The sequence below is a fragment of the Perna viridis genome, chromosome 12 (assembly GCF_037379345.1).
Source record: "Perna viridis isolate PV_CMFRI_1.1 ecotype Kerala chromosome 12, ASM3737934v1, whole genome shotgun sequence".
Taxonomy (NCBI): Eukaryota; Metazoa; Mollusca; class Bivalvia; order Mytilida; family Mytilidae; genus Perna; species Perna viridis.
Window position 1 is genome coordinate 33,299,861 of NC_142456.1, and position 137,297 is coordinate 33,437,157.

General features: G+C 34.5%; 3 protein-coding genes and 1 long non-coding RNA gene across 10 annotated transcripts in view; 3 read left to right on the forward strand and 1 right to left on the reverse strand.

Annotated features, from left to right (window-relative positions):
- LOC148602110 (uncharacterized) overlaps positions 1–3,459 on the forward strand; it is a 6,508-nt gene extending 3,049 nt beyond the window's left edge. The window contains exons 3-4 of the mRNA XM_088556937.1: positions 1,658–1,849; positions 2,368–3,459. Coding sequence (XP_088413063.1) covers positions 1,658–1,849; positions 2,368–2,612 — 437 coding nt within the window. The 3' untranslated portion in view covers positions 2,613–3,459. The remainder of the gene's footprint in view (positions 1–1,657; positions 1,850–2,367) is intronic.
- Positions 3,460–7,537: 4,078 nt separating this feature from the next.
- LOC148602111 (uncharacterized) lies at positions 7,538–48,826 on the reverse strand. Of its 5 annotated transcripts, none has more exons than XM_088556934.1 (28): positions 48,533–48,826; positions 45,553–45,621; positions 43,886–44,096; positions 42,713–42,893; positions 42,260–42,366; positions 40,177–40,347; positions 38,479–38,600; positions 37,337–37,447; positions 35,412–35,510; positions 33,766–34,063; positions 29,024–29,065; positions 27,377–27,604; positions 26,447–26,633; positions 25,021–25,127; positions 23,703–23,897; positions 23,140–23,318; positions 19,778–19,879; positions 18,133–18,237; positions 17,191–17,416; positions 16,720–16,814; positions 15,495–15,646; positions 14,727–14,883; positions 13,523–13,686; positions 12,130–12,256; positions 11,260–11,371; positions 10,386–10,474; positions 9,040–9,218; positions 7,538–7,929 (listed from the first exon to the last, which is right to left on the reverse strand). In XM_088556934.1, the coding sequence occupies exons 3-28, from the start codon at positions 44,091–44,093 to the stop codon at positions 7,743–7,745; spliced, it is 3,930 nt and encodes a 1,309-aa protein (XP_088413060.1). In that variant the 5' UTR covers positions 44,094–44,096; positions 45,553–45,621; positions 48,533–48,826; the 3' UTR covers positions 7,538–7,742. The 5 variants fall into 5 exon arrangements, with proteins under 5 accessions (XP_088413060.1, XP_088413057.1, XP_088413058.1 ...); XM_088556931.1 differs by having other exon boundaries at positions 42,248–42,366; XM_088556932.1 differs by lacking the exon at positions 45,553–45,621 and having other exon boundaries at positions 42,248–42,366.
- A 14,932-nt stretch (positions 48,827–63,758) lies between these two features.
- LOC148602112 (uncharacterized) lies at positions 63,759–87,881 on the forward strand. Of its 2 annotated transcripts, none has more exons than XR_015917109.1 (22): positions 63,759–63,898; positions 64,298–64,414; positions 65,524–65,644; positions 66,592–66,901; positions 67,067–67,134; positions 67,861–67,911; positions 71,080–71,163; positions 73,252–73,535; positions 73,873–73,958; positions 74,219–74,319; positions 75,091–75,194; positions 77,485–77,864; positions 79,555–80,136; positions 80,642–80,729; positions 82,544–82,818; positions 83,058–83,342; positions 83,701–83,786; positions 84,122–84,222; positions 85,175–85,273; positions 85,829–86,222; positions 86,877–87,297; positions 87,329–87,881. It is a non-coding gene; the product is annotated as an uncharacterized LOC148602112 (long non-coding RNA). The 2 variants fall into 2 exon arrangements; XR_015917108.1 differs by lacking the exon at positions 63,759–63,898 and adding an exon at positions 64,061–64,078.
- Positions 87,882–114,320: 26,439 nt separating this feature from the next.
- On the forward strand, positions 114,321–121,345 carry LOC148602113 (sulfotransferase 1B1-like). Of its 2 annotated transcripts, none has more exons than XM_088556245.1 (6): positions 114,321–114,417; positions 117,485–117,636; positions 118,619–118,942; positions 120,030–120,130; positions 120,496–120,664; positions 121,003–121,345. In XM_088556245.1, exons 1-6 carry the CDS (start codon positions 114,398–114,400, stop codon positions 121,116–121,118), a joined length of 882 nt encoding a protein of 293 aa, XP_088412371.1. In that variant the 5' UTR covers positions 114,321–114,397; the 3' UTR covers positions 121,119–121,345. The 2 variants fall into 2 exon arrangements, with proteins under 2 accessions (XP_088412371.1, XP_088412372.1); XM_088556246.1 differs by lacking the exon at positions 114,321–114,417 and adding an exon at positions 115,879–115,999.
- Positions 121,346–137,297: the final 15,952 nt, after the last annotated feature.

The window sequence follows — 137,297 nt, forward strand, 5'->3', positions numbered from 1 at the left end:
TTTTACCAATATAATTCCCCATCTCATTAGCGCATGCTTTTTTCGTGCATTATGATTGATTTTTGACCTTTTACGACTTCGTCGATGACAGTTTTGACCAAAGTGTAATTTTCATGTCTATACCGTTATTTTAATTAACGTTGACGTGGCTACCATCGCGTATACATATTACCCTTTCTTGACGTATTTGAATCATCCCAATGCTGACGCTTCGGTACTTATCTTTTTGCCGATGTATGAAGCCGATTAAAGGCGTAAAACGGTATTACCTATTTTATTCCATTTCTTTTTCTGTGTAGTATATTCCAAACAACAATTTTGAAAGAATGTGATTATCGGTTATTTACTTCGAATACTGAAATTGACAAGCATATAACATTGTCGATTGAATGCACCAATTTCAATGTATTATCGGATGTCAATTTCACTGAATGAGTCTCCCCGTGCAGGTCCGGGTGTTTAAAAGAATAGGCCTGCAGCAGCGCTAAGCTTGTCGTAAAAGGCGACTAAATAGTGCTCAGAAACCTAGCCGGGGGTTAGGCGCTCTGCCCACAGAGCAACTGGGATGTGTGCCCCAGGTGGTGGAATGAGGTACCCCTGGCATGTTACATGCTGAGGTTGTCAGGCTATAATACGGAAAACCTGACCGCAAACCATAGTGGTGCACCGTGTTGGGAAAGATGCCACGTTCCTCGCACGTTAAAGAACCCTGCTGTGGTATTCGATAGGAGTAGGAACCTTTGCGCTCCGCCACAGGAGGCTAAATTTCTAGTGGCAATCAAAATTTGTCGACCCTGTTGTCCTTGTGACCCATCCTTTTTTTTTTTTTTTTATCATTTCATGTTCATTTTATCATCCATTTCATGTTCATTGTCTGAATATAGCTGAAATATTGCTGCTCGGACGTTAAACCCCAACAAACAACAACACTGAATGAGTCTACAAGAAAAGGCAACGATGAAAAAATTAAATGGGATGGTTTGCGTTTGGAATATTAAAAATAAACTGCTATTTTACAGTAAATTCGAGCCATTAGCTCACGAACCTGGACGAAAGGCTTTTTCGCTTTTTTGGTTTTGTGAATGAATGGTGCGATTTCACACGTCGATAAATTCTGGAAAAAAAAGTGTTTTATCGACAGCATATCTTCATCGTTTCATGCCAGGGGTGACATAAATCAATCAACGGTACCCTCCTTTATGAAGCAGGCCGATGTTCAATGGATAGAGACAATATAACGACAGCGGAGAAGGTAAAAAATGGCAACATAAAAAAAACTTGAAAGCTTAAATTGGTAGAATATGTGCGGAATGAGTATGATCAAATTCTAAAATTTCATTTGTACTGGTTAAATGTCAGTTTTTTGTTTTTGTTTTGTTTTTTGTTTGTTTTTGTTTTTTCTTTGGGAGGGAGGGGGATTTTTTTAAACTTCTTTTTTGATGTTTCACCGAGTTGCTCTCTATAAACATATGTTTGGGTATGGATATGACGTCAAGTGAATTATTTTATAGGTACAAAATATTAACATTTATTTAATTTGTGTTCTCCCCAAAACACACAAAAAAAAGCAACCTGATCTAAGCAAGAGCCGATAGTATACAGTGTTGTGGTTATAGAATGATGTCATGACATAATGTGTTCTTATTTTTTCGTATAGAACATTGTACCTCAAAAGGATACACCGACTCCCCACCATTACCAGTGGTTCCAATCTGTTTTCGATATTATTCTACCGAGTTAAATGTGCCGTCCTCGACAGCTGTGTGTGAAGGAAGTACTGGACATCTTCTTAGAATAAGAACTACAGAAACAGTTGAATGGTTTGCAACATATCTAAAGGCTATATCGGGTTGGTTGCTTTTCATTTTCTGATTAAATTTCTTGCCCAAAGACAAATAATCATAAATGATAGCTAAAAGGTGTTAAGATAAGTTGGGTTTTTTTTAATGACAACAAATGCGTGCTTTTCACATTCAAGCGTTTTTGAACCCTTTAATGTTCAAATCATGGAGCATGTGTCTTCATATGTACTCAGTTGAAAGACTTTCTACTGAAGCTACATCTTAAATAATTATATTGATACAAAAATAGTCTAACATCCAAAAATTGTGGCTATTGCAAATACATCAAAGTCAGTTAATAGACAACACAGAATTATAGCTCTTGAGTGGTATAATCTTCCAATTTACCGCACATCTTTAATATCTTGTTTTTAAAAAAAATAAGTATGTAAACACACACTCGTCCCAGTGACGTCTTTAAGATTTCTTTCAATCTATAATATCATCCGTGTAACGAAGACGCACTTCTTTACCTTGTAATAAGAATGTAGTATTATCGCCATTTTGCTTTTATTTTCATTTTTAGCATCAAATGATGTGACCATTGACGGCAATGATACGGCAAAAAAGCTTAACTGGAGGTATTCAGATGGAACTGCTCTGACTTATTTAAGATGGGCACCATTCGAACCATCATCAATAACGTGTGGTTGTGAGGAAAGATGTTTAGCTTTACAAGACAATTTTTTTGGTCCTTATTTTAAAGGATTCAACAATATGCAATGTAGTGAATTTAGACCGTTTATTTGCCAACTACCAATTTATGCGTGAGAATGTATTTAATCGTGATTTTCCTTCAAATCCGAAACATCCTGGCTCCAGAAAAAAAGTGAATACTGATACACCAGATAACGAATGTATATGGGGAAATCGCGCTTGGCTAAGACATGATGTACTAATCAATATGTAAAGCAAGCATGCACGGTCCATATACCTTTAAACAAAGTTTTCTTTTTTGACATTTGTCTTCGTTCTTTTTTTATATTTTACGTCAAAGACAACAAAGTGGTCAGTTATCATGAATTCTTGTGAAAACAACCTTTTTCCGACGGAGTCGATATAGTTTCCCTTTTTCCCTTTTGACCTTCAGGACGCTCTTCTATGGAAACGCAAATCACCTGATCGCAATTATGTTTCCCGATTGGCCAAATACTGCGAACTTAGTGGTGTTCGAAACAAACTGTATCAAAATTTTGAAATTGCGTTCGGAAAAACAATCGAAAATTTGAAATTGCGTGCCATGTGTTATTTTCCTCAAAGAAATGTAGAAACTTAAAAAGGAACAAAATTTTACTGCCTCGGTAGGTGTTTCCAGAAAAGCAGAGGACGCTTCCCCTGCCGGTGCACCTGGTCCCTGCTCCCAGTTTTTAGTGGAGTCCGAGTTGCTCATTTGCTTTTTTACATTCTTTTGATTACCGCTATAACCTTGGTTCCCTTGATTACTCTCTCAAGTTCTTTGGGGTAGATGTGATGTATCAAATCTCCAAAATTAGAATTGTTTAAAGATAATACTTCATCTATATAGCGGAAACTGAGATTAAAGGATCCAGCTAAACGGTATTCCTTCTTTTTGATCAAAACGGTTATTAAGTCAGCTTCATAAGAGTAAAGGAATAAGTCAGCAAGTATAGGAGAACAATTTGTTTCAATTTGAATGTCCACAAATATATTGTCGATTAAAAAATCCCACAATTTGTAAATATCTTCTTCTCTATATTTGAAAGATGATTTGGAATTACTTATTACAAAGTAAGAAGAATCTCTGTAAATCTCTGTAAAATGTGTGTTTTATTTAACAAAACTAAAACTTTTTTTCGCCAAACTGAGAGAAAACACTTGATTTTCTTACATTTTTTACTGAAGATTTTTGACTACAGGCGTCGACAACCATGATATTTAAACTGTTAAATGTCATTGTATCATAAAAACGTTTGATTTCAATTGTTGAAGATCAAAAAACAAGATGTAAACCTCTTAATTTGTTGGGAATTATTTAAGGTAGTAGACCTGCGGTACCCAAAAATATTCCCATAATTCAATTTTCTTCAAAATTGTACATTATATTACACTAATTGTGGCGCATCATTTGTCAAATTTTAAAGAAAATTCACCGTGCAGATTTTGAACAATGAAGACTAAAATATTGCTATTTTTTTAAATCTGAAATATTGGCCAAACTGAACCATATCTGGTATTTTAGGGTCATATTTAAATGAATAACTAAATATTAAGTCAAATACACTTTAAAAAGATTAATATATCAGATTTAATATCCAATTCTATTCTTTCCATTTTCTATAAGAAATACTAGGCTTTTAATTTACCAAAATAACAAACAAGAGGCTCCCAGGTGCCTGAATCGCTCACCTGGTTAATTTTTTGCCTTTTAAGGGCAATAACTCTAACAAGGAGTTGTCAGACAATTTTGACTCCATTTGATTCATTGGACACATTTCGTTAAGGATATCCTATAGAACAAAAATTCTGAGAGATTTTTTAAAGTAACAACATCATAAACAGAAAAAAAAGTCCAAAAAGGGCAATAACTCCAACATGGGTCAACGAATTTTCACCACAATTTGACCACAGATAGACCTCATCATGGTGAACACTTTTCTTTTACCCAAATCAGAATTCGGCTAAACCTAACAGTTTTGGAGATAAATGCGAAAAACTACAGTCTGACCCCTATGTTCTATTTTTAGTAACAGCGGCCATGTTTTTCAACAGATCAAAAATCCTCAAATCAGTTCTATGCACGATACCCTAGGAAACATTCATACCAAGTTTGGCTCCAATTGGTCAGATGGTGTCAGAGGAGATTTTTGAAAGAAATAACATTCAAAATAAAAAAAAAAAAAAAAAAAAACATCGAAAAAGGGCAATAACTTCAACATGGCTTAACATGAAAATTGACCACAGATAGATCTCATCATGCTGAACACTTTTACCACGTGTCAGAATCGGCTGAACCTAATGGTTTAGGAGATATATGCGAAAAACAACTGTCTGATCCCTATGTTCTATTTTTAGTAACGGCGGCCATATTTTTCGACGGATCAAAAAATCAAAATCAGTTCTATGCACAATACCCCAAGGAACATTCAAAGTAAGTTTGGTTCCAATTGGTCAAGTGGTGTTAGAGGAGAAGATTTGTGAAAGAAATAACACTAAAAATAGCAAAAAACGTTGAAAAGGGCAATAACTCCAATATGTCGTAATAGATTAAAATGAAAATTTGACAGCAGATAGATCTAATCTTGCTGAACACTTTTACCCCGTCAGAATATGGCTAAACCTAACGGTTTAGGAGATACATGTATATGTGAAAAACTACTGTCTGACCCCTACGTTCTATTTTTAGTAACGGCAGCTATGTTTTGTCGACGGATCAAAAATCCCCAGATCAGTTCTTTGCAGGATACCCCAAGAAACATTCATACCAAGTTTGGTTCAAATTGGTCAAGTAGTTTCAGAGGGGAAGAGTTTTGAAAAATTGTTAACGACGACGACGGACGCCAAGTGATGGCAATAGCTCACAGTGAGCTAAAAAGGGGGGTCATTTTCGGGGATTGGCTTATATAAAAACCTCTACTTTGTCAACAATTTATAATTCAATTTTCGTACAAAACTGATATTATATGGACTATTCATATGCGAATCAATAAACAAATTTTACGAAAAATTCATCATGTAGTTTTCTTTAAATGTTTTAATGATAGTAGTGTAAGGCATTATTGAAGTTTTTATCTTTTTTTTATTTTTATAATTAATCATTATGGCTAAAATCCTGTTAATATTCAATAAGGTTACAAAGTCTCAAATTATGATGACATATTGATGAAAGAGTATTGCCAGGCACAGCTTGAGTCAACTACTGTTGCAAATTAATGTCACACAAATATTTATACTACTGCACGAAGGGACAAATATATATATATATGTTAAACATAGTTCAATGCTGGATACAGTCATATGCTTTAAAGCATTAAAATGAAAAGAGGAAGCTTAAAGTCTTATAAGGAATTTAAGAAAATGTATCTTTTTTTTAACTCTAAAAGTCTAAGAAGTTATAAGAACTGGCAATGTTATTGGTTAGCCGTACTGTCTCATGACAGGGATCATTTCATATTTCAATTTTAATATAATATCAAAAAGTATCATTTCAAATGTTTCCCCACCTTATAAAATATATTCCTCAATGTACCCATTTGAAACATTTAATCAATACTTCAAAAGAGCAGTTACTGCGGCTGGCATCTTTGTTCAAGAAGTTAAACCCTTTCTTAGAGTTATTTCCCTTTAACATCAGTATCACTTTGAAACTTGCATATTAAGAGTCATTCAAACGTTCTAGTGACTTAAATCCTTTCAATTTGTGTTACCTCCCTTACCCCAGGTTTACTACCTTAAACTTGAAGAGAAACATAACTTTAATTGCGACGTCATTTTGACACGTACATATAAATGTAAGATCTCGTAAATTAAAAAATACTGTCCATGTGAGACCTGACAGGGTAGTCAAGGACGTTAAAAAGCCCCTTAGTTATTAACAAAATATATTTTCAAACATAAGGGGGTTTTAACCCCTACAAATCCCTCCCTGATAGACTACTAATTATTGCATGAATATTGAGAGTTCTTTTCCTGAGAATTATCAATTGCTGACTTGAGAATGTAGTATATTATGAGGTTAAATATTAAAAAGATTAATAATTGGAGAGTGTGAATAAGAAAAATATGGCCACAAGAGCCAAAGAATGTCTCTATTTAACGAGTTTATGATGGTTTCCTACCATTATTCGTTGCAATTTTCAACATATTTTTTTATATTTTGTGAGCATTGGATTAATATTCATGTTATGATGTTTTAGCGGGAGAAATTCCTATAGTGAATTTTTCAAAATTACAGAATTTATTTCACGGTGTGAAATATCACATTTTTTGTTTACAGAGGGAACATTCTATAAATCACTGCTTTTTATATAATAAAAATTTTCATGCACTCACCAATAAAACAATTTGGAAAAGCTTGAAAAAAAAATTGTTTTAAAATGTATTTTTGTCCTCACTAGTGCAGTATGGAACTTTATTGTATGCTTACTTTTGTTGTATCCTGTTGTAAAAATTATACTGCTATCAAAAGATAATCATCATCATATGCATTGCAAAAAATATTACGATGAATTAATAAATAGCTGAACAGAACCACATAATGCATTCATCTGACTTTTAAGGTGTTGACAATTCAACTACATTTGAATGTGAAATTGGGAAACAAGAAAATGACAACAGATAACTTCCTACCATTAAGACAAACATCTAAAAAAATCAACTTAATCCCTCAAAATATTATTGAGTTATTTTAGGATTTGTGGTCATATAAGTGAAATACCATTCAAAGATATGCATATAAAGACATCACTTTTGAAAATAACAAGACTTCTTGTAACCTCATCTTTTAAATTAGTTACCATACCACCAAGCTAGATACCAAAACTTATCTGTTGTACATCTGTAGCAAAATTAGTGCTGTAAACATGGAAGATTTAAGGAGGTAGATTTGTACATGATATTACACTAACTGTGGTGCATCATTTGTCAATGTTTTAAGAAAATTCATTGTGCAGATTTATGTCTTGGTGTCTTAAACAAATTAAATTATGCTCTTGTTTGTGACCAATTACACATGTAAATGATAATTCTACATTTATTACATAATATTAATGATACATAAGTTTCGTAAATTCTTTCCTTAATCTTGATTTGAATAGACAGTTTTGAACAAAGTTTTTTCATAATATGAAAACAAATATCATTAGCAGCAACTTTTACTTCATGCACCATATCACTATCATAACTAAGAATATTGTCACAATCCATTAAACAGGTCAATCAAAATTATGTTATTCTCTTCAATTTATTATGACCTTGTACAGTAGAACCACAGTTAGGACATCGCTTAAATTTCACATTAAAACATCCATTACACAGGGTGCATTCACATGGCTGTACCAAATATACAGCATACACATCGTTCCCATCCTCTTGACACAAGGGGCATAACTGGTGCTGGGCAAGTGATGATCTGTAATAAGACAAACATGTTTTTTTGAAGTGTAAAATTAAGTATTGCTCAGTTTATCTACTTCTTGGATGGCTAGGTATTTGCAATATCACACAATTGACAATGTGATAGGAACTAGTGACATCAAAAAATTGGCCATTGTGACTTAAGAAATAAATCACTGAAACTCTATTTTATCATTGTTTTAACACGGGCTGGTCATTTATGTTGCATTGTTTTACCCTGAGCGATAGCGAGGGGTTAAATAATGACATAAATGGCCAAGCCATGGCGGTAAAACAATGATAAAATGGAGTTTCCTTGATTCTTTTTATTCTAATAGGACTACTGCCTTCATATTTTTGATAAACCACAGCCTATATGTTGCAGGGAATGTTGGTCTTATGTTTACCACTTTTTTACCATGGCGGTGGTCTAAAGAGCCTAGAAGCATGTCAAATTAGAATGGTTAATGTGTTATTGTGCATTATTTTCTATAAAACCTGATTGGTGGAAAGCAACCTTATGCATTTCTAACATTTTTTTCTCCAGACACCACTGGTGATGTCAAAGAAGGACAATCGCCAAAATTTTCACCGTGATATGCTGTATGTCAAGCAGCCATAATATTCCAGAGGAGTCAAGAGAAAATTGTTTGATAACTCATAAAAGTTGAATATCACATGATATCAACTCAAGTTATTGTATTTCAACATCATAACAAACTCACCAAGTCTTATTTGTTACATTATGTTGTTGAAATCAAATCACACGAGCAGATAATTTAAGACATTCAATTCTAACTCATTATGAAACCTATAAATATTGAGATCAAAATTGTCTATTCATCTAATATAATGACTTTATATTTTCTTTGGGTCTGAGATGACTTTTTTAATAATTATATATTTGACAAGTTGAATTACATCAAAGAAGTTAAAAGTTTCATGAAATGTATATTGAATCAATATAGATAAACAGTTGCTGCCATTACTTTTGTGTTATCGTCCAATAACAGAACAATATCATCCAACATTTTATGTCCATAAACTTAACCAGATTTTCAATTCTGATACACAAATAATGATGATATATATATCCCTAAATTTGTGATGAAGATATACAACTTACCGAGATAATAAAATTTGAGAAAAGTCCTTTTTAAGTTTATCTGATACAGCAACATCTAGTGGAGACTTCCCCTGCCTATTTTTAACTACATGGGAAACTCCCTTGTTCAATAACATTTCGGCAATCTCTAACTGCAGCTTTCTCTGTTGGTCATCTTCCCTCTGGCCTGGCCTCTGGATCTATTCAAGAAACAATGCTAAATACTGTAATACAGTAGCAGATCCAAACAAGGATTCCAGTAGTTGGATAATACCCCTACCTCAAGGTTGGGGACCACTGTATTCCTATATATAGATTGATAGAATGTGCCGCTGGAAAAGGTACCATTTTATGGCTTACAAATATGTGACTAGGTGGGGAAAAACAAACATAATTATATAATAAGTTAACTAAACATACATTGGAAATTATATGGATAGTCATAAACATCGTTATCTTATCATGTGTCATTATAATTGTTTTTTAATTTGTAGAATAAATGCAAGTTGAATATTATTATATGTCCTACTATATATATACAACATCTCAGAATGTGACGACTCTATCTATATATATATATACAACGTCTCAGAATGTGACGACTCTATTCACTACACTGCTCCATCGGATCAAGTTGATACAGGGAAGATATGTAAACGTATAGAAAGGTCTGAAAAATTCCCAACTATGTTTGAACTGTCAAATTTGCAAATTTTTGGTCGTTCCCTCCGCAGGACTCGAACTCGTACCTCTGTGACATCTATGGCAACACCGTCTGCACGTAGTCCAGTGCCCTAGACCACTCGGCCAGCTAGGCTATATAAAAATATAGCTTTCACTGGCCGGGTCATTCCTCCTCGTAGGATTAATCTAGGGCTGTAACTTAGTACACGATGTATGGTAGTACGGGACAGTTCATTTAGATGTTATTATGTAGGATAGAGGATCAAATTAATGATGCATGTCACAACAAATCAATATTATATTCGACTGGACTTCGTGCAGGCGGTGTTGCCATAGATGTCACAGCGGTACGTTTTCGAGTCCCGCGGAGGGAATGACCAAAAATTTGCATCGCAAATTTGACAGTTCTAACATCGTTGGGAATTTTTCAGACCTTTCTATTCGTTTACGTATCTCAATGGTACCCCCTATCAAGAAAGTATTGGTGTGCCCCCCCTTCGCAGATGATCCCTACTCTTTGTTGGAAAACTTTATGACATTTGCACCAAAAATGGGAAACAATATTATTCCATTAATATCACCTTATAGGTCTTCCAGTAAACATGAAGTTGATTAACAATGAAGCTGGAAAGGGGAGACAAGTCAGCATGCAAAAGTGTTAAAAAAGAGACAAATCTACTCACATCAGCTATCTCCATGACTTGTGGTGGCCCACTCAAACAGAGGTGAAGCCCATTGTTACCATTGCTGTCCCTGCTGTCTATCTGACAGTCTGTAAACAGGCATGTGTCCAATTAAACAATGCAGGGCTTGCATATAAAATATTTTCTAAAACCATTCGTTCTTGATAAAACTCAGCTAATTTGAGGAGTAAAGGTTAAAAAAAAAGAAATCTTGCACAACAAACCAAAGATAGAATTACACTGATCTGTATATGCTTAGAAAGATGTTACAACAATTTCTTAAACATCATTTTGAATATTTTAGATGAGGATAATAAAATGTAATATAAAAATAAAAAAGATAACATCAAAACATAACTAAGAACTTTTGTGTTTTAAAATGGAGAAGATAAAAACATGCCCCTCATCATGACAAAATCTGCTTACAGCAGAATTGTCGTTTTCCATATTTATGGAATGCAACCCGTTTTAGAAAGTTTTTCCAATTTTTAAAGGGATATTAAACCTGCTAACCTCCAACAACCTGGTTGGCAGTCTCATTGGGGAAAGGAAGAACAGTAAACATTTTTTTTTTTAAATTAATGTATTTACACTTGGATAAGTAGTTAAACAGTTTGAAATTAATTATTCAAAAGTATTTAAATATTTACCACAGTTACAGTAAGTCAAATATTCCAATTTAAAGAATTCTGCTGTAAATTGCTCCAATCGGACAGTTAACCAGTCTGTCGGGTTAGAAAGTTACTTCCCTTTGCTCAAAATTAAAGAGAAAAAAAAGGAAGTCAAAGGGAGAAATATGAAAAAGAGTTATAGAGAATTAAGCCCAATATCTAACATGTATTAAAATATGACTTATCTTGCTACATGGACTCACCTTTACTACTATTCAGTAAAACTTCAACAGTTTTTTTACTGCCATAGTAACAAGCTATCAAAAAGGCTGTTTGACCCTTGTCTTTGGTCTTTATCTCCAAATCTATACCACGCTGGGGAAAAAAAACAGTGAATAAAAAAACATGTATGAAATAATATGTTTGTACATTTGTAAACTTGTAGTTGCTAATGAAATTAATTTTTCATCACAAGTACATCGAATTGACAATTTCTTCAGCTTTTGTTGCACTTTCTACTTGTTTACTATTTCTGCTCCAGACTAGGGTACAATGAATTTTTAATTGTCACAGTATTGTATGAGGTAGCTTGAATGATCTTTCCAAAAAAGCGTACAGGGGGCGATTCAGACAGTACATTGTACTTTTTCTATTAAGGGCAGTCCATAAAAGCTACCAGATGATATCAGAGGATATTCTTAATGCATCGTTTGCAGTGTTACTGCATATTTAAAATAATTAAGCCAGGGCTTACTTCAAACAGAAAAGACCTTGCACCCTCAAAATGCAGGTTAGGAAATGAAGGTTTATTATGCCCTTTTCAGAAACCTAAAACCTTCTTGGTCCTTTAGGGCAGTCAGATAAAGTGAGTTTATGTCCCTTTCAAAGACCTGAAAATCTCCTTGGACCTTAAGGGCAGTCATATAAAGTGGTTATGTCCCTTTCAAAGACCTGAGAATCTCCTTTTTGGTCCTGTAGAGCCATTAACTGAATTGAAATTGTGCCCTTTAAAGCCCTGATAATCACCCACCTGGTCCTGAAGGACATCATTAAGTAAGTTCATCACCTAGTCCTGCATTAACATTACATGAAAGGTGGTTATGCACCTTCCAAAAACCTTTGAAAAAACCTACCTGGTCCAAAAGGTATTGTGCCACTGCATGGTGGTCCATACAAGCAGCCAAGTGGAGGGCAGTGTAACCATCAGACTTCTCCTTATTCAACAGACTGTTGTCTTTTTGTAATATCATTTTTACAGCACTGAAACATCAATGTTCATATATACTGTTGAAAAATGGACTGTTTACGGGGTATCTATGTATATATAGAGATTTAATCAAAATTAAAAGAAAATTGGAACTCTTATTGGGACATGTGGTATCATGATCACTATATAACACCTTGTTGCTAAGAGTCAGTTTAATGAAATGATGTCATTCCTATCCCTTCAAAGGAGGGAATATATTAAATGCTTTGTGGAGAGCAGCTAGATATGCTTGACCCTGAACAGATCGGGCAAATATGGAGACCAAATTCAACCTTGATACAGCTCTTAATTTTATTGTGATAAAAACTTTTACACAAAATATATAAAAATAAAAAAGTTTACATTATAAAAAAAACAACAAACAATTCAACCAAGTTTCATGAAAATTGTTGAAAGCTATTGTGTAATTATGGAAAAATCCCCCTTTTTTATGAATAAAAACAGAAAATTAAAAAATCATGTCAATTGAAGAGGAAGAGGAACTCATTAGAAATAAACAATGGATGGCCTTGAGCTAAGGTTTTTCCTTCCAGTGAGGTTGTTGTCTCTTTCATATCTTCACTGTATCTATTCTCATCATATTATTCAAAAATAGAAATGGGTTCTACTGAGTTAAAGTAAAAAACAAAAAAAACTGTGAAATCTCTCTTATTTATGAACAAAGTCTCAAAACTCTTAAGAATATTGAAAATTTACAAAAACTGAAAAGAAGCTAACAGTATAAATAAACAATTCACTAAACATGCCAAAGAGTCATTGACATTTCTGGGAGAGTTTTGGAGTCATAGTCCAAAAACATAAAATCATCACATTTGTTTAATAAATAAAAATCCTGAACTAGAAATGAAAATGTGAAAATTTAAAACTTGAAAAGGAGCTCATATAAAAGAATATAACTATTCACAAAAAATGGTGCTGCATTTGTTAATTATTGTGTACAGTGTGAATGATTGACTGACTGATATATCATCATACTTCCCCATCTCAACAGGCAGACATATAAAAAAATGCAAACACAATATATTTTGGAGAGACATACTATAATTTAAAAATTCTTCAGAAAAAATATTTTTCTTCACTTGCCAATAAATATTTCCTACAAAAAGTTACATACATAGCCTGGAATTTTATAATTCAAGTTTTCATTTGTCTTAATTCATTGTTCCTTATTTACCTTATTTACTAGATTAATGTAATAGATTTTTTTTCAAAAGGAACAAAAAACACAATATATTGCTAAAAATTGTTACATCACTTACCCTAAATCTCCTTTTCTGGCAGCTATGTGGATAGGAGAGAACCCATTCTTATTTTCATAGTTCAGGTTTATTCCAGGCCAGTCCAGAATCAACTTTAAAATGTCAGTATCCTCTCCTGTCTGTCTGACTATGGCATCAACTACTGGACTGTCACCAAGGGAATCCTGATATAAAAACAAGTATGTAATCCCATGTCTGCCCCACTATGGCATCCAATACTTGATTGAAATCAGATATTTTGAGTTAATTGTAGGTTGGTCCATGAGCTGAATACACAATTTGTTGAGGAAAATTATTTCATTCTACCCAAAACCATATCTTACAGAAATTTATGCCACACATGCCCAATAATTACCCTGCATCTGATACAAAACAGGTCTATGCTTGTTTCTGGCATCTTTAAGGCCTCTAATTCCTCAAGAATGAAGTATGTACTCCCCAAATTATAATCTTATCTTTTTTTGTTTGGAATCTTCTTGTAAAAGCATAACAACAAAGCTGTACCCCTCATTAAAAATTCAACAGTACGTATCTAATATTTAAGAAATAATGAACAGAGACTCCATTTTATCAGTTTTTTACCACAGGCTGGCAATTTATGTCACCTTATTTCACATAAGGCAAAAGCGAGGTGTAGAATAGTGACAAAATTGGCCAACCCATGGTAAAACACTGACAGGGATGATTGTAGGAGGTCATCAAACAAAGCGGAAATTGGTAAAATAGGAAATAAATAAACTAAAAAAAAATCGTAACGGTAAAATCAGGATTTCAATTAGCAGAATTTCGCTAAAAAATGGAAAAAATCATCCTGCAATGAAAATATGGAGTCTCTTTGTATTTATTTATTTTTTTTTTAATTCTAATAGCACAAATTCCTACATTTATGAAAAGACGCTGCTCATGCTTTGCATGAAATAGCAACCATTATACTGAACAGAAGTCTACTGTATGACCTTAGTCATATGTTTATCAATATTTTACAATGGCTTTTGTCGTAAGACCACTGAAGCATGCAATATTATATGTGTGTGTGTGTGTGTGTGTGTGTGTGTGTGTGTGTGTGTGTGTGTGTGTATATCATTTCAAGTACTCATGTACTCATATTTATTTTTAAAACTAAAATAACTGATTTCTGTGTGGTCTACTAAATGAAGTATATCATCCAATATAACTTATGATTTAGGATATAACAAAAACAAACCTTTAAATTGATATCACAGTTATACTTTCTGAGGACAAGTAATGTTTCTTTGTCTCTATTCTGAACAGCAAGATGGACAGCAGATTGTTTGTGGTCATTCACAGCATCTTTCAAAACATTATGGGTAAGCAATAATTCAACACATTTCACATGTTTTCTGTAAAAAAAAAAAAAAAAATTTAAATTATAAAATAAGAGGAATATTGAAATGTCAGATGTGGTTGAATCCGTGAATGAAAATATTGCAGTTTACATAACACCAAAATGGAATAGAAGGATAAATGGAAACAGCTACTATGATTACTTAAAACCTCCAGCATTGCTTAATATTTATACTGATATTTAGAAGTTAAATACTGGTAAAGGTGTATTCTGTCTTATTAAAAAAAATTACTCCTGTAGACAATGAACAAAAACAAAATGTAACCCCATACAACAGTCCGGAAAGGAGTGCTTTTAGAGTTATCATCCTTCTACAAATCAATCCTACCCTAAAATAATTCCCCTGACAAATTTCTGATTAAAAAATCACAACATACTCCTTGAGAGCAATATGAATTGGGCCTGTTTGTATTTTATTCCTCCTTTAAAGCCTCTCTAAAAAGATAACCCCATCAAAAATGTTTATAATTCCCTTTATATTCCTGCTTAAATCAACATACTCTGACAGCAATCTGGAAAAGAACATCTTCATGCTCCTCCTTCCTGAAGAGCCTCCCTCCCAAAAATAATTCCCTTATCAAATATCTGCTTAAAATAAAAACATACTCCTTAACAGCAATCTGAAGAGGAGTACTTTTAAAATCCTCTCCCTCTTGTAGAGCACTGCTTCCAGCATACTGTAATAGTATCCTCAGAATGTCAACATAGCCGTTCTTACATGCTATATAAATTGGATGGAAGTTACCATGTCCATTAATCTAAAAAAATACAGCTACAGTGACTGATTGTCAATAATCATGAAACAATTTACTGCAAAGTAAAAATTTTTGTTGTGTACTAACTTGGACCACTTTCGAAGTGAACCAGCTAACAGATATTAAAGCACAAAAATAATTAAATCTTGACATTAACATGATTATGTAATGCAAACTTACTTCCAATACTGTGAAAAATTGCAACTTTATACTTGCACAGTATTTCCTAAAGTGTGGTTTTCAAGTGTGGAACTTTCTTACAATATCTGAACCAATCTGAGTAACTGAAATTGTGATTAGTCATCAATCTCCGATCAGTTTCCTATCAGTCATCAATCTGTTGAACCCATCCATTAAACCGGTGATCATATCACATGACTACAGAGTGGTGAATACATTTTACAGATAATTTGTTTTATTTCTTTGTCAATGTTAATGCATATTCACATAATTCATTAGATTCAAACATCAATTAATTACTTTTATTTCACATTTGTTTTAATTTAAACAAAATACAATATGTGCATTTAATATCTTAAATCTAAGGAAAATTTAATATGGTACATTGAATTCGTTCCACTGAAAATCCTTAAATTTACATGAATTGATCATCCGTCATTTTACATAACAAAACTGTGATCAGATTTGCCACCGATCATTGGTTATGGTCAGTCAGCCACCAATCAGTCAGCAGTCATCGATCTGTCAAATAGTTGTGCAAATCGATTCAGGGACTGCACACAAGCAGAATGTGTATTTAAAACAAAAAATGAAATTTTGAAATAATTTCTTGGTTTTTGTATGCCTAAAATTAGTTCTCAATACATGTATGTAAGTAATTTTTCACAAAAATATTTATCTAATCTTCCAAAATTGAAAATGACCACCTACATTACATATTGTGATTATCAAATGTACACAGTACAATATTTCTAATTGGCTGTTTTTATAATACTAAGTTCAAAAGATTTTACTACCACAAAAATTGTTGACAGAAAAAGTTCAAAATTTGTAGAGCTGTAAATTCTAAAATAAGAAATTCAGTTGATTTGGCCTATCAATCTATGAATTCTTACTAAGGCCCTTTTCTCCTCCATCGTTCCCTGTTGATTTATATGGAGTAAAACTTCTTTCTCAATCCCATCCTGGACTGCTACTCTGAACGTCACACCTGTAAATAGCAGTCAAATATGAATACAATCTTTTTGTGCTAGGTCTACTCCCAGTTACATGGCAAACCCATGAAACAAAAAGTTGATATTGAGCAGCATACAGTAAACTGGAAAATTTTCAAGCGGTCTTTTTTTCATGGTACTCTGAGCAATCAGCTTTTGCCCAGTTTAAAATTTGCAATGGTTCCACAAATTGTATAATGCTCTTCGAAGAAAAAATTCAAATTGTTTTTTTTGTGTGTTACAGGTCTTACCATGAAAATTTCACTACTAACAGTAAGATATATGAAGCCACATACCACACAAGAAAATATGAGCAACTAATTGGTGGCTTTCATTAATTCAGTAATCAGTAAATATTCAGTGAAAGCTTACTTGGTTTACTTTCAACTGGTTCCTCATCTGGTCTCCTGTCAGGGACTGGTTCTGTCACTGGCTCCTCAACTGGTTCTGGTTCTAGTCGTACTACTTCTATCTGGTCCTCTGGTCCAGTGGTTTTGGATAAACATTCTGGATTAAAGGTCAAGTTGATACTACCAAGTCTTACCTCTACATCTCCACAGAAATTGATACGGATGACTTTTCCTGTCTTCCCAAGAGACTGGAATAGAAATCAAAATATTTTAGTAGTATTCTTCATAGTAAACTAATTTTAATTTTCATAATAAGTACAGTTCACCCTTGTTATACCCCCCTTCTTTAATGGTGGTCCCTCACTTATTGTTATACTTTTCCAAGGTCCATTTTTCTTGAATTACTTTAGTTTCCATATAAATATTTCATCAATCCATCGCCACCCTCGCATATCACCAAAATTTGGCCTGGTCCCAATGGTGGTGATATATTAAGGATGCTAGTCAAACTGTATTGAAATAAAATCAAATTTCTAGAAAAATCAAAATAAAGTGAAACTCCAATTACTTATAGTCAGCCTCTGTAACAAGGTGAAACATGGTGTGTTGTAAATCACCACTTCAGTCATCAGTCATTTTGCTAAGCGAGTCAAAATTTTATAATATATTTGCTATAAATATACATTTCAAGGATGGATAACTGTCAAAAATCAAAGTATTCTAATATATGCATGTCAATAAAAATACAAAACTCACCAATGATGCACAATTCAAATTGTGGTCATCAAGTGGAGGACTTTCTCAGATTGGTGGATTATCTACATGCATGCTTCAAATTTTCCCTTTTTGTTTGATTTTTACATAGACTCGTACTAAATAAAATACTTTCATAATGTGATTTGACACAGAAGGGTACATTATTCTTAAATATTTTCTGATCCTAATTTGTATGCAAGCATGATACCTTTCTCGTAAAATCGTTCCAATCACCATGACCATTCTGTAATTTTTGGACTTTATAACGATCATCCATGATTTTAACAAACTCCCCTTCTCCAAATACTTCTATCTGTCAAAGAAAAAATACAATTCAAACTGTTTCTATATTCATTTCTGGTACAGTGTCAATTGCTTAATATTTTCAGCAGACCTAAATATATGCTGCAATGCGTTTTAATTCTGTGTAAACTGAACAAAACCGAAAGGGGTTAGATCAGGAAGTTTTCTTTGTGTTTAATTACTCAAAACACTCATTTATAATATTATAGCCAACTCATGCTGACTGCATTAAAATTTACAGCCAAAGTATTTATTACCCTATGGGATGATTATGGCAAAACTTGAGGCAAAAAAGTATACAGAAGAATCAGAATTGATTTTACATACAAGGGGACATCATTTTTGTAGATTTAAACTGGTCTGGAGCTGGCATGTCAGTTAACTGCTAGTAGTCCTTAGTTTTTACATTTGTGTAATTTATATTCAGTTTCTTTGTTTCTGTCCTTGACCTTTTTGAACTGATTTTTATATATGTTTAATTGTGTAATATTTTCCCAGAGGCCAGATTTAAAAGGGATGGTTGTGATCACGCCAAAGTACATGAACCCTGCCGCAGTTTCTGGGCCTGCCAAAAGTCAGGAATTTCTGGCCTCTGTATATCTTGTATTTTTTTCACTTTTAATTATTTTTATATTACTTGAGTATATAGGGGCAACTATTTCACTCTACCTGTGTATAATGATGTTTTGGGACCAGCTGCAATCTGCCCTGAGTTGTAAGGGTTTTCCATCATTCACTGAAGACCAATGGGCGACCTTGCTCCGATATTTTCATCCAGGGTGGGTTGTCTCTTTGACATATTCACCGTACCTAATCTCGTTATATAGTAAAAATTAGCTTTACTAATTTTAGCAGATGCTAAGTTGGCCCTTACAGTCATCCCAGGATGGAGGATGAAAATTTGGGTAAGAATATTTTTCTTTCATAAAGTTGTCTATAACAATGCTTGATATTTGAAGCAGGAAGCATGTGGGTAAAATGCATGATTAATGCATAAGAAATTTTTGAAAACATACAAATCTGATTGTTGGTTTTGGTGTAAACAAGAAAAAGGAACATTCAGTATAATAAAGTGAATAACATAGCTAAGAGGGTGATAGAGAGTTTATTTGCCTCCAGGTGACAGTGATTTTCTCAGGGTTACAAACTGCTCACCCTCTTAACTATACACCCATGTATGTTATATATTGTTCTAGGCTATTTGAAGCCACTAAATTCAGGCTTCACAACAAATAATTAAGTCTAAAGTCCAAGGCTAGTACAATTGCTGATTGGCCTGTAAAAGTTTCTTTACTGGCCGGTAATATTCAAATAGACAACTTTAAAATATGGTTTGGGCCAATGGATTAAAAAATTTAACTTAAGGCCTATTCAAAGTGTCATAGGGAATTGATTGGTTGATTGAGGTTTAATGTCCTATGGCAGATATTTTATTCATTGCAGGACAACGACAACTGACCAATCTAACAGACCTGCATTGTACTTCTCAGACACACTATCACACTACCCTTATGCCACTAAGGCATTTACAGGTCTGGGAATCAACTAACCTTCTTCAGAGCCATTTCATGTAAATTTAACCTTTCTCCATCAAAGTTGGCAGAAACAGTCATACCATCAATACCTTGTACTACTCCAGTTTTCCCAATCAGCTGAAAAAAAAAAGAAATTAACATCCCAGCAGGCACTCCACTTGAATCAACATAGAAATATGGTGGATATTTGGTGGTGACATGGATCAACATCAATTCCACGTTGTATCCATGTGGATAAATTCCATGTTGATGTTTCGACGAAATGTCTATGTTGTTTCCACGTCGATGAAATCCACGTGGATGTGTCAACGTTGTATCAACGGTGAAATAGTGTCAATAATTTCAACATGGATTCATCCACGGTTTTTCCACTTCAGTCATATTATAGAAATAATAAAAAAGCTTACTGATATGGAAAAGTTCAGTATTCTAAAGTGAGTATAAATAGTTGTGAAGTGTTGTAAAACATTGAAATTACACTGAGGCTGATTACTTGTCAAATGTGATAGAACAAACTTTGTAAATAATTTTGAAATTTACCACCAATGTGTACTAAATGCAATCGGAACTACTCTGCCTTTCAGCTTGTATGATATAATCTAACAGAAATGACTGAGGACTTCCGAATAGCATTTTTAAATTTCACTCCGCACAAGCGCTTTTCGACAGTCTGCTATCTTCAAATTTGAAGATGTAAACAAACTCGGATTGCGAAGAACGAGAAGAAAACATCGATTACAGAGCAGATTGAGCCATTTCTTTCACAGTGAGTTACTTTATAATACATGTGACAAGATTGCTTATTTATAATCTTAGTTTGTGTTAATAATGATAAATTTAGTATAATTAGTGTTATTCGAAAAAAGGGGGAGGAATCCTGATGCGATGCTGACTTTATTCCATGATGATAAATTATTCAATTCGGATTATTGCTAGGAGATGTTTTCTGTTTTATATACATTTTGCTTTTTATCGGATTTATCAAATACACCTTTAATTCCAGGACACTTAAGTAGCACTGAGTTGTTGAAAAGAAGTTACAGTCTTCAATGCCACGGATAACAAATATTGTACAGAAAGAATTTGTAACACTTGGAAGAGTTTACAATGTAATCACACCTGCTCTTGTAAGTACATATTAAATATGTTATTAATATTACAAACTCAAGGATGAATTCATTAGTCTTCATATTCCTTTGCTGAACATATAGAAATCATAACCGGCACGTCACCTCCTATAATTGTCTCTTTGTAAGTTCTTGTATCTTCCGAACCCAATACCTCCCTAACTGATCAATGGAATGTGATGATATTTAGGGATCTCAGGCATAATATGTAGATGTATATAAAGTTTCTTCACTAGCTCTAGAATGTTGTTAAGCCAACAGTATCAAATTGAAACAAAAATTGCACATGATTTTACAAGGGCTTTTAGCAACTCTATTTCAATCCGGAATATTAGTATAATTGGGACCAAATAACCAATTCAATTTTTATAAATCTTGAAAAAAATTGACAGATGGACAATGCACAAATTGCATGCATGAATTATATGTACATCAAATTATGTAAAAGTAGTAATTTTAAAAATTAGAGTCTATCACATTAAATAGAGTTCTATTTATCTAAAGCATAATTGTAAAGAAAATATACTTTTATTTCAGAGATGCAAGGTCAGAGTTTTCACTTTGGTGGATAAAGAAACAAGTTGTTACACAAAAACTTTCTATTCACAGAACTTATAAGAAATGTTTTTGATACATGTATATTATTGTTTACATAAAATCTACTTTGAAAGACTGTTTACTTTCATCTTATGTTGAACTAGTTGAATGGGCAGATACTGTCGAAAAAAGTTGTATATTTCAAATATAATATGTATATATAGCAATGAAAGGCTTTTGTAACTGTGAGTGCAATGAGATAAGATTTAAATATATTACAAAAAAAAACAATAATGAAGGTTTACAAAGTTCAATTATTGCCATATCAGTTTAAACTTTCAAAGATTTAAAGGATACAGATTCCTACCTTTATTTATTTGTACTTTATATTGAGATCAAATTTTATTGGTATGCTCTAAACTGAATGTGGTTCCAACTTAAAGAGAAGGTATTTTAATTCACAATTGTTTCAAAGGCATGTGATGTTGAGCAGGATTCAACAAAATACACTAAATATACATGTACAAGAAATTTTTTTGTTGCATCACTAAGATGAAAGATAAATAAAAAACTTCTTGGTGATAACATGGCCTATTTCATCTCAATCACTGCCATTAAGGATCAGCCTTAATTCAACATGGATGTTAAGTAAATTTTATATGTGGAATTTAAGTCATAACGTAACGTTGATTCAACGTCAAATTTCCATGTCATTTCAATTTTCATTCAATACCATTTTTCAACCTTGTTTCCAGATTGAGAACTGACGTGATTTCAACATTGAATAGATAGAATTCATTTATCTCAATTCTTCTTTAATTTTAAACACAATTTGAATTATCTCCCTTTGCATAAATTTGAGCTGAACCTAGTAATAATTACTAGGAGGTAACTTTTGTCATTGTTGTTCGAAAGGAGCAAGGAGGCAAAAGGAGGCAAAAGGATGTCATATTTGATTAGCTGTATGTCACTAATGATAATCTTGTCATAACTGATCAGCTAAATGATAGCTATTCAAATTTTAAAGACACAAGTGTTAAAAAAATCAAGAGGGTGGTCAGCGGTAAAAAAGTAGGACAACATGGTAAAATGTAGAACTATTTTCTACATAGAGAGCTATTTAAACCACTAAGAAAACTAGCTAGATTTATATTGATATTGTCAGTCCTACTTCTCTTAAACTGACTCCAGAGGGAGATAATCCAACTTAAGGGTTTTACATGTTAAAACCTTGTCAATTTAAATCATCCGACAGTAATTATATTCCTTAATGCACATCTACAAATAATACTTAACCTTCCTTTAAAATTTCATGTGAATTCCTTGAGCAGTTTAAGAGGAGTTGCATTGTTGAAGTTTTAACATATAAAACCCTTAAGTTAAAATACCTCCCTTTGGAGTCTTCCGACAGTAAATAATCAAATTCCTTCATGCACATCTACTTACAATCCAAAACTCCCTAAAAAATTTTTATCAAAATCCTGTGAGCAGTTTAGAAATGAGTTGCGCTGACAAGAAATGGGGATAGACCAACAGACACACAGACAGACAGAGGATTACTATATATCCTCCCAAACTTCGTGTGCACGGGGAATATCTGTGAGATCCAAAGCTCACTTTAAGTTATCCCGAGCTTCCAATGCATGTAACCATACAACAAAGATATAAACAAAGTCCTTAAACAAGGATTTGAAAATTGAGGTATTAACATACATCCATCATTGATTCCCTCCAAAGCTTCATTTCTTTATGTATAGATTGGAGGACATCAGGATCAACTCCAATCTGTATTTTATCTCCTGGCTTTAGTCGACCATCTGGAACACTATCTGATCCAACTGGGCTTGGCTCTTGTTCTGGTTCAGGGATATGAACTGGTTCTTCAGGCATTTCTATCAAATATAAATCTTAAATTCATTTTCTGAACCAATTGTTTTATTAGAACCTTAAGGAGGTTGACCTAGGATAAGGGACATAACTCTTGAAATCAGTGATATGTTCGTATCATATTAAATTTCATCAATGAAACAGAATGAAATCAGTCCAAGTTACTTTGATGCTTACATGAGAATGATGTCAAATGCTGAATACAAACCTTCCAATGATTTGTTAGAGTTGTGTCCCTTACCTTAGGTCTACCTCCTTAAACCTGAACACATTTTTTCTGTTTTCAACATGAGAATCTACAGACACAGGCTCAGGAAAGTAACACACCTAAAAGAATTGAAAACTTGAATCAATCATAGTGGAAAGATCAAGTGTCAAACACAACTTACTTAACTCAGGGAGATGCATTGGATAGTAAAACTTTGGATTCCCAGGAGCCACACATTTAATATCCACCATTCCTTCATAGCCCAATCTATAGATGTTAGTATGATCATTATTCCAGGTCACTTCAGCAGCATCACGATCTGTATCCAGACTGAAGTTCACAAGAGCAATCACCTGACCCTGCTGTCCAGGTCCACCTATTAATAAAAAAAAATAAGTCAGTTCTTTCATGTTTTTCACTTGTAATATCTTCCCAATAATTTACAAGTGAAAATCTGCTGGCAATGTCCGCATTATTTCTCATGGAAAAAGTTATGTTATTTAATTTTAACTTACAAAAAATCTGTTTTAGTCACAGTGCAGACATGGGACATTTATTAGATGACAAAAAGTAGGTAGGCTTTCCATAGCTCCAAGCAAATACATTGACTAAATGCCAAAGAGACAACACCCATCTTAGTAAAGCTTCTACTTGTGGAAGTTCCATCCATTGTCTTGGGAAGGCTAAAATTGTATGGTTGTCATGAATAAAGAAGGTAAATGCTAGTACATTGTAAAAGAACACAAAAACTACAGCTCCTGCTTTTGAAAAGGAATAATAGAGCATTAATTGGATATAAAGTGATACCACACCAGGTAATGGCGAAAGGGGGATGGCAAAATGTTCAAAACTCATAAACAATATTTTTCTGAAAATAAAAAGTAAGCTGTATTTTATTGTACTGAACAATTGTGCAAAGTTTTAAACAATACAAAGACCCTTTCTCAAGTTATCAACTGAAAACCATTGGGGACAGATAGACAGAAGGACAGACACAAAACTGTTCAGAGGATATCACATAAAACCTCACAATAAAACATAATCCCAGGTTGTAAGGTTCAGCAGCCCTTTTCACAAAAAAATCATAAGAGTAAAATTAGTCGTAAGTTGTGATGTCACAATACTTAACTCTATTATGACATCATAACTTACAACTAATTTTACACCGCTGATTTTTTATTAATTATCGCAAGTTATCAGAATCATAGGAAATAATGTAAAATGATCCTACTCAACATAAAGGCAAAAATGTGATGTATACAGTTTACAATGACTTTGCATAGCATGGGCATGTCATCATAGATCATAGAATTCTTCTTCTGCATGCCTAACTTTTATATATAGTTTTTGCATGAGTAACTTCTAGTAGCAAGTTAATCTCACTTCAAAGCATGTTTCAATGGTTTAATCAATACATTTTCAAAAAAGCATGTATTTAATGACTACACAATGATCAATTTGTACATCTACACATGTACTTTCTGTGTACACTAGCTTACCATCTTGATTTGCCCATCTCCAGTTACCTCCCCTTTCTACTTTAGCACCCACATCTATTCCAAGTAATTTTGGTCTCTGTGACATCTGACGTTTTGGAACCTTAACGCTAAAATGTAATGATGAAAGAATATTTTGTATGTTTTAACTATTTATTGTAAAAATCACTACATGTCCTTGAGTTGATATAGGTCAAGGCGAAGACATTTCTAACTGGCAAATGCTACTTCAATACTACATAGCTGGTGCATAAAAATATACCTTTTGAAATATACAATCAATAGTATCTCCTTGCACTTCTGAGATATTGGTTTTTGATAATCTTTTTTATTTTTTTGGAGAAAAAAAATCCGAATGAGATGCACTTTAATTTTCTTAGAAAGCTATGGAGATATTCACACTCTGTAGAGCCTTAATTGCAGTCAAAATACAGTCTTTCTGAAGGTTTGTCGGACTGTCAGATATCACCAGTAAAAATATGAGAGGATCGGTAAAAAAAATCCAGAACGCCAGACAGGAAGTCCGGATTAGTCATTCTTGATTCAGGTCAAAGTGGACGGTAAAACTTGATTCAGTCCTGAAAATAGTATGTCATCACAGGACCAAATGTCTGGAAAAAAACTGAACCTCTGGAAAGACTGAAAATATGTAGAAATTATGCTGAATCTATAAAAGTAACCACCTCTGCTGCTTGCTAATATCAACTCTTTCCACCTTTCTTACATAGAGCCTGGCCTTATGAAAAAAAACTTTGTCCAGAAGCTACCTTATTACATTATAAATAAGACTTTTTTCCAGTCAATCACTTTAATTCTAATTTTCCAACACTATGTAGGGAGACAGCTACTTAAATCACAACTGAATTTACAAATGAAGTGGACAAACATTACTACAGTCCCTAAACTGATCTACACAACTGTTTGATGGGTTGATGACCTCTGGATGAATGATTGCTGACTGATCGATCACCGATGACCAATCAGATGGCAGTTGTGCTATGAAAATGATAGATGTTTGATTAATGTAAATTTCAGAATTTTCATTGGAATGAATCCAATGTAGTGCCATATTATTTATTAATGAATTTAAAATATCAAATTCACATTTGATATTTCCTTAAAAAAAAACAAATATAAAAGAAAAGTAATTAAGTTTATCTCTAAATTTATATCAGTTAGTAAATATGTTGCAAAACATTAAAAAAAGAATGAAAAAACAGATATTTATCATTTACCAATCATCAGTATTGTGATGTAAAAAGGAAGTGACTACCAGTTAATTGGATTGATGACTGATCAGAAACTGAACAGTGACCAATGAAGGATTCCAATTATAGTTGGACGGATTGGTTCAGGGACTGTATAACCCTTTCACAACTATGCTGGGTATACTACGAAAGATGCTCTGTAACTACATGGAATTTCTTACCCTTTGTGACCTGGGTACTCTATCCTGAGAAATGGACTATTAATGTTTCCCTTGTCTCCATGGTAACAGGTATTACAAAGAATCATGTCCTTGTTGTCAAAACATTGCCAAGCAAAACCCATTATCTCATCTTCTTCATCTTCACATGTTGGCTCAGTACACTTCTTACCTTTGTGCATATTTCCAGCTTTAAAAAGAATCAAGATTTTGTTAGAGGTTCACATACAGTATACACTTTCTATGAACTTAAATTTTACCAAAGTCCAAATTTCACAGAACATGAGAGCAACAAACAACAGTACTTTAAAGAAATGGGTCTTGTATAAAAATATATATTACTGTGAAAGTACTAGTGTTTTTGGGGTACCAAATTCTGTGGTTTTCGTTGGTAGGCCAAACCTCGAAATTTGGTTATAAACAAAAAGGAGATTTCCAATGATGTGTATACTTAAAACCTCAAAACCATGAATTCAAGAATCCATGAACTTGTGAATCTTTCCTAATCAAAGAAAATTGGTGTCCATGAATGAGTACTTTCTCAGTATATAATGGAGTCTAATAGACCTGTAATACGCTATTAAAGATATTTGCAACTAACTAAAATCTAATAATAAAAAAAAAACACCTGATTTGAAAATAATTCAAAATTAAATTCATTATTTCCAAATTAATCAATTACAACTTTTAAAGACAATTAAAATATTTAGTTTCCAATTTTAAGTTTTCTGGTCATTTGCTTCAATTTATTTCAGATCATTCCATCAAAAGGGGAAAAAGTAGTTTAAAAAACAAGTGGAAAGTTAGGGAATCTCGTTCTCTGCCATGTTATAATTTTATCAATAAACTCGCTAATTAACAAGTTTCTTCTCTCTTTAATTACATGTCTCTGACCTAACTACATTAACCAGTTATTCCACCTCAAATACATACCCACTCCAGATGTATCATATATTCTTAAATCATAGCTTCCCTCAAACCCTGCTCTGTAGGTATTCCTAGATCCCCCATCCCAAATCACTGTCACACATTTATCTGGACAGGATCCCTTATTGGGTAACTGGTGGACCGTTCCAAGGTAACCTTCTCCTCCATCTTGGTTCTTCCATTTCCAATCACGTCCTCTCACAACACGCAAACCAGGGGCAATAACCATTGAATCTACAACAGAAGGTACTTTTGATACAGTTAAATTGCTTATAGACAAAAAATATATTAATTTCAATAAAAATTGAATGATTACGAGTTTATTCCTATATAATTTCAGGGAAGGGGAAAGGATATCAAAAGGATTTACCAGTATCTTGTTTCCTTATAACTTCTGTTGCAGTATATTTAAGACAATTAAAATGCAGGTGCATGTGCATGTTTATTCATAGAAGGTGGATACCCCTCCCCTCCCCTGTTGGGTACAGGAGTGCAGCTGGAGCTGGAAAACCACCCCCATTCATATATATGTCTAGCATCAAAATCAGTCCCATTCATACATACATTTGAGAGCGAAAAACATACCCATTCATTTATTCTACAACAGTTTGAATTATGTGAAGATAAATGAAAACAAAGGTCTCCAGCAGGTTGCAGAAAACCACATAATTGTTTAATCTTTTCATCAAATCCCTTACATCTGTAATATATCAAATCGTCACCCTTACAGTATCAATTAAGATAAAACAAACATTTTATCGATGGCTATCAGCTGCAACAGACACTAATTGAAATTTAATTGGTGATAATAGGAAAGTTTGTCTTAGCAACAAATTATGCATTTAAGGAGGTAGAACTAGGGTAGGGGACATAACTCTTGAAATCAGTGATATGTTTGTTTCATATTCAATTTCACCAAAGCCCATCAAGCTTTCCTATGAAACAGAACAGTCCAAGTTACTTTGAAGCTTCCATGAGATTTATGTAAAATGCTGAATACAAACACTCCACTGATTTGTATGAGTTGTGTCCCTTACCCTAGGTCTACGTTCTTAAATCATAAAAATATGACCCATTGAAATATAATAAAGCTCAGAAATGACATAAGAAAATATATGACCCAATCATATATTTCAACTCTAGAAAAAATAGACCCAGTTATGCCTGCTGGGTTCAAACAGCACATCTTTATATACTGGTATAAAGTAAGGGACTACCTCTGTGACGGACCCACAGTATATGCAACCCACTAAAATTAGGGAAAAAATCCTGGTTTTCCAACAAGACATTTTTAAATAAAACCAAAACAAAACCACATAGAATAATTGAACACATTGAACAAAAATGTTATTTCATGCAATCAACTTTCAATTTGATGCAATTTCATATAATGCTAACTTAACATAATCTGTAACTGAAGAATTGAAAGAATTAAAGCAGTAAAAACTCACTTGAAGCACTCATTAGCCTTGAGGAAAGAAAAAATCAAAAATTTGCTTGTTTCAGTTCTGAATGTAGTTCTATAATACAGGGAAGTTGTTTCTAAAAATAGAACACAGCCAATGGAATTTTAAACATCTATTTATAGATAAAAGCTTGAGATAATTAAAAACTGACTCTTACAATGGAGATCAATTTAAGTTGTAATCTTACCATTTATATGATGGGTAAGTTCATCATCACTTGAAAATTCATCTAAAAAAATTGAATATATCAATTAATAATGAAATATACATGAATTACTGAAAAAGTTTAAAGGTGACCAGAAAATTATACACTGATTCAGTGCAAGAATTGATTCTTTATACTCATAGGCAACAAACATTGAATTTTCTGGGGGAAGGGTTTTGATTTCAGGACATATATTTTCAACATAAATTTTAATATCTTCTAAGAAAAAAAGGAATTCTGGCCTGTAGAAAAACTAAGTGGTTATAAAAATGTTTTTTTTTGTTTGTATGAGAATCCTTAGCCACCCCAGAAAATTAATGTCTTTACTGGCAATATAAAACAACATACACATAATAAAGAAACCTTGCACAGCTAAGGTTACAAGCTAGGCCATTCTGACTGCCATATATACCAAAATAGTATGAAGCTACTTATGGTCCTAATTCTATATTCTAAAGTAATTCATTTATTATTTATTTTATTTTAAAATATTATTCTCATATTTCCAATTTTAAGCAAGAGTGTATTTAAGTCCAAATAAAACTTGAAGAATGGGTAAGTTGAGAAAAATTTTAATTTCAGATTATATTTCATGAACACAACTGCAAGTCCAGTTGAACATAGAAATAAAATCCATACTTATTTTACTCAATTAATTCAGTTTCAATTCGATAAAGAATCAAAATTTGAATAGTAAATTATTAAGCCATTCTATTCCCACATATTCTAGATCTAAGCATTAAATTATAAATCCTGTATGGTAGTTATATAATTCAATTTTGAACAATAACTTTAAGACTTATATTTTAGATGTAGAACTTCTCACAGAAAGCTGAAAAATAACATATTTCTACTGCAAGTTTTATTAAGTTTTCATAGGGTTTGTAAGTCTTGTTCTAGATCCACTTTCCTCTCCAGAATTTCTGATGTGGAACATATTAAAATCTGAAGACCGATCTGCATTTTATTGTTTACTTCCAGGAAATCCAAACGCTGCATCACAATGCAAAATCTTGTACTTTATGCTTTTCTTCACATTAATATCCTATAGAACTAGATATTTGTCATTTTTTATCAGTATTTTTACACAAAAAAATATTTTGCTATTTAAATTGAACTCGTGCAATGCTACAAATGTATGATAATGATGAATCTCCATGCATGTGAATGGTAGACGAGGATCCATTCTCATGAAACCACAGAGTCATGTGACGAGACTTACATACTCTATTAGCAGTGGAGCTTACATTATCAACAGCCAATTTTAAAATTATTTATTTTCCACTAAGTTTTAGGCCTTTACCCACAACAAGGTTCAAAACCATTAAAAAAATTATCAACAACAGCTGAAGTATCCAATAACAAAGGCTTTATCAATGTTAGGCTGGGTAAAATAAATGAAATAGCACCTTAAAATTAGGGCAATATATAGGCTGTATGAATTTGTCAGTTATAACAATATCAAAGTAGAGAGTTTTATCATAAAAAAAATGTTAACTTAATTAAATGCTTCAAGGTGTTTCATACTTTGGCAGGGAAACAGATTTACAATGTAAATTAAACTTTGTTTTTCCCTTCAAAAAATGTATGTCACCCCCTCATTTCATGCAATGTATTAAAGAAAATGAAAAATATATTGAGGTATTATAAAAACTTGCGCTTCAGTTAGAAATGAGTACCAATCCATACCAAGTTTCATGAGATTCAGTTGAATTAGTTTCAGAAGCATATTGCAATATGACAATTTTGCTCATTTGTACATTTTGGAAAATTTATAAGGGACAAAACACCAACATGTAATTAGAGGATTAAAGTTTAATGACATTATGCACAATTCCTTACTACCTACAAAGTTTCATAAAATTAGGATCAGTAGTCTCAGGAGTTGTAATTAAAATCTGCTTTAGTGCTATAATCCATGACATTTTGATGTTCAAAAGGATTACTACTACAAATTTCAGACGATAAGATATTCTTGGCCCTAGCTTAAAGCACCACAAAACTTAAAAAAAATACATATGTCTGAGAGAATTCTTAACTGTTTGTGACATCACCCTTGTGAAGACTTTTGATTGGAGTTACCATTAGACTATCTTTGACTTTTTTTCACTTTTGTGGTGCTAAAGATTGGAAATATACAAAACTATACATGTAAGGTTTTAATTAGCTTCCAAGTTTCATGGAATTTTGTTTAGTAGTTTCTGAAGAGTTATACTTCTATAATCTGTAAACTTCTATAATTCTATAATAGTTATAATCTGATTCAGTGCACGTGGTATATTTCATAACATTTCAGTTAAAAGAGACAAAACTCAGTAGATTAAAAAATCCTCATAATATGCACAACTACATAATCATATAGTGTCCCCAATTTACACCTACAAAGTTTCATTAAATTTGGTTTAAGAGCTTCTAAGGAGTTGTGCTTACAAAATTGTGATGAACAGACAGACAAATATACAGACTAATGGACAGGGCAAAAGTCTTCCCATCAAAGTGGGAATGACTTAACAAGCCAATCAGTTCGTTCAGTGTACATCAAAAGGAAGCATTTCCTTCTTATATTTTTGCATGAAAAAAGCCAGAAAACCAAGAAATAAACTTTGACTGGCATGAGGTTCAGCTGAATGCATTAGAAATCAAGGGTAAGTTTTTGTAAGAATCGGGCAAAATGGGAAAAATCAAATACATACATGTTAAAACCCACTGATCTGACAATATAAATTCATTCAAGGATGCTTTCTTTATTTGAAAGACCATTATTTGATCTTTGCATCACTGAATTTGCACAGAAATTTTTCAATAGAATGTTACAAAAATGAGGTTTACGACTGAGTTATCTGCCCTTAAAATGTTCATTTTCATTGATTGCAATGATGCAAATTAAACATTCAAAATTATGGGTTTTTTTATATGATTTTTCACCCACTGCCTGATTCATACAGAGACTGACACTACAGCCATCCCTGGGAAACTGCATGAATTTCTATATAAGCAAGAAGTTATAACAAATGGTACATGCTGAATTTCGTAGAAACTCCTAATATCATCTTGAAGAAGTAGATAAATTTAGATGAAGGATGATAAGATGATCAGATGCATAATGGCTCAAAATAAATCCTCTCTGTTCTCTCTGAAATATAAAGTGACAAAAAAAAATAAAAAAACTTACAAAAAGTGAATCACTTCAAAGAATTTATTGATTTACACTCATTGAGATGTTCAGGTTTTACAAATATAAGATACCTAGTGGCATGCTCACCAAATGGACCATAAATGAACACCCCAAGCTTGAGTTTAAGTGTATGCTGAAAAAAAATCATAATAAAAAAAAAACATTCCTAGCATGTGTTTTATCACAAGACAAACAAAAACACAATAGATAAATGCTCCAAATGATAAATGACCACTTGTAGTGTATGTTTGTTTATTTGACATACAAACAATTCCAATTATGTCACTTCAATTTGTCTATTTATTTTTTACATTTATTAGTACCATTCTGTGTCAGAATAAGGCAATGGGTGGCACATCATTTTCTCTCCCTTTTGCCTAAAATATATTCAGTACATCTAGAAAGCAACCAAAACACTATTTAAGTTTATCCTGAAGCATTTGTGGCATAGATATTTTTTGACTGCTTATATAGGGAATAGGGAAATAGTGCAGGAACTTATTCCCACCATTTTTCCATAGTGCATCAACTAAATTTGACCTATCAATATCTTAAAAAGGCAAATTTTACAAACACTTTGATGGTTATTTATGGTGGTCATTAGGTATAATTAATTGGTTAATGCAATAAAATCTCTGCTGTGTTTTTTCCTTCATGTGCCACACCTTATATACATTTTGCCTGATTCTAAGACGGAAAAGAACTTAACTAATTATTTCATATTTCTAAACTGCTTTCCTTTTTATTCAAAAAAGGCCACTTTGACGACTATAACTCATACAAGGGAGCTACCACTTGATTTTGATAGAGAGGCCTAGAATGTTTGAAATAAAGAAACAGCTTCAAATTTTCCAATAGACAAAAAAAAGACAAGACAAGGTCATTAAAGGACAAATAATAAAGAGCTTGTAGAGCACAGCATGATATGCCCAGAGAATGTTGAAATTTGTTCACCTAGGGCAAGTGTAGACACACTTTTAGTTTTTGAAAATTTCAGCATAGGTTCATCCCAACATGCTGAACAATTTTATCCCTGAGTGCCAGATTTTAGTTAAACTCAACTGTTTTGATTTATTTGCAAAATTCTGCAATTTGTCCCCAATGGTTTATTTTCAGTAATGGCTGCAATGTTTTTACCAGATCAAAAATCTTCACACATGAATTGTTAAAAAATACTCTAGGAAACATTCATGCAAAGTTTGGTTACAATCTGTCTTAAGTAGTTTCAAAGGGGAAGACAAGGAGAAGAATTTAGTTAACAGATGACAACAGATGATGATGATTACCATGGACAACAATGACAGATGATGAGCACATAGTGATGGCAATAGCTAACATGGCCCTATTATGGAATTTGCATAAGCCCAATGTATCCTGTTTCTTGGTCCAGTATTAATAGGTTTTCTTCTGGAATTAACAAATACCACATAACTTTGAAGTTTCCATCTTTAACCCTTCATTCCTGAGTAGACATTCTCATTACTAATTTTTTTCATTTAATATCTAAACTAATACGGGTAGAAATCTTATTCAGAAAACTACAATTTACCTTCTGAATTGTCATCACATGACAGATCTTTAGCTTTCACAACAATTTCTTTAGTAACCTCAGTTGGTGGGTAGAATGATGGTTGGTTCCCTGTTGAAGTTACTATTTCTGGTACTCCACCAGTCAAAGATGTAGATGAAGATGATGATGATAAAGACAAATAACTCTGGTGCACAGTATCTTCTTCAGTCACAATAACACATGACTGACTGAATGAAAACTTAGCCTTTGGAGAAAATTGGACCACGAGAATGCCATCCTCATCCATGCTATCCACTCTGCCTAGTTTCCCAAGCAACTATATAAAAGACTGATGTTATATCTCTTGATGTTCTAGTACAAAGATTAAGATTAAAAAGTTGAAGTATTGGTCTATACTCTTTTTTTTTCCATTTCAGATATTATAAATATAAAGAAATAATAAAAAAAAACAAACAAACAAACATTTGAAATTTAAAAATGTTTTTGTGTTCTCAATTCTGTTGAAGAAGAGTAATCAAGAGAACCAAGATTCTAGCGGAAATCAAAAGAATGTAATCAAAGGACAAACACCAGACATAGAAAACAGACACAGACAACAAAGAACATAAAATAACCAAAACAATATGTACAAAGAAACGAGAGTAAACAAGCAATTAAAGTAAAAATTGGGAGCATTTTTTGTTGAGTACCAACTTTAATCTTCTTGTTTTCATTTATGTCAAACCAGAAATCATTGGAATCCATCTCTGTAAGCCCTGCCATGATAATTAAGCCATATAAATTAATTTGATAGAACCCATATGCCAAATATCAAAAGCCTGCATTAAAGGACAAAAAAGTTACAGCCTGGACATGATTTGTAAGGGACGGGTCGACGTATTGATGGACCCAGGCACGGACGGACAGAGAAATCACTATAGGGCAAAAGTGGCGGGCCCTAATAATAAAATAATTCTTATTAAAAAGCAAAGTTTACATAATTTGAAAACTAAGGTGTCCGAACAGAAAACATTATCAAATCAAATATTCGATTAATCAGCTTTGACTAAAACAACAACAAAAATATCCAAAAAAAGCAAAGGTAAGTAACCTTCACAGAACCTCAAGAAAAAAACTCACAAAAAGTTCCTGCAAATGCTATGTTCAAATTCACATGATTCTTAGTTAAGCTTCATGAACATGGGAATGTTTGGAATCTATCTTAATATATAGAACAGAAGTAATTCTGAAAGGAAACTTTAAAAAAGAAAACACATAAACAAAAACAAAACAAAACAAAAAAAATCAAGGAAACAGTGATCAAATGCAATCATACAGAATAAAATATAGACTCAAATTCATTCAAAATTAAGTTGGATTATCTCTCCCTACAAGCTTCTGACATCAAATGTCTTTCTAAGCAATTCTTCACATTTTCAAGCTAGTGTGGATATATAAAAGTCTGACATGTCTGTATTTTTGTCCTTTAAAGTTCCACTAAAATTCATTGAGCAGTAACACACATACAGCGAAATAGTTGCCCCTATATACTCCAGGACATAGTGAAAAAAAACAGTATTAACAGATTTGAAACTTAATAAACGACAAAAACTCAACACCGAAAATGATCATACATAATACAATAAATATCAGAAAAAGATAACTTCTGGTATATCTAAACATACATTTCTCATGCTTTCCTGCCATAAGTGCCGCTGTCTTCTCCTTAAAAGTCCAACATCTGCAATAACTCTTACTGTATCACCAACACTGGGTATGGATAACTGAAATAAAAAGCATGAGGATCCGAGAAGTCCATTACATTGAAACATATGTTTGTCCAAGCATCTCTACTGTAAAACACACAATATCAATTTTCATTTATACATGAGCTAAGCACAATCATATTATTTAGGACTTATACTATGTACAGTCCCTGAACCAATCTGCGCAATGATTTGATGGATCGGTGACTGTTGACTGAGTGATTGCTGGCGGATCGATGACTAATGACCAGTGACCGATCTGATCGCAGTTTTGTTACATAAAATGACGTAATATTTGTTCAAAATAAAAGAAATGTAAAATAAAAGTATAAATTGATGCTTAAATCTATTACATTATGTAAATATGTGTAAAATTGACAAAGAAGACAATAAAAACCATAAAATACAGTAACCGCTTCGTGGTCACATGATGCGATCACCAGTTTAATGGACCGGATCGATGACTGACTGGAAACTGACCAGTGATCAATGACCAATCGCAATTTTTGTTACACAGATCAGTTCAGGTACTGTAGTCATTAAATTGAACAAGCAGTAGAAACAGACCATTTTTATTGACATTCTGAACTTCAATTCGCCATCATTAGTTACCTATTTGTGAAATTTTAATAGAATGTTATTGGTTGGAACATCTCCATTATGTGTATAAACATCCTTCAAAATTTCAAAGCTGTATCTCAAAATTTGTGAGATGAGACATCTGGGCAAATCATGTACCTGACTCTGAGACAAATGGACGAAGAGGTTTAAATCAAGATGCTCCCAACTTTCGTCACAGGGGCAATTTATATTTTGTTATTGAACTAAAATATTGTAACTTGATTAGTTTACCAATAGTTTACAGGTAATATATGTAGCTGTACAAACACCTATTTATATGGTATTAAACATTTCAAGAAACATTTTTCTCTTGGAACAATGGGTACAGAGCCTGCTTGGTACTGATCGTCACTAAGCAGTCTTGACCGTTAAGCAGTAGTGCGAGGCCCACGGCTTGTCAAAATTTCTGAAAAATGTATTTCGAGCCTGTGAACTAAAAAGTTAGTTGTGAAGACTGCTCTATGGCCCTTATCATTAAGTTTTATATGGAAAGATTTTAGGCACAGGTTCTACTGACCATATCGGTTCAGAGATTCAAATTAATAGTTATCCAAGGTCTGGGATTATCAATTTCTGATCCAGGACCTTTGAAATTTAATCCACTAAGCCCTTGGATTAAACGTCTCCATCTCACTATATTGAAGTCAATTCATTTTTCTCAACTGGACAATTGATTTGAAACATGAAAAAGGCAAGGACCTTCAAATTTTGAAAAAACAAATTTGAACCCCTTTCTTTGAAGTTCTTTGAAAATAGCTCTTTCCACTTGAATAACAAAGCAGTGTTCACAGTAATATTTATTGCCTCCTGGATACTTTTGATTTCTTTTTGGTCTCAACATTGCTATGTCAAAAACCAGTTGAGTACAAATACTGAAGTCATTGTTGTTAACAGTCCAATTTATTGTCCAAATATCTGAAGGTGTTATCAAATTTTTCTACCAAATGTTATTAGAAGAGCCTTTATTCAAGTTTGAAGTCATCATTGTTAAGAGCCAATTTATCATTCAAATACCTGAAGGTGTTATTAAATTTTTCAACCAAATGTTGTTTGGAAAGGTCTGTATTTAATTTAACTATAAATTGTGATTCTTAACAATACAGAAATAGGTATGGAACAATTGGTCCCCACGAGAATTCCAATAACTTGACATTAAACGATGTCACAAAAGCAAACAAAATTGTTGTCTAACAGGAATTTGAGTGCTGTAAACAAGTTGTAACCTTGGTCAAAGTTGCTATATACACATGCCAACTTCTTCCGACTGAATCGAAGAAGACCTCACATTGTAGTTGTTGTGGGAAGCTTAACACAGTTCCGGTTTCTCCTATGATCTGTAAAAGACAATACACAAGTTCTTTGTTTAGTTTCAGTTTCTGTGTAGATCTCATGTGAAACCTGTTTCAGTTTGTTCAAATCTAAATCAAAAACCTGTCTAAAGCAGACAGTATGATGTCTTACATCATTTTAAACCTCTTTAAACTGATACATATTGATCAAACCATTGTTTAGCCAAAAATATCATTCAGTTCAAAAATAAACTAGGTTTAAACAGATTTCACTGTACTAGCTATGAATACCAGCTAATCTCTGATAGTGAAATATCAGTTTTGCCAGATTTATTTTGGACTTAACTTGATTATGAATCGGATTAGTGTTTGGCAATTTTATTGTTACCCTTATTCCTGTTTGTTTTACATATAATTGCTACAGTTTTTTTGCTTTTTTAACTTTGTTTAAGTCACCTGACAATTTTTATGCCACATCAGTTTTCTGTGCTTTATTGATGGAAGTGCTATATTTTATGATAATGATCTACAGCAATATATAAAGTAGTTCGACACTTTCCAGAGGAGAAAATATTTATGTATCAGTAGTTTATGGGCTTTTATATAGAACTAAATGTTACAGGCTTCTTCTTACTGAGAATACCCCCATTCAACCACTCAATCATTACTGCAAAATCAAGTTGTATAATGAATAGGAAGCAGACGAACCAGAAAGACATGGAACAAGTCATCATGCAAAACTAATGTAACAAATATCTAATGTAACAAATGTCCAATACAAACTGAGAAATCTGTTCTGTAACTTCCAGTTATATTATTTTTTACATTTTTACGTCATTGGCAGTTTTCATTTTTGTACTAGAACACCTCTGATTTTATCATTGATGTTGCACACTCTTTATCATCATTACTATCCCCGATACTAATTCTCCCATCAGTAAACACACAAAGTTGATTGTTGTAAACAAATTTATTTCCATTTGCTTCTGTATCAACTTACAATTCATGTAATATATATATATATATATATATATATATATATATATATATATATATATATATATATATACTGGTACCTTTTCCATTTCATTGTTCCAGCCACCATAATCTTGCATCAAGCCTTGAAAGGTGTCAATATTGATATCAATACAGACTTTATCACCAATGTTGATACAAAAATTAATGGGTGCTGACAAATCTAAAACAGAAATTTACATTTACAGTTTTATTAAAGTTCAAACTTTAAGACCAGACATTTAGTCCTCTAGGTAAGAAAATTTTAATTTGAAGGGTCAATTAAAAAGTACAGAACAATACTTTGGCAACATTCAATTATTATTTGCCAGACATCAGTGGAGAAACTTCAAAATATTTGCCATACCAACTTGTCAATTTGTCAAGACTGCAACTATAATAAGACATACAGAAAATTAGTGCAGTTTAACATTTTTAAAGTAGCACTCCAGCTAAGAATCACGCAAAATGATTCATGGGTAAAATATTAACATATTTTCATTTTGACATTTTTTTTTTAATTGGCATAGTAAAGAGAAATTAACATTCAGTTTTTCATATAATCCATGTTCTTAAGAGATAAAAATTATATAGAATGCACTGTAGATTTCAAAATTAAGGGAGATAACTCTGTAAATGACACTCAAATGCAATAGAATCTATTGGATTTTCAATGTTGATTATCTCCTAAGAGCAGGCAGATTTGAATGAATAATCACAGATTTCATAGTATAGACCCATAAAACAACTTAGTTACAAACATTTTTCAGATTTTGCACGAATCTTACAAAGACAGCTACTTAAGTTCCATTAGAGAGATCCTTAACTAAAGAAAACTGAAACAGGGGTTCAAATTTACTTTCAAGAGTGGAGGGTCCTGGACTTTTGCAAGTTTCAGATCAAAGGTCCACACGAGGAGAAGTCAACATTCAAGTGTTAACTAAAATGATTGAAATTTCAGGGCCCAATTAAATGAAATTTCAAAGGCACAAGGTCATAAATTGACTCTCCTTAAACTATCTCTATGACTATCTAAAATTTGTGCTCATTCACTTTACATTATCCCAAACATAAGCATGTGATTTATAGCACATTTAAACAAGGAAAGATTTACATGAGACCTTATGTCTCCATTGCTACATATAGCTTTGATAACTATTAGTGATATAAAGTATAAATTATTAGCACATATATGTCTAAAAATGCATTATTTGTGGTGTACTAATAGTACCCATGAAAATATTTTTAACACTATATATGTAAAGACCAGCTTGACAGAATCACAGAATAAAAAAAAATAGAAATCACAAAAACTAATCCCTTAAACACTATACATGATGTAATACAGTTGTCAAATTAGTTAATTCACGAACATGCATGCACTAGTAGAGTTCTGGTTTGATCATTTTTTCAGATTAAGAAGAATTTTTTATATTTTCAGAAACTAAGCACATTATGACATTTTAATTTCATGGAAAAATGAACAGATCTCATTGACTTCTATATTTATTTGCATTTCATGATTTCCATTTAATTTTCAATTGTTTGCTGTAAAATACAGATACTTAAAAAATATTAGCAATAACTAACTTATTTCATACACATAATCCACATAATACTTAACCTTCATGAAAATTTCATCAAAATCCATCAATTGAGCTAGGAGTTGTCCTTACGAGGTAGATGATCACATTACTCATGTAATTCATATCAAAACCTGAACTTTATTAATGAGGGTATAATTAACAAATTAATTTTACCTGCTACAGGTAGATGGTCTATATAAACATGTCCAACATGGTGTGGTTCGACAAGTTTTATCTCTAATAATCCATTGTTACCACAAGACATCTGGGTTACCTCTTTTGAAGGCCATTCAACCTCAGCTATGCCTCCATCAATATCTTTGATGGACTTAATCCTTCCAATATCTGTAACATATAGATTTTATTTATGACAAAGTATCATTCCGTTAATGAAAGCAATATTTTTATATAGCCTAGTTGGCCGAGTGGTCTAAAGCATTGGACATAGGACTTTATGTACAGGCAGTGTTGCCATAGAAGTCGGAGAAAGGGACTTTTAAGTGCAGGTGGTGTTGCCATAGAAGTCAGAGAAGAGAAGGGGTTCAAATCCCGCTCAGGAGCGACAAAATTTGCATTGCATCGATTATGTTGATATATGTTGTTATACTGCTGATGTCAAAGAGAAATTTTAAGATCAGTGTGTAATCAAGGAAACCAAGATTCTACTGGAAATCAAAAGAATGTAACCCAGGGACAAAGACCACACATGGAAAATTAGGCAAACACAATAAAGAACATTAAGTAACTAACATAATACATACAAAGTAACAAAGTAAATGAGCAACTCAGACTCCACTAACTGGAGGCATGGACCAGGTGCACTGGTAGAGTAAATCAGTGGTCCCTATTGTCATATGACATCAACTTTTAGTATTTCACATTAACAACTTTTCTGAAGCAAACTGCATGCTCCATATCACTCCCTTGTCTGTCTTTGGCCAATACCTAATGCCTCTGCTTATTTTTGGTGGTTAAATTAGACATGGAGTAATAGATCTGAAACATTATATGAAGCGGAACTATAATGTTATGTTCCTTATTACCTGTCATCTCCTAAAAAATAATATCCTGGTCATGCAAACTTAGCTTCTAAGTAATTACAATTCAAACATTTGATCAAAAATAGACCTATCAATAGTTCCATTCAGTCACTGTATGTATAATCTAGCTGACAACACTCCACTATGCTTTCTGTTCAGATGACCTCTTAAGAATCCTCAGAATTTCCCCTTTGAATAATGCTATCACAATCAAGAAAGATGAAATCTAATTGGCTGATCACAAAGGTCATCAGAACAGAAAGTAGAAATGAGTGCTGTTCGATCCTACCTGCAGTGACTGAATGGTACAATCACTAGGAATAATTTTAAGGAGGTAGACTTAGTAAAAGGGACATAACTCTTGAAATCATTGATATGTATCATATTCAATTTCACCCAAGCCTATAATCATTTCTCTCATTTTAAACAGAATGAAATCAGTCCAAATCACTTTGATGCTTCGATTGAAGATTGATGTAAAATACTGAATACAAACATTCCAATGATTTGTAAGCGTAGTGTCCCTTACCCTAAGTCTACCACCTTAATTAGATTGCAAACGCTGTAATATACAGTGAAACTATCTAACTGGAACTTTTTTTGAAGTATTTGTTCAGATAAGAATGTTTGCTGCTCATGTTTAGCCATTTTTGTCAGATTTTCAACTCTTATGGTTTATTCCATTTCATAGCATTAATGTCTTTTGTTAAGTAACCTCAAAATTTCTTTTCACAATCTTTAAAATGTAATTTGAGAAGTTTTTATGAAATTATTGTAATTTCTTCAGCATTTTAATAGATAATAAATACTAAAACAAAACCTATGGAAGATCAAGGGAAATCCTTTCCCTTCCAAATTTCACAAAAAAGAGCATATACTGACCCAAAATTTTCTTTTATTTATATTGTTTTCACATGAAAGATCTCCGGTATGTCAAGTGTTTGCTGAAGGAGGCAGACCTAAGGTAAGGGACACAACTCTTACATATCATTGGAACGTTTGTATTCAGCATTTTACATCAATCTCATGTAAGCATCAAAGTAACTTGGACTGATTTCATTCCTTTTCAAAGGAAAGCTTGAAAAGCTTTGGCAAAATTTAATATAATACAAACATATCACCGATTTCATGAGTCATTTCCCTTATCCTAGGTCTACCTGTTGAAGGTAGGTTTCACTGTATCACAGTAAGTCATTCAACCGTACAAGAAAGGTTACCCTCTGAGTGAGTAGATGTGGAGAAAGCTGTTGTCATTATTGAAGCTCCAGGACCAAAACCAAACAACTTCACCTTCTTTGATCTTGACCGAGGTAATACTGGTATTCTACAATGAAGTTTTGACATTTTGTACACAAAGTTGCTTGCACAGGAAGTTGACATAGGACAGCAAAAAAATGCTAACCATTAACGTATGCCCTATTTATGTAAAACCACTTCAATCCACCTACTGGAAGATAATTTCCCATAATTAGACAGACAGACAGACAGACAGACAAGGTGATTCCAATATACAACCCACTTACTGAGGGGTCTAACAAGCTGAAACAACCAAAAATATATATATAGCATATTTATTACCCAGAACACATATTTCTTGCAAATTGTTATAGGAACACAATCAAAGCTTATCATGTCAAGTCTTTTTCCGACACAAACTTTTCATTACTCACACAGTAGCCAATCTGCTATTTATCCTTACAAAGTGATGAGTCTTGTCATGTTCATCTGCCATATAACATTTCATACAGATATCATAATTTTTACATGTAACACACTTGTATCTAATGCCTCTAATACACTCCTGTATTTTACACACATTACAATAAGCAAAGTGAGAGAATCCTGTTGAAACTGAAAAAAATATAAATTTTAAAAAATAATAATTTTTTTATGTTTTTTGTTTCCAGTCACTTTACATTTTGAATTGTTATCATAGACTATATATACACACGCTTTCATCAAAAAGCAATGATTCAATTTAAAGGAAAATACTCACTAAATGCTAGTTAAAATTCCATTTTTCTAGTAGAATGCTAAAATTTTGCAAATTTTACAAATGTAGTGCAGAAATAAATGAAGGAACTAAGGTTTAATGAGTAAAATATCTTGGTACTTGCTAAAATTATCTAATTGAAATATTTCTTAAATTCAATGAAAAAGGTTTTAAATTATTAAATGAGATGACAAATACCAGGGTAGAAAGAGAAAAGTTGGAAAATTAATTGGAGAGAAATAGCAAAAATTTGCTTCCTGAAACCAAAGACCACCCAAATTTCAGAAGTATTTGGATCTTGTTCAGCACACTCCTTAAACCTGGATGTTCTTGGAATCAGTATTGATAATTCTATGTACATGGTCTATTATATACTTTTCCTCCATAATTTATTTCTATTTTCAAAATGAAATTTAAATTTTGTGATTTGCAGAATGATATTCATGTTGTGACATTTTGGCAGGAGAAACCATCTTAAAGAAAACAATATGGTTTCTGAACAATTGTAAATATCTCTGAAAATTCCTGAAAAATGGTTTCCTTCCAAATGCATCAAAAAATACTCAATATTCTCTACTATTACAATCCTTGACCCTTCACATGAATTTCATATGAACTGTTCACACAAAGTTCATGTTAAGTGAATTTCATGTGAACTGTTCACACAAAGTTCTTACATGAATTTCATATGAACTGCTCAAACAAAGTTCTTTTTCAGTGAATTTCATGTGAAAATAATAATAATTTCATGTGAGGATCACATGAGTTTCACATAAACCTTGATTCACGTGAACAATATTAATATTTGCCTGTGTAAGTTATATCAAGGCAATTTGGACTAAGATTTTACCTGTACTCTCTGTAAAGACTAATTTTAGATCTTGGTGATCAGAAGAACAAGTACATGTTGAAAGTTGTCCATTATCCCATTGTACTGTACACTGTTCCTTCTTTCTGGATAAATCAATTATGGTCCCAAGGTGTCCTGGTCCTCCATCACTATGGTTACTGGGTACCCAGTCTGGCCCCCTTATCACTCGTACTCCTATCTTTATCATTCTCTGTAAAAATCAATCTAATGGTGAACTAGTAGGCCTTGGAAGGTTGACCTAAACAGTGCAGTATTTTAATATGACAGGGCATGAAAAAAGGTTAAACCTCCATCTGCTTTTTGTTTTATTCATCCATAATTTTGTTTTAATTTTTTATAGTTAAATATTTGAATTCCAAAGCAAAGATTAAATTAGATTTCATATCTTAAAAGAATCTAATAATGTCGACAATGAGCAACACTTTACTCATATTATACAGACTTATTGAAAAAAACAGGAGGTACATATATGTTATGGTTATTAACTCACCAAGACAATGTGGTTATTAACTCACCAAGACATATATAAATTCTATTAAGTTACACCTAATATTTCAGTCAATATATTTTCCTTATTTTTCTCTTAATGTAAAAATCATAGTTCACCAAACTTGATTTTGAGATAATTGAGACATATTAAAGCCAATATTTTATGTTACATTTTATATGATTCTGTAGGAGATCTTCATTTTATTGCTACATGTAACTAAAAAAAAACTGGTAGATAAAATTTCTTATAATTTTATATAAAGAACACTTAACGACCATTCTTTCATCTTTCAAAATGAAAATTGGGGGTCACCAAACTATTTCTCATGCATATTGAAAAAATCATCATTCCCTATACATTTCAATATACTGTTTTCCCACCAATTATCTCTCCTTTGAAAGATTTTTTCTAGCTAATTATCTCCCTTAGAAGGAGACTTTTTTTTTTAAATAATGTTTATAATTTTACCATTCTATTTTTTTTTTTAAATTAGAATGGTAAAAAATCAAAAAAATCATTTGAAAAAATTTAAATATATTACTTTGACATGCATTACAGGCATCATCTACCTTAAATAAAGTTGCAATTTCATGATTACAACATTAACTTTTACACCTTAAGCTGACTAAAATAAGATAAAAAGTCAAGATCAATTTTCATTACTTTACTTTACATGCTTCATATATATCTCAAAATGTGTTTCAGTTTTGAAAATTTATGTAGTACTCCAGCTAAGAAGTATACAAAATGTGATTCATTGGTAAAAAGCCTACATATTTTTATTTTTGATATTTTGTTTGAAATGTCATAGTAAACAGAAATCATCATTCAGTTTTTCATATAAACCGTCTTCTTAGGAGATAAAAATTACATAGAATGCACTGTAGAGTTCAAAATTAAGGGAGATAACTCTGTAAATGACACTCAAGTAAAATAGAATCTATTGGATTTTCAATGTTGATTATCTCCTAAGAGCAAGCAGATTTGAATGAATAGTTACACATTTCATAATATAGACCCATAAAACAACTTGATTACAAAAATTAAAAATATGTCGCCTTTTTTTGGGTGTATCACAATTTTCAGATTTTTGCATGATTCTTAGAAAGACAGCTACTTAATTTGAATAAAACTGACAGAGTTTATAAAGCTTTACCTTAATTGTCAACCTTCTATTCACATAGACACAAGTCAATCAATACTATTTGACCAGTCCATCAGAATTCTAAATAAAATGAATATTGCTTTCCTTTAAGAACATGGCATTTTTTAATTAAATAAAATACAAAATACAGTAGATTTTTCATATGATGCTGCTACAGTAGTTTTTTTTTTTATATTTACTCTTACAGAAGTGAAATTCTTTTAAGAAATATACAGGACATTGATTGAATTTAAGGGGGAATACTGACTAAATGCAAATTAATATACAATTTTGCTAGCAGAAATTATCTCCCCTTACCAAAACTTACTTGTGGAATAATATATGTATATGTATAGTGGAAGTTTAGTTAAGAAATAACGCAAGAAACTTAGATTTGGTGAATTAAAATTTTCTTTGAACGAAAATGACCAAAAATGACATGAAAATTTTGAATTTGTCCCTATAAATTCCCTGTCCTTTGGAGACTACAGACAAAAATATCACTATACCAAAAATCAAAATTCAGTTAGTTTCCTCTTATACCCTACCTTAATTTATCGTTGAGAGTTGGCCCTACCAAAATATTTTTATTGCCATTCTCTGACAAGATTTTTTGAAATTTTTTATAGCAATTTTGTTCACTTCTTTGATAATATACTTTGCACATGCAACCCTTGGGACAAGTATTTTTTTTTCCTATTTAAGGGCATAGACCTGGGGTAAGGGACATAACTCTTGAAATCAGTGATATATTTGTATCATATTGAATTTCCTCAAAGCCTATCAAGCTTTAATTTGAAACAGAATGAAATCAGTTGAAGTAAATTTGATGCTAACATGAGATTGTTGTAAAATGCTGAATTGTAACATACATTCCAATGATTTGTAAGAGTTGTGTCCCTTACCTTATGTCTACCTCCTTAATGCTGTTTAAGCTATGTCCAGTTTTTTGTCTAAAACTAGGCATAGTATAATCAGCATTAAATAGTAAGCACACATGTCTGCGAATACACATAATAACTCAAATATGGACACAATATGATTTAATGATATTTTTTGTTGTAAAAAAATAATAAATCCTGCTCCCAAGGGCCTGAGAAATAAAAATATTTTACATACCAACATGTACCTTCCCAGAGCTACAAGCTAGGACCGGATAAAGGGAAACAAACATTATTTTAAATGGGCCTAATAGTGGCAAAGTGTACACTTGGTCCTATGTATGTACACAACAAATACTAACAAAAGCCTCCAAGGAGCTTGAATCACTCACCTGATTAATGTTATGCCTTTCAAAGGCAAGAACTCCAGAAATAACAAGGAGTTGTCCAACAATTTTGACTCAAGAAGACTTTGGTTGGAGTTATCATAAGGATCATTTTATCAACAAAAAGTTTCTTTCTATCTATTAAAGTTTTCAAGATATTGGCGGAAAACTACTAAAAAGATAATTTTTCACTTTACAAGGGCAAAAGTTCCAACAAGGAGGCCTAAGAATATAATAAGTGTATAAGAATCACTTCAGCAAATGAAACTTTCTTCCTGTCTATCATACAGTCCTTGAACAGATCCACACAACGATTTGACGGATTGATGACCGTTGACTGATTGATCACTGGCGGATCGATGACCAATGTGTGGTGACCGATCTGATCACAGTTTTGTTATGTAAAATGACGTAAGACCTGTTTTAAATATAAGAAATGTAAAATAAAAGTATAAATTGATGTTTAAATCTACTACATTGTGTAAATACCTGTGTAAAATTGACAAAGAAAACAACAAAAACCATAAAATACATTGACTGCTCTGTGGTCACGTGATGTGATCACCAGTTAAATGGATCGGTTTGACGGATCGATGAATGACCGGAAACTTATCGTTGATCGACGACCGATCACAATGTTTGCTGCACGGATTGGTTCAAGTACTGTAGTTTTCAAGATATGGACACAAAATTGAAAAAAAAAACATTTTTTTGCCTTCCGAGGGCAATAACTCTGATAGATCTCATCATGCTGAACACTTTTACCCAAAGTCAGAATTTGATTAAACCTAACAGTTTTGAAAATGCCCAAAACGTCTGTCTGACCCTATGTTCTATTTATAGTAACAGCAACCATGTTTTTTCTAAGGATAAAAAATTCCCACATCAGTTCTATGCAGGATACCCAAATGAACATTCATAAGTAACCAAACTAAGTTTGATTCTAATTGGTCAAGAAATGTAAGAAGAGAAGATTTTTCAAATAAAAAAAACATTAAAAAGTGCAATAAGAACTTTGAAAACAGGCAATAATACCAACATGGTTTCACAGATTCAAACCTAAATTTCACCACTGATAGATCTCATCATGCTGAACACTTTTACCATATGTAAGTATTTGCCTAAACCTAACAGTTTTGGAGATATGTGCATAAACTTCTGTCTGACCCCTTATAATGTTCCATTTTTAGTTAAATAGTGGCCATGTTTTTCGACAATTCAAAAAAAGATCACCAAACCCCAAGGAATAGTCATACCAAGATTGGTTATAATAGGTCAAATGTTGTCAGAGGAGACAAGTTTTGAAAAAATGTCAACAACGAGAACGGACACCAAATGATGACAATAGCTCACATTCAGCCAGGTGAACTAAAAAGTGCATTGTTCAATGTACCAGCAAGACCATGATAACAGTAGGACCTGCAATATAATGGATTATACTGGGTTTAAACCAAATGCTGATTCTAAAATGTAAAGCCTTTTAATTTTCTCCCTCTCCTTCCTCATGTCCCCTCTGCCTCTGTCTCCTTTTAACCCACTCCTCCATGAATAAATAATGAAAAAAAAACAATTTCCTGATCTGATCACATAAATCAAAAATTCTTATCCCTAGCCCCTAGGTAAATAAACAATGCCCTCCAACAAAATTCATAGCAAGATGTATACTATACATGCCCATTTCATTTTAAAAACGAAAGTAGAAACGTGAAAACATGCGATATGTACCTAATTGTGTAGATATTTTAAGTCAGGATGTCAGCTAAATCTGGGGAGAAATGCAACTTTCTCTTGACAACTTATGAGTTCGTTTTTGGAAATAACAGTTTAAATCACCATAGTGACATAATATGCACTTATTTAAGAAGTCGTCTGCTTCACCTGCGGAGGTGCATCTACTTTCAGTTTTAAAAGCGGAATTTAGATTCGTAGAGAATGTAAACTTCCGATAGCACGTCTACATGTTCACTTCTTATTTTGTTTAGTGGTCCGGGGTTTAGGTTGCCCCAATAGGATGCACTTTGGGTCTCAGTATCGTATTAATTTTCCCATAGACTTCTATAGTGAAGTGCATATTTTAAGGATTTTTTTTAAAATATGTAAATTGATTCAATAAAACTTTCACTTATGTAGCATTTCTAAGGGCATGTGAAAAAATAATTTCCCGCAAAGAAAATAGAGTGAGTCCACGAAGATCGGACAGAAAAGTAGTCTTGAACTATAAATAGCCATTTTCCCTACTTTCACTTTCGTTTTGCACTCACCAAACCAACCTTTCCAGTGGAATATTTTTATGTTATTATGTTAGATTTTCTTTTAAAAAAGTTCCTCTTCTTACAGTGTGCTGTTTGCACTATTTTATAAGTCATCGTTCATATCTCTTGACAAAACATTAGTTTGTAGAGAGGCAAAAAGAAAATGCACTATATTTTAATAGCATCCATGTTTTGACATACACCCGCTCAGGAATATGTAATACAAGACTGATACCTATTACTAAAACTTTAAGATATCTTTAAATGTTGTTGCTTTTCTATAACTTGGTTCAATTTCCAACTTAAAGACAAAATATATCTGTCCTCCTGCTTTCCTGTGAATTTTTGTTCCAATTTTCATATAGGTACCCTTTAACAGTATTAAGTCAAATATCTCAAATTTTGCAAAAAAGACAAGTTTTGATAAAAAAAAAATTTAGTTACCTTTTAAACATTAAAGGTAGTCTGTATTGATAAGACAAATGCCTTAATTATTCTATGAATACCAAATTGTTTCAAAATCTCAATTTTTTTGGCCCGTATTCACAAAAGTCCAGTTCGGCCCCCCTTTTTTAGCATTAACACAAGGGAGCCTCTTGATAATTTAAAATCTGCTTACTGAAACAACAAATTGCACAAAATTGAATTTCTTGTTTACACAAAGGCATAATAGGGTCAAAATGTTGAATAATTATCATTATTTTAATGAAAAAGACATCTTAGTTCACAAAAATGCTGATTTTCAGTCACAATTGGTACCCCAGGCATGTGTAAATGTACTCGGTAATTACAAAAGGAGAAATATCTCACAGAAACAGAATTATGTTTTGCAAGAACAGTAAATAACATACACAGAAAACATCAAAGTTTCTACTTACTTCACACTTTATTGAAGAAAATTCATTTTTTATATGTCATTACCACCAATTTTTTATAAGTCGCTTTAATATTTGAGTGGAAGTACCATTAGAAATGGTCATTTATGGAATAAAAAATGTTTTATCATCCAGTTTTCACTTTTAATCAATCAAATGGCTGTAGTACAACACTTCTTGAGCAGTTAAAGTAGAATAAAAGTGAAAATGCAAAAAAATTTCAGTTTTTATATGTCGTGTGTAACAAGTGCAATTCAACCATTTTCAAGTCAAGTCTTTACTCCAAGTATTAAAAATGTAAAAAATTCAAACCTGTTTATATTTCAGCCATTTAAGTCACCCTATTTATTTCTTATATAGTTGTGTTGAGAAAACTTTTGTTAATAACAATTGCAATCCATTGGTCATCTTTTAATCCATAAAAATATTGCTAATTTCCAAATTTAGTAAAAATATACCATAAAAGTAAAACATGAGGCCTTGAATCACTTTATTCCATTTAAGGTTGCTCCATTTAGTATAAAATATGATATATTGTTGTTTGAAAGCTTCTAGGATAATTGAAACTCATTAACTAAAAATCTCACTTTCCACTGAAACTGTGGTTATCAGGTCTCGGTATTGTATTCTTTGCCTCACAGGCTTCTATAGTATACCTTAAATTTTCATGATTTAAAAAAAAACGACAAGGAGTTTCAACTTTTGACCATGTTTTTCAATTAAGGAAATGTTAAAAATAATTTTTAGGTTCATTTTAGAAAAAAAAAATCACACAAACTTTGGTACACCAGAACTGGTCAAACTAAAAAGAGACCTTTTCTATATTCACTTTTATTTTGAGTTCATAAAGTAAACACCTTTTCTGAAGCATTATTTTTCATTAAAATACTGTTTTTCCTCAAAAACTAGTTTTTTTTGTGTCATAGCTTGATATTTACCCTGTACTTCTGAATCATGAAAAATGATAGTCATTTGCGTACACTGCTCAGGAATATGTAATACAAGACTGATACCAAAATTGACACCGAAGTAGAGTTAAGAAATTTTGAAAATTTTGTCGACAACTTACCAAGTGAATTGAACAAATTACTTAATGGTTCAATCACTGTTGACGAAATAGTTAAAAATAAAAATATTAGAAATCTAAAAAATGGCAAAGCCTGTGGAGTTGACGATATTCTTAATGAATATCTTAAAAACACTGTTTTGGAGCTAATACCTGTATACTTAAAGATTTTTAATTTAGTACTCGATACAGGTATTGTACCAGAACTTTCGTCACAAGAACTCATTGTACCTATTTATAAGATCCAAATAACAATAGAGGAATTACACTAAATTCATGCTTAGGGAAAACCTTCTCATCCATTTTGAATGAAAGACTTACTAAGTCTTCTGATGAGATTGAGCTCTTATATCAATCACAGACTGGATTTCAAAAGGGTTATTCTACTGTTGACAACATTTTTGTGTTACACTCTCTTTTAGCTATATATCTTTTCAAAAGGTACAACTATTTTGCACATTTGTTGACCTTAAAAAAGCATTTGACACAGTTTGGAGAGATGGTCTGTGGCTAAAAGTTAAAAAAAAATCAATGTAACAGGGAAAATATTTTCAGTTATTTTCAATATGGATCAGAATATTAAGGCTTGTATTAGGCATCAAGGTAAACTCTTAGCATTTTTAACTGTGAAGTTGGTGTAAGACAAGGAGAAAACTTGTCGCATTTTTTGTTCTCAATTTTATTGCATGATCTAGAAATCTTTTTGCACGACAATGAAGTACAAAATCTAGATTTGATAGAAAGTTCATGCTTAGAAATGTTTGATGTATATATATATGTCAAAATATTTGTGATGCTTTATGCAGATGATACAATTATAATGTCAGAAACAAGGGAAGCTTTGCAAAAAACATTGGATGTGTTTGCTAATTACTGTAAAGAATGAAAGTTACAAGTTAATACTGAAAAGACAAAAGTTATTGTCTGCAGTAAAATAAAGTGTAAACAACATTTTCAATTCCAAATATATAACAAAAATATAGAAATAGGAGAGTCGTATACATATCTAGGCACGGTTTTCAGTTACAACGGCAGTTTCACTATTGCAAGAAAGCGTCTAATAGATCAAGCCCAAAAAGCTCTATTTGCTCTCTATAGGAAACTAAGAAACATTCCACTGCCAATAGATTTACGGTTGCAGTTATTTGATACTTTTGATATCACCGATACTTTTATATTCCTCTGAGGTTTGGGGTTCATCTTAAATTTTCTAAAAATATCCTTAAGCTGAGAAGCAGCACTCCAAATTTTGTGGTTTATGGAGAGTTGGGTAGAATTCCACTTGAAATATTTGTTAAAGTAAGAATGGTTAGCTTTTGGACAAGAACTATGCAAGAAGAACAAAAACTGTCAAATATAATGCTTCGGCTTATGTTAAAATTGCTTGAAAATAATCCAACCAAATTTAGGTGGAATAACTATCATATTAAATCTATCTTGGATGATACGGGTCTTAGTTACTTATGGAACGAACACGTTAAAGTAAATATTAACTGGCTTAAGGTCGCAGTTAAACAGACATTATGTGATCAATTCTTCCAGTCTTGGTTTTTACAAGTGGACAACATATCTCGTGAATTCTGCACTTAAGATTAAAATTAAGATGTCCTAACTTAAAACTACCAAGTAGAAACTGGAAGGTGGTATGGAGCCTCATGGAGTCAAAGAATATGTAATATTTGTAAAAAAAGGGGTGGGAGATGAATTTCACATATTCTTCCAATGAAATAATCCAACGGTTAAGTATTTAAGATCTCGTTACATCCCAGATTACTACTCAAAGCTACCGAATATGAGTAAATTTGGTGGGTTATTGTCTATCTGTAGTATTCAATTATACAAAAGAGTGTGTGCTTTTTTACGAAAAATTGCTAATATCATATGAAAATGAATGTGTTAAAATATAAATGTGAATCTGTATGTATTCACATATTTAATGATACTGAGTGTTCTGTGTATTTTGTCGGTGTATTTGTCTTATTTACATGTATGTACATGTTTGTATTTGTTTTTTTTTTTTTGTTTTTTGGGTTTTTTTTATCCACTTGTACACCTACTGTGTCTGAGAGAGAGAGACTGTTTTACTCATTATTGCGTATAAGGAAATCTAAGAAATGCCTCTCATTGTTCAATATCAAATTCATTTGTTTATTTATCACTTATAAATTAGCCTCTGTCCCGCTGATACTTCTTTTAAGCATAGTCCTTTTTGATCATGAGCTAAATCGGGAACTAAATACAAAAGCAAGTACCGAGATAAAGAGGAAAAATATATCAAGTTATACTCAGTCTGTTCCAGACTTCCCAATAAAAACTGAAATTTTCTACTATAGGATTGCTTGCTTTTTATTGATAGTTGCAGGCGTTGAACCTAATCCTGGGCCCTCGTCTACATCCAGTTGTAGCACAGAACCATTAAATGCAAGCTCCACCAGCTTAAACCTAAGTTATTCCCAAGTCCTGAATAATTCCGTATTTTTTTTTTCGATAGAACGTGCAAAGCATAAAACCAAAACTTGAGCAAATATCAATTGAATATAACGACTTCAATAGCCTCTCATTTACGGAAAGCTGATTAAAACAGACTGTATCTGATAATGAAATATCGATAACAGGATACCAACTATTCCGCAAAGATAGACTAGTTCGTTTGGATGGGGGTGTTGTTGTATATGTAAGATCCAATATCGACTGTATCTGGCGTCCCGACCTTTGCGTTGGTCAATTAGAATGCCTATGGTTAGAAATAAGATTTAAAAAGAAAATCGTGTTATACGGTACATTTTATGTTCCACCAGATAGTAACGATACTACATGGGAAGAAGTCTCCGAGTCTTTAAAATTAGCCCTGAATACTGCAAAGACAATACTGGGACTCCCTATTTGTAAATGAACAAATAGATTCGTCTACTTCAAATATCACGGATAAAAATATTTCTGTCTGTGACGAGGTTATACAAAATCGTATCAGTAGTATAAACAAGAAAAACCGCTGTCATAACAAGGCAAAAAAGCATGATAGTCCGGATAGTCGGAAAAAATTCAGGAAAATAAGAAAAAAGTGTAATCTAGCCGTTAAAAATGCGAAATCTGACTATTATAGCAACATATCGAACAAAATAATAACGGAGACACGGACAAGGGTAAAAGTGTATACCTATCCTTCTGAAAGGGGGTTTAAAAATTACTTTCCCTATTTTAATATTATACAATCTTTTTTTATAATTTGAAAAGTGAACAGAGCAAACTATGAAGGCCTTCATTGAATCAGTACTTCTGCACTTTGATTACACTATTGTTTTCGGTGTTTTTACCGTTCACATACTCATAGAACTTATAAAAGTCATTCATTTATTTTGATTCTCAAATGTATTTGCTTCTAACCTTCCTTTAGTTCAGTGGAAGAGAAATCGTGTTTTACATTCTTTCTTCCTACCTAGAGTTATCAGTCCCAAATATTTTTTACATGCCTTATTTGGTCCTTTAATTTGGTAACAAAACATTATTTTTTTATTCCATTTACTTCCTCTGATTAAATTCGCACAATTTTATTAAAGGCAAAGCATGCTTACGTTGCAATTGCATCTAGTCCATGCTCCCAATTTTGAGGATTCACGCGATTTGCTCATCTTTGTACTTTTTTGATTAGTATAAGCTTTTTGTGTGTGTTTGTTTTCCATGTATAGTCTTATGAATTTCCTTCTAATCTTACAATTGAATTTATTACATCATATTCAGTACAAATGTCTTACATCTACAGAATATATTTAAACAAATATTAATATCTTTATTTAATACACATCTTCAATTTAAAAATACAATGTAAATATTTTAGTGCAGTTTGATTCCTATAACGAGGTCGAACTTTCCGTAAGAAAAGTATTAACACCCAATTACAAATATATACAAATACAGCTAAATATGAAAAAGTAAAAAATTTTGTACGAATAAAATTGAAAAAAGAACTTTATTATTAAACCTTGCCAGATAGATTTCATAGTGATTGTACCAATGAATTACACCCTAAGAAAAAGGGAAAAAATAATCTTTAGGACTTTTCATGGTTCTTTATTCTTGTTCAGTTCAATCAACCCACGAACAAATAATAACTCCTTTCCTCTAATTCTGATGAAAAAAAGAACAGAAATGTGACTACAATTCTTTTTCAGCTCCCGTGTCCAATGTAAATTATAAATGCCGAACTTATTTTTTTTTTCGGTTTATGTATACATAAAAATTAAATTATTAAAGAAATAAATTCTTAGAATTATTTCTATAGCAATATTGGTAATATGTGTTATAGGATATGTAATATTCAAGCATTTCGTAACATCTTTATGAAAAGATAAATGGAATTTCTATAGAAATTGGTATTGCCAATACAAGTATCTCACCTGCATATAATTTTCACAAAAAAAAAAAAACAAAACAAAACAAAACAAAAAATCGGAAAAGTAAAAAACACCCAAAATTTTCGGAAAAGCAAAAAAACTTACTCTCCCAAAATTTTCGGAAAAGCAATACGTCCGTCAGGCTACTATCTGCAGGCCATTTTCTTTTGCGTGTCGGGGGTTATGTTGAGTTGGATTTTTTTTTCTTGCGCAATTGTCACAGTATTAATATTTCTATATATTTTGGTATATTTTTGGTTGTTATATTTGGGTTGTTATACATTTATTTAATACCTAAATATACTTTCGCTTATTATCTTATTTACTTTTGAGTATATTCCTATACATTCCATCTTCATCTCATAATCATAATCATTGTTATTGTAATCATTATGTGACGGTTGACTGGACCGCTCTCCGCTAACAGGTTCCCGCTGCACGGACTTTACTTTTCTTTTATTAAATTGTCATTCTGCACTTCGACTTTCACCAGAGTGGATTGTCTTATCGACATCCTTTATTGCAGGTTAGTCAATTGTAATAATCTTTGTAAAATGTTTGATATTTGAATTTAACGGCGGTATATTTCATATATTATTCATTGTTTTCATTCCATTTATAATTCATGTCCTTTATTGCAGAATTAAATACCATCGTTGACAACTGGCAATTATACTTATTTTCGCCTTGCCCAACATAATCTAATGGTGAGCATAATTTCCGGCGACATTTTGGAGGCTCCAGCGAGATTGATTGCTAAATTGTCAACGCCCGTCTGCTTTAGTTTTGGCCCAACGACCATTTATCTATTTACGTTAAAATATTATACCAAGTTCACCAATAGTATGGCTCTACGACTTTCGTATATCTACGACTGTCATCATTAGTTTGGCACCGCATTTTCCATTTTATTGTTGTCATGGATATGTTGAAAACTTGTCAACTTTAGTGAGGGCATGATGACTTTGTGAAGTCTGTTATAATTCTAGTTTAATCGTCGACACTCCATTTGGTAATGCGATTATATAACTAACGTTGGGTTTTGCAGCTTGGTATAAATTATATCCTGTGAGTTACATTACGAGTTTCGCTTGAAATATAAGTGTTAGCGTAAATGATTAGCTCCGATAAATTTATATATATACAGCGCTGTTGTGAACAAATTATACGTATTAATTTCTGGTGAAAAGTCCGATGGATTATGGAGATTAATTTCCCATTCATTGCGCATTCCATCCACATATAACTTCATCAGCTCATTGTAGTTTATTCTGACCGTTATTTTTTATGTCAAACTGTATTCAGAAAATTTACCGTCCATACTCGTCAAGGACATTTACCGTAAATATTATACAAAGATATTACCGTAAATACTGCACAAAACAACGACAACTATAAAGGATCAGTATACCGTAACTGTGATTGGAGATTTCAGTGAACCAGTACAATATAAAAAAAAAACTGTTAGACAGTAAATTTTATTAATATTTATTTACATATGTGAATTTATTCATGTTTCTAGATTGAAAAAATTTGATTATATATTTCAGCTCCTGCATGATCCTGTTTCTCTTGTTTCTCTGCATATTTAATCAGACTTTGACAGACTAGTGAGTCATTTTCCATCTTATTATTCATATATTCATACATTTAACCTCTATTCGATCATGAGTAGAGATGCGAGTTTTACGGACACTGCTTTAAAGCAGAGGGGTCAAGATAATCCAGAAAAAAAACTTTCTAATGAAGAAATTCAGAAAATGATAAAATATCTGAATCAAAATACCCAATATAAGGTTGTAACAGATACAGAATTTGACCTTGTTAGACAGCACTCCAAGAGAGGTAGTTAAGCGAGACCCAGGTCAAACTTCAGGTAAATCGCCTCCCCTTACACCTGTCCGAAAATACACCCTTGTACCTCTACAGAAAGACGATACGGTATCGGCTGCTAGTAATTCTAACTGGCAAAGACCGCGTTTGCCTACTTTTTCGGGTGAGGAGAAGTCGGAAACCACATTTGATGTGTGGAGGTACGAGGTAAAATGTTTAATACGAGAGAAAAATTTTGAGGACACTGTTTTGATTCAATCTATGAGAAATTCATTGAAGGGTTCGGCTAGAAATTTATTATTGACAATACCGGAAGTTTCCTCTCCTGATCAGTTTTTGGAAAAATTACAGGGGGTCTATGGTAATGTTTATAGCAGCGAAGCCTTACTGCAACAGTTTTATACGGAACGACAGATGCCAAATCAATCGGTCGCGAATTATGGCATGAAATTGCAATCGATTTTGCACTCCGCAATTGATAAGGATCAGTTGTTTACACTTCAAAAAGATGACATGCTCAGATCAAAATTTTGGTCAGGCTTGCATGATCCGCTTCTCAAGAATGTAAGTCGACATAAATATGATTCCGCAGAATCCTTCGATGAATTACTTCGCGATGTTCGAGCAATTGAATTAGATCTGTCGAACCTTTCGAGAAATGAAAATATTGCATCTTCCGGAAAAGGTGTTCAACATAGCTCGATGTCTACTGATTCCAAGTCGATTTCGGATCTGGTTAAGAAAATTGATCAGATTGGTACTCGCATGGAGTCGATAGCAACTGAACTCAAGAATCTCAAAGAACAGAATAGTGTTCCTCAGAATGCCTACGGTAATCTCAATCGTGGTAACGCGCAGAGATATGGCCATCGGGGTGGCTATAAAAATAATAGAGGTAGAGGTAGTTCGAACCGACGTGGGTCATTCAACCAACAATCTCAGGTTCAGGGTCAACAGAACAGTAAACCGTCTTTAAACTGGTAGGAGTCTTGAATGAAGGGCGAATTGGGGACTCTACTGATTTTGATACAAGCCCTGTAAATGGTGATTTATTTGAAAGGTTAGTTGGCAATGCCAATGAAAGTGATGTCAATCAAGTAAAATGCAAGGCACTTCTTGACAGTGGAAGTATGATTTCAACTATTGCTGAACCGATGTTAAGCAGGTTGAAACCTTGTCCAACTTTGAAAAAGGTTGATGATTTATTGACAGTTAGTGTAGCTAATGGTGATCGTTTACCTTATTTAGGCTATGTAGAGATAGTTCTGGAAATTCCATATTTAGAAGGGACTTCTTTTCCTGTTCACATGCTAGTGGTTGCTTCAACGGAGTATAATAGTCAAGTTCCGTTAGTACTTGGGACAAATGTATTGAATATTTGCAAGTCCAATATGTCTTATGATTCTACTTTGCCGAAAGAATGGGACACAGCCCTGTCTTCTCTTGCAAGGAATTGTTTGAGTAATGTAAACTCGATAAACAATCTCGGAGATTTTATGGTATGTAATGGTATGGCAAGTAAGGCTGGAGTTACTGTTGTTACTGAAAACTCAGAAAAATCTTCCTTTGATGGAGTTGTAGTTTGTCCTAGAGTTGTTTCATTGAAGAAGGAAGGTAAGTGTAGAATTCCTGTCAGAATTTGTAACATGACAGCTAAAGCAATTCAAATAAAACCGAAGTCTGTATTATGTAGTGCTAGTGAAATCAAAGTTATACAACACGTCGATCCTTTCAATCATACTCCGGATTTAGCGCGAGAATCGGCTAATAAGTCAGATGCTGGTTTGTTTGTTGGGGTTTAACGTCCGAGCAGCAATATTTCAGCTATATTCAGACAATGAACATGAAATGGATGATAAAATGAACATGAAATGAAAAAAAAGGATGGGTCACAAGGATAATAGGGTCGACAAATGTTGATTGCCACTGGAAAAAGGGGGGATGGGTAAGGTCGGGCAGATGCTGGTAAAACCGCGGATATGTTGAAGGAATTAAGTTTGAATATTGACGATGCCTTACCAGATGAAATTAAATCGCGTCTGATTAGTATGATTGAGAAATGGAAATCGGTTTTTTCGACCGGTCCTACTGATCTCGGTTTTACAAATCTAGTTGAACATGAAATCAAGCTTCATGACGAGACACCATTTAAGGAACCGTACCGACGTATCCCTCCGGGAATGTTTGAGGAAGTTCGGCAACATCTTCGAGAGATGTTAGACGCGGGTGCGATACGGGAATCTAATAGTCCGTTCTCGAGTAACGTTGTCCTTGTTCGGAAGAAAGACAACTCTCTTAGATTCTGCATTGATTTTCGGATATTGAATAGTCGAACTATTCGCGACGCATATCCTACAGCTCGAGTAGACGAGACGATCGAGAGTCTGGCTGGAGCGACTTTTTTTTCCAAATTTGATCTTCGGTCGGCCTATTGGCAGCATAAAACAGTGTTTTCGGTCGATCCGCTTGGATTTTACGAATGCAATCGGCTCCCATTTGGTCTTACAAATGCTGTTGCATGTTTCCAGAGAATGATAGAAAAATGCATGGGGGAACTGCATTTACGTGACTGTCTTGTTTTTATTGATGATATTATAGTTTTCTCCAAGTCGGTGGATGAACATTTTTCTAGGCTAGAGCGAATGTTTCGTTGTCGCAGTGACAATGGTCTTAAACTGAAGGGTAGTAAGTGCGTATTTTTCCAGACTGAGGTAAAATACCTTGGTTGTGTAGTATCAGTTGATGGTATTAAACCGGATGACGAGAAATTATCGGCCGTGCAGAACTGGCCTGAAATTACCAATGGCAGAGAGTTACGACGGTTTTTAGCGTTTACTTCCTTCTACCGGAAGTTTGTCAAGGATTATAGCAAGATAGCTAAACCCTTGAATGATCTGCTAATAGGGCATCCGTCCGGGAAGAAACAGAAAGGTCGATCTAAGATTTAGAGTAAAATACCATGGAAGTGGACTGCTGTAGAACAGAAAGCTCGAGATGAGTTAATACATAGGTTGACGAATCCCCCTATTCTTGCGTATGCTGATTATATGCTATCATTTATCGTACACTGCGACGCGAGCGGCGACGGTTTGGGCGCAATTTTATACCAGAAGCAAGACGGACACGAGCTCGTGATCGCATACGCTAGTAGAAGCTTACGAGGCGCGGAGAAGTTATATCCGGCACATAAACGCGAGTTTCTGGCTTTGAAATGGGCCGTCACGGATAAATTTCACGATTATTTAGTTGGTAACCGCTTCGAAGTCAGAACCGATAATAATCCGCTGACGTATGTGCTCGGAAAAGCTAAACTTGATGCTACGTCTCAGCGATGGATAACATCGTTGGCTGATTTGATTTCGCCATCACCTATAGATCTGGTAAGTCAAGCATTGATTGTGATGCATCATCTCGGCTTAATTCGAAGAATGAAGGTAATAAAGGCATGGGTTCCATTATTGATGGAAAGGTTGTAAAAGCTATTTGCTTGTCCTCAGTAGTTTCAGATTGTGGTTTAGCCGAGAGTGTATTGATGGCTAACGACTTAGACACTCTAGGGTGTGACATTGACCATGATCCTAGTTTAAGTGATATAAATTGGTCAGATGAGCAAAGGTCAGATAATTGTTTGGCTCAGGTGATTGAAATATTTTTGACTGGTCATAAACCATCAAAACGACACTTAGCTAAAAAACAAAGGGAGGTAAGAAGGTTACTAAATGATTGGAATAAGCTGACACTATCAGACGGAGTTCTTTGTAGAACGTGTGATTTGAAATGTGAAAAGGTAAGGCAGCTAGTTTTACCACGTGTATATCGTGACATAGTTTTACGCGGGTTACATAACGATGTTGGTCACCAAGGCCGGGACCGTACATTATATTTGGTTCAGTCTAGGTTCTATTGGCCTGGTATGGTGACGGAGGTTGAAGAGAAAGTTTCATCTTGTCCTAGTTGTATTTTGAGAAAGTCTAAGGACCGGAGGTCGGCTATAATGGTTAATATTGAATCTAGTCAGCCATTGGAATTATTATGTCTTGATTTTCTGAAATTAGAAATGTCAAAGGGTTGTTTTGAGAATATTCTAGTTATGACAGATCATTTTACACGATTTGCATACGCGATTCCGACGAAAAACCAATCTGCATATACTACAGCAAAGTGTCTTTGGGAAAATTTCATCCAATACTATTCGTTTCCATCCAGACTTCACAGTGATCAAGGTCGTAACTTTGAATCTAAAGTCATTCTTGAGCTCTGTAAGTTGGCTGGAATTACGAAGTCCCGTACGACTCCGTACCATCCACAAGGTAATGGGGAAACGGAGAGATTTAACCAAACACTTTTGAATATGCTCGGTACGTTGAACGATGATCAAAAATCGGATTGGAAGAGTTATGTTCTCCCATTAGTACACGCGTATAACGCGACGCGTCATGAGAGTACCGGTTATAGCCCACATTTCTTGATGTTCGGTTGGCACCCTCGGTTAGCTTTGGATGCATTTTTCGGAACCGCTACCGATAATCTTTCGTGTCGTTCGCACGTCACCTATGTCGGTAAGTTGAAGAAGCGTCTTGAGTCCGCTTACAAGACAGCGACACGGGAGTCTGAGAAATCGGGAATGCGTCACAAGGCTCGGTATGATCGAAAAGTTCGGAGTTCAGTATTACATCCGGGTGATAGAGTTTTATTAAAGAATGTGGGTATCCGTGGAAAACATAAACTCGCCAACAAATGGGAACGGTGCCCGTTTGTTGTAGTACAGCAGCCTGATGCTGGTATACCGGTATATGTGATTAAACGGGAACACGGTTCTAAGCAAACGAAAACCGTTCACAGGAATTTATTATTGCCTATTGGTTCACTGCCACTGAAGACAGGTTTACGTGTTTTGAGAACGACAAACAGATCGTGCATAAATCAACTGTTTCAGATAAACGTAGTCCGGATACTAACGGTACCGGTGTTGTTGAACCAGAGGTAAACGTAAATTACACAGATCGATCGGGGTCGGATTCGGAATCGGACGATGACGATTTTATGGTCGCTGTTAACACATTTACACGTTCGAAATCTAAAGGATTAAATTCTTTGGCAAACGAATTTAGTCCTGACAGTTTGTATATTGCACAGCCTGGTCGTGCGCAGGATTCGTCGCTGAATAGGTGTTCGGGTGATATGAATAACCTATCAAGGGAAGTAGAAATGAGTACTTCTGATCATGACCGTAACATCTCAACCACCCCGAGCATTTTTAATGACGTTTCAGGTTCAGTTAGTAATGAATTTAGTTCTGTTCAGTTGAGTCCGTCAAGTCATATTTCTGAGGTTAGTGATGTTTTGGGTCGCTCACAAGTTGAACCGGTCCCTGCTCCAGTAGTTCGTAGGAGTGTGCGAGTTATGAGACCGCCTGATCGTATTGGTGATTTTATGTATTATAAATAATTTTAAATGTAATGGGGGCAGTTGCGAGGCCTTGCCACCATCTGTACTCTTTTACGTTTACTCATAATCTTTTGTTATATGTTAACAGTTGTTTTTTAGTGGGGTTAATCTGTTTATTTCAGATATGAATTCTTTAGTATATTGCTCAAGTCGTGGTAGATGTTTACAAAGTTTAGCTTGTGGTGGTGTATTTATATATCCGAGTGGAAAATTTTAAGGATTTTCCAAGACGTTGAGAGGCATCTTAGTTTAACCCAAGGAATAAAGATAGTTTATTTTGTTTGTGGTTTTCCTGATGTATGTGAATTGGTAAGGGATAAGAACTCTAAGTATGAGGAATCTTACATTGATACAGTTGTTGATGAGGCAGTTATCGTTATAACTTATATAGATAAACTTAAGATGGTGTCTAATAGGTTCAGGAAAATGGGTCATCATGTAGTTTTCGCAACTATAGTTACCAAAAACTTTGAGAAATGGAACACTCATAGATTATCTGTTGGTAAAACTTTATATTTGGCTTATGAGACCCAATACCCTAAGATGCCAGAACGGCTTAATGCTGTTTTGTTGGCTCTTAACCGAAGGATTGTTGCATTGAACGTTAAGAATCAGGTGGCAACACCGTTATTACATAATTACATTCACCAGAGATGTCTAAACGGGAAAATACGCTATAACTATACTAAGCTGATTGTTGGTGTCCATCCTTCCCCGGATGTCGGGCAGAAATGGTTTGATCATATAACTAGTGTTATTGCTGAGAACGAACATCGACTGGCGAGCGTTTTGTTATGCATTTATTTTGTATGCTTTATAATTTTACACTGTTCCTGTGTAGCGAGGCCTTGCCACCTATACAGTAACATGTAACCTGATTTGAATTCGAGGACGAATTTTCGTTCTTGAGGGGGGACAATGTCACAGTATAAATATTTATATATTGGTATATTTTTGGTTGTTATATTTGGGTTGTTATATATTTATTTAATACCTAAATATACTTTCGTTTATTATCTTGTTCACTTTTGAGTATATTCCTATACATTCCATCTTCATCTCATAATCATAATCATTGTTATTGTAATCATCATGTGACGGTTAACTGGACCGCTCTCCGCTAACAGGTTCCCGCTGCACGGACTTTACTTTTCTTTTATTAAATTGTCATTCTGCACTTCGACTTTCACCAGAGTGGATTGTCTTATCGATATCCTTTATTGCAGGTTAGTCAATTGTAATAATCATGCAAAATGTTTGATATTTGAATTTAACGGCGGTATATTTCATATATTATTCATTGTTTTCATTCCATTTATAATTCATGTCCTTTATTGCAGAATTAAATATCATCGTTGACAACTGGCAATTATACTTATTTTCGCCTTGCCCAACATAATCTAATGGTGAGCATAATTTCCGGCGACACAATTAATTCATCGCTCTTATGACCTGATTTCGGGCAATATGACAAAAAGTATTTAATTTATCTCCAGGCCACGAATTCTTGTCAGTTTTCGGTCATTTTCGGTTTACGTCGGGCCTGATTTCAAATAATCTTAATTCTTATTGGACCGCACTAGCACTGTTGCAATTCTATTGGCTCCTGTAATTTCTATCTACAGATTTCCCGCTATTATGTCAGTTGACCATCTGCTATCGTACAATGCAGTAGTGTCCTAAGAAGTAGGAAACATGTTGTATAAAAAAGAAATTTAGAGCGCTGTCACTTGGCTTCAAAGGTAAGTGACTTTATCTGTCACTTGTTTGTTTATATATGATTTGTTCGAAAGACGATGTCACTGTGAGTATTGGTTATTTAGTAAGTTAAAATTTCGATTTCGAGAAGTCATTCCCCCTTTTCTGTGCTATGAAAGGCTTCCACATTGCTTTGGCCTGGTTATGGCACTCAAAATACAGGTTAATGAAAAGTTGAAAGTTTGGAAACTGTAAGATTTATTTTTTAATCATTAAAAAAAAATTTACTAGTTAAGGAGAGCCGGTTTCTCCCATGAAATACATGTATGTATAAAAAAAACTTTGAAAATTTTAATTGGTGAGCTATCTCTCACAGAAATTTACAATGTAAATCACTCCTTCCAAGTGGTTAATTTAATTTTTTTTGTCACTAGCATAAGGTAAGATCATATTTAATTCGTGGCTTAATAGCTTAATATAACAAATTTTTACTGGGTATTTGGTGATATGAAATTTCTAATCTTGACTTCATCAGGGAGTGTATATTAATATAAATTCCCTAACTACATATGTACTTTTAAGAAATTTTAGTAGACCCTACTTTATGTAAATGTATACATTATACATGTACACGTATGTACCAAGGATTTTTACAATAGACTATAAAAGTCCTTGTATGATCTATAATCTGAAAATGCCCAAAAGGGGGCACTCCAGTTTTCTTTCCAATTTATAATATGATACAAATTGTTTATTATCAAGACTTTTCGAGCATAGCTCCCCCCCACATGCACACATAATTGTGAACTTGCCTTGCAATAGATTTGTGGTATGTCATAGAAAATAAGCATGAAATTATTGTATTTAATATTGAATATTTTATTTGCTGACACACATTTTCATTAAATTGTCATGGCATAGTACATTACAAAAACATACCTGTACATTAGGAGTAAACATGAACAAATACTACTACATGTACCAGTACATGTGTGTATTTTATTCTATTTTTGTTGGTTCCATAAATTGTGCTGTCAGATGTAGATGTTCACAAACTTATGTTTTCAGTCTGTGGAGCTCACTTCACACAGCAGTGCATTCATCATACTGATTTTTACACCTTGTAAATTGAAAGTTTTTTTTTGTTTTAAAGGTACAATCTGAGTGGTGTGAAGTGGAAGCCCCTGCAGTCCACATCATGTACAATAGAAAGGGTCAGCCTACCCTCCTGTAGGTCAGCCATTATCTTATGGTCAAAGAAGCTTATACGTCAGGTAAAGTATTCACTGTTGCATTTTTCAGCTTACAGTCCACCTGAGCTACATGTACATGTGTTGTCATCATTTCATGTTTGTCATCATCTGTTGTAGTTAACCTTACTTTAAATTATCTTCATTTCTAACTATTCAGTGGATTGTCACCAAATGTATCAGGGTATGTACTTAAACTGTGTCATTAGTATGCTGATGAAGCAACTTTTATCAATAAATGTATAAGATTCTGGGAAATAAAATGTGACAAATGCTTTTTCAGCTAAAGCCCTTGAAATACATTTGTATTCATTATTGAGTCCAACTTGTGTGGCAACTCCAAATTTGAGTTATTGGCTGTGAAAAGGCTAAATGTAGCAATTAGCACTTTTAAGCTGCTTCTAATGTGTATAATTTAAGATCTTGTAGTTTTAGAAAAAAAGCTTTTAATTGATAAAAATATCCATATGATTATATTAAGTAAGATATTCATTGAGTTGAGGTTGTTTGTCTCTCTATTATAATTTTTTACCTTGAAATATAAAATGTACCAGAGAATTTTTGAAAATTAAAAGAATAACTCGCCAAATGAAATGATCTTAATGATGAAGGTACTATTATACAATGTAGTGTATGATAGATTGTGTAAAAGTTGCACTCAACTCCTAATTATAGTGAAGTTGTACTTCAACCCCTGATTGTACCGAAGTTAAACTGAACTTGTGAGTTAATGAGGCTTCAATACAATTGATAAAATGCGAAGTTTATTTTAAAATGTGCTCAATTTTTATTTTTCAAAAATGTATATATATTTAAGGTAATATTTGAATTTGCATCATTTCATTTACAATTAATACATGTTGTTGAATGATCACCTGAATATGGCTGAAATATTGCTGCTCGGGCTTTGAACCCCAACAATCATGTTATTGAATGGTTTTCCAAATTACAAGATGATTTATTTATTTCAGAAAATGGCAGCTGTACTCAGAACAGCAAGCTTCAGAAGCCAAGTTCCCATAGGTTACAGGACCCTCTGACTGAATTCTTCATTTCAAAACACTCGTCCATTCTCATTCAACTAATACTACTAAAACCACTAACCTTGAATGGGGTGGTGAGCCTACTTGCAAGATAATCTGGGGGGATTTCTTGTGAGGTCTTTGGCGGGAGAAGATTCAGTCTGATTCCTGGGGAAAGACAGCTACAGAATTGCATCCCACGGTTCCAAAGACAGCAAGTCATCATAATTGCTGAAAGAGTAGACCCTTTCATAAAAAGGTTTGTTGATATTTATTGATACATAAATATAAATGAATTCATATTCTCTATCAGCTGTTTAATATACATGTATACATGCACACTTGTTTTATTTTTGTTTTCTAAAGGATCACATGTCTGCTGTTCTCAATTAAAAGGTAATGAAGTTCTATTTTTTTATGATAGGTTGATGCAATTCTTACACAGTGGTTCTGACACTGTGGAAACACTGGTGTGGATACCAGCAGGTCAAGGTTAGTAACAATGCTGCTAAGCTTGTTTTGTCAGTTATTATATATGAATATGTTCAGTAACAGTTTATTAACTACATGTATGATTTTTTAATACCCTTCTAAGTTAGGGGTATAAGAAATTACCATATAGACTTGTCCATCTATTCATTGTGGTAATAAACCTCTGAAATATTTTTTTTTATCATTACATCAATATCAAACTGCTAGGCATTATAAATACATGTATGCAGATGGGGATGATAGAATCAAGATAGTAATAACTGTGACAATGTTTTCCTAAGAAAGACATGGGATTAGCAGGTTTTTAAAGCATGTTTAGGACCTCCTAAATCTTAATTTTGCTTAAAAGAGATCATGTATGAAGACATTGAAAGTAATAAGATACAAGGAAGATAATTATATCCTGTCATGAAGAGTAGCCAGGGTGTTCAGTGCAAGTGATTTTATAACATAAGACATTAGATTTGTAATTAAGTACATGTCAAGCCAAGTACATACATTGTATATGTACTAATTTTCTCTGTATAATGGGTAGCTTCAAACATTTTTTTCTGACTACAGAACTACTTCCTTTCTCTAGCAGTTTGATCAATATATGCAGTATATAAACATAATTGCCAGCTGGAACTCCGACATTTTAAATAATGTTTTTATCTGGTATATTGTAGCATCAGATTTCCTGGCTTTTTATGACATATGTATCCATTTTCTTCTTTTAATTTATAGCTGAACCACACTGAGAAGACGGGGGAACTGCACTTAGGTGGATTTGTGCCAGTAAGTGAAACTTAATTACAAATAATTTTTATATCACACAACAAACAATAATGATGCTTCTTGTCATACCTGACAGAATGGATCTGTGCAAACTTTGGGATGACAATCTGATTCTGAGGAGGGTCAGAAAATTTATTTTCAACCATATCAGGGTAATACTATTTATTTATTCATACCTGACAGAATGGATCTCTGCTAACTTTGGGATGACAATCTGATTCTGAGGAGGGTCAGAAAATTTATTTTCAACCATATCAGGGTAATACTATTTATTTCCATTTCACTCCATGAAGTATCTAGACTGATGTCAGAAATTTTTAGTTAGGTTATACGAAATGGACAATGTTGCTGGATAACTCAGAGCTATTTGGGAATTGCTTATGAAAAAAATTTTGTCTATTGAAAAATAACAAATTTTCCATGTGCATATTTTGTTTATTGCACTTCATACATACAGGTACCATTATTTGTCTATTGATTTTCCTAAATTAGGAATTTTTGTATTACTTATGGACTAAAGTATGGTTTTTCGGTGGCAGTGTCATTACATCACAATCTGTTTCTTGTAATCAATTTTTATGCCCCAGTCACAGTCTTTGTAAAAAATTTTTGGTAAGACTTCTCATACATTTGGTATGTAGTTGCATTATCACTACATTACAGTTGCTTATCTTTTTCATGGTTTATTGACTTTCAAATTTCTTGTTAAAATTTTAATGTTAAGTTTTTTGATTAGGTCAGTTAACTCCTCATGCCAGGTCAATGGTATTTTGTTAAGTTGCATTAGCACCACAAAAAAAATTAAAATTCCATATCATTTTCATGTATATGCCCCTGTAGTCATGGTCTATTGATTTATTACAAACTTTAAAAGTATATGTACTTATGTATTGGAATTTGTGAATTTGTAAGTGAACCTAGACAAACCAAATCATAGAAATTCACTAGTACAGGGATAATTGTGAATTACAAAACAATTATTAGGATCAAGTGCAATAATTAGGAAAAACATGAATTTGACAATTTGGGCACTTAGTTTATGGTGCGATAGATTTTCCTCCCAATGGTAGGTTCACATGTATGAAATATAGGACATTGCATTATTTTGGAAAAAAGTATTTGGTTAGGAACCAGAAATTTGGTACAAAGGTAGTGTTTTGCATGCTGAACAATATTATGCAAAAAAATGGAAAGATATGTTGCCAGTTGCCATGGCAACTGACTTTTTCTGCCAAAAATTTAAAATGCTCCGATTTGGTTGGAATTCTCAGAAACCTTAAAGCTGATTTTTACGGATCATTTCACACAAACTTATAGTTCTCAAAACTGGAAAGATCACCTTTGCATTAAATTAGACTCTTATGATAAATCATACCCACGTAAGCAAATATAAATAACCTTTAATACAAAATACACTTTTATAAAATGCTCAAGGCTATGCAAAGTTCGAAACCTTTGAAATGTAAGTGGATAGCCATCTTGTAGAACTCTCCTATCTGAAGGAAGATCATAGCCAGATTTTATTGATTTTTACAGATATCTTCCGATTGGCTTGTGACATCACTAAGTCGGTTTGGTACTGATACAAGTACTGCAAATAGTATGTAAACAAAGAATATTCCGTAAATATTTCTATGATCATGTTTATCTAATCACCAAAACATGATGACTTGTCAAGCTTACGATTGCACAAAATGTTTTTTTTTTTTACCAGCAACATGAACATTCTTCGGAAGTAGCCATAAGATTTTCCTTACAATACTGGTCATCTGGCTGCAAATCCAATTGTTCGTCAATGATGTCTGACATTTGCTTACATGTTGTGCCTCAATTTCTTCTATTTATTTTGGGTTGAAATTATAGGGGATTTGTCGTCTATTAGATATATAGCTTTAAGTATTGAAGATAAGTTTGACTAAACAACACTTAAAAATAATTCTTTTTGATATATATAAATATCCATGTATAGATATGTTGCAGATCATTTGTGACTGGTCTTAATTTTTTTTATATTTCTGCTAAATTTAATACATGTACTACTTAAACTGCTGAAAACGTGGTTTAAATGATTCAGTGATTATTCTAGCACTCATCATTACTGTCATTGACGAAAGACTTCAGAAGGACAATAATGACGAGTACTCAGGTGTTACTCCATTTTGTAGTTACATTTTGGCAATATCAATAAACTCCTCAGAGACTGATACTGAATATAACTGTGAAATTGTCATTAACTAGGTCTGGATCCCAAAAGCACAGTTGAAATCGTGCTAAAAGTTTCTGCAAAGGGTGGCCAAGCAGAAAACAACATTTTTTCAATATTGAAGAATTTAAAATTATACTAGAGCAATATATATATATATAAAGGTCTGAAAAATTCCCAACGATGTTAGAACTGTCAAATTTGTGATGCAAATGTTTGGTCGTTCCCTCCACGGGACTCGAACTTGTACCACTGTGACATCTATGGCAACACCGCCTGCACAAAGTCCAGCGCCCTAGACCACTCGGCCAGCTAGGCTATATTAATTTGATCTGTATCAATTTTATATTCCACAACATCCAGAGGTGCGCCTGCTCAGGTGACCAGTCTGAACCTGGAACTGGATGGCCTACATGATTCTGATTCTCCTGGTGTAATTGCTATTATGTTCTTAAGTTACTGAGTGTTTTTTTTTTTCATTTTAATTTTACCATAACTGTTCACAATTACACTGCACTTTCTCACATATTTTCTCTTTACTATAAATGTTCACTTGTACACTGCACTTTCTTTTTACTGTAACTGTTCATTAGTACACTGCACTTTCCCACACAATTTCTTTCTTCCTACAAGTCCATTGGGATGTCTCTGCACATTTCTATAATCCGTCCCTACCAATACCAAGGTCCACAATGACTGCCCTGCAAAGCCTCTTTATACAACTTCTATTTCAAGACACCATGGACTCCATCCTGCTGCATGCAACTATCTACAAGTTTCTGGTACTTTGTACTGTTTCATGCATTAGCCGCCTTTATTTGGTCTTCCAAAGGGACTGAAAGCTCCAGCAAGACTACCTGCCTGGTTCCCTGCATGATTTGTAGGTAGAATTATACACTTCGAACTTGTACTTTGTAAAAATGATTTTGTTTTCCTGAGCATAACACCAAAGTTTTATGATACAGCCAGAAGAAACAGATGAAGAAACAGATGAAGACACAGATGAAGACACAGATGAAGATATACAGCATGTCACAACATTTGATCAGGTAACATTAGTCTTAGATGTGTTTTACGGTATTTTGGTGTGTATAGTGCGCATTTGTGTATAATGCGCAGGGTGGTTTTCCTTTAAAAGTTGATGTAAAAAACTTGTTTACCGATGTATGTATGTATTGTATGCGGTGAAAATAGCGTAACTTGTTAGAACCACGAACACTACTGGCTTTAATTTATTTTTAAATAGAAGGGCCCATTTCATTTGTTTTGTGTATTTATTTCAATAAAGAATGTTGTTTTTGTTACTTTTGTATTTATCTGTTTTGTCAGTGTTTATGTGTATTCATTTACTGTTCGAGTAAGAAATATGTAACGTAGACAATAACTGAAATTGTCTTAGACATATGTTTTGATTAACTTTGAAAGGTTTCTATTGAGAGTAATCAATTTCTGAAAATTGCTAATTCTAGAAGAAGGACTGTTTTTACTACAATCAATTAAGGGGTCTGAGTGAACAATGTAGACGGTCATCAAATAGGGCATGTGTGTTGATAGCTCGGCCAAGCGTGATAATGAGATGAAGAATTTTCTCTGATGTGTATCGGGGATACATAAAGGGTTTGTGTTAAAAAATTATAGTATATACGTCAGATAAGGATTTTGATATTAGTTCAATGAAAAAAGGAAGTCAATATTTTCAAAAAGTAGAATATCCAATAACTATGAAGTAGAGTTCAATACTATGCGTAAATAACCATATGTTTTTTTTAACCAACTAATTTGTCCAATGGAAATATTTTAGGGCTCTATGAGCAATGTGCCCAAGATTTTGTTATTAGGTAATTTGTTTAAACTTGTGTGTATTTTAATTACTTATTTCAAATCATTAACAAGTCGTATTCCCTATTATGGAGCTGGGGATGCAGGCATATTTTATCCTGTTTTTGCAGAGTTACCTCCCGTAAGAGCAGGTATAATTTTGAAGTCTCTCTAATCGATGTTTGGATTCAGGTGCAGAAAAAAGAGGTAACTCGAATGAAAATGGAATCCCCAGCAGACAAACACAACAGTGTTTCTAAAATTTACAGGGTGTTTCATTTTGTTGGTAGGTTACATAAGGATGATTTTCATTTGTATCCCGGGTCAAGAAAATTTATGGCAGGGTCAGTAGAATGAGAAATTCCCTTTTGACTTTCGAGATTTTCTAAAGTATCATTGATATCGGATGGAAAACCTTGCGTGTTCCAAATACACCTGCTCCAAAGGGAGATAAATGTTGACAAAATGTTGGTCCGCAAGTCGGGAATAGTCGTATACATCGTAAAGACATAATTATATAGTTAATCGATACACAAAAACGAAAGTATGACAGTTGTAAACATAATCTGCCATGTTCTTTTGGGAGGAAATAAATCCAAACCAGATTCTGTTCAAGAAGATTTTATTGACAATCTATGCCTACAAAGGTAACAAGTCAACAAAAAACTCATGAAAAATCCATAAATATGCTTTGGCAGCTCATAAGTGGTCTCTGATTCGATGTTGATTCCCTCGAGGTCGTTAATTTTTGACTGATCTAAGGTCTATAAAAATGTGTTGAAACGATGTATGGGTGTATTATACACCCCCCCCATGTTCTGAAATTAGTTTCCTGGTAAAAACAAAAAGTGCGCACAATACACACCAAAATACGGTTTAATGTGAGTATTTATTGTATGTGATATTGTTCTTAATCTTGTGGTTATGCCGCCAATGATAAAATAATTATTAGATAAAAGTTCATATTAAAGAGTAATCAAGGGAACCAAGATTATAGTGGTAATCGAAAGAATGTAATCCAGGGACAAAGGAAAACAGACATACACAACAAAAAACATAAAGTAACTAAAATCATACATACAAAGCAACAAAAGCAAATGAGCAACTTGGACTCCACCAAAAACTGGGAGCATGGACCAGGTGCACCGGTAGGGTAAGCGTCCTCTGCTTTTTAAATTTTTTACAGATTAAAGTATAATTTAGCTTGACAGACATGTATTCAAATTAAAAATCAATAAGCATTCTGTATCACTTCTGTGTGATCATTCAATGAAACAATACAAAAATATGCACTTACACTTCACTTACCTTTGCTGCAGGCTATATCGTTCATGTTGTGCTTGAGGGGGAAAATCGTGTTGCCAGAGTAAAGCAAGGAAGGATTTCTGCGGAAACAATGCCTCAAATGATTGGCTATCTTCACTGGAATTATGGTCCACAGATTTCAGTGATACTGCCCTTTTGTATGTAGTAAGGCTTGACTACATACCAAGGTACCCTGCTCAAAGTGAAATAACCTCTCAACATGGCCCCCAGAGGATAATGGTCAATATATCACAAGGCAGGAGCAACACGATTACAGATTCTTTACATTGGTCAAGACGTAAGTAATCTTAAATTTATACAACCCTAACGAGGAAATTGGTGTCTCCCAGTCTGTTCACAACAAGTATCAAGTAGAGAGTATTTTATTTTCATGAATCCTTCCTAGTCAGATTTAAAATAAGGAGGTTGGACAAGAACTAATTGTTAAAACAAAAACTATAATCCCTTTTTAGAAAGCCATAGACAGCAGTTTTGACAGAAATTGATACAAAGAATTAAATCTAGTACATTGCTAACAATTGTAATTGTAATGTAAGAATTCGTTTTACTTATAATCCTAAGCTTAATTGATATAAAAGTGTGTACTTTATTTAGGTATTGTGTATATTTTACAGGTCACCAGAACCAATGGATGTTTACTGAAGGTCAAGAAACAGTAAACAGAAGTTATTGTATGAAGAACAGTTCAACCTAGTAGAAGGTTTTTACTTTTCCTATTTTCCTTTTTTATGGTGTTAATAATGATAAAAGTTGATTAAAATCAAGGAAGTGGAATTTTTTTTATATTTATAATACTGCAAAATTTGGGTATAAATGGGCAAATGGGCTCCCCTCCAAGACCTGCCCCTAAGAATTTTCTAGCAATGAATGTATTATTTGATAAAATGTTATTGTTGGCTAGATTTATTTGTTTTTATGAAAAATGATGTTTGTGTAAGGACAATTGTATTTTTTTTACAGGTTTAGAACTAAAGGCTGTTTATGTGAAGGTCAACACTAAACAGTACATACATGTATCATTTTGGAACATGTATTTGGAAGTATTTCCCAGTTTATGGAAGGTACAGTACTTGTTTTAATAATATACTGTATTTTCCGGATTATAAGTCGAATTAACTCATTTTGACCAAAATCAACGAAAAAAAGTCGAATTCGGCAGATAAATCAAGGGTCAGACATGTACATGTATATTGTAGGTGTTAGCGGTTTGCTTTTAACAGCATGTATTCTAGCGATGTTACTTTTGTGTTACGACATACCGTAATTGGGTATAAATTTGCATATCAAAGGACGGATAACTCGGGAACACTCCATAATGTCTATCCAGTTAAAAAACATATCATCTAGTGTTTATATACATTTCATATATATATATTATATTTTAACGGTTTAAAAGTTTTTATTATTTATCATGGTATTCATTCGAAATGGAAAGCAGCACTGATCAATAATCTTCAAGTTCGATTGCCAGTTTGACTGTTTGAGTGACAGCTTTCGTTGATTGCAGTTTACTCAAAATTTTGAATTAAAGCAATCAAAAGTGAACTGAACAAATCTAATGAAATGCATTGTAAATGAACATTTTTTCTTGAAAAATCCTTATAAGTGGACGATAAGTCATGGCTGACACTTTGCTGGAAAAAAAAATATTGACTTGTAGTCTGGAAAATACAGTATGTGCTCAGTAATTTCACATTTAATCTTAATTCAATTGTAATATGTCAATTAAGGCCACTACCCACCTTCCACATTTTGTCTGCTTAAAGTTTCCTTAGTTTTTTTATTCAGGGACACTGAAATATTAAAGTTTTTTGTTTTTTTGCATCTTACAGTTTTCTGAAGGGCTTGTATACAGTATATATACAGGCAGTAGCCTCACTGCTATAGGTACCCAGCAGTGATTACAGAGGTGATGCAGTCCTTCCTTATTGGTCAGGTAAGTAATAAATTAGTATGCCATGTGAGCTATTGCCTTCACTTGGCGTCCACCGTCATTGTCATTATTAACAATTTCTCAAACGTCTTATCCTCTGAAACAACTGCATGAATTTGGATGACACTTAAAACAATTGTTCCTTAGGGTATCCTGCACAAAGTTTGCTTTGATTTAGACTCTGGTGAAAAACATGGCTGCCATAACTAAAATAGCAGATAGGGGTCAGAGAGCAGTTTTTCGCATATATATCTTCGAAACCGTTATGTTAAGCCAAATTCTGACAGGATAAAAGTGTTCAGCATGATGAGGGCTATCTGAGTGGTTATTCTGATGAAAATATGTCTACTGATGTGCGAGTTATTGCCTTTTTTTCGACTTTTTTAGCTCACCTGGCCGATGACCAAGTGAGCTATTGCCATCACTTGGCATCCGTCTCCGTCGTTATTAACAATTTTTCAAAACTTTTATCCTCTGACACTACTTGACTAATTTGAACCAAACTTGGTATGAATAATCCTTGGGGTATCCCGCATAGAACTGATGTGGGGATTTTTGATTTGTTGAAAAATATGGCCACCATTACTAAAAATAGAACAGTCAGACAGTAGTTTTTTCGCATATATCTCCAAAATCGTTAGGTTTAGCTAAATTTTGACTGGGTTAAAGTGTTCAGCATGATGAGATCTATCTGTAGTCAAATTTTCATTTTAATCCGGTAAGCCATGTTGTAGTTATTGCCCTTTTTCAACATTTTTTGCTATTTTTTATGTTATTTCTTTCTAAAATCTTCTCCTCTGACACTACTTGACCAATTGGAACCAAACTTGGTTGAATGTTCCCTAGGGTATAGAACTGATGTGGGGATTTTTGATCTGTTGAAAAACTTGGCTGCCGTTTCTAAAAATAGAACGGGTCAGACAACAGTTTTTTGGATACATCTCCAAAACCGTTAGGTTTAGCCAAATTCTTCTAATAGCTGAAATGATTCATTTTATTAGGACTAATAAATTCTTCAGGGATAAAATTTGTCTGATGATTCCTTGTTCGAGTTATTGCCCTTGAAAAGGGAAAAATGGCAGGTTTTTTTTTTACAGTTTACATCTTGAAAACTATGATAGAAATTCATCCTAAATTTACTGCCCTTGAAAGACAAAATTCAACCAGGTGAGCAATTCAGGCTCCTGAGATCCTCTTGTTATTTGAAACTACTATTCAGAATCAGATGAAACTTTGTTAGAATGTTTCTTAGGGTATTCTGTTTCGACAGGGAAAAGCGTGCCCCCTGTTACTAAAAATAGAACATAGGGATCAAAAAATTTTTCTGCAAATAATTAAAAAAAAATGATGAATTGTGCAAAATTTTGATGAGCTATATATTATTCACCATCAGACAGACCTATGCCAAAATTTTCAGGAAAATTTTGACCCATTGAATAAATCACTTTTCATGGTGCAGAAGGATACACCATAACGATCCATGAGTTCATGATGACGACTATAAAACTTCTGTAGTGATGACTTCAATCTTGCTAAACATATTTCGGATCAGATCAACTATAAAGTCAGCCTCATAAGAGTGAAGGAAAAGATCAGCCAGTAAAGGAGCACAATTTGTTCTCATTGGAATGCTGACCGTTTGTTGAAAAACACGTCCACCACACTGGACAAATATGTTGTTGATTAAAAATTCCAGCATTTTGTAAACATCTTCCTCTGTATATTTGGAAGATGATTTGGAATTATTTCTTACAAAGTACGAGAAATCTCTACCAAGAACTATATATTTGTATCTAGGTGTACCATCGTTTTTGGAAAAACAACGATGTGTAATGTTTTTAAGTCAGGATTTTAACTGAGTATGGGGAATAGAAGTATACAGTGTTGAAAAATCATACATTTTAATGCTATTATATTCAGATAATAGTCTTGAAAGTCTGCCACTTTCCGGCTAATTTTTATAATTTCTTTCATTTCAATAATATTTGGCTATATAGTAAGCATGGTCTCCTCAGTTGAATGATGATGATGAAAATTCTGTGTAACATTATTTAATCCACTGAGACATATTCGGACTCAATAGAATTTTAAATTTTGCAGGAGTTATGGAATTTGGGTGACATCAATACTAGGGACATGTTGCTATGTCTTGTAATACTAAGCAAATACAAGTGGTCTTTTGAAAATTTCTAAGATTGACTCCTGAAATTACATACATTGTATACATAAGTTTGAAACTTCATATACCTGTTCTTTTTGGCTTATCTCAATGATGAACTTTTTGTAATTTCAGAACAGCTTTACTCAGAACAGCAAAACTTCCAGCTGAAGCCCAGGACATTCGGAAACTGGTTCTTATCTAATTTTTTCTTTTTGGGGATTTTTTGGGAGGGAAATAAATATTCAAAATCCATTCAAATTTGTCTTCCATAATATCATTCAACCCTAACAACCCTAACAAGTACTAAAAAATACTCATAAAACTAATGTAACTAACATTTAACCCCTTACTAACTCCTGAATGAGAGGGAGACTTCTTGCAAGAAATCTGGGGGGATTTCTTGTGAGGCCTTTGGCATATCTATCTTTGGCGGGGGTAATCAGTGGATGTCTGTCCTTGGGGAAAGATCACATAAGATAGCTCCAGTTTGTGTGAAGTCAAATCATCAGAAGGTATGTATATTATTTTATAAAGAAACAGATCAGATACGCTTTTAGCTCACTTAGCCCAAAGGAATAGATCTCATCAGGCTTAACACTTTGACTATGATGAGATCTATCTTGTAAAATTTTCGTGTAAATCTGTTAAGCCATGTTGGAGTTGTTGCATTTTTTAATGTTTTTTTTTATTCTTCGCTATTTTGATGTTATTAAATTGAAATAATCTCCTGACACAACTTTACCAATTAGAACCAAACTTGGTCTAGATGTTCCTGAAGGAATTCTGCATAGAACTATGTGGAGATATATGATCCCACAAAAAATATGGCCATCATTTCTTAAAATAGAACGTAGGGGCCAGGCAGACATTTTTCGCACTTGTGTTTAAAACGGTAAGGTTTTTTGAAAATCCGGCCTTGATGAAAGTTTCAACATGATCAGATCTATCTTATGTTTTTATTCTAAAAATAAATCTTAATTGGCTACATTATTGCTTTTACCTCCCTTTCCTTGTAAACGCTTTTTGTTGTAGTAATCAGAAAATTAGGTGGATTCTATGGGGATGCCCCTTTTTAGGGAGAAAATTCTTTCTGAACCCACTTATTTCAAGATTTTCATCACTCGGCGGGTGTTTCTAGAAAAGCAGAGGACGCTTACCCTACCGTTGCACCTGGTCCATGCTCCCAGTTTTTAGTGGATTCCAAGTTGCTCATTTCTTTTGTTACTTTGTATGTATGAATTTAGTTACTTATGTTCTTTGTTGTGTATGTCTGTTTTCCATGTCTGGTCTTTGTCCCTGGATTACATTCTTTTGATTATCGCTATAACCTTGGTTCTTTGATTACTCTTTCGCTAACTGATGAAAGAGAAATGTTTTTTTGTCCCCTGTCAGCAAATGACAAAGGGGACTTAGATTTGCACTCCGTCTGTCCGTCAGTCCATCAGTCATACTTGTTTTTTTTTTGTAATGCCTCATCCAATTGATTTCATATTTGGTATATAGTCTTATCATGACAAGTTACAAGTTAAGTTCGAAAGATGTTATGGTTGAATGATTTTTACAGAAGTTGTGTCCCTTGGACATAAAAAATTTCATAAAATTTTATGTTTTCCAGACTTTTCTTTGTAATGCATCATCCAATTGATTTCATATTTGTTAGGTAGTCTTATCATGACAAGTTACAAATAAAATTTAAATAATATTGCGGCAAAATGGTTTATATGGAACTTGTGGCCCTTTGACATAGAAAATTACATAAGATTTTATGTTTCATCATTTTGATGCAGATTGCTGCTGTCATTCTAGAGTTATTTGCCCTTTAATTCATAATAACGAAGTTTTTTTCAACTTTCCAGGTGATAGAAAGAGAATGTCTTTATGCAGCTTTCTGTAATGCAAAAATGTTATTACTGTAAAATGAAGCTCAGGTTTGATTTTGATGGAATTTGCTTTTGCTGTTCAAGAGTTATTTTCTCTTGATTGTTAAAAAATAACACCATCCATTTTAGTTCACATACATGTATATAAAAAAAAATCTCATAAAGGCAATGAGTTCAAAGGCTGAAAGGGGACACTGTATTGCATCAGCAATACTGTCAGAATGCTTGTTTCACTTATGAAACACAGTTAATTCTGGTTAACTATTTACTGCATGCAACAGGATGTATTCCCAATTTTTCTTACCTACTTTATTGTTTTCAGTCAATTAAAAGAAAAGCCACCATTGGTCAAGAGGAGGTGAAATTAAATAAAACTGCAGGTTAAAAGCAGTAGAGATAAGCCTTCGTGAAAAAATGATAAAATGAAGTAAGCTACTGGTCAAAAGCAGTGGAAAGAAGCCGTAGGTAAAAAAAATGGTGAAATGAAATAAACTGTATGTCAAAAAGTGGTCACTTGAGCAGGACTTGGGAGCCAGAAACCAAGTTATTTTATGATCAGAATTGTGACATTAGAATTGACAAGTTAATCTGATGATGAGAAAGGGACAAAAGAACGCCAAAAAGATGAAAAAAAGGAAGAAAAATGGGTGACATGAAATAAATCAAAAAGCAGTGGCGAGAAGCCCCCGGTCAAAAAGTGGCTACTGGAGCATGAACTTGGAGGTCAAAAACCAAGTTAATTTGTGATCAGAACTAAGACAATAGAATAAACATTGTTAACTGATGATGATAAATGTACAAAAAGAAAAATAGAAAATATAGATAAAAAGACAAATGAAGAAGATACATAGCATGTCACCACGTTGGATCAGTTAACATTAGTCTTAGAAGTGTTCTGTGAAATGTGAGTACATATTGTATGTTATATTGTATTTACATTTGGTTATGTTTTCAAATCTTATTTTGACTTTTTCTCCTCATAAAGCAAGTTTTTGTTTTAATAATTGTCAAAGGAAGATGGTAATTAAGATTAAAGTTTGTATTAAAAGATAAATTTTCTATAGCACTTCTGAGTTGTCATTCAGTGAAGCAAACAAAGGTGCACTTCCACTACACTTTAATTTTTCTGCAGGCTATATCTTCCATGTGCTTGAGGGGGAAATCGTGTTGCCTGAGTAAAGCAAGGAAGGATTTCTGCAGAAAGTCTCAAATGATTGGCTATCTTAAAATAAGAAGGTTGGACAAGAACTAATGGTTAAAAAAACCCATGATCATGGTTTAGAAAGCCATAGACAGCAGTTTTGATGCCAAATGCAACTGTAATGTAACAATCTGATTTGCTTATAATCCTAATTGTAATTTATACAACCAAAAAAGTATACTTTATTTAGGTATTATGTATATTTCAGAAGTCACCAGAACCCATGGATGTTTACTGAAGGTCAAAAAACAGTAAACAGAATTTATTGTATGGAGAACAGTTCAACCTAGCAGAAGGTTTCTACTTTACCTATTTTCCTTTTTTGATAGTGTTTATAATGATAAAAATTTTTTTTAATCAAGGAAGTGTAGATATTTATATCAATAATACTGCAATGGTGGATCCCCTTCTTCCAAATATTTTGTTCATTTTGTGCAATTGTACAAAATTTGAGCATAAATGGGAAAATGGGACCCCTCCAAGACCTGCTCATGTACGTCATATTTATTTGAGGTCAGTCCTAAACATAAATAAACCCATAGAATGTTCTAGCAATGAATATATTATTTTATAAGGTGTAATTTGTTGGCTTGATTTGATTTTTTAGCTCACCTGGCTGAAGGCCATGTGAGCTATTGCCATCACATGGCGTCCGTTGTCGTCGTCTTCTGTCATCGTTGTTAACAATTTTTCAAAAAAGTCTTCTCCTCTTACACTACTTGACCAATTGGAACTGACCTTGATATGAATGTTCCTTGGGATATCTTGCATAGAACTGTAGTGGGGATTTTTTATGTGTTGTAAAACATGGTTGCCGTTACTAAAAATAGAACAGTCAGACAGTAGTTTTTTGCATATATCTCCAAAACTGTTAGATTTAGCTAAATTCTGACAGGATAAAACTGTTCAGCATGATGAGATCTATCTGTAGTCAAATTTTCATTCTAATCTATTAACCCATGTTGGAGTTATTGCCCTTTATAAACATTTTTTGCTATTTTTTATGTTATTTCTTTCAAAAATCTTCTTCTCTGACACTATTTGACCAATTGGAACCAAAGTTGGTATGACAGTTCCTTCTGGTATCCTGCATAGAACTGACTGGGGATTTTTGATTTGTTGAAAAAACATGGCCGTCGTTACAAAAAAATAGAACTTAGGGGTCAGAAAATAGTTTTTTGCATCTATCTCCAAAACCGTTAGGTCTAGCCAAATTCTGACTGTGTTCAGCATGATGAGATCTATCTGTGGTCACATCTTCATTAATTCTTTATCTACTTAACTGTTTACAGCTAGGTTTGCATTTGTTTGGATGGAATGTGAAACCTAGGTAAAGTTTCCTGAGTTTTTTAGCTCACCTGGCCATAGGCCATGTGAGCTATTACTATCACTTTGTGTCCATCGTCATTAACAATTTCTCCTGAAACTACTGAGTAGATTTGCATGAAACTTATAATGACTGTTCCTTAAAGTATCCTGCCCAAAATGACCATTTGGATTTTTGATCTGTTAAAAAACATGGCCGCCATCACTAAAAATAGAACATAGGGGTCAGGTAGCAGATCTTTGCACGTATCTCCAAAAGCGTTAGGTTTAGCCAAATTCTGACATCGGGTAGAAGTATTCAGCATGATGAGATCTATCTGTGGTCAAAGTTTAGTGAAAATTTGTTGATCCATGTTGGAGTTATTGCCCTTTTTGGACGTTTTTTGCTGTTTCAAAAATCTCAAAAACTACTGCACAAAATTCAATTAAAGTTGGTATTTTTGTTTTTTAGGGTATCCTTAACAAAAAGACTTAAGATTTTTGATCGGTTAAAAAACATGGCCACCGTTACTTAAAATAGAACATAGGGGTCAGAGAACAGATTTTTGCATATATCTCCAAAACCGTTAGCGTTAGCCAAATTCTGACATCAGGTAAAAGTATTCAGCATGATAGAACATAGGGGTCGTACAGTAGTTTTTTTTAATATATCTCCAAAACCCATCTTTTGCGGGGGTAATCAGTGGATATCTGTCCTTGGGAAAAGATAAATAAGGTCGCTCTAGTATAAGTAAAGTTAAATCATTGGAAGGTATATATATAGTATAAAAATGAAAATTTGCAGGTCAAAAGCAGTGGAGAAAAGCAGCAGGACTTGGAAGTCAGAAACCCAAGTTAATTTATGATCAGAATTGTGACATTAGAATTGACAAGTTAATCTGATGATGAGAAAGGGACAAAAAGAAAGAAAAGGAAGAAAACTGTAGGTTAAAAGTGGTGAAATGGAATGAACTGCAGGTCAAAAGCAGTGGAGAGAAGCCTCCGGTCAACAAGTGGCTACTTGAAGAAGATACACAGCATGTCACCACTTTGGGTCAGTTGGGAAGTGTTTTGTAAAATGTGAGTACATATTGTATGTGATATTGTGCTTATATTTATTTTTTTCCACAAAACAAGTTTTTGTTTTAATAATTGATAATGAGAAAACAATCATTAAGATTAAAGTTCATATTGAAAAAATAAATATAAAATAACAGATATGTATTCAAATAAATATTCTTTATCACTTTTGAGTTGTCATTCAATAAAGCAATCAAAAACAAAAAAATGCACTAACACTTCACTTTAATTTGCTGCAGGCTATATCTTCCATGTTGTGCTTGAGGGGGAAAATCGTGTTGCCTGAGTAAAGCAAGGAAGGATTTCTGCGGATACAATACCTCAAATTGATTGGCTATCTTCACTGAAATTACTGCACACAGATTTCAGTGATACTGCCCTTCTGTATGTAGTGAAGCTTAACTACATACCAAGGTACCCTGCTCAATGTGATATAACCTCTCAACAAGGCCTCCAGAGGATACTGGTCAATACATCACAAAGCAGGAGCAACACGATTACAGATACTTTACATTGGTCAAGACGTAAGTTATTTGGCATTTACACAAGCCTAACAAGGAAATTGATGTCAACCAGTCTGTTCACAATAAGTGTTCAGTAGAAAGTATTTTATTTTCATGAATCCTTCCTAGTCAGATTTAACATTAGGAGGTTGGACAAGAACTAATGGTTTAAAAAAATCTATGATCCTTGTTTAGAAAGCCATAGAAGAAGTTTAGACAGAAATTGATACAAAGAATTAAATTCTGGTTGCAGAATTAAATCCAGTACATTGCTACCAAATGCAATTGTAATGTAACAATCTGTTATATTTGTCATCCTAGGCTTATTATATATAACCAAAATTGTGTACTTTATTTAGATATTGTGTATGTTTTACAGGTCACCAGAACCAATGGATGTTTACTGAAGGTCAAGAAACAGTAAACAGAATGTATCGTATGAAGAAGAGTTCAACCTAGTAGAAGGTTTCTACTTTTACTCTGTTCTTTTATTGATTGTGTTTACAATGATAGTTTTCGTTAATATCCAGGACGTGTAGATATTTTTATATAAACAATACCATAATGGGGGTTCCAGAGGTGTTACTACCCCCTTATACCCTTGCTCAAAAGGAGAGTGAGGTATACTGTTTTACCCTTTTTTAAGTTTTTATGATGTACAGTGCCATTGCTCTGCCCATTTACCAGATGACAGTTTTAAACATTAAGATTTGAAAGAAATCATGAATTTTCCAGCAATGTATTATTTTATGAGGTGTAATTTTGTCAGCTTGAATTATTTGATTGTGTAATTTTTACAGGTAAAGAACTAAAGGCTGTTTATGTAAAGGTCAACACTAAACAGTACATACATGTATCATTTTGGAACATGTATTTGGAAGTATTTCCCAGTTTATGGAAGGTACAGTTGTTGTTTTAAAAATGAATTCTGCCTTGATAAAAATAAAATTGAACGATGTTCCACAGCATTTGATTTTTATGGGGCATTTATTTGCAGAATATGGATTGGCTCAAAGATGTATCACCTAGGTATATTTTTCTGCTATTTTAAATTGAAAGACACAGAAAATAATACACAATACTATTCAGGCTGGGTTTGTGTATTTTTATACCCCCACAGACAAAGTTTAAAGGAGGTGTTTACAAATCACTCTGTCTGTCCATCCGTCCGTCTGTCCACATTTCTTGTAAGCAGAACTAAACCAATCAAGGGAGGAAGGTTGGGTATCACATGTAGATGAGCATGAAGGGTAATCCAAGGACCTAGATTCGAGCGGAAATTAAAAGGGTAGGGGTAAAACTCGGGCATGGTAAAAAAAACCACTTACAACAAACATAAAATAACCAAAATGATTTAAAGGAACGAAAGTAAATGAGCAACACAGACTCCACTAAAAACTGAGAGCATGGACCACATGCACTGATAGGGAAAGCATCCTCAGCTTTTCTATGACAAGTTGAACAAATCAATTTTTATGGTGCAGATGGGTACACCGTATTGATTCACAAGTTCATGATGACTGTTAAACTTCATGGTGCAGGAAAGTCATAACTCTCAGATTTCTCCAAAGGGAGATAATCCAAATCAAGGGTTTATATGGTAAAACCTCATAGGCCTAACTCCCCTTGAACTTATCAAGGGATATTTTTATATGAAGGCTGGGTCTCGTATGCAGATAGGCATGAAGGAATATAATTATTGTTGGATGAAGCCAAAGGAGATAATCCAACAAGTGTCTAACATTATTCTTTTTGTGAGCTTGCTCACATATTTCTAGTTAAAAATACTCTTTGTCAAATGCAAATTATTCAAGGGCAATGAAAAATTAGCTTTTTGTTTTGTGCTCTTTCAGTTTTGTGAAGGGCTTGTATATACAAACAGGAAGTAGCCTCACTGCTATAGATACCCAGCAGGAATTACAGAGGTGATGCAGTCCTTCCATATTGGTTAGGTAAGTAATAAATTTGATAAGTTTGAAGGTAATCATATATCACCATAAATCCTGTCCAAAAATCTAGTGCATATGCCAAAAAAAAAATGCACCACCTTTACTGCTCCATTGTTTGAATCTTTCCATCTGAGTTTCTCTACATTTTACAACCTTTTGAATACATTTCGTCTGAAATCACGTTGATTGATTGAGGTAAAATGGCAGATCTTATATTTGAGAAATTTTAATCAATGGAACAAACTTGACTTTAGATAGGAATTAAATTTCAAAGCTCTTGAATACTTATAGCTGTAGCAAAGACGGGGAAAAACACGAACCAGCGATTTTATATAAGAGTACCCTGATAACTGAATTGCTGCTTGATTCTCGGATCTATCGAGCAATACTTGAATACTCAAGTATTCCTTAACATCTCTAGTTATTATTGTTGATGTGCCAAAAAAAAATTGTTTAGATATGGTAGATAGGAATTAAATTTCAAAGCAACTGAATACTTATAGCAGATATACCTTTTCTAGTATGCTTTTCTCTATGATAAACTTTTTGTGATTTCAGAACAGCTTTACTCAGAACAGCAAAACTTCCAGCTGAAGCCCAGGACATTCAGAAACTGGTTCTTGATCTAATTTTTTTCTTTTTGGGGATTTTTTGGGAGGGAAGTAAATGTTCAAAATCCATTCAAATTTGTCTTCCATAATATCATTCAACCCTAACAACCCTAACAAGTACTAAAAAATACTCATAAAACTAATGTAACTCACATTTAACCCCTTACTAATTCACCTGCACTTAACCCTGAATGAGAGGGAGACTTCTTGCAAGAAATCTGGGGGGATTTCTTGTGAGGCCTTTGGCATATCTATCTTTGGCGGGGGTAATCAGTGGATGTCTGTCCTTGGGGAAAGATCACAAAAGATAGCTCCAGTATACATAGTCAAATCATCAGAAGGTATGTATACTAATGTACAATGAAAGAGGTCATACATGCTTTTAAGCTCATGTAGCCCAAAGGATTATTTCATTATTGCATCTGTTGTCAACTTTTCACATTTTGCTAAATTACATGAAAACCCCTTGACCAATTTTGACCTAACTTGGCAAAAAGGATATATGCAGGATCCACTTTTGGTTCGTCTTGATTAAACAAGATGGTCTCCAGAGACTATTTAAGCTTCTGATCGGCCAATTTTCAAAGATCAACTCCTCAGAAATCACATGTGCCAAACTTGATAGGGTTAATGACGTGAATGCTTTGTACAAAGGTCCACTTTTTGGGTGGCTGTGGCCACTGAAAGTCACTGAAAAACGATATATCTTTGCGTTCTTGTAACCAGTGGAGACCATACTTGGCAGAAATAATAAAAGGGACAACTTAGATGATTTTTGTTCAACTTGATTTAACAAGATGGCTGCCAGAGGCTATATCTCCAAAACTATAAGGTTTATCAAAATTTTGTGGTTAATTTTTCATGTAAATCTATTAAGCTATGATGGGAGTTATTGCCCTTTTTTGATGCTTTTACTATTTTATTATTTGTTGATTATAACAGTAAATATTCGTATTCTTCCTTGTCTGTTTTATTTCTTTTTAATTTTTTTTCAGTCAATTACAGGAAAAACGCACTGTGGGTCAAAAAGCGGTGAAATGAAATAAATTGCAGGTCAAAAGCAATAGACAGAAGCTGCAGGTCAATAAGTGGCGACTGGAGCATGAACTTGGTGGTCAAAGAACGAGTTAATTTGTGATCAGAATTAAGACAATAGAATTGACATTGTTAAATGACGATGATCAATGAATTCAAAAGTTCAGAAAAGTAAAGCAATAGAAACAAGAGAAAAGAAGGAAAAAGATATTAAAAAAAATTGAGAAAAAGGTGAAATGGAACAAGATGTGTGTGAAGTAATAATTATTGTTATTGTTATAATATGGGAAATGCAAATGTATGAGTATATTTTTCTGCTTTTTGAAGTATGAAGAAATTAATGTATTTTCGTTTTGTTTTTGAATTGAGAATATGGTCTTCGTTTTGTTTTTGAATTGAGAATATGGTCAAGTGGACCAATGGGTGTTTGATTGAATTGGCGCCAAAGTTGGCTTGGCTAGTTTTTTGTTTCATTCTAGCCGCAGATGTTTAACAGTAAACACCGATATTAGTATTGCATAATTTTTAATATGAAATTTTTGGATTACTTTTTAGTTTACACATTAATGTCATGCATATATTTCTGTTACTATTATTTTTCCAAGGCGTAGGACTTGAACGCCTACTCTGGAGGCGGTGTCGGCATTACCTCGAGTCACAGGTTTCCATCGCTTTTTTAAAAAATCTAAGTGTTTTTTAGCGATGGTTTTTCCTGGGTGGCATTCATCGCCAATGAAAGAGTATATTTTCATTCATGAATTTTATTCATATGAAAACTTTAACAAAAAAAAAAGAAAGAAACACCAAAAAAGGAAAAAATAACAAAAAGAAGATATAATATTTATTTTTATGCTCCTTTAACTTAAAACTTTCATTCTTCTAGAATCTGAAAAAAAAAGCATTGTTTCTTTTTTCCCTGCATTTTGTGATGAATTTATCAATTAGCAATTAAAAATGTATATGGAGTGTTAGTTTGTTTAATGACAACAAAAAAAATATCATTGACTGAAACTGTTACCTTTTTAGTCTGTTTATAGCCAATCAAGATGAACTGAAAAGGAACAAATCTGCTATGTTGAATTTATGTCGGGTATCCACTAGTTTAGACTTCACATTGCTTCTATTCAAACTTTTTTTGCATGTTTCTTTTTTAAAATTTCATTGCTGGATCGATTTTACCGGTCTAATTTAAATTTTAAAAGAAAAATAGCATTACATTCATATTTGAGAGTGGTTCAGTAATGATGAGTTGTAGCCTATTTTTCTTGTTTCTCGTTGTGAACAAACCTTGTGTTAATCTGTACATCTGTATAACCAATGTATCAACATTGGTTATTAGAATAACAGGACAACAAAATAACCTGTGTATACCAAACACACCCAAAAATGTGCACATAACTGATAATACCATTGGATTATAAACAACAGAGTATCATACTTTCAATATGTATACCAAAACCTGTGCATGAACTTAAACCATGTATATACAAAAATAAACTACATCCAGTGAAAACCCATAATCAAAACCTGGTGTTACCCAAACAGCAAGAAAAAAAAAACCAAAAAAACAGCTGGCTGCATCTAACAATAAAACACCTGCAAAGACGATGAAATATTAATCCAAACAAGAAATTTTTTTTATAAAAATAAAAACCCAGAATAAAAAATCAAATGGTTGCTGCCTAAGCTTACTGAACACTAAAAAATTCCGTACAGAATTGCCCATGTACTGAATAAAAGAAATGAACCAAATTTGAACAGGCTTAATGCAGCGAAGGAATCATAGCCTTTAATGTCCCATAGAATTATTTCATTAATCGCATAGATTTTTAATTAGTGTGTTTTGTTTCCATTGAATCATTTATGGTATGAAACCTACATATGTTCAATGTTGAAAAATAGCAGTAGTTTCACTTAATACCTGCTAGTGGAAAAGTGCCAAATGAGAAAGAACAATGTCCGTCATTAAAAAAAAACACAAGGAATTAAGTAAATAATAGACTGCTTGTCCAATAAGGGGAAGTCCATTCTTAGGGAGGACTGGGAATTTTTTTTTCAGCTCAGAAATTTCCAGCCTGGTGCAAGTCAGATTATTTATTTTTATCATAACCTTGGCTGGATTATTTATTTTCCATCCTCATAAAAGAGTCTATTCTTTCTATGAAAATTTAAATTTGCATATCTGGGTTACCAAAATATGTGGTTTGGGTCCTATATCAAAGCATGTGTTACTTTTTATATTTATTATTAAAGACATTATTAAATGAAGTTAATTCTCTATAATACAAGGCATAGTCTCTACTATATCTACAGATGGTATTATTGCATATTTCTGTTAATTGCACAGCATTTTCAAGAACCCAATCCCCCCCACCCCATCTCTTCCATGTTTAAAATTCCTCTTAATTGCATAGGTCTAAACAGACATTACTGTTATTGCATATTTTTTTCCAATTTGTTATGAAAATTGCAACTTTCTGGCCTGGCTTAACGATGTATATTTAACAACTACTCAATTAAAGGGTGTAGCTAATTCAACTGCTTGGTATTATAATTTTATAGTAAAACAAGTGTGGACACAGACTGGTATTGCCCGAGGGACAAGTGTGGACACAGGCTGGTATTGCCCGAGGGGCAAGTATGGACGCAGACTAGTACTGCCCGAGGGGCAAGTATGGATGCAGACTAGTATTGCCAAAAGAGCAAATTTGAACATACATACGTTTTGTCTTCAAAAAGTAACCAATGAAACCAAGATTCTATCGGAAATCAAAGGAATGTAATCCAGGGACAAAGACCAGACATGGAAATCAGACAAACACAACAATGAACATAAAGTAACTAAGATAATTCATATAAAGTAACAAAAGTAAATGAGAAACTCGGACTCCACTGGGAGCATGGCCAAGGTGCACCGGCACATATTTATAAATGTATATTTAACGTGTTACTAAATATCTACTGATATCAATAAATGGGAAACAAATTCCACAATATGACATGCCACAACCATAAGACATGTCATATACATATTCTTCCTTGAAGGTGTACTTGCATGGATGTGTAGAATTAACTTGCTATGTCATGTTAATAATGATTGGACATTCACTTTATGTAGCTATAGGTTAGCTTGGTGAAATTCTGGGCTCTCAGTTTTTTTTGTTTTGTTTAGTTTTTGTTTTTGTTTTTTTTTATTAACAGAAACCGACAGTGTGGTGTCTGTCAGTTACATGGATGGCCCTATTTTAAAAATGGTAGGGGCCATAAACTAAAAAATTAAATAGACGCAATCATTAATTAATATTTAGTAAAATCATATCAAAATTTCATAACAATTAGACAACCATAACCATAAAGTCATCGCACGAAAATCAAGTGAATATGGACGACGACGACACTGTCAGCACTATTTCGGTAACTCTATTATATTAAACACACACACACACACACAAATACACACACCGCACACATATATATAAGAAATTCTTATGAAACTAAAATACAATACCGGTATATAAAGGACTTCAAGGCTAAATCCATCGGTACTGACTCAAATTTAACACTTCAAAATCAAACTTTCAACTAAATCTTGTATCAAACAATTTTATCTAATTCTAAATAGTCACATACATTAGTAGTCTGAAAAATGTTTCCTTAGACGAAAACTGTATACTTGTTTTGCAGCTGTATAAAATATAACAAGAGGAACTGCCAGTATCATTTATCAAGTCAGGAAAAAAGCTTGCCAGGCAATCTCTAGCACTACTGGAGTAATAAACAGACCATCCGTTTAGACCTAAAATGTTTCCGATCACCCTAGGCCTACGGACCCTCTTTCAGGCCCCCTACTCATAAATTTTGATTTGAAATTTTGAAGAAAAAAATTACGTAAAAATTCTGCCGATTGTCTTTCAGAAGAAAGAAGAAAATTGAACACACACATGCCATAAGTGTACTCTTGGTCGTGGATAACCCCTTTTTGTAATTCGGCACTATAGATATTTTTTGTTTTTACCACCTCCGTCAAAACAGAAAAAAAAATTACTCATGGGCCAAATCCCTAAAGCGATTAGACTGTGGACTAAGTCTTTTTTATGTTTAGTCTTTGCATATTCAGTTTTCATTGTATCTGTATGACTTATGTCATTTCAAAAATATCAAATGAAAATAAAAATTCCTACCTACCGACCCTACAAAATTTTAGAATAGTTCTCGAAAACATAACATTATTTTTTCTGCCTTGGAAATTTCTCGTTAATTGACTGGCATGCACCAATATCAATCTTACATGCACCGGAAAGTGCTGATTTTATGCCAAAAGATTTAGCAAATGCTACTGTAGTCTATACAACGCTGTATATAGCGTGCATATTACAGATTGGATCACCTGGCCGCCGATCGACATTAAATCACGTGATAATGCACTAATTTTTAACTGTCATTCTATAATAGACCCAGGCAGAAGTCGATACATCAAGGTATACTGAATTTCACCAAATTTGTACCAAATAGTACCTAAAATCCTAAAAATCACATAATTTCGACACCATTCATATTGAAATGCTCCTGATGAAAAACAAGGTAATCAAAGGTTATAACTATATAAATGTATCAAATATCTTTATGTCTGAACAAAAATATAACTAATTTTAAGTTACACTTTAAGGGAAATAACTCTTGACGTAGGATGAATTTTCCAAATTGGAATAAAAAAAAATTGAAAAACTGCCAAATAGTGCCAATCTTCAAACAAAAATAAAAAATAGAATTGACGCCTCGTTTTCATTTTCAATAGTTTCTAATTAAAAGATTTAGACTTACTTTTTACATTACATCAATGTTTTATTTGGGTTCTGAGGATTAAGTACTTTTTCGTAAATTTTAAAATTGCATATTTAAAACAGGATAAAAATCACTGAACAAAGAGTTAGCTCCCTTGAAAAGAATATCTTATATCAAATGCAGTTTTATTTATATTAGCGCTCATTTACAGTTTTTTCATTTTATTTTTATTCAATACCACCAGGGGCGTAGCTGCCTATACGCAAGTACGCAGTTGCGTACTTTCGGAAAAAGTACCAAAAATAAAAACACACATTTTAAAGATGAAATTAAGGTTTTATGCAATGACTAACTGGGGGCCTTGAGCGACCCCAAGATCCCTCGCCGTAATCTTGCGTACAAATAAAACAGGCCTATCTACGCCCCTGACCACAATACAAATAAGTTAGCTTACTTAAAACGTTTAAAGTAAATGAAAAAGGGGGAATGGGTTGTTACATGTACACACACACACACATGGATGAATTTCAGTTTCTACTTAATGCATAACAAGAACATTTGGATTGAAAATAGCTCAAGATTTTATTTCTGTCTTGTTGATAACTCCTCTAAACTTCAGTGAAATTAGGTTTTCTCTCTTTCAAAGGGTAGACAATTTGAATAAAAATGTATTGTAACCATAAGTTTTCACATATATCTTAATTTAAAACTACTTTTCAAGAAATTAGCAAATCTTTCTGCCTAAAACACAACAAACAGTATAAGATAATAACTTACATGAATGTGACTGAATTGTTTTGTATGTATTTTGTTTTTTTTCTCCAATAATCTCATACATGTTCATGTTGTACATGCATTATATATGGTCTGCATCAATAAAAAAGTTCTCACAGTTGAAATATTGTTTTTTCCCCATTTATAGTAGAGAAACCCTCATTATGAAAATTATTTAGCTTTTTGAGTTGAAAAAAATCATACTCCTATTACATGTATTACAGGCCATACTACAGACTAGTAATACCTTGAGAAAAGCTCACTTATTGGTGGAAATGCAAAATGAAACATTCAAATACGACGAAGAATTTGTGGAAACTTCATTAATTCCATTTATTAGTTTTCTGGGGAGTAGCAAATGAACCGACACACAGAATGATCAATATATGTGTACATGTACACTATGCTTTTCAAAGGGGGGATAATAAAACAGACCTACACTGTCCGTAACACTGCCTGTTGTTGATGTATAATTTACATTCTAAACTTCCATTTTTAAAGCTGACTTTGCAAGTTTGGATAAATACACAAATATCAATTTTCAAAACTGTTTACATTTTGATTTTAATTTTCTTTCAAGTCACTCATACAAATTCAGTTAGCATATTTTTAGTTACATAATAAATATTAATATACAGTGTAGTATGCTAGTTCACAAATCTCACTCGGTTCTTCATTTTTCTTGGTTTTCATAGACAGTTCCACTCCGTTTGTTTTGGACTTTACTGGAAGTCTCCATCATCTTTAAAAGGGCAATGAGCTTAGGGACTCTTCACTTCCTGCACAAAATCCAATCATTTGGGTAAAATATAGTCTTCCACACTAATCACAGCCATTGATAATTTGTAATAAATAATTTCACAGAATTTGCTTACTGCCAGAGGTTTCTCTTTCCTCAAATACATGTTCATGTATATCACATACAGTTTGACATCTTTGTCTGATAAGGGCCCATTCAGTTATGTTTTTGTTTTCTGTGAATTGTAATTACTCTCTTTAGATTGATTGTGCAATACATTTGACTGGTTACAGGTTACTGAGTCGGCACACAGTACTTGCCAACAACTACATATGTGCATTGCAACATTAGAAGTGCTAGTTGCTCCAGGGTAAAAAAAAGTTTCGACCATCACTGTTTTTTTCAAGAGGAAACTGCTTTCTGAATGACTTTTCACAGTTAGGTTCTGAGCAAGTAAACCTCCATTTTCAGTAATGCATTTCTCTTGAGATGTGCATTTCATACATGTAGCTGCATTTCACAGGGTTCTTTTAAAACCTCAAACGTAGAGACCAAATAATAATTTATGCAAATAATTTCACTTCTAAGCAATCATACTGAAAAAACAACAACATGACGCTCTTTTAATGAATACTACTATTTAGTTTATAATATTACAAAGAAAATACATCTGGTATTGATAAGCGGTCTTGGACACAAATGCCCAGTGTTTTCAGTACAATATGGACCATTTGTTCTGTATTTTGTACACTTAACTGCATCACATTGATACACATGTTTACTATTATTATGTCTACATTATCAATAGTAAACACGTGTATCACTGTGATGCAGTTAAGTGTATTAAGTTAAGATTCAGTAAAATACAATTTCTACTGCATTGTATGATAACTTAAGGAGGCTAATTCTTACTTAAATGTCTTCTTAATTTATTGACAGATTATAAATAATTCAAGGGATTTTAATGTGGATAACTGCTAGCTATTGTTAACACTGAGATTCATTTTTTATATGCATGCATGAGAAGGGTGTAGCATAATGCCCAGTTTGCTGTATACTTGCATTTGTTTTTTGGGGCATGTCAAAGACATGCTGTTGTTGTGGGAATTCTTGCACCACTCAATGTAGACCCATATTGACATTTGTTTTTTTATCATTTATGGTTGATATGCTACAGAGTATAATGCAGTGTAGCTTATCATAACAGCTAATTATAATTATATTGTACACGTATAATTAAAACCGAAAAAGATATAAATGTATGGTTTATGTCCTGAAAATAAAATAAGTCAAGGGGATATCGACTTATCTTGAGCTATTGTGGAATTTTAAATCAGGGACGGATTTAGACTTGGGCATGGCGGGCATCCGCCCACCCACCCCCTCAAAATTTGCATGTCTTTGATCCCTGGTTGAGATACACCAGAATATAAAATTGGTAGTTGTGCACTGCTTCTCTGCCTAGCTTGTGCCATATAAGAGATAACATTCTAAACGGTTGGCAGGGAAACAGAATAATGAGTTTGAGTGCCTACCTGCAGCCTGTGACTACGGTCAGGTCAAGCACCAGGCAAGGTCAGCTTGAATGGTCACACATTCTCTTTTTGAAATGCATGAAAAAAATGGAGGATAATAAATCACAATCGACAAAAACTAGATAGAAATGGACATTATTCAAGTGACAGGTTAAAAGCTAGCTATCAATTTCAATATGCCTTGAAAACACAGGCCCCCCATTTCAGACAGAGCCTTGCTCTCTACGTACTACCACTCTTGGGTGGTAATGGGGTCTGTGCTTTAATATTATGCTTTGTAACCCACCATGGCATGACCATGTAGAATACAATTTGCTACATTGAAAGTCATACCTTTTTAAACTGTAATTAATAGAGGATAAAGTCCCCATAATGGTACTCAACATCAATAGAATCAGATACCGAATACAATGTCCAGTGGACATTATGTCAATGACTTTTGTACCTGGCTCCATTGAGTGTGGTGCTCTGAATAGCTGCAAATCATAACTACTGCCATTTTTAAAAATATTTAGTAATCTGAATGGTCACAACTAGTAAGTATAAAAAATATAATAATTGAGCAACCTCAATGACTACATGTTTACAGCTGGTGACTGATACAATTTCAACTGACAAAGTTTTACCAAATTGTGTAATTTGTGAAGAAAAATTAATTGAAGATGATATAAAGCTGTAAAAGGCATACATTTTTTTAAATGTCAATTTACTCTACTTCATGCTCTTACAGGTTACATCTGCCTCAGTATAAATGTATTTGTAATTTTTACTTACCAGAATCAACTGGTACAATATGCCAGTGCCCGGCACTGGCGGCAATGGTTGCACAAGTTCTTCCCTGGTCTGATTTCTGAAGACCGGTCTGCATTTTATTGTTCACTTCCGGGAAATTAAAACACTGTATCGCTATGCAAAAGCTTCTATTTTATGCTTTTCTTAACATTTTTATCCAGTAGAACTAGATATTTGTCATTTTTTATCAGTATTTTATTTCACAAAAAGATATTTTGCTTTTAACATTGAACTCAATGATATGTTAATGACGAATCTCAATGCATTTGAATAGGAGATGAGGGCCCATTCTCATGAAATCACGGAGTCACGTGACGAGACTTACATACCTTAATTGCAAACTGAAAAATAACAAAGCTGTGGGTAAAAACCAAATTGTGAACGAGTACATTAAAAGTACCTCCCAATATCTTATGGAAGTGTATGAACTTTTATTCTATGTAATTCTTGATACAGGTATAATGCCAAACTTGGCTTGTTGGCAATATCATTCCAATATACATTGTATAAGAATAAGGATGAGAGTGATAAAACTAAAAACGTTTGGCCGACCACAATTGTAAGCTGCATTGGCAAACTTTTAACTGCTATTTTGAGCGAACGCCTTAACAGTTATTCGTAAAATTTTTCATTACTGAAAAAAATCAGAATGGCTTTCCCCAGGGATATTCAGCTGTACATAATTTATTTACCCTATATTCATTTTTTGAAACTCTGAAACAGAAAAAAGAGAAATTAAGTTATACTGTGTCTTTGTATATCTTGAGAAGGCGTTTGATAGTTTGAAGAGATGGGCTATGGCATGAATGTATTATAAATAGTACATAATGGTAAAATGTTCAGTGTTATACAAAATATGTAAACGATACATGTACACCAGAATATCAGAATATTTCCCCTCGTGAAATTGGAGTTAGACCAAGTGAAAACCTTTCACCTTTCTTGTTTGCATTGTTATTAAATGATTTAGAAGACTTTATGAACAAGTATGATATCGTAGATTATAACTTCGTTATCAGATGGAATAGAAAATGAATTAAGTTTATTAAATTTTATGAAAATATTTAAATTGCCATAATCACGCAGATGATACTGTACTTATGACGGAAACACCAAAAGATTAACACAGATTGTTTTCATCAGTATTGTGTATCGTGGAGACTTAAAGTTGATGTAAAGAAAACAAAAGTGTTGTGTGTTTGTAATGTCAGAATTACAAATAATCCAAGATTATTGTTTAGTAACAGACATATTGACATTGTGAATGAGTTTAGGGATACTTCTATCAAAAACCGGCAAGTTTGCAAAAGCAATACAATTGCAAGTAGATAGAGGGCGAAGGGTCATGTATGAAATTCTAAAAAGGGGTAAATATCACAATTTATCAAATTGAATCTTCTGTCAATTACAAAATGTAGATATATTTGATAAGACTATAAAACCCATTCTTCTATATGACTCAGAGGTACGGAGCTTTAGTAATATTGATTGTACTGAAAGAGTGCATCTTTAATTTTGTAAATTATTACTGAATTTGAGAATGACAACATAAAATTGTATGGTATACTGTGAACTTGGACGATATCCGCTTATTTTAGATGTGAAGCAGAGAATGATTTCTCATAGGACTAAAATTTTAGCATAAAAACAATCAAAGTTATTTCTGTTGTGTATACGTTAATGCACGTTATGCATTCACAAAATCGTCACAATTCCTTAGTTAATTCTTCTAATAAAAGAAGATACTAGGTTGTCATATATATTGATTTCCCAAACATTTGTAAGTGATATATGGCTGAAACTGACAATCAATCTACGTGATCAGTTCCAACGAGAGTGGGACAATGTGATTAATGAAAATTGGAAAGCATTTCAACTTCGACATTTAATGAAAAATATTTTTTGGTTTTGTTGTTATAGATTTTGAACAACAAACCATCGTTTACCTACTGGGCATGATAGATGGACTAACGTTCAAGGAGAATATAGATACTGTACTCTCTGCAATTTGAATGATATTGGTGAAGAGTTTCACTATATAATGAAATGTCCTTTTTTTAAATCAATCTAGGAAGATGTTTATTAGCAGGAATGTTTATCAACGTCCCAATATTATTAATTTCAAATATGCCACGAACCTAAATGATAAACTTGAACTTTTGAGACTACGTAAATTTGTCAGAATTATAAAGAAATATGTTGAGCCTCCTGGTTAACCCTGTTGATAAATTACGTTATTATGTATATAGTTGAAGTACCATTCTGTGTAAGAATGGATGACACATAATTTTTCCTTAATTTGGTCTTATTTTCCTCAAATATATTCAATACATCTAGTTATTTAGATTTATTCTGAAGCATCTGTTACATAGATATTTTTTACTGGCTATACAGGGGAAAGGGTCGGACAATTTTCCCGCCATCTTTCCATAGTGCATTTCAACTGAATTTGACCTATCAATTTCTTAAAAAGACAAACTTTATTTCATATTCCTATACTTCACCCATTGCATCCAAAATTTTCAATTATAAAAGGCTATTGCAGAACCTCGAGATTGAGGACTTCAAGGCTTAACCACCTGACTGTTCTTGCAAAAACTCTCCATTCAAAAATGGTCCTTTCGGTCACGTCTTTACGGGAGATTTAACCATCATCGAAAACGAATCTCTGCGTAATATTCTTTCTAAAGGTCCCAAGTAACGAGAACCACGCTCCATAAATTGGAATTACAACTTTAAAGTTCTTATGAATGCCGTGGAGGACTATGCAAGAAAATGGATAAAACGAGAACAAGAAGACATTGATTCTCTGTCAAAGTGGTTAAAGGCTGTGATGTCTTTAATTTGGAAACAAATAAAAGTTTTAAGTAGGTCAATTAGTGCCAATGCTACATCAGTTTTCAAAGACCCCGATGTAGCAAAAACATCTACTATACATGACAAATATGTTGTCGTACCAGCAGAAAAAGCCCAAAACAACATTGTTTTTGTCTGCAAAACGTCTTACATCCAACATTTATTATCAGAGGTAGGCGTAGAAAATAACAGCAGTGCTAAGACCTATACTGCTACCACACTCTCCAAAGAAGAAATTGTGGAAAACCATAAATCTGTGCTATCCTCTTTTGGTCTCTCTACCAAAGACGATGACTGTGATTTACCGTCTATGTACTGGATTCCTAAACTCCACAAGAATCCATACAAAACAACGTTACATAGCTGGATCTGCAAAATATACCACCAAACCTCTTTCAAAACTTTTAACTTCTATACTCACAGCTGTCAAAGAGAGTTTGCAGTCCTATCACAAAATTTGTTACTCCCGTAGTGGTATTAATTAAATGTGGATCCTGAAAAATTCGAAAGGTCTTTTGGAGACAATCAGTTCAAGACTATTATCAGAATGTATTAGCATTAAAAACACTGTACACTTCTATTCCACATACTCAGTTAAAATCCCGACTTAAAAACGTTATACATCGTTGTTTTTCCAAAAAGATGATACACCTAGATACAAATATATAGTTCTTGGTAGGGATTCCTCATACTTTGTAAGAAATAATTCCAAATCATCTTCCAAATATACAGAAGATGTTTACAAAATGTTGGAATTTTTAATCGACAACATATTTGTCCAGTGTGGTGGACGCGTTTTTCAACAAACGGTCGGCATTCCAATGGGAACTAATTGTGCTCCTCTACTTGCTGATCTATTCCTTCACTCTTATGAGGCTGACTTTATTGCTGATCTGATCCGAAAGAAAGAATATCCTTTGGCTAGATCCTTTGATCTCAGTTTCCGCTATATAGATGACGTATTATCGTTAAACAATCCTAATTTTGGGGATTTAATACATCGCACCTACCCAAAAGAACTTGAGATAAAGGATACTACAGACACTGCGAAGTCAGCCTCATATCATGACCTACACTTAGAAATCGATGGTAAAGGAGAACTATTGACCAAACTTTACGACAAACGTGATAACTTTTCATTCAAAATTGTCAACTGTCTTTTCATTTGTGGCAACACCCCTTCAGCACCTGCGTATGGAGTGTTCATATCACAACTCATACGTTATGCCAGAGCTTGCCGAGACTACGCTGACTTTTTGTATCGCGCTAGAATTCTAACAAATAGGCTTCTGGAGCAGGGTTATGTTGCTACAAGATTAAAGTCATCACTACAAAAGTTTTATGGTGGTCATCATGAACTCGTGGATCGTTATAGTGTATCCATCTGTCCCATGAAAACTGATTTGTTCAACGGGTCATAGTTTTCCTTTCCTCTTTCGTCTACCCCGGACTTGACTTTTCATGAGCAACTCGGCGGGTGTTTCTAGAAAAGCTGAGGACGCTTACTCTACCGGTGCACCTGGTCCATGCTCCCAGTTTTTAGTGCAGTCCGAGTTGCTCATTTGCTTTTGTTACTTTGTATGTGTGATTTTAGTTACTTTATGTTCTTTGTTGTGTATGTCTGTTTTCCATGTCTGGTCTTTGTCCCTGGATTACATTCTGTTGATTACCGCTATAACCTTGGTTCCCTTGATTACGCTTACAAACACTTTCCTGTTTGGTGGTTATTTCTGGAGGTTATAAGGTATAAATACTTTATTGAATAAAAATAAAAATATCTGCGTTTTATTTCTTCATGTGCCACATCATATATATATTATTTGTCTGATTCTAAGACTAAAGAAGTACTTGAATATGTTAGCAGTAATCTCTGTACCTGTACATGATGGCGATGAAAATAAAGATATATATTTTTATATAGCGTAGCTGGCCGAGTGGTCTAGGGCGCTGGACTTCGTGCAGGCGGTGTTCCCAGCTAGCACAAAAACGTAATAAAAATGTTTCCTTTAAAGACTGAAAACATTTTTCAGAAATGTTTTTAAAACGTAAAAATGTATGATTGCACAAATGTTATAATAATGTTTTCAACAACCATTCACTATAATGTTATTATAATGTTTTTCAATAACATTTTTTTCAAAACAAATTGTATTATGAATATTTTTATGCAAAAATTGCATACACATACAACAGGTTTAACATCTATATTTTGTAGATGTAGCAACAAACTAAACGAAATTTCAAAGATAGGTTTTGTCAGTTCACTTATTCATCTTCAGGCATTTCAAGCAGTGTCCATTTCCGTTCTTTGGTTTCCTTCAAACAGGAAGTGGATATCCATGGAACCAAACTTCATACATGTGTTCAATGCAAAATATCTGCTTAAGTACTCATAAACATAATCACAATATTCATACAACTATCATGATAATGAAAAATGGTTTTAACATACATCTATATTGCTAAACTGTTGGAAAATACACACTTTAAATCGTCTTCAAAATAGTGTGTGCTCCTTGCACACGTGTATAAGATAATACGCACATTGATAAAATTTGCTCTAACCTATTTCAATAGCAGCATGCGGCACACCGTCTACACTATTATCTTATTATTTCTATGGAGATGTCATATGCCTATACATCATCAATGTTAATTGGTTGATTGAAAGACAAGGCACAGTAAACTGGAATGAATTAATTGTAAATCAAATATACATGACAAATTAGGAAGACTAGTATTACAGGTACATGTATAATTCATATGTATAATATTCTTGTTCGGTCGTTTTTGTTTTTGTTTTTTAATTTTTAGATAATGATGTAATTATATAAAGCTTCTATTGTCTTATAGTGCTAGATTATCAGAATTTCAATTTATTTTTTATTCTATATCTGATATTTATGAGAAAATTGTTTTTTAATATGTTATTTAAAATAGTTTTAAAACGTTTTTACAAAAATAATATGTTAAAATTTTTTTTTTTTACATTTCTACAACTATTTATTGAACATTTCAGAAAACCTTATTAAAACCATTAAAAACTGGAAATGTTTTTAACCTGTTTCAACGGAATGTAATGAACACATTATCAGAAAATATTTTTTCGTAACATATAAGAAACATTTTTATAACATATCCAAATAATGTTTTAAAAATAGATCCAAAACATTACAGTGATATGTTATTTAAACATATTCAAAAACATTTTAATAAACAGTTATGAAAACCTTTTTCAAACTTAAATGGTAAAATGTTTCAAACACGTTATCAAAACATTTGGAAAAAAAATCAAAATGTTTTAAAAACGATTTTGAAAAGTTCTGCCGAAAATGTTTTAGCAAACTACCAATAAAAATAAAATGTTTCGAAAAAGGTTCGTGCGACCTAGGTTGCCATAGATATCACAGTGGTACGAGTTCGAGTCCGCGGAGGGAACGACCAAAAATTTGCTTCTTCTATATTTACGTTATCTTCCTGGTATCAATTCGATCCGATGGAGCAGTGTAGCGAATAGAGTCGTCACATTCCTAGTCGTATGTATAATAATGATTTGTTGTGACATATATCGTGACGTCAATTTGATCCTCTTTACCTAGATGAGCTGTCACATACTACCATACATCGTGTACAAAGTTACAACCATAGATTTAGAATTAATCTAGGGCTGTAACTTAGTACATGATGTATGATAGTACGAGACAGTTCATCTAGGTGTTATTAGATCAGAGATTAGGAAACACTGCAAGCAACATGAAACTTGAATGAGTTGAAACCGCCTATTAAACAGAGGTTGGCCTTTTATCATTCATTCAATCGCCCAATATGTCCATTGGGCCATTGGCTGATAAGTAATAACAATTATTTTTTTTTCAGTGTTAAATTTGGGAATTTTATGATAGTATTGTGTTAGGATGTAAAGCGAGACCAATTTGTGACGGATTTTTTTACTGAGATTTGTCCGTTTTTGACCCGCTATTTATAATTCGTGTTTATATTTAGCGTGGGCGTAGACTGGTTCCCGAGCGCAATATTCAGTATGTTGCACATATACAAATATAACGACCGGTACGGGCTTGACGTTACCTTGAACTTGTTTACAGCGCTCTTCGCAATCGGAGGTATTTCTATACCGAACGTCAGTTGGCGGACTTAAACAAAAAAGACGCTCCTTCATCCGATATTTAACAAATTAAACCGCATCCCACTGACAGAAAAATAAAGTCATAAAACTTAAACTCAAACTTTTTTTCTAAAGCCTGCGGCAAGACATAACAATTAGAAGGCACGATAATGAATAAGTGATGAAGCCACGTGGATTAAGCTATGCAAATCTTGATATGGTATATTTTAGCATTTCTGCCGTCTGCCATGATCTGGATACATGCATATGAATCACAATTAGAATATTTTTAGTATAAATATCGAAACAAGTGGATTTTCACTTTAAAACATATATGCAATGTAACAATACGAATTACAATATTTAAAGTACATGTGAACATAAATTTATTAACTGCATTTAAGTTTTCTGTAAGGCTAAAGAAATCTTGGTTTGGAAGGTTGAGTCGGGTACCGTTATTATACATGTAATACATAACACGAACACAATTAAGGTTCTTTATTTCACATACCTTATTTCTTGCCTTTTTCTGTAAAATTGAAGCTAAACTGTATTATTATAACAGTATCTAATAAAATAATTTCTAATATTTATCTCTCGATAATGGAAAGACTAGCATGTAGTCTAAACTTTACTGTCGTTACTGTCCGTTACACGTGTTGTCATTTTGCTTAGGTAAGGCAATTTTGAATTGGAAACTCAAAGAATCGGAATTTCATATAATTACGGAAGCGTATTGGGGACTTTTCATGGTTGATTCTTTTTGTAAATCAGCAAGCACCTGTACAGTGTCCTAGTTTGATGGCTTATATCATGTCTTAATTTTGTATCTCAGTGCACATTTTTTGTCATTGATCGCAGGGTAGGAAACTCACCAATGTGATTAGCATCAGCTGTTAGGATACGCTGCAGTGCCTTACGCTCCCTACGTAGGAGTTTAAACACTAAACTTTAGATGTTTAGCTACAAAATGTATTATCTGAAATATTAGTGTTTGATTTAAAAAAATAAATAAATGCATATACGCATTTGAAGAAGCAAATAAATTTTTGGAGAAATGTGAGTGTTTGACCTTTGACCCAATTTTCATCGTCCCCTAACCACGATGGATAGTGACGACATAGATATTCCGATGGGTCATCGTCTGCTCTATCCAACAATAAATAATATTGCTGTGGGTCATACTATTAAGGCAAATTGACGAAAATCTATACCCTGCTACAATACTATAAGGACACTACAGTGAATTATTTTTCTACTTTTCTACATAAAATCAAACTTGAACAAGATGATGATGGCGACAGGGAATGGGAATCCTCCAATTCTGCTTAAGGGAGACACCAACATATGGATAAGACAAAAGGTTTTTTTTTTAAAAGTACATGTCAACAAGGGTATTTTGTAATTATTTTAATTTCTTATTGATTACTTATTATTTTTTTCTCCATTTTATTTCAAGTTGTTTTAATGATTATAAACAACTAATGATCGCTACTTTGGCGTCACAACTGCATGCACACTACGATCACTCAGACAAACAAATATTTTCTTTATAGAAAAGTTCACAATAATTGAAAAATTTTCAGTTCGATATGTACAAATTATTGTTTTACATGTATTGAACTATTTCCACACTAGTTCTCAACATTTGTTTCAATATGCTGTCACATAACTGAATTTTCATCTAAAGGTATGCATGAATTATAATTTGCAAATAACAGGTTAGATTTTATCCCAGGTCAGACTTGAACTGACATCTCCCTAAATGTTGGGTGCACTATATTGTACTACTGGGAATTGATACCTGTAATATGCTGAAAGTGAAAAAACGTAAGGGAACTCTCAATGATTTTTATGAGGAGGTGGAATTGGGCCAGGATCAAATCTGAAATAAACAGGAAGGCTTGAAATTTTCAAGAAATAATAAGCCAGGACATAAAAAAAGTAAAAAGGCAAGATCTATTATTGCCCTCAAAATTGTTTTTATTCAACAACAAAACATTTTGGTTCTAAGCACCGAAGAAGAAAACAGGACTTAAATTTTATCAAAATAAAAAGACAGGACAGAAAGTTAGATCCAAGCCCCCCTCTAAAAATAAAATGGTCGCTCCCTAATACATCTACAAATAAAATATATGTTGTGTCGTCTCTGGTATTGAAACTGTAAAACCACTCATTTCAATAACACATCTTAAATTCTTAAATAAAACCAATATTTGATTTATAAACACCATGCAAAAATATTTTGACTAACTTTCAAGTAACAGATCCAAATAATATGCAATATTTAAGGTCACTAAATCCTTATTCTAGGACCTTCCTCATCAAAAAGTTTTAATAATGCATTAAATTTAGCTCTGAAACTTTGCTACATGCATCTTTATTTATATTTAACATACAAGCACAACTAAAATATTAAATATTTTCAAAATTTCAATACATGTATAATGTCTTTTTAGACACATATTAAAGCAACAAAAAAATCACGTTTTTAAAGGTTCATAAATTATGATTTGTCATGGAATGTTTGTAAAAAATATTGCATTTATTAAAATGAAATTAATATCAATGAAAGAGAAAATTCTGCTGAATGGTAATGGCTACTTTTGATAAGTGTGCTTTGAATAACAATAAAACGATAAATATATATTAATTGGTTACATAAAGACATTACATATGAATGAATAGGTGTCAGTTTTTCATTGTCAGAATATAAGAATGGGGTGGGTAAAAATTTTCTGGGCCGCACAGCAGTACCCTTTTACCTGTTGAGTTAACCCCTCGGGAGTAGTTGTCATAATTTTCAAGTATTATTCTTTTAAAGAAGGGAACATGCTTAAATGTATGTGTAGAATACTGTACATAGAAGAATTAACATAGTTTCAAACTTATTTTCAAAATTTTTAAATGTTGCTTACATGTATGTGTAGAATACTGAGCATAGAAGAATTTAGGCTTTTAATTAAACATAGTTTCAGGGACATGCATGTCATGTTTCCATTATTGAAATTAAATATTACAATGTATGATTATCATGGATAAAATGTATCTTGACAGGTAATGTTCTATATTTTGACTTTAGCTTGCGATATCAAAATATTTAAAAATAGAGTTTTTTCTTATAAAATACAATAAATATTTCCACTTTTAATAACTAACACTGGCTCGTTCTCAACAGGGTCGAAGGGGTGCGAGATTCAAGGCCGTGCACATTTATCATCTGCAATTGTAGCTGAAATATTCAAATTATCACTCAGAGTAAACACTTGAAAGCAAAAGTGTGCAATTTCACTGAGTTATTTTCTGACACACGTCTCAAGAATTTAGAACATTTGTTACCCTAAAGCGGCTTTCCATCCACTTACTTCCGGCCCAATTTGACCATTGAAAATTTCAATACATGTATAATGTCTTTTTAGACACATATTAAAGCAACAAAAAAATCACGTTTTTAAAGGTTCACAAATTATGATTTGTACCGGGACCTCGTGAGAGTGTATTGCTAGTAGCTAATACCTGGAACGTAGTCCCGGGAACCAGGATAGGGAATCCCCGACACTGTTCCCGCCAAAAACGAGCCCGCCGGAACGAGGCAGACAATATCGAGACCTAAAACAGTTAAGACGCTTATCCAGAGATCTAATTCCAGGAATCAACAGTCCAGTGTACACTATATTAAATAGTAAGTAGTCGTAAGCACTATATTATTTTATTTTTGTCATCAAGTTTCAAAAACATAAAATGCAGAAATGTATTATAGGAGAATTCTCCGTGACGTCCTCACTTCCTTTGGTTGGCAAAACAAATCCTGTTTTAAGTCTAAAGTTGGAGGAGAAAGATGAAAAACTGGACATAGTATAAACAGCATTAAATAGCAAGCGGTTAATATGGGAAAAAAATCCTGGTCCAAACGCAACGATCTGTCAACAGTCAACAGGTCGTCGAGGTTCGCTGGAGTTGTACATGTACCATTGATAGATTTAAACACATGTACATTTCCCAAAAGTTTCAACTGACAGCAGAATTCAATTGGTAGCCAATGCATGTAGGTCAGTTAAAACGGGTGTCATATGGTCGTATTTCTGCTGACGAACTTATTCAACAAGCAGCCGCATTTTGGACTTTTTGTAATCTCGCTAGAGCAGAAGAATTAGCACCCAACAAAAGTGCATTTGTTTACCGTAGTACAATCTGGATGTAATTAACGAACATACTAGAGTTTTGCACGTACTGCCATTGATATAAGACCTTTTTTTCCAATATGTTCTGATTTGGTTGCAGCAAGATCTACATTAAGATACGGCGGAAATATGTTTTTCCATACTAAGTGTTCTGTCTAAATAAGTAACAAGATTTTTAACAAACGTAGTATCTGTCACTATATTACCATCGAGAACAAGTTGACACTTTTGTAGATCTTTTTTCACTCAATGTTTTAGCGAAAATATGGTGAGCTCGGTTTCATCTTGGTTTAGCTTCAGTAAGTTGACTTTCATCCAAGGACTGATGTCTGAAATACAATCCTCCAAAAGTGCTGCAATGTCAGTCCAATTATCTAATGGTTCGAAAACCAAATATATGCGCCATACAAACTGGGAACAGAAACATTCGATGAACTTATTACGCTAGTGAAAGATCATCAGAATCCAAAACTGTCATCTATAGTGCAACGATGCAAATTTAATAGCATATAGAGATATCCTAACGAATCAGTGAGCCAGTTCGTTGCTGCGCTAAGACGGTTATCTGAACATTGCCACTGCAATGCAATTCTTGATGAAATGTTGAGAGACAGGTTTGTGTGTGGGATCAAAGAGGATAGAATCCAAAGGCGTTTGTTAGCAGAGCCGGGACTCACGTTTAAGAAAGCAATAAAAGTTTCTTTTGCGATGGAAATGGCAGTTAAAAATGCACATGATCTGCAAGTTCAGGAACCGAAGCCAGTACACAAAGTGACTAACCGAAATCGCGAAACGGAAGATTGTTACAGAGGTGGAGGTCAACACAGCCCGAGGGACTGCAAGTGGAAAGATGCCAAGTGTTACGTATGTTCAAAGAAAGGACATATCGCGGCAAAGTGTCGAAATAAAGGGAAACAAATCACACAGAAAGTGAAACATGATATAAGTCCAAGAAACGATATTCCAAAGGAAACTTGCGGCGAAATAAAGCAAATTTCATAGAAGAGGATATTGATGAATTTGACGAAACACATTCACTCTATCAAGTGGAAAGTTCCGCGAAAAGTAAACCGTACATTGTTACCGTGGGATTAAATGACACAGATGTTCCAATGGAAATAGATACAGGAGCATCAATGAGCTTAATTAGTGAGAAAACATGCGAACAAATATTTGGAAGCAAATATCGGTTAGATAAATCACAGTTAGTTTGCGTACCTACACAGGCAAGAAAATTGAAGTGATAGGTAAAGCGGATATTACTGTTAGTTATCAAGATCAAGCAGCTGAATTATCGATCACCGTTGTGAAAGGAACGGGACCGAGCTTAATGGCCGTGATTGGTTACATCACCTATAGCTAGATTGGAAATCGATATTCAAAATTGATGGATTAAAAGCAGAAGGACAATCTGATGAGCTGCAAACACTATTGCGTAAGTACCCTAATGTGTTTAAGGAGGGTCATGGTACATTACAAGGTACCACAGCAAAGATTTACGTAAATGATAATGTGAAACCAAAGTTTTTCGAAGCTCGACCAGTACCTTATGCGTTAAAGGAGAAAACTGAACATGAACTAGATCGACTCGAGAAAGAGAAAACAATCGAAAGGGCTGATTGTTTGTTTGTTTGTTGGGGTTTAACGTCGGAGCAGCAATATTTCAGCTATATTCAGACGATGAACATGAAGTGGATGATAAAATTAACATGAAATGATGAAATGAAAAAGGGATGGGACACAAGGGCAACAGGGTCGACAAATTTAGATTACCACCAGAAAAAGGGAGGGATGGGTAGGGTCGAGCAATTTAGCCTCCTGTGGCGGAGCGCGAAGGTTCCTACTCGTATCGAATACCACAACAGGGTTCTTTAACGTGCGAGGAACGTGGCATCTTTCCCAACACGGTGCACCACTATGGTTTGCGGTCAGGTTATCCATATTATAGCCTGACAACCCCAGCATGTAACACGCCAGGGGTACCCCATTCCACTACCTGGGGCACACAGTTGCTCTGTGGGCAGAGCGCCTAGCCCCTGGCTAGGTTTCTGAGCACTATTTAGTCGCTTTTTACGACAAGCTTAGCGCTGCTGCAGGCCTATTCTTTTGACACCCGGACCTGCACGGGGCTGAATTTTCTGAATGGGCTGCATCCATTGTTCCGGTCGTTAAGCTGGATAAATCAGTGAGGATATATGGAGATTATAAAGTGACGATAATCTAGGTTTCAAAACTTGACAATTATCCGATATCGAAAACCGACAATCTCTATGCTACTTTGAGTGGAGGTGAATCGTTCTCCAAATTGGATTTAAGCCAGCCGTATCAACAGATCATTCTTGACAAAGAATCGAGAAAGGGACTCTATCAATACAACTGTCCAGGTCACCGGAGAACCATGGAAAATTTACTCCAAATGTTATTCCAAATGTTGTAGTCCGAGTTGATGACATTTTGGTCACGGGTCCGTCGAAAACTGAACACTTAACGAGTTTAGAAAGAGTGCTCAGCAAATTACAAGATTCGGGAATGCAATTAAACAAAGCGAAATGTGTATTTCTAGTTCCAGAAGTTGTGTACTTGGGACACCGTACTTGGTAATGCTAAATTACTATAATAGACTCCTCGATCTGTCATCCAAGTTAAATCCGTTGCATATGTTATTGCAAAAGGAAACAAAGTGGAAATGGGGAAAAGTACAACAAGATGCGTTCGAACTCTCTAAAGAGTTACTGAAGTCATCGAAAGTGCTAGTTCATTGTGATCCGAAAAAGGAATTAATCTTGTGTGGTGATGCGAGTCTGTATGGAATTGGTGCTGTCTTATCACATAGAATAGAAGATGGTAGTGTCCAATTGCGTACATTTCAAGGACATTAGCACCTGCTGAGAGGAATTACAGTGTAATTGAGAAAGAAGGATTAGCAATTATTTTTGCGTTGAAGAAATTCCATCAGTATCTCTTTGATAGAAAATTCGAAAGCTATACAAATCATAAACAATTAATTGGATTATTGAATGAAAATAAACCGATACCAGTAATGGCACAGCAAGAATTCAACGTTGGGCTTTAACTTTGTCTGCGTATGAGTATAGCAATGTGTTCAAAGAAGGAAAACTAAATGCAAATGGCGATGCATTAAGTAGATTACCGTTACCTATAAAAACGAAAGCTGATGAATCGTGCAAAGTCGTAATGGTTATGGAGCACATGGATTCTACACCTGTAAATTCGAACCAAATTAAAGTGTGGACTAGGAAAGATCCGGAACTTTCGAGGGTTGTGAATCACGTACTGAAAGGTTGGCAGTACCGTTGTGATGACATGGACTTGAAGCCGTATTTTAGTAGAAAGGATGAACTCAGTGTTTATGATAGATGTATACTATGGGGAAGCAGAGTCGTTATTCCACCGCAGGGTCGAATGACATTACTTAGTGAATTACACGAGGGACATCAAGGTATAACTAGTATGAAAACGCTTGCGAGAAGTAATATCTGGTGGCCAAATATGGATATGGAGTTTGAGCAAATCAAATAATTTCAACATCTTTATCGAAACCCCTCTTTTGGTTTTGATTCATCGATGATGCTGACATGAAATGGACTGAGTCGAAACAAAATTTAGACAATTGTATCAGATATGCCTACAATGTTCACCCATCAATCAAATTCATCCATGAAATTTCTGACACTAAAATTACATATTTGGATACTACTACGTTTGTAAAAGACGGGAAATGTCAATGCATCGTCACAGCAAACTAACTGATAGTCACCAATACTTATCTCCCAATAGTTGTCATCCAAATCATTGTACTAATAGCATACCATACAGCCAGGCACTTCGAATTCGGCGCATTTGCCCATCTGACGATACTACCAACAAATGTCTCGATGAACTCCGTGGTCATTTGTTATCGCGTGGCTATACAGCCGTAAAGATCTCCTCGAGTACAAACCTAAGAAAAAGAACAAAAGGATTTCTTTTGTGCTTACATACTTCGTCAACTTCACCAGTCTTTATAAGCACCTCCCGTGCAGGTCCGGGTGTTCTTTTTTGTTTGTTGTGGTTTAACGTCCGAGCAGCAATATTTCAGCTATATTCAGACGATGAACATGAAATGGATGAAAAAATGAACATAGTGATGATGAAATGAAACATTGGGTTGGTCACAAGGATAATAGGGTCAATGAATTTTGATTGCCACAAGATAAATGGGAGGGATGGGTAAGGTCGGGCAATTTAGCCTCCCGTGGCTATAGTGGTGCACCGTGTTGGGGAAGATGCCACGTTCCTCGCACGTTAAAGAAACCTGCTGTGGTATTCGATAGGAGTAGGAACATTTGCGCTCCGCTACAGCTGGCTTAATTGCCCGACCCGACCCATCCCGTCTTTTTTCTACTTGCAACATAAATTTTATCGACCCTGTTGCCCTTGTGTCCCATCCCTTTTTTCATTTCATCATCATCATCATATCATGTTCATTTTATCATCAATTTCATGTTCATTGCCATCGAATATAGCTGAAATATTGCTGCTCGGACGTTAAACCCAACAGTCAATCATACATGAAAGCATGACTATTTTAGAGGTATTAACTAAAAAATGACCTAGTAGAGATGTTCACTCTTCCTGTTCTTTGAGGGTCATAACTGTTGAGTTCGGGTCCATTTCAAAGGCATCAAAATCGTGTTCTATCCTTACGTCTGCTGGCATGTCAAATTTTCAATGAGCTAAAACAGATTAAAATCATAATGAAACATATAAACAGTTAATATAATTAATTGCATTCAAGATTTTGAATGGGTCATTCTTTATTAATGTTGGTAAACACAATGTATTTATGATTTTAATGATAAATTAAATACATAAATTGCCAAAAAAATATCAAATTCATTTGTACTCAATGCAAAACAGTTAGAATCACTCAGGAAATTCATACAAATAAACTTTTATAAACAATTTACATATATTGTATATTTATTAACGTGCAATGGTATAACTGAAATATTGCTGCTCGGGCGTTAAACTCCAACAATCAATCAATAGCTGGTGATGACAAGCTACTTTATTTTACGATGGCTGACTTGCGCAACTCGGCGGGTGTTTTTCAAAAAAACAGAGGACGCTTACCCTAACGGTGCACCTGGTCCATGCTCCCAGTTTTTTAGTGGAATCCGAGTTGCTCATTTGCTGTTGTTACTTTGTTGTGTATGTCTGTTTCCCATGTCTGATCTTTGTCCCTGGATTACATTCTTTTGATTACCGCTATATCCTCGGTTCCAATGATTACTCTTTAAATGGTTTTGTCATATCCGGAAGAACCAAATTTGGGTCAAAAACTAACGCATCCCTTAATTGCTCGAACGATTTCTGACATATTTTCATGTTCATTTTATCATCCATTTCACGTTCCTCGCCTGAGTATAGCTGAAATATTGCTGCTTGGGCGTTAAAACCCAACAATTATTCAATATTTTAGTGTTTTATCGAAGTAATGTTTCTAGGTGTATTTTATGTCTTAGATTTACCTTTTTTATATGTAAATAAGCGGTATTAAAGACCAATAATCAATCAATGACACATGATTGACTCTTGTCAGCTTTGATCATTTAGGTATGTATATTTTTATAAATGCATGAATTCAAAAATATAGGGGCAACATTGTTGGGCCAGGTAACAGCATGATGATGACATCGATGTCTACTTAAAATCTACTGGGGTATATTCATTTAGGTGTAAAATATAAGAAAAACTACGATATTCAGAAGATATATGGACAGGCTGATAAGCAAAGTTTGTTGATGATGTGTGTTCACTTGCATGATATTAAGTATGATTTGTGGATGTACTAAACTGTACTTGTCAAAACTTTGGGCTTTTGAAACACCCGAAGAAGCCACAAAATTAATGATATATGTATAGAGAGCAATAAGAAATATTTGAATTTTTTTTTTATACCACAATGTTCTTTACAACGTTTCTAAGTCTATAATTTGGCACGATTCACTTTTTTCAGCTTTGTTTATACTCAGAATATTGTCGTCTACTAATTCTCTATAGCCTCGTGCAGGTCCGAGTGTCAAAATAAATAGGCCTGCAGCAGCACTAAGCTTGTCGTAAAAGGCGAATAAATAGTGCCCACAAACCTAGCCGGGGGCTAGGCGCTCTGCCCACAGAGCAACTGGGATGTGTGCCCCAGGTAGTGGAATTGGGTACCCCTGGAGTGTTACATACTGGCGTTGTCAGGCTGTAATACGGAAAAACTGACCGCAAATCATAGTGGTGCACCGTGTTGGGAAAGATGCCACGTTCCTCGCACGTTAAAGAACCCTGTTGTGGTATTCGATAGGAGTTGGAACCGTAGCTCTCCGCCACAGGAGGCTAAATTGCCCGACCCTACCTTTTATCTTGTGGCAATCAAAATTTGTCGACCTTATTGCCCTTGTGTCCCATTATCTTTTCATTTCATCGTCATCATCGTCATTTAATTTTCATTTTGTCATTATTTCATGTTCATCGCCTGAATGTGGCTGAAATATTGCTGCTCGGGTGTTACACCCCATCAATCAATCAATCGTGTTCTTTGTCATATCTCCGATTTCATAGAAGTATTCTAATCATAAAGTAAAAGCACGTGATTTATATTGAATTGATGAATTGATTTGAGTTTTTATTTGCGAGTTATTATTTTTCTCATTCTATGACGTTTCCTTAGTACAACTACCATTTCATATATATAGGGTTAAATTATATACATTTCCACTAGGTATGGGTGTTTGTTTGTTGGGGTTTAACGTCCGAGCAACAATATTTCAGCTATATTCAGACGATGAACATGAAATTGATGATAAAATGAACATGAAATGGTGATGAAATGAAAAAGGGATGGAAGACAAGGACAATTGGTCGACAAATTTTGATTGCCACTGGAAATAGGGAGAGGTGGGTAGGGTCGGGCAATTTAGCCTCCTGTGGCAGAGCCCTATGGTTCCTACTCCGGGAGAATACCACATTAGGGTTCTTTAACGTGCGAGGAACGTGGCATCTTTCCCAACACGGTGCACCACTATGGTTTGTGGTCAGGTTTTCCGTATTATAGCCTGAAAACCCCAGCATATAGGACACCAGGGGTACCCCATTCCACCACCTGGGGCACACATCCCAGTTGCTCTGTGGGCAGAGCGCCCTAGCCCCCGGCTAGGGTTCTGAACACTATTTAGTCGCCTTTTACGACAAGCTTAGCACTGCTGCAGGCCTATTCTTTTAACACCCGGACCTGCACGGGGCACTATGTATGGGTGAATGTGAAAGAGTTAGTTACCACTTTCAAACAGAACACAATATGAACTGTAATATAAGTAATTTGTTTTCCTAAATTTTATTAACATATGCAAGAACACGCACCACTTATTCGTAATTGTCGCATTTTTTACAAAGAAGTCGTGAAAACTGGTATCAAAGCACTGTTTGGTAATGAAAAATGTTTTCGCACATCACTGGCTTTTAAATTTTGTATTTAACCAATATTTTATCATTGCTCGCATTATAAGTGAACAATTTTAAATGGATGACACGGATAAGAAATTCAAAATAATTTTATCGGCTTCCACTTTTAACGCAATGTTACGGCATATAAATTATTCAAAAAAGTCATATCCTAGTGTAGGGAATCTAGTGAGAACAGTCGCCTGCAATGGACACTGAATCGAAAAGGTGAGGTATTTTCACTGTTTGTTTCAAATTGTGCAGAAATCAATAACAGCAAATATACAAATTTCTTCAAGCATAACTTTTAGCTCACTTTAGCGAATTAATTTACGTCTTGTTTCCTTTATCTACGTGTATTTATTGATGAATTACAAGTGCCCAGTGCAGGTCTGGGTGTCAAAAGAATAGGCCTGCAGCAGCTCTAAGCTTGTCGTAATAGGCGACTAAATAGTGCTCAGAAACCTAGCCGGGGGCTTGGCGCTCTGCTCACAGAGCAACTGGGATGTGTGCCCCAGGTGGTGGAATGGGTTACCCCTGGTGTGTTACATGCTGGCGATGTCAGGCTATAATACGGAAAAACTGACCGCAAATCATAGTGGTGCACCGTGTTGGGAAAGATGCCACGTTCCTCGCACGTTAAAGAACCCTGTTGTGGTATTCGATAGGAGTTGGAACCGTAGCTCTCCGCCACAGGAGGCTAAATTGCCCGACCCTACCTTATCTTGTGGCAATCAAAATTTGTCGACCTTATTGCCCTTGTGTCCCATTATCTTTTCATTTCATCATCATCATCGTCATTTAATTTTCATTTTGTCATTATTTCATGTTCATCGCCTGAATGTGGCTGAAATATTGCTGCTCGGGTGTTACACCCCATCAATCAATCAATCGTGTTCTTTGTCATATCTCCGATTTCATAGAAGTATTCTAATCATAAAGTAAAAGCACGTGATTTATATTGAATTGATGAATTGATTTGAGTTTTTATTTGCGAGTTATTATTTTTCTCATTTATGACGTTTCCTTAGTACAACTACCATTTCATATATATAGGGTTAAATTATATACATTTCCACTAGGTATGGGTGTTTGTTTGTTTGTTGGGGTTTAACGTCCGAGCAACAATATTTCAGCTATATTCAGACGATGAACATGAAATTGATGATAAAATGAACATGAAATGGTGATGAAATGAAAAAGGGATGGGAGACAAGGACAATTGGGTCGACAAATTTTGATTGCCACTGGAAGTAGGGAGAGGTGGGTAGGGTCGGGCAATTTAGCCTCCTGTGGCGGAGCCCTATGGTTCCTACTCTGGGAGAATACCACATTAGGGTTCTTTAACGTGCGAGGAACGTGGCATCTTTCCCAACACGGTCCACCACTATAGTTTGTGGTCAGGTTTTCCGTATTATAGCCTGACAACCCCAGCATGTAGCACGCCAGGGGTACCCCATTCCACCACCTGGGGCACACATCCCAGTTGCTCTGTGGGCAGAGCGCCCTAACCCCCGGCTAGGGTTTTGAGCACTATTTAGTCGCCTTTTACGACAAGCTTAGCGTTGCTGCAGGCCTATTCTTTTGACACCCGCATCTGCACGGGGCACTAGGTATGGGTGCATGTGAAAGAGTTCATTACCACTTTCAAACAGAACACAATATGAACACGGATAAGAAATTCAAAATAATTTTATCGGCTTCCATTTTTAACGCAATATTACGGCATATAAATTATTCAAAAAAGTCATATCCTAGTGTAGGTAACCTAGTGAGAAAAGTCACCTGCAATGGACACTGAATCGAAAAGGTGAGGTGTTTTCACTGTTTGTTTCAAATTGTGCAGAAATCAATAACAGGAAATATACAAATTTCTTCAAGCATAACTTTTAGCTCACTTTAGCGAATTAATTTACGTCTTGTTTCCTTTATTTACGTGTATTTATTGATGAATTACTAGTGCCCCGTGCAGGTCCGGGTGTCAAAAGAATAGGCCTGCAGCAGCTCTAAGCTTGTCCCTTTCATGTTCATTGCCTGAATATAGCTGAAATATTGCTGCTCGGGCGTTAAACCCCAACAATCAATCATTTAATTACATTCAATGTGCATTCAAAGTACTGTGGCTTGAGTTTTATGGACGTGAACTTTGAATTTTTCTCATCACTTGGTGTCCGTTGTTAACCTTTATTTAAATAGATTTGTCCTCTGAAACCATTTAACGGTTTAAGGGTCGGGCAATTAAGCCTCCTGTGGCGGAGCCCTATTGTTCCTACTCCGGGAGAATACCACATTAGGGTTCTTTAACGTGCAGTTTGTTTGTTTGTTTGTTGGGGTTTAACGTCCGAGCAGCAATATTTCAGCTATATTCAGACGATGAACATGAAATGGATGATAAAATGAACATGAAATGAAAAAAAAAAAGGATGGGACACAAGGACAATAAGGTCGACAAATTTTGATTGCCACTGGAAAAAGGGGGGATGGGTAAGGTCGGGCAATTTAGCCTCCTGTGGCGGAGCGCAAAGGTTCCTACTCCTATCGAATACCACAGCAGGGTTCTTTAACGTGCGAGGAACGTGGCATCTTTCCCAACACGGTGCACCACTATAGTTTGCGGTCAGGTTTTCGTATTATAGCCTGACAACCCCAGCATGTAACACGCCAGGGGTACCCCATTCCACCACCTGGGGCACACATCCCAGTTGCTCTGTGGGCAGAGCGCCTAGCCCCAGGCTAGGTTACTGAGCACTATTTAGTCGCCTTATACGACAAGCTTAGCGCTGCTGCAGGCCTATTCTTTTAACACCCGGACCTGCACGGGGCCTTTAACGTGCGAGGAACGTAGCATTTCTCCCCAACACGGTGCACCACTATGGTTTGCGGTCAGGTTTTCCGTATTATAGCCTGACAACCCGAGTATGTAACACACCAGAAGTACCCCCATTCCACCACCTTGGGCACACAACCCAGTTGTTCTGTGGGCAGAGCGCCCTAGCCCACGACTAGGGTTCTGAGCACTATTTAGTCGCCTTTTACGACAAGCTTAGCGCTGCTGCAGGCCTACTCTTTTGACACCCGGACCTGCACGGGGCCAGTTAAGAATAGTAGATTGATGATTAATGATTAAATGATCAGTATCAAGACAAATATCACAAGTGCGAATGTGGTCAAAGGTGTTTGACCAATTTAAGATTTTGCATGTATTCAACTTTTAAAGCTATTTAACAAGGTGAGCAATTTAGGCTCTAGGGAGCTTTTTTTAAATGTTTGTTTTTTTCTGTTTTATTCAATTCAGGGAACTTTCAATTTTTCCATTAATATATTACGACGGCTGTGAATGGCAAGGACTCCCATGTTTCAAAACAGACCCAGCAACGCATTTACAACGCATAAGAAACTTTGAGTCTAGAAGTGATGATATTTTATTGTGCACAGCCACTAAGTCAGGTATATCATATAAGTGAACGCTGACATGTGTCAATGATGAATAACCGGATAACAAAGAGTTGAAAGATGCCCGCACGTTTTAATCTTGAACATTTGAGAATGAGTTGTGTCGGTTTAATAATTGTGTGAATGTCTAAAGATATTGAAAACCTTGATATAGAAAATTCTCGGTTATGGGCATTCCAATCATTAAATTCTGAAACACTAAATAGGAGCAAATGAAACCAATTATGACATGCAAACACTATATGACGGTGATAAGGGACGTCACCATCTAAAAACGGATAGTTGACAATAGGGAATGAAAAATCACCCCTTTTATCGTGAATATTAGTGTTTAGTAGTTTACCATTATCGATATGAATACAATAGAATGTTTTAATCCTATCTTTGTAAAACATCAACACTTACTTACTTGTAACTGTAGACAGTTTGATCTGTTGATATTGTTGTAAATAGCATCAAAAATTGTTCATAACAAAATAAAATATATAAATTTAAAGAAAAGTATTTGTGACATTATTTCATTGTAATGACGTCATAAAAGTACCTAATTAAGCAAAACCTGTTAGAAATTGTAAATTTTGTTGTTTTTTCGGTTATGTGTACATCCAGAAAACTATGTCCACACCCAAGAAACAACTTTGTTTACATATAATAGAACATATTGAAATGAATATATTCACTATATAAATGTTTTTCTTGGGTGTGTACAATATTTCGTTACCAAAAATAAAGAAAGTGAACAAATGATACAGATTTTAAAGAACATTTGTAAACTTCAATGAATTTATCTGTCCTTTCAATGCAAGTATTGTCAGAAGTACAATAATTTTCCATAAATGTGATGGATTCAAATTTCCAAATTCACAATTAAATCATTCAACGCTTAATGGTAAATGATTCAGTCGAATTTTAGGCCAATAAGACCCCTTTATCATTCCTTCTCCTTTATATTTATGATTAATATTTCTCACGACAGGGTCTTTCTGGCTGCATGAAATAATCAGCATGTTGGTTGAACACACGACCGAATATAACAGTCGAGATGCCACGTTTAACACCCATTTGGATGGAAATACAGATTTCACGTATCTTGAAAACGAAAGTAAAAGACGTATCATTCACACTCATTTTCCGTATAATTACATACCTAAAAAACATATAGATTTAGGTGGTAAAATAATCTACCTGAATAGAAATCCAAAAGATAGGTATGTCTCGCAGTATTGCTTTTGGAAAAGGCTCCGAGGATGTCCGTCGTCCATGTACCTGTGGGAAAATTTTTTTGATTATATTAAAAATGGTAAGAGATGAATCTTAGACAGTATTCTAGTGCAGCAAAAAAAGAGGTTTTAGTAGTTTAATGTAATAATGTATTTCATTATAATTTGTACTATCGGGGCATAATAACTGGACATGACTTTCATTTTCATATAACCACAAACAATACAATTTGTGTGATCGTGAAATGGTATCTTGACGTCATGGCGTCCATTAATTTTAGTTTATTTACGATAGCTTGAATAAAAACTTATTCAATCTGTTTCTTTTAAATTTAACACACTGTTCCGGGGGACATGACGGAGGGTCTTATATTGGTCTGAGGTTTTTGCCCCACCCCTTTTAGAAATAAGAGGCTAAAAGTGGGTAAATATGTGTTAGAAATGATGGAAAAACTTATTGTTGATCCGGTTTTTATGATTCAGAATGTCAATTTGTTTATTTAAAATGTAGTTTCGAACATTTTTTCCAGAGTAGGCTGATGTTTTGGAAGCAAATGGGTACAAACTTTTGTATTGTTTTGTTTGATTTTTGAAATTTTTAATTGTATTTTAAAGTTTGTGCCATATTGTATCCAAACTAGTTGACATGCCCACAATGAACTGTACGTCTCTGTTCTTAAGTTTGTCAAAACTAATATTGTGTCCACACTTACCCTAACTATTAAGGGTTCGACCTCCCAAGCCGTAACATGCTGCCCTCTGCAAAGCGCTTTATTTTACCTTACCGTTTTATGACACTTGTGTTACTTCAAAAAAAGTAAGTAAACGAGTGTAGTAAACCCTATGATCAGCGTCACAAAGCTTCATCTAGGTCTTGTAATGAAAAGATTCCCATTAAGAGTTACTGCTCTTAAAAATAAAAAAAAAAACAACTGACATTTTCCCATTCTCGGGGAAAAAGTCTTTCATTTGGGAAGAAGATTTCAGTTGCTTGAATAATCTTTTAATTCTGATATTAAATTTCATTAGCAGTGAGGTCCTAGTGAGCGATTAAAGAAATGTAGTTCATGAAGTACAAATTTAAATACAATACATTATTTTACGATGAAAAAGAAAATATACGTCCTTATTTTATTTAACAAATATTGTGCATACTTATCGGTGTAGATAAATTTCATGGAGGATGGTGGAAATACACTCGTGAATGGTCTGAGGCACAGAAGACGAATGACAACATTCTACCTGTAATGTATGAAGGACTAAAACTAGTAATTGTTGTATTGTTTTATTACGACTCTAGCTATAGACTAATACAATTTGACTTATATATGTAATTTTGCTGTTACGCTATGTTTGTAATCCAAGACCATATCATGACAAGTTCTGTTAACAATGTTTATTGTAATTAGAGTTACCTTGACTTTTGATAAGCGGAAATACTTATGTACATGTCTGCATAAGTTACATCTTACAAAACTAAAGAAATTTTAACGGAATCATTGATAAGAAACATTGGCGTCTACAGTTTTACTCTGTGAAGCAAATTTCTCTGACTATATAATGGTGAAAAAAGTTTTCGCTGGCTAATAGTAAAATATGTCTTTCTAAACGATAAACCATTTTTCTTATTTAGAATCCAAGGAAGGAAATAGCTCGAATAGCAGATTTCATAGGTGTTTCAGCTGATGAAACCTTCATAGCAGAAGTCGCATTCAAAACTGAATTCGAACAATTAAAACTTAGAAAAAAAGATTCAACAGTAGACATAGCACATGAATCTAAGTCAAATTTATTTCGAAAAGGTAAGGTTTAGTTTGATATTGATTTTTTTCTGTCTGTTCATTTGTCAATCAGCCTGTTTTTATTACCCACCAAAGTCTACCAAGTACCTAAAGTAATTTCTAAAGTGAAGCTGTAATGAAGTTATTACTAAGTTTCAGAGTAACGGTTATATACGGCGTCGTGTTGGAACTAAGCGTTACAAATTACTCATTAGGTTGGTTAGACTTGATTTTTTTTTTTTGGAACGCGTTTGAATAACTACAATAATTGGCTTTTCAAAGCTTGAACATAAAAGAATAAGACAGTAAGCACAATCAAATGGTAAAAGCATTCATTTCATGTTTATCTTATAAACCAGGAATTATTGGTGACTGGAAGACCTTCTTCACAGTGGCACAAAACGAAGAATTTGATGCAATATATGAACAAGAAATGGCTGGAGTGGATATAAAATTCGTGTATGAAAACCCATAGTTACCTTTTGTGATGTAGAATGATGTCGCAACAAACTATGAAATATATTTTTAAAAGTTTGTACTTATAACTATTCATTTTAATATTATATTGGATATTGAAACAACCAAGTGAACACATGATCAAAAAGCAGGAATAAAGATCGTTCAAACACATTGTTAGCGTTATAAACATATTAGTTTAAAATCAAGTTATACATATAAAGTAGAAACAATAAATATATAAAGTATTCAGTTATTGTATTGTTATACTCCACAAGACAAGCTTGAGAAATATCAATGTATTAATTTATTAACACTGAGTAATTTTATGTAATGTACCTGCTCAAAAAGACCGTAAAGATGCTAGATATGAAAGAGACAATTCTTGATCTTGATCATCAACACCATAGTTGCTGGTACCTTTACTTTTGGAAATAACTTGACAGTTAACGATAACAAATCGACTCTTTGTGTGGGTTACGATTCATGCAGGCTCTATAGTGACTTAAAAAGAGGGTGAAAAAGATTTTAAAATACATTAAATTCTTTGATTCTACAACATAATTTTCCTTTCTTATCTTCTATTTAGATTTGTCATTCTTTATCATAATTTATACAAATATCTACACAAACAGACAGAAAATACAGAAGAATGTATCATTTACACAAATAAAATTGTTTATTTGTTGGGGTTTAACGCCTGAACAGCAATATTTCAGCTATATTCAGGCGATGAGCATGAAAGGGATGATAAAAATAAAATTAAGTGATGATAATGAAATGGTCCGGGTGTCAAAAGAATAGGACTGTAGAGTGGTATTACCAATTTTAAGGTGTTTCACTGAAGGATTCGATTTTTTTCCTGTTACTTTTCTAATTTGTTTGTTTGTTTGTTGGTGTTTAACGTCCGAGCAGCAATTATTCAGCTATATTCAGACGATGAACATGAAATTGATTATAAAATGAACATGAAATGATGATGAAATGAAAAAGGGATGGGAAACAAGGATAATGGGTCGACATATTTTGATTGCCACTGGAAATAGGGAGACATGGGAACGGTCGGGCAATTTAGCCTCCTGTGGCGGAGCCCTATGGTTCCTACTCCGAGAGAATACCACAGTAGGGTTCTTTAACGTGCGAGAAACGTGGCATCTTTCCCAACATGGTGCACCACTATGGTTTGCGGTCAGGTTTTCCGTATTATAGCCTGACAACCCCAGCATGTAACACGCCAGGGGTACTCCATTCCACCACTTGGGGCACACATCCCAGTTGCTTCGTGGGCAGAGCGCCCTAGCTCTCGGCTAGGGTTCTGAGCACTATTTGGTCGCCTTTTACGATAAGCTTAGCGCTGCCGCAGGCCTATTCTTATAACAACCGGACCTGCACAGGGCCCAATCTAGAAGAACATGTTTGATAGAGAAAGGGCAATCACATGGGATACATTCAGGTCGAGGATCACCAACAAGCAAATGACAATGTGTAAATCCAGAATGTCCAATGCGACATCTAGTCATGACCACTTACTCTTTGCGATTGCTCGATTCGGATTGGTGAACGCCTAGATCGGGTTTTATGGAATTGAATTTGTTTAAAATATATTTCCTTATTAAAGGTTAAAAATCGGTGTGTGGCAAACTAATGTCCTTTATTATTTCATTTAATGCCTTCTTGGCAACCCTGTTTACCACTGAATTCCCCTGAATACCAACATGACTGGGTACCCAGAAAAAACAATGTCTTTATCAAATTCCCGAAGTCGATGAGTAAAATATAAAATTTGTAAAATAAGAGTGTTTTTCAGTTTGTGATTCTTAATTGCCAAAAGACAGCTCAAAGAGTCAGAACAAATAATAAACTGTGACAGATTAGATTGAGTAATCAATTTAAGTGCTAACAAGATTGCTCGAGCTTCAGCTGTGAATATGGTAGCGCCCGATGGCAACCGTTCAGTGCAGGTCCGGGTGTTAAAAAGGAATAGGCCTGCAGCAGCGCTAAGCTTGTCGTAAAAGGCGACTAAATAGTGCTCAGAAACCTAGCCGGGGGCTAGGCGCTCTGCCCACCGGACAACTGTGATGTGTGCCCCAGGTGGTGGAATGGGGTACCCCTGGCGTGTAACATGCTGGGGTTGTCAGCCTATAATACGGAAAACCTGACCGCAAACCATAGTGGTGCACCGTGTTGGGAAGGATGCCACGTTCCTCGCACGTTAAAGAACCCTGCTGGGGTATTCGATAGGAGTAGGAACCTTTGCGCTCCGCCACAGGAGGCTAAATTGCCCAACCTTACCCACCCCCCTTTTTCCAGTGGCAATCAAAATTTGTCGACCCTCTAATCCTTGTGACCCATCCTTTTTTTCATTTCATGTTCATTTTATCATCCATTTCATGTTCATTGTCTGAATATAGCTGAAATATTGCTGCTCGGACGTTAAACCCCAACAAACAAACAAACAAACAAACAAGCAACCGTTCAGTTACAGTTCTGTCACCATTGACAGCAGCACATGCAACGCTATCGCCATCTTTTGAGCCTTCTGTATACACCGTCGAAGAATCTGGATAATTTGCTTTAATTTCAGAAAACTTTTCTTGTAAAAATAAAGGATTGGTATCGGACTTTTTATATTCACGCGGATCAAAAATGAAAGAAGGGTGTGGAAGCTCCCATGGAGGGCATTTCGACATTACGACAGGTGTCGCTGCATTGGTCTTCATGTGCATTGCTTCCAATTGAGGTTTTATTCGAATTCCAAAAGGAGGGGTTTTGCTTTCATGTTTTCGATAAATGTCGACATAAATAGGATTAATGACACAGTCGTAGGCAGGGCTATCTGGGTAGGCCATAAGATTATACGTATTGAAGACCTAATTTCATACATCTGTCTCCAAGGGATGGTTCATTTGCCTCGGCATAAATGCTCTTAACAGGAGAGGTTCTGAAGGCACCCAGGCAAAGTCGCAACCCCTGGTGGTGAACAGCGTCTAGAATTTTAAGGTAAGATCCAACAGTTTTAGATGTAGAAAACTCAAACCCATTATCTAAAGCCCATTTCTCAATTCTTTTGAGGCGGAAATAATTCGGTTAAATAGTTACCTAAACCATTCATTATTTTGGGTGACTTTAATGCTCATAATCCCTAATCGGGAAGTAATCATACCATAGGGCTTCGCCACAGGAGGCTAAATTGCCCGACTCTACCCATCTCTCCCTATTTCCAGTGGCAATCAAAATTTGTTGACCCCATAGTCCTTGCGTCCCATCCCTTTTTCATTTCATCATCATTTCATGTTCATTTTATCATCGGTTTCATGTTCATTGTCTGAATATAGCTGAAATATTGCTGCTCGGACGTTAAACCCCAACAAACAAACAAACATACGAATGATAAAGGTAAAAATGTTGAGGAGTTCTTAAGCAAGAAGATTTGTGCATATTTAATGACGGATCTTTAACATTCCTTCATTCAGGCAATGGATCGTAGTCTTCTATTGATTTAAGCATTTGTGATCCTCTCTTACTTTCAGAGTTTACATGGCGAGTTTATGATGACTTGCGCGGGAGTGGTCATTTTCAAATTATTTTCGAGCATTTATTCTCCAAAACAGAGGAACGGCAACCTCGTTTTAAACTTGAGAAAACAGATTGGGCTTCATTTGAAGCCCACTGTCTTAAAAATTACGATTAGAAACGATGAAGGATGTTGAAGATTCCATTTTATTATTTAATGAAAGACTGACATCAATTGCTAATAAAACAATACCTAAAACCTCGACAAATCCAAAAAGGCCTAGTAAACCATGGTTTACTGATGAGTACGACAAAGCGATCAAAGAACGGAGCAAAGCACATCGCCGGTTTGACAAAAATCCTACACCAGCAAATTTGTCAAACTTCAGAATATTTCGAGCGAAAGTTCGACGTACATGTAAACAAGCCAGACGAACCTCTTGGAAAAAAATTGTTTATAGTATTAAATCTCACACCCCTCAATAAAGTATGAAATTTTATTAGAACAGTCCCCCCTTGCAGGTCCCGGTGTTAAAAGAATAGGCCTTTAGCAGTGTTAAGCTTGTCGTAAAAGGCGACTAAATAGTGCTCAGAACCCTAGCCGAGGGCTTGGGCGCTCTGCCTATAGAGGACCTGGGATGTGTGCCCCAGGTGGTGGAATGGAGTACCCCTGGCGTGTTACATGCTGGGGTTGTCAGGCTATAATACGGAAAAACTGACCGCAAACCACAGTGGTGCACCGTTTTGAGAAAGATGCCACGTTCCTCGCACGTTAAAGAACCCTACTGTGGTATTCTCTCGGAGTACGAACCATAGGGCTCCGCCACAGGAGGCTAAATTGCCCGACCCTACCCATGCCTCCCTATTTCCAGCGGCAATCAAAATATGTCGACCCCATTATCCTTGTTTCCCATCCCTTTTTCATTTCATCATCATTTCATGTTCATTTTATAATCAATTTCAAGTTCATCGTCTGAATATAGCTGAAATATTGCTGCTCGGACGTTAAACACCAACAAACAAACAAACAAATTAGAAAAGTAACAGGAAAAAATTCGAATCCTTCAGTGAAACACCTTAAAATTGGTAACACCACTCTACAGGCCTATTCTTTTGACACCCGAACCATTTCATTATCATCACTTCATGTTAATTTTATCATCCCTTTCATGCTCATCGCCTGAATATAGCTGAAATATTGCTGTTCGGGCGTTAAACCCCAACAAATAAACAATTTTATTTGTGTAAATGATACATTCTTCTGTGTTGTCTGTTTGTTTGTGTAGATATTTGTATAAAGTATGGTAAAGGAAAATTACGCTGTAGAATCAAATAATTTAATGTATTTTAAAATCTTTTTCACCCTCTTTTTAACAGTCACTATAGAGCCTGCATGAATCGTAACCCACACAAAGAGTTGATTTGTTATCGTTAACTGTCAAGTTATTTCCAAAAGTAAAGGTACCAGCAACTATGGTGTTGATTATCAAGATCAAGAATTGTCTCTTTCATACCTAGTATCTTTACGGTCTTTTTGAGGAGGTACATTACATAAAATTACTCAGTGTTAATAAATTATTTAATATCAGAATTAAAAGATTATTCAAGCAACTGAAATCTTTTTCCCAAATGAAAGACTTTTTCCCCGAGAACGGGAAAATGTCAGTTGTTTTTTTTTTTATTTTTAAGAGCAGTAACTCTTAATGGGAATCTTTTCATAACAAGACCTTGATGAAGCTTTGTGACGCTGATCATAGGGTTTACTACACTCGTTTACTTACTATTTTTGAAGTAACACAAGTGTCATAAAACGGTAAGGTATAATAAAGAGCTTTGCAGAGCGCAGCATGATACGGCTTGGGAGGTCGAACCCTTAATAGTTAGGGTAAGTGTGGACACAATATTAGTTTTGACAAACTTAAGAACAGAGGCATACAGTTCATTGTGGGCATGTCAACTAGTTTGGATACAATATGGCACAAACTTTAAAATACAATTAAAAATTTCAAAAATCAAACAAAACAATACAAAAGTTTGTACCCATTTGCTTCCAAAACATCAGCCTACTCTGGACAAAATGTTCGAAACTACATTTTAAATAAACAAATTGACATTCCGAATCATAAAAACCGGATCGACAATAAGTTGTTCCATCATTTCTAACACATATTTACCCACTTTTAGCCTCTTATTTCTAAAAGGGGTGGGGCAAAAACCTCAGACCAATATAAGACCCTCCGTCATGTCCCCCGGAACAGTGTGTTAAATTTAAAAGAAACGGATTGAATAAGTTTTTTATTCAAGCTTTCGTAAATAAACTAAAATTAATGGACGCCATGACGACAAGATGATACCATTTCACGACCACACAAATTGTATTGTTTGTGGTTATATGAAAATGAAAGTCATGTCCAAAGGCACAGTTATTATGCCAAATTAGTACAAATTATAATGAAATACATTATTACATTAAACTACTAAAACCTCTTTTTTTGCTGCACTAGAATACTGTCTAAGATTCAGCTCCTACCATTTTTAATATAATCAAAAAAATTTTCCCACAGGTACATGGACGACGGACATCCTCGGAGCCTTTTCCAAAAGCAATACTGCGAGACATACCTATCTTTTGGATTTCTATTCAGGTAGATTATTTTACCACCTAAATCTATATGTTTTTTAGGTATGTAATTATACGGAAAATGAGTGTGAATGATACGTCTTTTACTTTCGTTTTCAAGATACGTGAAATCTGTATTTCCATCCAAATGGGTGTTAAACGTGGCATCTCGACTGTTATATTCGGTCGTGTGTTCAACCAACATGCTGATTATTTCATGCAGCCAGAAAGACCCTGTCGTGAGAAATATTAATCATAAATATAAAGGAGAAGGAATGATAAAGGGATCTTATTGGCCTAAAATTCGACTGAAACATTTACCATTAAGCGTTGAATGATTTAATTGTGAATTTGGAAATTTGAATCCATCACATTTATGGAAAATTATTGTACTTCTGACAATACTTGCATTGAAAGGACAGATAAATTCATTGAAGTTTACAAATGTTCTTTAAAATCTGTATTATTTGTTCACTTTCTTTATTTTTGGTAACGAAATATTGTACACACCCAAGGAAAACATTTATATAGTGAATATATTTATTACAACATGTTCTATTATATGTTAACAAAGTTGTTTCTTGGGTGTTGACATAGTTTTCTGGATATACACATAACAGAAAAAACAACAAAATTTACAATTTCTAAAAGGTTTTGCTTAATTAGGTACCTTTATGACGTCATTACAATGAAATAATGCCACAAATATTTTTCTTTAAATTTATATATTTTATTTTGTTATGAACAATTTTTGATGCTATTTACAACAATATCAACAGATCAAACTGTCTACAGTTACAAGTAAGTAAGTGTTGATGTTTTACAAAGATAGGATTAAAACATTCTATTGTATTCATATCGATAATGGTAAACTACTAAACACTAATATTCACGATAAAAGGGATGATTTTTCATTCCCTATTGTCAACTATCCGTTTTTAGATGGTGACGTCCCTTATCACCGTCATATAGTGTTTGCATGTCATAATTGGTTTCATTTGCTCCTATTTAGTGTTTCAGAATTTAATGATTGGAATGTCCATAACCGAGAATTTTCTATTTCAAGGTTTTCAATATCTTTAGACATTCACATAATTATTAAACCGACACAACTCATTCTCAAATGATTAAAACGTGCGGGCATCTTTTAACTCTTTGTTATACGGGTAATCATCATTGACACATGTCAGCGTTCACTTATATGATATACCTGACTTAATGGCTGTGCACAATAAAATATCATCACTTCTAGACTCAAAGTTCCTTATGCGTTGTAAATGCGCTCCTGGGTCTGTTTTGAAACATGGGAATCCTTGCCATTCACAGCCGTCGTAATATATTAATGGAAAAACTGAAATTTCCCTGAATTGAATAATACAGAAAAAAAAACATTAAAAAAGGCTCTCAAGCCTAAATCGCTCACCTGGTTAAATAGCTTTAAAAGTTAAATACATGCAAAATCTTAAATTGGTCAAACACCTTGTGATATTTGTCTTGACACTGATCATTTAATCATCAATCTACTATTCTTAACTGGCCCCGTGCAGGTCCGGGTGTCAAAAGAGTAGGCCTGCAGCAGCGCTAAGCTTGCCGAAAAAATGCGACTAAATAGTGCTCAGAACCGCCCCGTTCAGGTCCGAGTATTAAAAGAATAGGCCTGCAGCAGCGCTAAGCTTGCCGAAAAAATGCGACTAAATAGTGCTCAGAACCACCCCGTTCAGGTCCGAGTATTAAAAGAATAGGCCTGCAGCAGCGCTAAGCTTGTCATAAAAGGCGACTAAATAGTGCTCAGAACCCTAGCCGGGGGCTAGGGCGCCTTGCCCACAGAGCAACTGGGATGTGTGCCCCAGGTGGTGGAATGGGGTACCCCTGGCGTGTTACATGCTGGGGTTGTCAGGCTGTAATACGGAAAACCTTACCGCAAACCATACTGGTGCACCGTGTTGGGACAGATGCCACGTTCCTCACACGTTAAAGAACCCTACTATGGTATTCTCCCGGAGTAGGAACCATAGGGCTCCGCCACAGGAGGCTAAATTTCCGGACCCTACCCACCTCTCCCCATTTCCAGTGGCAATCATAATTTTTCATAATGTGTCTCATCCCTTTATTCATTTCATCATCATTTCATGTTTATCATCTGAATATAGCTGAAATATTGCTGCTCGGACGTTAAACCCCAACAAACAAACAAGTGCTCAGAACCATAGCCGCGGGCTAGGGCGCTGTGCCTGCAGAGCAACTGGGTTATGTGCCCCAGGGGTTGAATGGGGTACCCCTGGTGTATTACATGCTTGGGTTGTCAGGCTATAATACGGAAAACCTGACCGCAAACTATAGTGGTGCACCGTGATTGGAAAGATGCCACGTTCCTCGCACGTTAAAGAACCCTACTGTGGTATTCTCCGGAGTAGGAAAAATAGGGCTCCGCCACAGGAGGCTAGATGGCCCGACCCTACCCACCTCCCCCTATTTCCAGTGGCAATCAAAATTTGTCGACCCTATTATCCTTGTGTCCCATCTCATTTTTCATTTCATCATCATTTCATGTTCATTTTTGCCCCGTGCAGATCCGGGTGTTAAAAGAATAGGCCTGCAGCAGCGCTAAGCTTGTCGTAAAAGGCGACTACATAGTGCTCAGAAACCTAGCCGGGGGCTAGGCGCTCTGCCCATAGAGCAACTGGGATGTGTGCCCCAGGTGGTGGAATGGGGTACCCCTGGCGTGTTACATGCTGGGGTTGTCAGGCTATAATACGGAAAACCAGCAGCAATATTTCAGCTATATTCAGACAATGAATATGAAATGGATGATAAAATGAACATGAAATGATAAAAAAAGGATGGGTCACAAGGATAATAGTGTCGACAAATTTTGATTGCCACTGGAAAAAGGGGGGATGGGTAAGGTCGGGCAATTTAGCCTCCTGTGGCGGAGCGCTAAGGTTCCTACTCCTTTCGAATACCACAGCAGGGTTCTTTAACGTGCGAGGAACGTGGCATCTTTCCCAACACGGTGCACCACTATGGTTTGCGGTCAGGTTTTCCGTATTATAGCCTGACAACCCCAGCATGTAACACGCCAGGGGTACCCCATTCCACCACCTGGGGTACACACCCCAGTTGCTCTATGGGCAGAGCGCCTAGCCCCCGGCTAGGTTTCTGAGCACTATTTAGTCGCCTTATACGACAAGCTTAGCGCTGCTGCAGGCCTATTCTTTTAACACCCGGACCTGCACGGGGTAAAATACTTTTATCCTCGTCGCCAATTTATGTGGTATCTGATACTAGATATAGAAAGAAATACTGTGGTGAACTACTATATTTATTCTACATCTCTAACGGTCGGTCTACAGGGCATAGTTGAAATCCAACACCACTCCAATTAAATTGCAATATTCAGTAGTCCCGGGAAGCATTTTAACTATCTTCTTTGAAATTACTACGCGGCCAAGCGGCAAAAAAATAGTTTGGCGTCTCGATTTACCAGTTCGACAATATTTATCTGAAAATTAACACTTAAAAATGTTTGAAATATCATTCATTTGGGATATCAGTGAAATATTTAAAGTTTAAAAGAGAATCACGCATTAATTTGAAGACAGGATTTTCGTCTGTGAAGTTATCTGCCGGAAGCCCTTTTGTCATTCTTATACTTACAATACTCGAAGCACGTAAATACTAAAGAATTACCTCACCGAGTCAAACTTTTCGTTTGTGTCAAGATTTTTAGAAAAGGTATACGTAGTTGTCGCTCGTCTAGAAACTCATTTGAAATCGAATTCGCTGTATGACGAGATGCACTGGCCATTGAATAGAGACTTCGCTATCCCGCATACATAACGATTTGACAGTTGCACTTGATAAGAACTGCTGTCCACTGTTATTGATGCTACATGTACAGATATATCTGTCGCATTCGACACGATCGATCATCATCTTTTCCTTAGATGGCTGGAACACTTATAGTCTTTTGGAGTTTAAAGTCTGCTATATTGTGGTTTAGTTCGTACTTGAAAGATGGAACACAGTGTGTTGCTATTATTTCAACGCATTCTGACTCGATCAAGCTGAGCTTTAGTATTCCATAGGGCGCTATTGCATGTTCTCTAAACCTATAGGAGAAATCTGAAAACGGCATGTTTATCATTGCTACTATTGCAGGTATATTTGGTTTTCGAACCATTAGATAATTGGAATGACATTGCAGCACTTTTGGAGGATTGTATTTTAGACATCAGTTCTTGGATGAAAGTCAACTTACTGAAGCTAAACCAAGATGAAACCGAGCTCACCATATTTTCGCCAAAACATTGAGTGAAGAAGAACTACAAGTGTCAACTTGTTCTCGATGGTAATATAGTGACAGATACTACGTGTGTTAAAAATCTTGTTACTTATTTAGACAGAACACTTAGGATGGAAACAAACATATTTCCGCCGTATCTAAATGTAGATCTTGCTGCAACCAAATCAGAACAAATAGGAAAAAAAAAGTCTTATATCAATGGCAGTACGTGCAAAACTCTAGTATGTTCGTTAATTACATCCAGATTGTACTACGGTAAATAAATGCACTTTTGTTGGGTGCTAATTCTTCTGTTCTAGCGAGATTACAAAAAGTCCAAAATGCGGCTGCTTGTTGAATAAGTTCGTCAGCAGAAATACGACCATATGACACCCGTTTTAACTGACCTACATGCATTGGCTACCAAGTAAATTCTGCTGTCAGTTGAAACTTTTGGAAAATGTACATGTGTTTAAATCTCTCAATGGTACATGTACAACTCCAGCGAACCTCGACGACCTGTTGACTGTTGACAGATCGTTGCGTTTGGACCAGGATTTTTTTTTCCAAAACAAAATATTATTAAATCATTTTGTTTTCATATTTGAGTTTTTATGTGTGTGCTCAGACATATTAACCGCTTGCTATTTAATGCTGTTTATACTATGCCCTGTTTTTTTTTTCATTTTTCTCCTCCAACTTTAGACTTAAAACAGGATTTGTTTTTCCAACCAAAGAAAGTGAGGACGTCACAGAGAATTCTCCTATAACACTTTTCTGCATTTTAAGTTTTTGAAACTTGATGACAAAAATAAAATAATATAGTGCTTACGACTACTTACTATTTAATATAGTGTACATTGGACTGTTGATTTAAAATTTGCATCCCTTTTTCATTTCATCATTTCATGTTCATTTTATCATCAATTTCATGTTCATCGTCTGAATATAGCTGTAATATTGCTGCTCGGACGTTAAACTCCAACAAACAAACAAACAAAAACCTGGATTTAGATCTCTGGATAAGCGTCTTAACAGTTTTAGGTCTCGATATTGTCTGCCCCGTTCCGGCGGGTTGGTTTTTGGCGGGAACAGTGTCGGGGATTCCCCAAAGCTGCATCCTATTGGGGCAACATTAACCCCGGACCACTACACTCCTCTCCGTTTTATAAAGCCCCCCCCCCTTACCCCGTGTTCCCCTTGGGCTTGTTAAAATCCCCATATCCCATTTTTACGGAGGGAGAGCTATGGCCCCTGGGCCCCCAAATAGTGAACACCCCTGGTTCCCCGCAGCCTCCCCAGCCCTGCAGAGGCTAAACAGATGTCCTCATAATTTTTAAATCCACCCCCTCCCACTATTTAATATATGACCACTTTCCCCCTTGTAAAAACTAAACGTACAGATGTTCAACTGTAATAACACTTGACTCTCCACTCTAGGAGTTACCAGAACAATATATTTACATACCCTACTTGGGTCCATACAAGATAATAGTCTGAGATATCTACTATCCCTTAACTCAGTGGGCACCACTAACAGTGTGGGTTTGTCTCCAAACTTCGTCTTCATTAAGACCCCATCCCTCTGAAGCTCAAAGGCCTCCCTATTTATCCAATAATACTTGGCTGCTAGGCCTGCCCCAAACAATTCTGCTTCGGAAGGTTGGATGCCTTCTTTCAGCCATGCCAGTACCCACTTCAGGTCAGAGTCCCTACTTTGACACTCAACTACCCTTTCGTGTGGTACTTGCTCCCCGCCAGCTTCAACTATTGTCTCTGTGGCACCCCCCTCCCCTGTTACAATACTGGTTACCTTTACGGCTGGTTCCCTCCCTTGGTGAGACACCAGGGACCACCCTTGTCCGGATTGTACCACCGACAACTTTTTCACTTGAATTAAATCCGAGCCCCTAAATATCTCATTCTCAGGCTTATTTCTACCAAGAGGTACAACAACGTCTATTTCAGCGAACCTTGTCCAATTATGGTGAGCTTTGGCACAGTAGTTACACCCACCGCACGGCAAACCGGCAAGGGGGGCATCTGGTATGAACTCTGGACATGGGAGCGAGGAAGGCATTCTCGACAGGGCATCTGCATTGGCATGCTTGGACCCTGCCCTATGCTGTATGTCTATGTCATATTGACTAAGTTCCTCCATCCACCTTGCAGTCCCGTGCAGGTCCGGGTGTCAAAAGAATAGGCCTGCAGCAGCGCTATGCTTGTCGTAAAAGGCGACTAAATAATGCTCAGAAACCTAGCCGGGGGCTAGGCGCTCTGCCCATAGAGCAACTGGGATGTGTGCCCCAGGTGGTGGAATGGGGTACCCCTGGCGTGTTACATGCTGGGGTTGTCAGGCTATAATACGGAAAACCTGACCGCAAACCATAGTGGTGCACCGTGTTGGGAAAGATGCCACGTTCCTCGCACGTTAAAGAACCCTGCTGTGGTATTCGATAGGTGTAGGAACCTTTGCGCTCCGCCACAGGAGGCTAAATTGCCCGACCTTACCCGTCCCCCTTTTTCCAGTGGCAATCAAAATTTGTCGACCCTATTATCCTTGTGACCCATCCTTTTTTTCATTTCATGTTCATTTTGTCATCCATTTCATGTTCATTGTCTGAATATAGCTGAAATATTGCTGCTCGGACGTTAAACCCCAACAAACAAACAAACATTTATTTTAATACTGAAGAAAGTGACAGAAAGAATACTTCCCTGAGGAACTCCCATTTCCTGTTCCTTCTCTTCAGATAATGTCGAATTTACCCTTACATTAAAATGACGATCTGACAAAAAAAAAAAAAAAAACAAAAAAAAAAAAAACAAAAAAACAAAAAAAAAAAAACAAAAAAAAAAAACAGGAAGTCTTCCTTTATATCTTTTTAAATACCATATTTTCCGGTCGTGTCATAGGCTTTTTCTAATTAGCAAATGCATTTCTGATGAGCGTGTCAAACCGGACTAAATGGTCAAGAGTACTTCTGCATTGCCTAAAACCACACTGAATATTAGTGAGTAAGTTGTGCTTCTCGAGAAACCACACAAGGCGATCATCGACCATTCGTTCCATTGTCTTGCAGACGCTTGTCAATGCGATCGGGCGATAATTCGAAGGATCCGTATGATCCTTTCCTGGTTTTGGGATAGGGACAATTGAAGCCGTTTTCCAGATGGACGGAACGTTACCAGAAGTCCATACCTCGTTCATTAACGCAAGAAATGTATGTAGAGATGGATCAGGAAGATGTTTCAAAAGTTGATAGTGAATATTATCTAGCCCACTAGCTGTATCGCGGGCTTTAGCCAGTGACGATTTTGGTTCCTCTATAGAAAATTGAGAGTTGTAGAATTCAGCATTATTTAACTTGAAGTTTAATTTTGTCTTTTCTGCAGATGATTTATTTTTTTGAAAATCCGGTTTGTAGCTAGTTGGAATTGAAAGTTTCGGCTAGCTTATTGGCGATATCTTTTTCGGTGGTTAGAGTGGTATTACCAACTTTAAGGTGTTTCACTGAAGAATTCGAATTTTTTCCTTTTACTTTTCTAATAAAATTCCATACTTTATTGAGAAAAATGTGCGATTTAATACTAGAATCAAAATTTTTCCAAGAGGTTCGCCTGGCTTGTTTACATGTACGTGGAACTTTTGCTCGAAATATTCGGAAGTTTGACAAATTTGCTGGTGTAGGATTTTTTCAAACCGACAAGGGCCTTGTTGCGTTCTTCGATGGCTTTGTCGCACTCATCAGTAAACCATGGTTTACTAGACCTTTTTGGATTTGTCGAGGTTTAAGGTATTGTTTTATTAGCAATTGATGTCAGTCTTTCATTAAATAATAAAATTGGATCTTCAACATCCTTCATCGTTTTTAATCATAATTCGTCAAGACAGTGGGCTTCAAAAGAAGCCCAATCTGCTTTCTCAAGTTTAAAACGAGGTTGACGTTCCTCTGTTTTGGACGATAAATGCTCCAAAATAATTGGGAGATTATCACTTCCGCACAAGTCATCATGAACTCGCCATGTTAACTCTGAAAGTACGAGAGGATCACAAATGCTTAAATCAATAGAAGAATACGATCCATTGCCTAAATGAAGGGATGTTGAAGATCCGTCATTAAATATACACAAATCTTCTTGCTGAAGGATCTCCTCAACTTTTTTACCTTTATCATTCGTATGATTACTTCCCGATAAAGAATTATGAACATTTAAGTCACCCAAAATAATAAATGGTTTGGGCAACTGTTTAACCAAATAAACTAATTTATTTCTGCACAAAATTGAATTTGGGGGAATGTAAATGGAACAAACGGTTATGGTTTTATCAAGGGATAACCGAACGGCCACTGCTTGTAGATCGGTGGTTAAAGGAACTATGTACTACTCTTTCCCTAATAAAAATGGTAGATCCACCCGCAGCAAATTTACTATACATTATATATCCCTTCACGGAAATTTGATCCGGTCTCCTGGAGACATAATGCAACTGGTAAAATAGACTGAACGAAAAGAGTTAATTCCAAAATATTAGCCTTTAAACCTCGACAATTCCATTGAAGTAATTTGGCCATTTTTATGGGTGACGAATGGGGGATATTTTCTCTGACTTGGAACCGCGACCACGACTCGATGACCTTCTAGTGCCGCTAGTAAGGTCACTTCGAATTGACTGAGCACTTGTATTTTTTCAGGGCAACAGGATTTGTTTGGTCAATCTGATCAAGGTCGGGACCTAGCAGTTTTCTGGGCTGTCTTTCATAGAACTACAACAAAAATGGAAGAAGAAAGGAAGGGAAATCTCACACGAGGGTACATAACACCTTACCCAAAGGTGTCTGAGATTTCCAAATCTTGCATGAGAAAAGCGGGTTCTTTTTTTCACTTAGAGTTAGTAGTTAGTGACCTTAATTTACAAGCTGATCGCTACATATCAGGCCAGTGATACATCACGACCAGGTGCAACATTTTGGTTACTTTGAAACAGTATTTAAGGAAGTAGACCTAGGGTAAGGAACACAATTCTTAAAAATCATTGGAGCGTTTGTATTCAGCATTTTACATCAATCTCATGTAAGCATCAAAGTAACTTGGACTGATTTCATTCCGTTTCAAATGAAAGCTTGACAGACTTTCGTGAAATTGAATGTGATACAAATATATCACTGATTTCATGAGTTACGTTCCTTACCCTGGGTCTACCTCCTTAAACAAAGTACAAGAAATAATCAATCACATGTCACGTGTTCTGTCCCGAACCGTGAGAAGGGTTGAGTGTGAGAGGAAATTCGGACTAGTGTTCTGTCTCAACCCGATGGTGAGGTAAGGAAATCTCGCACAGCTTAAAATAGGAATTATTTTGTCTCTTAAGTGAGAAAAAGTTGGGTCTTAGGATAGCACTATCCTAATACACATATGTTAATCAATTACTTCACATTTAGGGTATTTAAAAATGGAGTAATTTTATTGCGTGGTGGTGAAAATATAACGCCAATATAGGTCGGTAGTGTATAATGACACAGTCATCGGAACATCTACGTAAAATATTTAATAAAAAAACAAGAAATATTTCACATTAACTTTATTCAACTATAATTTACCAGTTACCATACAGTAATGAAAAACAAAAACCGACAAAATCGAAAAACACAGATGATTTGCCATTCTTTGTCGTTGGGAACTTCACAAGTTCGGCAAGTTCATAACAACATTACAACATAAGCTCTTAGAAGATTTTACCCCCCTGTGGATCGCTATCCTTGTCGTGGTAGGGGGGC

What these genes read in the sequence shown, in the direction of transcription:
- LOC148602111 (XM_088556932.1), bottom strand. Translation starts at nt 44,093, where the DNA reads ATGATAAAGATAGGAGTACGAGTGATAAGGGGGCCAGACTGGGTACCC. An exon ending in AGACCATCTACCTGTAGCAG is followed by an intron (nt 38,601 to 40,176) that starts GTAAAATTAATT and finishes TTTCTGTTTTAG; the next exon opens with ATTTGTCAGCACCCATTAAT. An exon ending in GGAGGGAATCAATGATGGAT is followed by an intron (nt 19,880 to 23,139) that starts GTATGTTAATAC and finishes TTTTTTTTTCAG; the next exon opens with CTGATTGGGAAAACTGGAGT.
- LOC148602113 (XM_088556245.1), top strand. Translation starts at nt 114,398, where the DNA reads ATGGACACTGAATCGAAAAG. An exon ending in ATGGACACTGAATCGAAAAG is followed by an intron (nt 114,418 to 117,484) that starts GTGAGGTATTTT and finishes TATTCAATTCAG; the next exon opens with GGAACTTTCAATTTTTCCAT. An exon ending in TGTATGAAGGACTAAAACTA is followed by an intron (nt 120,131 to 120,495) that starts GTAATTGTTGTA and finishes TTTCTTATTTAG; the next exon opens with AATCCAAGGAAGGAAATAGC.